This window comes from Hemitrygon akajei, unplaced genomic scaffold, assembly GCF_048418815.1.
Source record: "Hemitrygon akajei unplaced genomic scaffold, sHemAka1.3 Scf000047, whole genome shotgun sequence".
NCBI classification, from domain to species: Eukaryota; Metazoa; Chordata; class Chondrichthyes; order Myliobatiformes; family Dasyatidae; genus Hemitrygon; species Hemitrygon akajei.
In genome coordinates, this window is record NW_027331933.1 from 386,863 (window position 1) to 508,692 (window position 121,830).

Here is a 121,830-nt window from a genome sequence, read left to right on the forward strand (position 1 = left end):
ACCGATTTTTCTGGAGGGGTGGGTGTGACTTAAGTCCCACAATCGGGAGAGGAGATGCGCGCATGGGTATCTGGGTATCTGTTAGTGAGCACAGTCACACAGGTGGACTGATGGTGATAGTCACACATGGGGAAGGGCAGGAGAGTACAATCTCACAATGCTATTTCTTTCCTTCTCACTGGGACAGTTTGCTGACGGTCTCTTGTCCCTCACCGGGAAGGGAGTGTGAATCTCTGACCCACCTGCTGCAGTCAGTGTCGGTCTGGGTGTCAGTAACAGTGAGAAAGAATATTGTCAATGGAAGTGTCACAGGCAGTGAGAAACACGGTAATTCCTGTGATTTACTACCATTAAACCAATGGCCGTTGTTCACTGATCTGATGAAGTCTCCAACATCCCTTCACAAGGAACCACAGAACCCTCCCGCCTTGGAGATTTACTGATCGATCCCCTGGGCATTTGTCACAATTCTTCTTAATCTGATTTTCTACAGTTTTATCCAAATTCCTTTACATTGAACCAACACAATGGAACGGTTTCACAGTTCAAAGGAAGAGACAAGTCAAGTTACCTCAACTCCTGGCACTTGTGCAGCCCGGGTCCCAGCCGCAGGATTCCTTCACACTGAATGAGGCAGTGTCCCAGGTCGAAATGTTATATTGTATCACAGAGTCCGATGACATGAGACAGGACCGCGCAGTCAATCGGAGTCAGTGTCATTCCACTGAATGAAAGTGTTTCCACAGATCCCAGTGCGGCCTGAGCCAGTCCACGATTCTGAGACTCAAACAGGTAGTGCAATGTGTTCAGGAGGCTCCTTTTACCAGCTTCACTCCTCATGTTTCCACTCCGGCGTTTAACCTCCTCCTTCACCCAGTCAATCACCCGGCAGGGTTAAAAAGTACCAGCAGATTCACCTGGAGTCTGAGTCTTCCGTTATAAACTCTATTTTATTAGTAACTACGTGAATAAAGTGATATAGAAGGAAATAAAGTAAACAGGTTAGCAGAGTTTATATGTGCGCATACCTATCTATATATATATATGTGTGTGTGTGTGTGTGTGTGTGTGTGTGTGTGTGTGTGTGTGTGTGTGTTTGTGTGTGTGTGTGTGTTTGTGTGTGTGAGTGTGTGTGTGTGTGCGTGTGCGTGTGTGTGTGTGTGTGTGTGTGTTTGTGTGTGTGTGTGCGTGTTTGTGTGTGTGTGTGTGTGCGTGTGTGTGTGTGTGTTTGTGTGTGTGTGTGTGTGTTTGTGTGTGTGAGTGTGTGTGTGATTGTGTGTGTGTGTGTGTGTGTGTTTGTGTGTGTGAGTGTTTGTGTGTGTGAGTGTGTGTGTGTGTGTGTGTGTGTGTGTGTGTGTGTGTGTGTGTGTGTGTGTGTGTGTGTGTGTGTGTGTGTGTGTGTGTGCCCAAGCTTCCCCAGCTCAGGTGATTGGGTGATACAGTCTCACGGTGGGATGGTAAGTAATCAGTTCAGTTCTGGAATTTGGTTTGAGTAGAGTTGGAGAGAGAGAGTTAGAGTGTTGGTTTATCTTCCAGTGCCGATGCCGATCCTCCAAGTCATCCTCCTTGCTTCCGAAACCTATTTAAAAGTCACCAACTTGTGACCACAGAAAAGGGGATGCCATCTTCTGTGGTGGATTTATCAACCCCAGACCAGGGTTAAACACACCGGCCGTACTCACTGGTGCAGGGTCGGGGTCATGATAACGTTTGATCATTTTTACGTGGACGAGCTTGGTAGCCTTTCATCGCTCAGGAGTCCTAATAACATAATTTAAAGGATCAATTTTCTTAATTATTTCATATGGTCCACTAACTCTCGCTTGAAGGGGGTTGGTAAGGAGAGGGAACAGCATCAGGACCCTTTCTTCAGCACGATATTTCTGCTCCCTCGCTCTTCTGTCATACCTCTGTTTCATGTTTATCTGAGAGTGCTGTAAATTCTGCTTCACAAGGTCACAAGCCTTGTTAAGTCTGTCTCTGAATTCGGAAACGTAACTGAGCCCGCTCCTACTCACATTCTGATCTGATCAATGCTCTCTGAGTAGGGTCAAAGGTGACATAATGTGCTTAGCTCTCAATTCTTTAACTACCCCCTGGAATGTTTTCGAAGTAAAGTTACTTCAGATTGGATTTCTTTAGGTAGACATACCAGTGTGAAAAGTTTGATAAGTGCTTTTACCACAGTCTTGGCCTTGACGGTCCCGAGAGGCACAGCTTCATGGAACCTAGACATCGCACACATGATGGTTAACACACACTCATAACCAGCTGCAGTCCTTGGCAATGGGCCAACACAATCCACTATGACCCTAGAAAAAGGTTCACCAAAAGCAGGTGTTGGTCTAAGTGGTGCCGCTGGGATCACCTGATCAGGTTTTCCCGCAGCCTGACAGGTATGGCAAGTCCTGCAAATGTTCACAACATGCTTCCTTAAATTAGGCCAGTCGGATTCCTTCATAATGCTGTTTACTGTCTTCCTCACTCCAAAGTGTCCACCTAAAGGCATGCTATGAGCCATGTTTAAAATCTCAGCCCTGTAGTCTTTCGGGACCCCAACTTGATGTTCAATGGCCCAATTCTCACTTGCAGGCACAGTAGGTGATCTCCGCTTTCTCAGTAACACCCCATCCTTAAGATAATATCCTACTGACTCTCTCTGAACCTCCTCTCCTGTGAGAGCTGTCTCCCTTAACGCAGCAATTTCAGAATCTCGACTTTGTTCCGCTAAAAATTCATCCCAGGACAAGGACAAACCTTTCTCCTCCTCCTTACTACCCACATTCTGATGCAATGTGGAAGGCAGAAAAGTCTCTGACAAAATTCTCATAAATTAAACCACTGTCAGACCAAGGAGATGGTGGTGGAATTTAGGAGGTCTAGGCCCCATATGGAGCCAGTGATCATTAATGGAGAACGTGTGGAGCAGGTTAAGACCTACAAGTATCTGGGAGTACAGTTAGACGAGAAGCTTGACTGGACTGCCAACACAGATGCCTTGTGCAGGAAGGCACAGAGTCGAATGTACTTCCTAAGAAGGTTGGCGTTATTCAATGTCTGCAGTGAGATGCTGAAGATGTTCTATAGGTCAGTTGCGGAGAGCGCCCTCTTCTTTGTGGTGGCATGTTGGGGAGGAAGCATTAAGAAGAGGGACGCCTCACGTCTTAATAAGCTGGTAAGGAAGGCGGGCTCTGTCGTGGGCAAAGGACTGGAGAGTTTAACATCGGTAGCTGAGCGAAGGGCGCTGAGTAGGCTACGGTCAATAATGGATAACTCTGAACATCCTCTACATAGCACCATCCAGAGACAGAGAAGCAGTTTCAGCGACAGGTTACTGTCGATGCAATGCTCCTCAGACAGGATGAAGAGGTCAATACTCCCCAATGCCATTAGGCTTTACAATTCTACCTCCAGGACTTAAGAACTTTTTAAAAGCTATTAAATGCTTTTTGAGACGGTGATTTAGATGCATATCATATTTTTTTACTGAGTTAAGTATTGTATGTAATTAGTTTTGCTACAGCAAGTGTATGGGACACTGGAAAAAAGTTGAATTTCCCCATGGGGATGAATAAAGTATCTATCTATCTATCTATCTATCTATCTATCTATCTATCTATCTATCTATTTGCATCAGCAGCTTTTTTAGACAGGGTTCGGGCTACTGCGCATGTGAGGTTCACATCAGTATCTGTGCGTGTGTCGTCAGACACAAGCTTGCTTGTTAGCTGTATTGTTGAATAAACTTCACCCTGGATAGGTGCCAACCTAATATTTACCAAACCCAGCAACATTACTAAGCTTACGAAGATCATGTTTACATTATGAAAATTCCCAAACAACCCATCCATTCCGATCTTTCGACTTTCAGCTTTACTCGTCTCCATAGTAACCCAGTCAGGTGGTCTCTCAAAACCAAAACAATCCTTTCTCTCTATATTGCAATCGTGAAAAACAACTCCACAACCTTGAAGGTGTTTACTTCCTATTGCGAAAACAAAATTCAACAGAGATTCACATAATTTACAGGCCATTGTCCTGCAAGCAGGGTCAAAGGTCGCGAAACCAGTCCAAACCTCCCAAGTTCTTTATTCAAAAATCCAGAAACAGCCATTCTACATATTTCCAATAAAATTCGCATCACCAACTTTCAACTCATCACCAACTTTTAGAACACCGTCCAACACAAATAACTGAGAATCCTCAATTTCCACCGGCACCTAGGTTAACCCTTTATTCACTGAACCAAGTCCATCCGGCTGAAAAAGACGGCATTCCTTTTCCACCGAGTCAGACAAAGTCAGACACCTCAGACGGGAGGCAGCAGGTATTGACGAGGTCGGTGAGCCCGAACTTGGAATACTGCCTTTGGGTTTGGACGCCTGTTACGTACCCCCTAACGGGTTAAAGAGCCAGCAGAAATGGGCCCACACGGAGTCTGAGTCTGCCGTTATAAACTCTATTTTATTAGTAAGTACGTGAATAAAGGAATATAAAACGAGATAAATTAAACATGTTAGCAGAGCTTATGCACATATACAGGTGAGTAAATAAGCTTCCCCAGCTCAGGTGATTGGGTGATACAGTCTCACGGTGGGATGGTAAGTAATCAGTTCATTTCAGGAATTTGGTTTGAGTAGAGTTGGAGAGAGAGAGTTAGGGTGTTGGTTTGTCTTCCAATGCCGATGTCGATCCTCACGTCCTCCTCCTGCTCCCGAAGCTTACAGTCACCGACTGTGACCGCAAGAAAGGGTTGCCGTCTTCTGTGGTGAATTTATCAACCCCAGACCAGGGTTAAACACACCGATATCACCGCACCGGTCACCCCTCTGTCCACACTGCGAGCAAAAACCCCGCCCTTGTCGTGGGCACACAAAGCTCACCAGCGTCCTCCTTGCCTCAGGGGTCGTGTGTCTCCTGTGGTGTGTCTTGTGTGTCTCTGGTGTGTGTCTCCTGTGGTGTGTCTTGTGTGTCTCTGGTGTGTGTCTCCAGTGGTGTGTCTTGTGTGTCTCTGGTGTGTGTCTGATTAAAAAGTCAACTGACCTTGTATATATCTCCAAGTGCTGAACACGAGCTGTCCATCACATAGCTCCGCCTTTCAGTTTCCAAGGCAACTCACAGACTTTCTGTCTCCCTGCTGCTGATTTAGCACACAAGCTGTTCGCTCCCCCTTCTCTCTTTTAAAGGAACAGTTCACTTTACAATAATCTTTCGGATCTCGTCACAATCTAAACATAGCTACAAGATCTGTGATATATTCGCATATTTTTAAGAAAGCTTTATTGATTGAATCTCAGCTGATGGCGGAAATTTCAAAACCTTGCAACATTTCTTGGACGTACATGCATGTGTAAGTCACGTGAACCTTTTCCCCGCTCCCATTTTACCGCAGATCTGCCTTGTTTCCAAGGCTCCGCCCCCAGCTCTGATGACATGAATTACAGTCCTGCCTTCCTTCAGTTCTGTGTTGAAGCGGGTCGGCGGCGGCGGCGGATCGTCTGTAGGATCCGGATTGGGAGACGACCATCACCCCCAGAGTCGGGAATCCGGGGGAGGGTTCACCGTCCGGGCGTGAAAACAAGTTCTCATCGGTGAGTCCCGAGTGTGGACGTCTGATGTAAGGTAATGCACCAGGTTAACTTCCCCGATCTGGTGGCCTCCCTGCGCTTGCTGGACAGAACCTGCCGGGGTCGGTCACAACGTACCGACTGAGATGATCCACCGCTCGGCCCCTCTTGCCCTGGTCCTAGGACCGTGATAGGGTGGTGATATCGAGGCTGTACTCATTCATTGAGGTTTATCCCGGGAGCTTTACCTTCATCACCCGGCCCCACATCGGGTCCAAACTTCACCTGGATCGATAGCCAGTGTCTACAATTATTTTACATCATTCCAGGGCGCGGGAAGCGCCCCTTCCACCTGTTGTGTTCTTCCAGAAATAGAAGTTAAACCGAGTAATCGCCCCTTCGGGACACTGCTCCATCTGTCTGAGTAGATCCATCTTTCGCCCATTCAGACAAGGCAGTGAGATCCAGATCTCTCACGGCCTCTCGTTTTGGGTGGCCATAGTTGTGTTTATCTTTGTTGAAACCATGCCACTGTTCAGACTTGCTGAAGCGCAGCCAATAATTCCGGTTTTATAACCCCAATAAATGCAAGAAATAAGCCTTTTCCTGTGATCTGGGTTTCTCAAACTTGTACAGCACATTACAACAGCACATTGAGGTGATAACATATTGTTACAAATCCTTATGGTTACAGATAGAGTGCAGTGTATATAGAGTTAGACTGGGAGATCAAGAGTCCAACTTATCACGTGGGGAACATTCAATGTGCTTACAACAGCAGCCTGGAAGGTTTCCTGGAACCTGGTGCTCTGTGTTTTCAATGTTATTTTAAATCTCCGACCCGGCTGAGAAGAGAGAATAGCGAGGGTTATGAGGATCTTTGATGCTGCCTGCTTTACTGATGCAATGGGAAGTGCAGTCACAGTCCAGGGAGGGGAGTCTGGTTTCTGTCATGTCCTCAGCTGTGCCCACAGTTTTCTGCAGTTCCTTGCAGTCAAGGGTAGAGCGGTAGCCTTATGAAGGCGTTATGTATCCGGATGGGATACTTTCTGTGGCGCTTTGATAAGGTTTGGGGTGGGGCAATGTGCCTAAGCCAAAGTTATTGTTGTTTGATCTAGGCTTGTCATTTTAGAATCTTTTTATAACGTTTTGTTCAGTGCCCGTGTATTGCTGAATGACCACCAGTGACTGTCCTTGATCCCTCACCCACATGGTTCCATCTCCTCATTCACTCACATCTTGTGCAACCTCTCTCCAGCCCGTGTGTACCCACCTCAATGATGTACAGTACATCAGTAAAGTTTCCTTGTAACATTTGACATCATTGTGAGTTTTCCAGGAATCGTTTTTTTTTGTTTTTGTTAGTTAGAACTACCAGAGGTTTAGTTGAATGCAGCACCTGGTGAGGTAAGAGTTACAAGCTACGAGCCCAGGGTATGGCGGGAAAGATTCCAGCATGTATAGAGCAGTAGTTGGTGATGGAATGTATACCTGCTTGTATACATTTTTTTCATAACAGTGCACTTGATTGTATCCGCGGAAATTTGGTAAAATGAGGGGGAACTTCGATGAGACATAAAGTATGCCGCGGAGTTTGATAGTTCCTGTTGTGTGAGGGTCTGAAACCAAGCACCGCCAGCTGAAGACAGCCGAGATGTTTTTCTCTCTCCCTCTCTGGGTCTCGTGTGTCATGGGAATGATCGTCCTCAATATTCAGCAGAAGGAGAGTCTTTCAGTTAATATTGCAATCCTGCAGTGTAGTGATACACAAATGAGTGAGATTTTACAGGTGAGACGCAGGAGTGATGAGCCGAGATCACAGTCAGATCTGCGTTGGGCACAGTGAATACGGGATGCCAATTAAATTAAATATCCGCGGATACAATCCAGTGCATTGTTATTTTTTTTAAAAAAACTGTACTGTATATAAGCAGGTCTCCCCTGTTGTCAAGATCACAACAGATTCCTCATAGAAAAACTTGCAGGGGCAGATATCTGTCTGGTAAACCTTCCTCTGGTTTCCCACCTACCCACTCTTATCTGACAGAAAGGAAACAACACTGCAGACGGTGATCCACAACAGGTCCCACCAACCAACTATATAATGGAACCATCAACTCCTTACACCGCCTTCCCCCACGACCATCCCCCGCCCCGGCTGTAATCTCCAATGTGGGTGGTTCCATACTTCTGACCACCAACCGAAATGCCGTCTAGGATGGACAGATAGTGTCAATCCCGCCAGTGAAGGAATAAACAAAGCGAATCCTCAGTTCCCTCGGTCGGGGATCGGTAAAGCCCCGAGTGTGGACGGATCGGCTTCCTGTTACTGCAAGCAGTAGCCCGGGGACAGTTCCGAGATGCGGGAAGCTCGCACCTCCAGAGCCTTTGCTGATGATTCGGAGCTGGGTTGAAAGTGCGGCGATTCCAATAGCACTATCAGCTGCCCCGGTTCCCCGCGGGACCTGCACAGGAAGTCGATGCGTTCAATTCGATGAAGGGAATTATTAATTCACTTAAAAGCGATTCGCTACAGTTCTAATGTCGATCAACGTTATCAATTCCATTCGTGTTCATAAAAGTGTCTGACTGCCTTTGTGATGTTTATATTTCAGTATATAGAGCTTCTTACCGTGTACCGCGGCTCCAGGTTCTGTTAGCACACTGTCCCAGTGAGGCTGTGTTACGGGTTCTGTAAGTAATGAACACACTCTGGTTAATGCTCAGTCAGCTCCTGGTGATAATCATTAACTAAACTCACAGCATTATCAGTGGGTCACTCCGTGACCTGTTCCTTAGCACAGGGTACGTTCTGACTCCAAACAAACATCACCATGGAGATGAAATGTGATCTCAGTGATTTTGAGAGTGGAATGTTTGTCGGTGCCAGAGGGTGCAGTTTGAATATCGCAGGAACTGCTGAACTCCTGGGATTGTCAAGTTTAACAGTCTCAGTTTATGGAGAATTATGCTGTGATTAAAATCAGGTAGCGGCAATTCTGAGAGATAAAAATCGTCTTGGTAATGAGAGAGATCGGTGGGTAAAGGCGGACTGATTCAATCTGCCAGGAAGACGACAGTAACTCAAATAATCACGAACTACTGCACTGTGCAGAGAGGTATCACTGGACGCGAAACATGTCGAACATTGGACTGAATGGGCAACGGCAGTAGAAGACCACGGACATACAATCAGAGGCCGTATTAATAGGTACCGGAGGAGCATAACACAGTGCACATCGACATTTGTTATCAACAATGAGATTTAACTCATAAAGTTTAATTTTCAATATCACTGACACATACTTGTTGTCTTTGCTAAAATAACACACTCACTCCTGCAAAAAAAAAAAATCAGACGGATCCGCAAAGCCACTCAATGTTAAAGACAGTATTGAAATGGTAGAAATGTCATAAGGGGACATGGAATGGACCCAAATGCAGGACGCAGGCACTGAAGTACTAGGGGCAGGACAGGGACAACTAAAGGATAGAACAAGGTGGAGTGACCATGGCGGGAGGAACGTGGCATTCAAAGGTGCTCCTGGGATTCAGAGATAGTTTAGGCAAAGCAGGGTCTTGGAGTTCATGGCAAGGCAGGGTCCTCCGCCAGGTAACGGCAATCTGGCCTGACTTACCTGACGGAGGCGAGGGGTAGGAAAGGAGCAGAGACCTTCGGACGGGCCGCATGACTCCTTGGCCCTTCCGCCTCCCAGGCGTGAACACAGAGGCCTGGGCAAGACGCGGTAAAACTGGGCAGGTGCGGGGTACCACCCGTCGGGAGCGAGGGGTAGGAAACAGGCAGAGTCCTCCGCCAGGTAACGGCAATCCGGCCTGACCCCGACGAGGGGTGGGAGGGGTAGGAAAAGGGGCAGAGCCCTCCGCCAGGTAACGGCAATCCGGCCTGACCCCGACGAGGGGCGGGAGGGGTAGGAAAAGGGGCAGAGCCCTCCGCCAGGTAACGGCAATCCGGCCTGACCCCGACGAGGGGTGGGAGGGGTAGGAAAAGGGGCAGAGCCCTCCGCCAGGTAACGGCAATCTGGCCTGACCTACCCGACGGAAGCAAGGGATAGGAAGGGGACTAAGTCCAGGATGACTCCGAGACTGACTCACAGAACTAGTTGATTAGCGGTGGGTACTCCAAGACAAGGCGAACAGGAACGAAGATCGGCCGAACAGCACCAGCAGGACAAACATGGCGCACGGGTCTGCACAGGGAAAACAGGGCGACCAGCGCAACACAGGACGAGGAGGTCAATACGGGATGGACAGTCGGACAGCGCGACAGCGCCAGCTGGGCAAACCGGACGGAACCGCGGGACCAGCGCCTACCAGGGAAGCAGGACAAAACAGGTTCAGAGCAGGACGACCCCCATCTAAACTCTCCCTCTCGCTCTCTCTCTCTGTCTTCTTTTACGCCGGTTGGCACCCAACTTAATGGTGCATTGCCGCCTCCTTCTGTTCCAGAGTATGCGATGGACTCCCATTCTAAATCCCTTCACCCAATCGCACACATACACATACCCTAACCTACACTTTATCCTCCCCATCCTAGTACCCTATTTCTGTTTATCCATCATATCCTATAAAAAAAACCCTGTACCCCTTAAGCTAAAATTACCCTGACCTATGTTCTCTCACCCATGCCCAGCAACACTTTAATGTGAATTCCTGCACCCCCAATTCCCTTAGATTAATTCTCATCATCTCTCTCTGTATCCCACCCCAACTAAACTCAGTCTCACAGCCCCTTCTATCCACCAACCAGCCGATCGGCATCAGGTGCGCCTCCTTGAGTCCAAACAAGCCACAATGATCCACAGGTGTGACTTATTGACTCAAAGGGTGAAAGGAAGGACGGCTACAAGACCCGGAGTCCGGAGTCCGCGGTCCAGATCAAGACCCGGAATGGGGGGCCCGGACCATAAGAAGAAACACTAGAAAACCTGCCGTCACAAATGCACGTATTAACTCATCATAACGTCGCCCACCCAGTACAGTCTCTGTGTTTACTCTGTGCTGAGCTCCTGATTCTGTTAGCAGCGAATCCGAGCACCGGAATTCCGTGGGACCAAACAGTAAGTGAACACAATAAGAGTAATGTTCAGTTGACAACACACACATAAGCCTGCACTCACACTCATCAGCACGTAACTCCAGACCCTGCTCCACAGCGCAGGAACTAAACGACACAAAAACTCCTTCGAGCCAATGGTTCTGATGTGCTGTTCGATCCAGGCTTAATTTTGTACCTCAGTAGACGGTGACAATGATTACATACAGTATCTCACGACAAATCGATCTGCTCCAGGAAGCAACCGCGACCTGCATCCTGGTTCAGATCGTGTGATGTCATCGCATGAAATTATTTTTTACTTTGGGACCAATTTACTGTCAGACTATAAACTTCAGTGACAGCTGAGGGCAGAAATCGCTGTGGGCTTATAGGAAAGACACAGTAGCAGGATGGGACATGTGAACTCTGGTGAAAAGTTATGATTTTGGAATAATCTTTTCTTTTGAACACAGGACATTCCCTTTCGCCAGATTTAACTCCACACTGCAATCTTAAATATTTGTCCACAATTGGGCCATTACAATGAAGGACAACAACTATGTGGAGATTACAAACTGGACATAACCACGTCCAAAAGAGTACAACATATTTCACCATCAGATTCGTGTTGACTTATTGGAAATAAATAACCTTATCAATCAGATGACTTTCCTGACTAACGGGTCTATTCACGTTACTCCCGTCGGTGTGTTACTCCGCTATCACCTTTACTTTACAAATACCTGAGCTGTTTAAAGAAGAGGAAGTACTGGCTCTATTAAGGGTTATACAAGTAGATAAGTCTCCGGGAACTGACAGGTTATTCGTTAGGACCTTAAGGGAAGTTAGTGTAGAAATAGCAGGGGCTCTGACAGAAATATTTCAAATATCATTAGAATAGGTGGTGGTGCCGGAGGATTGGCGTATATCTCATGTGGTTCCATTGTTGAAAAAAGGTTCTAAGAGTAAACCTAGAAATTATAGGCCTGTAATTGTAACGTCAGTGGTGGGTAAATTAATGGAAAGTAATCTTAGATATGGTATATATAATTATGTGGATAGACAGGGTCTGATTAGGAGCAGTCAGCATGGACTTGTGCCTGGAAGCTCATGTTTGACAGAACATTCAATTTTTTGAAGAGGTTAAAGGGAATGTTGACGAGGGTAAAGCAGTGAATGTTGTCTATATGGACTTCAGTGAGGCCTTTGACAAGGTTCCACACGGAAGGTTAGTTAGGAAGGTTCAATCGTCAGGTATTAATATTGAATAGTAAAATGGATTCAACAGTGGCTAGATGGGAGATGCCAGAGTGTAGTGGTGGATAACTGTCAGGGTGGAGGCCGGTGACTAGTGGTGTGCCTCAGGGATCTGTACTTGGTCCAATATTGCTTGTCATATGCATCAATGATCTGGATGATGGGGTGGTAAATTGGATTAGTAAGCATGCAGATGATACGAAGGTAGGTGGCGTTGTGGATAATGAAGTAATGAAGTAGATCTTCAAAGCTTACAGAGAGATTTAGGCCAGTTAGAAGAGTGGGCTGAACGATGGCAGATGGAGTTTAATGCTGATAAGTGTGAGGTGCTACTTTTTGGTAGGACTAATCAAAATAGAACATACATGGTAAATGGTAGGGCATTGAAGAATGCAGTAGAACAGTGTGATCTAGGAAAAATGGCGCATAGTTCTCTGACGGTGGAATCTCGTGGATATGGTGGTGAACAAAGCTTTTGGTTTGCTGGCCTTTATAAATCAGAGCATTGAGTATAGGAATTGGGATGTAATGTTTAAATTGTACAAGATATTGTTGAGGCCAAATTTGGAATACCGTGTACTTTTCTGGTCACCGAATTTTAGGGAAGTTGTCAACAAAATAGAGAGGGTACAGATGAGATTTATTAGAATGTTCCCTGGGTTTCAGCTCCTAAGTTACAGAGAAAAGTTGAACAAGTTAGATCTTTATTCTTTGGAGCTTAGAAGCTTGAGTGGGGACTTAATTGAGGTATTTAAAATTACGAGGGGGATAGATAGGGTTGACGTGGATAGGCTTTTTCCATTGAGAGTATGGGAGATTCAAGGTAAAGGACATGAGTTTAGAGTTAGGGGGTAAAAGCTTAATGGTAACAGGAGGGGGAACTTCTTTACTCGGAGAGTTGTAGCTGTGTGGAACAAGGTTCCAGTAGAAGTAGTAGAGACAGGTACAACTTTATCATTTAAAGTAAAATTGGATAGGTATATGGGCAGGAAAGGAATGGAGGGTTGTGGGCTGAGTGCGGGCCCGTGGGACTAGGTGAGAGCAAGCATTCGACACGGAGTAGAAGGGCTGAGATGGCCTGTTTCCGTGCTGTAATTGTTATATGGTGATATGTGGGATGACAGACATTCAAATGGAGTAGGATTTGTACAGTGAATGGCAAGGCACGAACAAATGCATAGTTCACTGAAAAGCAAGATGGTGAAAAATAGCGTTTAGCATGCTAGCCTTCATCAGTTATGGTGTAGAGTTTAAGGGCGGGGCATTATTTGCAGTTACATAAGTTTTTGTTGAGACCACTTTTGAAATATTATCTTCAATTTTGGTTACCCTGTTATAGGAAGGACGCTGTCAAGTTGGAGAGGGTGCAGAAGGAATTTACGAGGATGCTCTTTGGACTAGAGGGGCGTGAGTTACAGAGAGGCTGGCCATGCTGGACCTTTATTCCTTGGAGAATGAGAGGTGACCTCAGAAGTTTAAAATCATAAGGGGTATTGATAAGGTGGATTATCATTATTGGAAAGTTGGAGAGTCCAACATGAGAGGTCACAAATAGAAGAGAAGAGGGGAAAAATTGAAAACAGACCTTGGTGATAACTTCTGCACACGGAGGACAGTGAGTACCCGGAAGTAGCTACCAGTGGAAGTGGTTGAAGTGGGTTCAACTGCAACATTTAACAGGCATTCGGACGGGTACATGGAAGGGAGAGACTTGGAGAGTTATGGGCCAAACTAGACAACTGGGACTAGCAGGGAGGATGCTGTGGTTGGTATGGACCAGTTGGGCCGAAGGGCCTGTTTAGATCACATTACTCTAGTATTCCATAATTCTAAAGTGACACAAGTTGCATCCCAGTGCAAATAGTTTTACTTGTACACATCGTTCTGCTATCAGTCACTGGCGTCTTTTCAGGGCTCCTGGCATCCAAGGTTTTACTCACACACATTGTGGATCATGCTAACTATCTGCCCTGTTCTGCTATCAGTTATCTGTGCTTTCTCTGGGCTCCTGGAGTCCAAGGTTCACTGCTCTTCATGAAGCGTAAATTCCTGCCATCGGAGATGCTGGTGCCATTTTCCTTCAATAGATGTGGGCTTGCGATGGCTTCGCTGTCTTGTCACAATTGCTTACTACTGAATATCTGAGTGGAATTAGCCTTGCCTTTGGAACTAGTTATGCCTTTGTTGCAGCCTTTCATAAAGTGGCTTGACCAATGGATGGCAGGGTGGGTGGGCCACTGCTAATTTAACTTTGAAAACAATTCTCTGGTTAAAATAGAAGCAAAAAGCCAAGGTCCTTGAGTATACTTCACTTTGTTTCTCCTATTGTAGGCATACATAGACCAGGTTGAAATGCCATGAAAATCAGATGTTTTCAGTAGCTATGCTAACACGTTACCTTCCCTGCACTGCCATACATTCAGTTACTAATCAATGGTCAATAACACATCATCTTCCATAGTATCAGTAACGTGTGAACTCAACCTGAATGGTGAGCGAGCTGGGACCTTCCTCTTTAGAGCAAAGTTGGGGGTGGGGAGGTGGGCGAGGTGATTTGATAGAGGCGTATAAGCTGGTAATAGGCTTAGGAAGAATGGAGAGCCAACAACATTTTCCCAGGGTAGAAATGACTAATATGAGGGGGCATAATGTTAAGGTGATTAGAGAAAAGTATAGGGGTTTGTCAGAAGTAGTATTTTTTTAAAAAAAGAAAATGGTGGCTGTATGGAATGCACAGCCTGGGTAGTGATAAGGGTAGATGCATCAGTGAGATTTAAGAGGCTTTTAGATAGACACATGGATGAAAGAAAAATGGACAGCTATTTGAGAGAGTAGGAATCAATTGATCTTGGAGCAGGTTAAAAGTTCGGTGCTACATCATGGGCCAAAATGTCTGCATTGTGCTATATTGCTCTTTGTCTCAGTTCAGTTTAAGCCCCGAGAGGAGTTATGAGACCTGTGAAACGAGGTGGAATAAACCCTTTGAAATCATATACCTTTAAGGCCCAGAAAGAAACTATGCGATTTTCAGTTTAATGACAGAGTTGGTATCCTATAGGTAAATTTGTCTTTCTGCTGGGATGGACTGCTTCAGGTCAATTAAAATTTCAGCAGCGTGCCGGGCCCTGCCTATTCCTTACCTCACCACCATTTTGAGGTCAATATTACAAAGCGTTAGTGAACCTCATTATAGCTTAACTTCTCATTCTTCTCAAGCATCATGTAAATGTAAAGTTTTCTTTGAATTAATCCATATTGTTTTCTCTATTTCAGGTGAAAGATGAGAGGACATCGGCGATTCAATGAGAAAGTAGTGCTGGGTGTTCTGATTACTCTGGGATTGTTCTTCATGTTCTGGGATAATGACCAACGTCGAGAGACTGATGATGTTGCAGAAACTGTTCATCGCAAAGACCTGCCCAAGGTTGTTACTGCTGATGCAACTGAATCAGTGCTCAAGCCAAAGTGCCACGCGAACACGACATTGTTGCACCTGTCCTCATTTCATCAAGAGAAAGAGCACATAAAAAACTTCTTGATGTATAAACACTGTCGAGAATTTAACATGATTCAAAATGTCCCAGACAAATGTGGTGGTCGAGAAGGATCTCAGAATGTTTTCCTGCTCCTGGTGATCAAATCCGACCCTTTCAACCAGGATCGGCGGGAAATGGTAAGGAAGACCTGGGGCAAAGAACGCAAATTCAATGGGGTCCTAATTAAGAGAGTCTTTATCTCTGGTGTCTCTCCTGACCAAAAGGAAAGCAGGAAATTGAATCAGCTGTTAGCCATGGAAAACAGAGAACACAGAGATGTCCTACAATGGGATTTCTTGGATACCTTTTTCAACCTCACCCTCAAACAATACAAGTTGCTGCAGTGGATCAGTGAATTTTGCCCCAGTGCTAAATTCATCTTCAATGGAGATGATGATGTCTTTGCCAACACCGATAACATGGTTGATTACTTGCTAGGCATGAAGGTTCACCAACACCTATTTGTGGGCCATCTCGTTTATGGGTTTGGGCCCAAACGCCAGAAGTCGAGCAAGTATTATGTGCCAGAAATAGTGACCACCATCAAGTCGTACCCACCATATGTTAGTGGAGCGGGCATACTTATGTCTGTGTATACAGCTCATATCATTTACCACATAGCCCAAGACCTTGAACTATTCCCCATTGATGATGTATTTTTGGGGATGTGTCTGGCCAAGGCTGGACTAGCCCCACATTCCCATAGCGGATTCAGGACAGCTGGAATCAGGGTTCCTTCAACCCAAGATGACTCTTTCAATCCTTGCTATTACCGTGAGTTACTGCTAGTGCACCGTTTTCGGCCTTTCGAACTGCTACTGATGTGGGATGCAGTGCATGATGCTAATCTGAAATGTGCTCATGCTGCCCAGAAGTCTGCATCCACGGAAAGGACGGCATGAGTCATGAGAGAATGTAGCAACTGTTGGAATGTAATGCAGTTTGTAAACATGTGTTAATCAGTTGTTTATGCAATGTAAGAAGCTCAATTCCTAAATTATATTGGAGGATACATTAATTCATAGGGTTGGTGCCTTTCTACATTCCACAAATGTTTGTAAAGCTGTCAGGTGTCATCACTCAGCCTAATTCTTACTGCACCCATAATGACATTGCAACATTGTCAGGAGAACCACAATTTAAGTCAATTGTAAAGTTATTCCAAGTGAGCAGTCCTTGTTGCATTGCGTGCAGATAGGTACAGCATCTTTACTTGGCGCATTTGTATAATAAGCCACCAATAAAATTTTTACTAACAGTTATATCTGTGTATTTTCTTCTTGCCGTTTCTTACTTGTCCCTTGCAAAATATGAAAGAGACAAATGTATTTCTTGGACTGGAACTGTGAGGACAACAAAGAATCTAGATCTAGAATTGTCTAAGGGTTGGAGGAATAGAGAAACTTATGGTCATCACTTCTGTACTCAAATGTCAACCTGCAGTGTGTCTGTGTAACTACATATCAAATAGAAGCACACACGCAGGAGATGGCTTTAACTGGAGTATTCACATTGCAGAGAGGGAAAGAGATCAATGAACATGTGGGGACAACAGATCAATATGCACACATAGGCAGCAGTCCATATGTAGTGCGAAGGGGAGTGGCATTAGATTTGGCAGGTGTCTTGTCTAAGATAATGTACTCGGTTGCCAGTGTCATGTTGCTGCTATTGACACGGTCATCACTGAGAGGTAAGTCCGGTAGCTTTGACTAGTGGCCAACCTGGACATCGGAAATCTGGAGAGGAGGGGACTTCAACAAGGCTCATTGTCCGAGGGGCAGCTCACGGCAGTGCAATAGAGCAATCGGTGACCAATCAACTAGTGGCCAATCGGCATTTGGGATTGATTAGTAAGAGCAAATTAAAGGAAGGTTGGACAAACCCAGTGGCCGTCTTCTGAGTTGAAACATAGAAAACCTACAGCACAATATGGGCCTCTCGGCCCACAGAGCTGTGCCGAACATGTCCCTACCTTAGACCTACCTAGGCTTTACCCATAGCCGTCTTTTTCTAAGCTCCATGTATCCATCCAGGAGTCTCTTAACAGACCGTATCGTTTCCGCCTCCACCACCTCCGCCAGCAGCACATTCCACAAACTCACCTGTCTCTGTGTAAAAAAAAAAACTTACCCCTGACATCTCCTCTGTACCTACTTCCAAGCACCTTAAACTATGCCATCTCGTGCTAGCCATTTCAGCCCTGGGGAAAGCCTCTGACTGTCCACACGATCAATGCCTCTCATTATCTTGTTCACCTCTATCAGGAGACCTCTCATCCTCCATCGCTCCAAGGAGAAGAAGGCCGAGGTCACTCAACCTATTCTCATAAGGCATGCTCCCGAATTCAGACAACATCCTTGTAAATCTCCTCTGCACCCTTTCTATGGTTTCCATGTCCTTCCTGTAGTGAGGCAACTATAACTGAGCACAGTACTCCAAGTGGGATCCGACCAGTGTCCTATATAGCTGCAACATTACCTCTCAGCTCTTAAACTCAATCCCACAATTGGTGAAGGCCAATGCACTATATGCCATCTTAACCACAGAGTCAACCTGTGTAGCAGCTTTGTATGTTCTGGGGACTCGGACCCCAAGATCCCTCTGATCCTCCGCACTGTCAAAAGTTTTGCCTTTAATGCCATATTCTGCCATTATAGTGTAGGGACTGCGGTCTGCAGTCAGGTACTCAGGATCACTCAGCATAATGTTGCACGAACATTATTAGCAAAACACTCCGACACAAGACGGGTTTCATTTTGTTACAGACAGAAATGCCAGTTTGGTACTACAAGTAAACTGCATTTCCACATTGGTGGAGAAGTGTGCTGACAGCCCTCGCTATCTGTAAAAACTGTGACGAGATGCTAAGGTGTATTCAATATGGACTGTGCCTTTAAAAAGAGAGAGAGTTGGTGTACACCGATTCAGAGAGAGAGAGCACAGAGCAGCTCATGAGTCTCCATGGTTACGGAAGGGCGGGGCTATATAATGGACAGCTGGCGTTCAACATGTTTGGGATATATACAAGGTCAGCTGGCTTTTCAGACAGACACACAGGCACACGGAAGACACGGACAGAAATGCAGAAGAAATAGACACTGGATGAACTTTCAGAGCCCACGAAAGGGGGGGTTTTGATCCGCAGTGTGGGAAAGGGGTGACCGGTGGAATGTTATCGGTGTGTTGAACCTTTGATAGCTTTACTGCATGAAGGCGGTACTCTTTTGTGAGATCACAAAACTTTAACAGGACTTCGGAAGACAACGGAAAGATCGACGAAATCAGCTTACTTGGAAAACAAATCACCTCTCTCTCTCTCTCTCTCTCTCTCTCTCTCTCTCTCTCTCTCTCTCTCTCTCTCTCTCTCTCTCTCTCTCTCTCTCTCTCTCTCTCTCTCTCTCTCTCTCTCTCTCTCTCTCTCTCTCTCTCCTCAATTCTTCTCAACTTAATATCACGAACTGAACTGACGTCATTCCTATACCATTGTAAGACTGTATCATTTACCACATAAGCTTGAAGAAGTTTGGGGTTTTATATTTACACACTTATATATGCATAAACTCTGCTAACCTGCTTGATTTATCTGGTTTTATATTACTATATTACGTAGATACTAATAGAGTTTTGTTTGTAGCAATACCAGACTCCAGGTGTGTTCCATTTATGCTGATTATTTTAACCCGTTACGGGGTACGTAACAAAACCGTTCCAAACCCTACATCACACCGCATTTCTGTAAACCCCTTCGACCCCTACAGCGCTCGGCATCTCTGCAAAACCTCCATCATCCACCCTGGTGCATTCAGACGGCAGCAGACCCGAGAAAGATACCGTCGTGTCAGATTGAATGGCTCATAAAACACTGTTGGCCAGAAGAACTTACAGTCTGATCAAGGACAGGGGAAGCAGACAAACCAGCTCTCTCTGTTTTCCCCCATTTTGTGGACTATGAATTGATTCTTGCACTGGAATAATTCAATCAGAGGAACTGAATGTGGACACAGGAAGCTTCAGGTAATGATCTGCTAAACCTGAGCCCATTCTCAAACAAGTCGCCATTTGTTATGTGAAGGGCGTGGACTCCGAACTGATTCCTGACTCTGGGACAATCTAATCAGAGCAATAAACCTGAGACCATGCTCAGGGGAGCAGCTACTTGTTGTGTAAAATGCCAGACATATCAAAGAAGCAATCTGTAGTCTCGTTAGACTCTGTCTGGGTTGCCTCATTTAACTGGTTTGGACCAGTCAGGGTGTAAAGATACGAATACACAAAGCTGGGGTTGGCAGAGCCACGTAAAATATGTTGGTTGTAGCTCTGTACAATGATCAGTAACCATGTGACCCAGGTAGCTCAGGTGACCTTGAGCCAATGGTTTGGGGATCCAGTGGTTCAACTGATGAGGAACAATATAAGATTCCGGAGTTTCAGATATGCCGGGGTGATAACTCTCCAGCGGCCAGAGACCAACCATTGTCGAAAAGTAGGACCACACGGACACGTGGAGATCGGGAACATGAGGATCGGAAGATGATGAGAGGCATTGACCGTGTGGATATTCAGAGGCTTTTTCCCAGGGCTGAAATGGTTGCCACAAGAAGACACAGGTTGAAGGTGCTGGGGAGTCGGGACAGAGGAGATGTCAGGGGTAAGTTTTTTTTTACTCAGAGAGTAGTGAGTGCGTGGAATAAGCTGCCGGCAACAGTGGTGGAGGCGGATACGATTGGGTCTTTTCAAGAGACTTTTGGATAGGTATATGCAGCTTAGAAAAATCGAGGGCTATATGTAAGCCTAGTCATTTCTAAGGTAGGGACATGTTCGGCACAACTTTGTGGGCCGAAGGCCCTGTATTGTGCTGTAGATTTTCTGTTTTCTATGTTTCTATGGAATGCTTTGCCAGCGTAGACTCTTTTCCTGGATAATACCGATTCTCTTCATTGACTGTTCATGGAGTGTCAGGGTTTCCAGTTGGGTGCACACAGGAAGACAGTGTGTAAATCTATGTGCTTTTAGTAGAAATAATAAATAATACTTGTTGGTAAATACAGATTCTCTGCATCTCATTGATCATTGTTTCAAGGGATGATTCTTGTCACAGTGGCGTCCATCATTAACGTTGCCCACTAACAGGACGTGCCCTCTACACAGTGAGTCTCAGCGTGAGTTATTGATGGTGCATCAACAGTGTTACCGTCGGGAAGGAGATACAGAAACCTGAAAGCTCAGGCTCAGCGATTCAGGAACAGCTTTTATCCCCGCTGCCACCTGTATCTCAGTTTTGCTTTGTCTATATTTATTTATCCTGTATTTCATTGTACTGCTACCGTAAAGTTAACAATTTCGCGACGTATTTCTGTGATATTAAATCTGGTTCTGATTCTTTAAATGTACCTTTGAAACCTTTGATTCTGATTCAGATGCAGGGGAGATGTGTTAAATCGAACTTAAATTAGTTGAAAGCCTATCAGAACCTCATGTACTGTGCTGTAATATTCTATGTTCTGTGCTCGATCGAGCGTACCATATCTTGATATTGTTAAGTAAATCGATTAATTATTTAAAGCTATGACGTCTTGCTTTTCCAGACTACTCTCAATGCGTCGGATAATAAAGTGCAGGAGAATTAAAAAAAAAACAAAAGGCCATAAATATCAGTGCCTACCGCTTGATGACCTCGATAGCTTTGCTTGGAAGGGACTCATCCAGTATTATGTACTGATGAATTGTCCTCGGTGTTCAGACTACGCTGGTCATGGGGTATGAAGGGAAGTATCTGGACAAACAGGAACATTAACGATAGTCATTATGGGCCAGTGCGTAGTAGGTCATGTCTAACCAATCTCACAGAGCTTTACCAGGTAGTCACCAGGAATGGTGTGGAAGGCAAGACAGTGGATATCGTCTAACAGGGACTTCAGCCAGGAATTTCTCAAGGTTCCGTATGGGAGGATGCTCGAGAAGGTTCAGTCGCTTGGCTTTCGCAATGAACTATTAAATTGTAACAGTCATGATTGGCTTTCATGATGAACTATTAAAGTGTAGTCCTCATTGTCTACGTTGGGGAAGCTGGAGTGTGATAATAAATGATTGTCTCTCAGATTGGGGACCTGTGACGAGTGAAGTGCCGCACGGATCGTTGCTGTCATCGTTGTTTGTTGTTTGTCATCTATATCAACGATCTGGATAATGATAACTTTAATTGGATCAGCAGACTGCCGATGACAGCAGCATTACCTGTGTAGTTGACAGCGAGGAAGAGTCCCAGAGCATGGTACCAGAAACGGGATCTGGAGCAGCTGGAACAATGGGCTGAAAAAAAGCGGATCGGATTTAAAGCAGTCGAGTGTTAGATGTCGCACTTTGGGAGGACCAGCCAGGGTTGGTCTGACCCAATGAGAAACAGGGCACTGTGGAGTACGATAGAACAAATGAATCTGGAAATTCAGGTCCATAATTCAATGAAAGTTGCGCCACAGTTAGACAGGGTCGTGAAAACAGCTTTTTGCACTTTGTCCTTCATAGAGCAAAGTACTGAGTACAGGAGTTGGGATGTTATGTTGATGCTATTTACAACTTTATTGAGGCCTAATTTGGAAAGAAAATGTGTACTGTTTTGCTCAACTGCCGGCTATTGCCGGGACTGGACGTTTTGAATTAGAAGGAAATATTGCATATGTTAACACTTTATTCCCGAGCGGGTAGGGCACTGAGTGGAGAATTGATAGAGGTATACAACATTATGAGGCGTATAGAGAGTGTAAATGCAAGCAGGATTTATCCACTGATGCCGGGCAAGAATACAACTAGAGATCATGGGTGAATTGTGAAATGGGAAATGTTTAAGGGAATCATGAGGGGAAACTCCTTCAGCCAGAGGGTGGTCAGAGTGTAGACAGTGCTGCCAACGCAAGTGGTTATTAAAATTCCGATGTCAATGTTTAAGAGATGTTTGGAGAAGTACAGCGATTAGAGGGACATGGATGGTCAGGGTCTGGGTGCAGGTCGATGGGAGTAGGCAGTGTAAATAATTCTTCACAGACCTGACGGACTGAAGACCCTGTTTCTGTGCAGTGGTTCCCTGTACCTGAGTGACTGCATGTCCGGGTTGCAACGTTAGTGTTTTCTAGCACCGACCAATCTAGAAAGTCGTTGATACTGTTCGATCCCTCTGTCCTCGCACACACTGAAGCATGTAGACTGAGTAAAATAGATGGGTACAGCGTGAACAGATGGAAGTGCAGATGTGAGATGATAAAGGGAGTATCACCCTACAGGAATTTACCTTCACTCCTTCAGTAAAGACAGTAGTTCCGGGCTGGAGGTGGGTGTGACAGTGGTCCGGTACAGTGAATAAATCTGTTGCTTCGGCTGTGGTAATGGGGATCATTCGTCCCGATACTATACTATACTATACAACGAAGTGGTCATTTCATCCGAATCCTATCCTTAAAGAAATTGGAGGTGGGAAATTTTGACAGTCGTTGAGTGCTTGGAGTTGTGGAGACGACATATTTCAATTGTGTCGAATATTAATTGAATACAATACATTGCTTTCGGCGTCTCTTTGTCTTGAAGTCGAAAGGCTTTATTAAATGTTGTATGGTTGCTATTACAGATGTTTGTTAACTATTGAACAAACAAGGGCATGCCATTTTCTGCGATATTTTGCAAATATGAATGCATTGCGGATTTAAATTATAGCATACGGTTTGGACATAAGTGAGTGCAATTGAAAGAGAGAGCGAAAGATTACGGCCATAAATGGCTTTATGTGAGTCGTGTGTTCTTTAGTTTGTGTTGGGGGACGATTGAATTAATCTTCTTCTTCACCATACATGTGACACAAAGTTTGCGTCACCTTGCGGGAAGTGATTTCCACGAACTGATGCGAAATTCGAAGGCTGTGTATCTTTCCGGAATTCTATGAAGCGTTAGTGTATGTGAGCCTCAGTCCTCCACATTTCACTCTCCTAAGTTCTGTAGAATACGTGCTGAGGCCTTTTGCTTTGGAAGTTGTTTATTCTGTATTCTCCACTTGCCTGCGATGGTTTTGAAGGAAGTCAAGTGTGAGCCCAGATATTCGCTTTGCTCTCGCCGCGTTTTCAGTTTGTGTCGTTTCGTATGTTTCATTTATTATTGATTTCAGAGGAAGACTCGGATTTCATACCGGCCATGTGGATTCAGGGTTAAATAGATCGATATATGAGCGCATCTACACCTGATATGATAAAACCACGATTCAAAAGTAAACTAGTATTGGGATAATCTGGTGTGTACTTGAATTGGGAATTTGGGATTGGCAGTTTGGAAGGATGGAGATTTTAATGAGCAGCAAAAGCTGCTGCTGAACACTTTGAAATGCTGGTTATAAGTTGCAGGGACCCATTGGAAAAGATTGCTTTGCGTTCATTGTAGCATCTGTCCTATAATATGTAAATGGCAGGTCAGTTTAGATAACGTGGCTGTGCAGTCAACAGCTCAGAGATTTGCTTGCATCCTCAGCCCTTATTCCATAAATTAAAATATGCCCTGCAATATGTAAATAGCAGGTCAATTTAGATAACGAGGCAGTGCAGTCAATAGCTCAGTGATTTGCTTACGTCATCAGCCCTAATACCATAAATTATCCAGGTGCTGCTGCGTGATCAGATTAAATCGGTTATTTCCCTCAGCCCTGTTACTCGGAAATGCAGACTCCAAATATCGTAGTAAAGTGTGCCGAAATTTTGATCCTCGGTGCAGAAAATGGCTGCCCGCTGTCTTCCATCCAGAATTCACACTATCTACATCATCTATCTTCTGTTAGGAAGACACTTCTGATTCAACGCAGCCAGGTTTCCCTCGATCCCATGCCTCCTGACTTTCTGAATGAGTCTATTATGGAGAAACGCCTGACCAAAATTAATGCACCCACATCGACCGTTCTGATACTTCTGTTTGTTTTTCACTGTTACAAATAATTAAATCTAGCTAATAAAGTACAACATGCCCCTAAAAAACACTTGTTGAATCTCCTTAACCAGTTTACGATTCTCCAAATGCTCATAAGTTCCGTCTACAATAATCTTCTCCAATAGTGTTCCTATTACTAACGGAAGACTCCCTGGTCTATAATTCAAAGGAGTATCCCTATTATCTTTCGTCAACAAAGGAATAACATTTGCCACACTCCAGTCTTCTAGTTCTACTTCCGTAGCCAGTGAAGACCCAAATATCCTGTATAAAATCTCAGTAATCTCTTCTCTCGCGTTCCGAAATCACCTGGACTATATCTCTTCCGGTATCGGGGAATCATCTATTACCTGGACTATATCCCTTTCGGCACCGGGCAATCATCTATCATAATGTTTTCCAAGTTTCCAGCGCATCCTCTTTCTCAGCGTCGGCATGATCGAGCATATCTGCCATTTTACGCGGTGTTCACAGTGATCAATGTATTCAGTGAGCAGCTTCACCGCCTCCTTGGACTCCAGACACAAGGTTTCCTCTTTTACCTCTGATCTGCCCAATCTCTCTCCAGTCTCCTCCTGTTCTTCACAGTGCAATTCGCCAAGGACTTCTCAAGTCTCCTTCTAAGTCCTCTAAGCCCATTATTAAATTCTTTCCTGTCTACATTTTGACTATCCATGTCCCTACCTGAGCCTTTCTTCAAAAATCTTAAGTATCTTTCTTTCTTCCTCTTGACCCGTTCCAATTTTCTTGTCACTCAGGGTTACATTACACTGTCATTCTTTCCCTGCCTGACTGAGACAAGCCTATACTAAACCCCATGTCAGTGCTCCCTAAACAATCTCCACATATCTGTGGCGCATTTCCCTGAGTACATCATTTCCCAATGTACGTTCCCAAGTTCCTGCCAGTTAGCACCATAATTCGCAGAACCCCAGTTAAATACATCCCATGCTCCCTGGTTCTAACATTTTGCTAGGTAAATGTCGGAAGTTCTGCCCTATCGTTCTGAAACGCTGACCCACCGAGAGATCTGTCACCTGATCCGTTCCCTTTTCTAATATTAAATCCGGACTGGACAGTTCACCAGTCTGCCTTTCTTCATATAGTGACATTTCTTCCTGGACACAACTGAGAAATTATGCCATACCTAAACCTTTTACCCTGGTGGAGATGCAAATAACATGGTACATGTCCAAGATCCGCTCCCGATCGGTTCCTCACTGTTCCCGTTGCAGTCTCTTCGTTAAACTGGTGGGCGGGTGTACAGAGCACTCCATACAGGGTGTTCGCGCCCTTCATGTTTCTGTGGTCGTCTCACAGACTATTAACAAACGAACGCTCCACGTTGTCCTCCCTTTCTGCAGCTGTGATACTATCCCTGGTTTCCCATCACACTCACTTTACACTCTGTTACCCGACCCTGTCCATTTTGAAAAATCTCAAACCCGGGACGTCCTGAAACCATTACTGCCCTTGTGACAGTCGAGTGTCTGTGATAGTTTGGAACATACTTCAACCAAAGTGACAATCACGCCAGCAGCATTGAGCGATTGTATTGCTACCGACCTGAACTGTATGAAGTCAGCAATCTTCCGCCAATTCTGAAAATCGCGGATGACCAGGCATATGAATGTTTGAATTTATGACATATTTGCCAAACCTGTTCACTGTAAAACGGCTTTATTTGAAAACTCCGCCACTTACGATTAGACACGGGTGTTATCTACACAAATGGCCATTTAATGTAAACACATACTTCATTCCATTCCTCAGCTCTTCTCTGAATTTCCTCTGTGTCAGTGTATAGATACAAGTATTGGTGCACATGCTGAGTACTTGCAACATGAACCCAAATTGCTGTAGGATGTATACCGGGGAACTCAAATATCTGTCCTCGAAAAATAGCAGGTTAAGACCTACAAGTATCTGGGAGTACAGTTGGACGAGAAGCTAGACTGGACTGCAAACACAGATACCTTGTGCAGGAAGGCACAGAGTCGACTGTACTTCCTTAGAAGGTTGGCGTCATTCAATGTCTGCAGTGAGATGCTGAAGATGTTCTATAGGTCAGTTGTTGAGAGCGCCCTCTTCTTTGTGGTGGCGTGTTGGGGGGGAAGCATTAAGAAGAAGGACGCCTCACGTCTTAATAAGCTGATAAGGAAGGCGGGCTCTGTCGTGGGCAAAGTACTGGAGAGTTTAACATCGGTAGCTGAGCGAAGGGCGCTGAGTAGGCTACGGTCAATTATGGAAAACCCTGAACATCCTCTACATAGCACCATCCAGAGACAGAGAAGCAGTTTCAGCGACAGGTTACTGTCGATGCAATGCTCCTCAGACAGGATGAAGAGGTCAATACTCCCTAATGCCATTAGGCTTTACAATTCAACTGCCAGGACTTAAGAACTTTTTAAAGCTATTATTAATGCTTTTTGAGCTAGTGATTTAGATGCATATCATATTATTACTGAGTTAAGTATTGTATTGTATGTAATGAGTTTTTGCTACAACAAGTGTACGGGACATTGGAAAAAATGCTGAATTTCCCCATGGGGATGAATAAAGTATCTATCTATCTATCTATCTATCTATCTTGCCATTTCAGGGAATGGGCTAAATAGGGCATCCAAAATAATATGAAATTAGCTGATATAGAAAACAACAAAACAATCGATTTTCTGCGGTTTTCCACCTCGGCATCTTTCTGATTGTCGCTGCTGTGCCGAAGCCTTCTGCGGACTCTATTTGCCACAACGATATGTCTTACGGTTAACCCGTTAAATACCAGGATTAAGCCGATGGGTAGCAATGGTGTTAAGATACTGTCCAGTAATTGGTATGCTCTCCACACGGGTGAATTAGCGTATTCATATGTGGTGGTGCACCGCCACGGCGTGTTGTCAATGATGACGTAAGGTTCAAGGGCAAAGTAAGCCGGGGCACATCTCCCGCAGCTCACTATAACCACGATCACGATAACCACCATTGCTGTTCTCTCGATGCAGTATCGCTCACGCAGCCTTCGGCAACATATTGCGATGAAGCGATCGAAGGTAAAACTGACCGTAAACCAAACAGAACAGTCCGTCGTTACAGTCCGAAATATAAGTGTCAGAGCGCATACAGGAGTGATGAGCAGGTATCTGGAATAAATGTAGATATTGTTGGTCTGATCCACTAAAGCAACAACGATAACTACCATCAGATCTGCCGTTGCCATTCCAACCAGGTAACGGGTGATGCATTTGGAGAGTCCGCATTTTCCCCGAGATAGGATCACAATCGCCGTTAAGTTAACTGCAAGAAATTTGGAAACAAAATAGAAATATCGTCAGCTCCCTGACTACCCACATTCTACAGATGCTATGCAGGGTATGGTCTGTTTGGAAGTGGAAAGTGGGAATCCAGTGTGTGCGGTCTCCGTCGCTGCACTCCGGCTGGAGGACAATGCCGGATGTGAGTGTCAGTGGATTGGCGACCTGCCCACAGTTTAGAGCGAGGCATCCAAGTTCCACGACTCACGTGCGGAAGAACAATCGATCGCCACAGTAAACAACACCGTTTCCATTATTAGAGGCGAAATAGCTGAAGCGATTGTTTGTAGTGGAGTCAATGAGATATACATCACGAGTTCTCATTTACTGACATAGAAGAACAGACCTATGTGTTGAAAATAGACTGGGCCGTCATTTAAATAAACAGCCACGTTGTTATAAAATCGAAGTTTCTGCACTGACAGAGAATCGGACCTAGAAAAGCAGAGACCAGCATCACTTCAGAAAGCCTAGCGAGGTGAAATTATAAAAGAACGACAATATTCACACCAGCTTAATTGACAAAAGAAGAGAACACTGCCATCATCGTACTGAAAATGGAAATAAAACCATTAGATGCCTGAATCCTCCATTCCGGAAACACGTTTCAGCCGACGGTAGCATCTGTGTTCAGTAACAGTGCGGATACCGCAGCAGAGTATCAAAAGCACCATACATAAAGTGACCAGCTCCGGTATCTTACCGGGGACACCAACCGCTACAATTGTGGGATAGAAAATGGCCGCGATGTAGTAAATCGCCGCATATCCCATATTCCGTCAGAAGCAGTGTTCAGTTGTGCGGAGAGTTTCAGCTGCTCAGATGGACTGGTGATCGGTTTAGCAGACTTTTATTGAGGTGAGAGCAATTCCACTGAGACAATTAGCGTGGTTGTCACGTCAGGGACATTAGTGACAACCGATTGCACAAACAATTACGTTAAACTATTTTCACTCACTGTTCCCGTGTCATTAATTTGACTCCTCAAGGGATATTGCAATCTATTTACTTTAAAACAAAGTATGATGTGAATTTTCCATGTTATTTTCCATGATACCTGGCTTTAGCAATTAAAATTGGATATTTTTATATCTGTGTTGCTTTTAATGTCGGCATGCATATTGAAGTCGATTTACCTTGTAACATTTGACGGAGCACATTCGCTTCTGAAATTGAGGGAAGGAGTTTGTTCTGGCGGGTGCAATGGAGAGCACTTCTTTATTAAAGGGGAACATTCGTTCATTCTTTTCGTTCGTTCGTTCCAGTCATTCCGGGCGGATTGAGTGATGGAATAGACATGACAGCTGACATGTGTTACAATAACACTGCACTTACATTCCTCCAAACAATTTAGAAGATCCACAGCGATATTCCAGAGACCTGTGATCAAAAAGGGAGAGTGACCTCGGGAGATTAGCGAGGGCTGTGGACAGTTTGAAGAACAATGTTTTCCAGCGCACACATGGGCCGTTTGGCAGGAATCTGACCTCTTCCAGTGAAGGACTTGACACCCCATACCCGTGACCTGCGATGCAGTCTGTTTAACTTTAAAGATATTCTCAAAACAGCTACAATTCTACCGGTATTTCGCCATTCATTTTATGTTTGAACAAAAGTAACAAGCAGGTTTTCAGGATATTGTTTGTCACGAGGTTGTCTGTTTTTCTCCTGATTTGCTTTCAGGTATATTGTCGTTCATACAAACGTAGAAACATAGAAAACCTACAGCACAATATAGGCCTTTCGGCCCACAAAGTTGTGCCGAACATGCCCCTACCTAAGCAATCACTGGCGTTACACATAGCTCTCTATTTTTCTAAGCGCCATGTACCTATCCAAAAGTCTCTTAAAAGACCCTATCGTATCCACCTCCAGCACCGTTGCTGGCAGCCCATTCCACGCACTCACCACTCTCTGCGAGGAAGACCTACCCCCGACATCTCATCTGTAGCTACTCCCAAGCACCTTAATCCTTGTGTCCTCTTTGGCAACCATTTCAGCCATGGGAAAAAGCCTCTGACTATCCACACGATCAATGCTTCTCATCATCGTATACAAGTCTATCAGGTCACCTCTCATCTTCCGTCGCTCCTAGGAGAAAAGGCCAAGTTCACTCAACTGTTTTCATAAGGTAATCGCCACTGTGAGTATGTTCAAAACAGCGGATGTGTTCAAGCTCACCTGTCAATCACACTTCCTTCTGCTCCTACAGTGCACCGCTCCGTGCTGATTGTGGTTCTCGTACCGATGAACGGGCCTCGGCATATTGGAGAAAGTCTCACCACTCTGTTTCCATTGTGGAACCTCGTACTAATGTGCGGCCCTCGGTTGACTCGAGCAAGTAATACCTCTGCCTTCAAATCCATTCTCCCAAAGAGAATCACTTCGTGCCTTTCCGGGTTGAACTCCATCTGTAACTTTCCGGCGATGCTCTGCGTCCTGTCACTGTCCTGTTGTAATCTGTGACAAACCTCTATACCAGGGGTGTCAAACTCAAATACACAGTGGGCCAAAATTAAAAAATCGGTACAAGTCGAGGGCCGGACTGGTTCAGCGTTTATTGCAAAACTTATTGAAATGAATTTATTACACATATTAATCTGGAACTAACAAAGCTTGGGTTATTGCCTACAAAAACAACATTGAACATCAAATAAATAAAAATTCAGTTGCATTTATTTCTTCTGGCTTTATCTGCAGCTTTTCCGGAGTAATTTCTAATGAAAACATTTTTCCAGAGGCCAACGCTCTGTGATTCACACTAGTCTAAGCCAGATTCTTGGCATCTCATCTTGGATGCAAGTTCATCAATGTTTGGAGTCAGGCTTTGAGCTGAGGAAATCCTCAGAATTGAGTGATGGTGTTCATCAGAAAGACGACTCCTGTGTGATGTTGTGTTTATTTTCATCAAAGAGAACAGTTGTTCACACAGATATGTGCTGCCAAGTGCATTTGAGCAGCTTGGGTACGCAGCTGGGGCATTGTGTCGGGAATGAAACGTAGAAACTGTGCAGCGCCCACCGAGTCATACTTTGCCTTGAGTGTGTCACTACATTGGAGTTCAATCAGCTCCATTTGTATGTTGGTTGGTGCGCTTTCCCCGTCAGCTGCAAATGGATTACTGAGCAGTTCAAACCTGCTTTTTTGGGCTTCAAAGTCGGCAAATCGCCGTGTGAAGTCGGCACCAAGTATGCTAAGTTTTTCAGCAAACTTTGCACGTGGGAACACTGCGGTAGAAACCTGCTCTTTCATAGTTTGGCAACACGGAAAATGGCTCAAGTTTTCTTGCTGCATCTGCGTCTCCCACAGGCGCAGCTTGGTTTTAAAAGCCCTCACTGCAGCGTACATGTCTGTGATCACACGACCCCGCCCCTGAAGCTGCAGGTTGAGCGCATTGAGATGGCTCGTGATGTCACACAGAAACGCCATTTCACAAAGTAACTTTTTACCCCGGAGCTCTGTTGTGTCTTTCCCTTTGCTTTCCATGAACTGACAGATCTCCTCACGCAACTCGAAACATCTTTTCAGCACTTTTCCTTGGCTTAACCATCGCACCTCTGTGTGATAGGGCAAGTCATTATATTCTGAACCCAACTCCTCCAGAAACGTCTTGAACTCGCGGTGATTCAAACCTTTGCCTCTTATGAAGTTAACTGCTCGTCTTATGGTGCTCATTATATGTTCCATTTTCAAGGCTTTGCCACACAACGACTCCTGGTGTATGATGCAGTGATAAGCTGTCAGCTCACCTGCGCCATTTTCTTCCCGCATCTTCTCCCGGATCCTGCCCACCAATCCACTCTTTTGACCGCACATCGCGGGCGCTCCATCTGTCGTCAGTCCCACAAGTTTATCCCAAGGCAGCCTCATTATATTTACACATCTGGATACCTCTTCAAAGAGATCTTTTTCCAGTAGTTGTGCCATGCATTGATCTTAATCCCAAAAGTTCCTCTGTTACACACACACACTTGAGTCCACTCCACGAATGAAAATTGACAATTGGGCAGTATCAGAAGTGTCCCTGCTCTCATCCACAGCAAGGGAATATGCGATGAAATCTCTTCCCTTCCCCACCAGCTGTTGTTGTAGATTGGTGGCAAGCTCACGTACACGGTCAGCAACGGTGTTTCTGCTCAGGCTCACATTTGAAAATGCTTGCCTTTTATCTGGGCACACGACTCGCAAACTTTCATCATGCAGTTTTTAACAAATTCTCCCTCGGTAAAGGGCCGGACTGATTTAGCGATCTCTGCTGCCACAATAAAACTAGCCTTTACAGCAGCCTCACTTTGTGTTTTGGCTTTTGTGAACATAGCCTGCTGTGACGCCAGACTTCTTTTCAACTCTTCTACCTTCTGGAGCTTCTGTTTCTTGTCCAGATGCTTGCATTTGTCGTGGTGTTTCGTTTCATAGTGTCGTCGTACGTTATATTCTTTAATTACAGCCACACCGTCTCCGCACACAAGACAAACAGGTTTGCCCTTTATATCTGCGAACATATACTCTGCCTCCCACCTGCCTTGAAAACCCCTGTTTTCAAAGTCCACCTTTCGTTCAGCCATTTTTGGGGTGAGGGATAGCTGAAAGTTGACCACACGTGACTAGCGCCATAAGGATGCTGATTAGAGAGTAAGGCAAGCGCGAGCAATGCACTGGCAGTGCATTGTGGGATTTGTAGTATTAGTGATGCATGCAGTATACCGGCGGGCCAGCTCTAATAGAATTTTTTTTTATTAATTTATGATATTCAGGAAATAAACCAGGGAAACCGAATAAACACTAAAAACCCTGAAAACCTGGTACCTGAATAAACTCAGCATTAGCCATATCATACGCCATAGACGCTTCGATAACTGGGGCCAGCTTTAATAGTAAGTAGATATTATCTCGCGGGCAAAAGATAATTCCACCGCGGGCCGGATTTGGCCCGCGGGCTTTGAGTTTGACATATATGCTCTAAACCTTTCCTATCCGTGTCCCTGTCCGAGTGTCGTTAATGTACCTGCCCCGACCACTTCCTCCGGCAGCTCCTTCCACGGACGGACCACCCGTATCCCACTAAACCTTTCCTATCCGTGTCCCTGTCCGAGTGTCGTTAATGTACCTGCCCCGACCACTTCCTCAGGCAGCTCCTTCCACGGACGGACCACTCGTATCCCTCTGAACCTTTCCTATCCGTGTCCCTGTCCGAGTGTCGTTAATGTACCTGCCTCGACCACTTCCTCCGGCAGCTACTTCCACAGACGGACCACCCTCTGTGTGAAAAAGTTTCTCCTCGGGTCCCAAGTAAAACTCTAAAACCTGTGCCCTCTGGTTCAAGATTCCCCGACCCTGGGGAAAAGTCTGTTCACATTCACCCTATCTGTACCCCTCGTGGTTTTACACCCCTCTGTCAGGTCCCCCCTACGCTCCAGGGAATGAAGTCCCTACCTGCCCGACCTCTCTCCTTAACTCAGCACCTCGAGTCCCAGCGACACCCTCGTAAATCCTCGTGAGCTCCCGCCTCCGGTACACGGTGCCCTGTCTGACAATGGCGGGCATGCCAAACGCCGCCTTCACCGCCCCGTCTGCCTGTGACCCCACTTCCAGGGAACCACAAATCTAGGAAAATCCAGGAATCTAGGAATAATGGGCATAGTTCCCTGAAGGTGGAATCTCATGTGGATAGGGCGGTGAAGAAAGCTTTTGGGATGCTGGCCTTTATAAATCAGAGCATTGAGTATAGGAGGTGGGATGTAATGTTAAAATTGTACAAGGCATTGGTGAGGTCAAATTTGGAGTATTGTGTACAGTTCTGGTCACCGAATTATAGGAAAGATGTCAACAAAATAGAGAGAGTACAGAGAAGATTTACTAGAATGTTACCTGGGTTTCATCACCTAAGTTACAGGGAAAGGTTGAACAAGTTAGGTTGTGGCGACCCAATCACGAGCACACTCGAACCGGCTGACAATTAGCCAGAGCCAGAGACAAAGGTAGATAGCCTCAAGGAGTTTCAGTTACGTGCCTCTCGAAGTATCGAGTGGGGGAGACAGGCTTTAAAACAAGACTGTGTTTTTGAAATAAACTTATTCTGTGGTTGCAGTTTATCGACTCCGTGTCGTAATTTCAGCGCTGCGCGTAGCACCCCGCTACATTGGTGACCCCGACGGTCCAAACGTTTTTTTGGACCGGAAATGGCAGACGCTGTGTTTGTTAACGCGGTTTCCTTGAAGCTGCCAAGCTTCTGGACGCTACAACCTCACCTATGGTTTCAGCAAGCAGAAGCCCAATTCCATGTTCGGCAAATAACCTCAGAGGACACCCGTTACTACTACGTGGTGAGCTCCCTCGACCAGGACACAGCGGCCCAGGTCGCGGAGTTCGTACATTCTCCCCCGGCGGACAGCAAGTACACGGAATTCAAAGCCCTGCTCATAGGGACTTTCGGGCTCTCCCGCCGCGAGCGAGCTGCCAGTTTACTGCACCTGGATGGCTTGGGAGACAGGCCTCCATCAGCTTTAATGAATGAGATGTTGTCTCTGGCCGACGGACACACACCCTGCCTCATGTTTGAGCAGGTTTTCCTGGAGCAGCTGCCCGAGGACATACGCCTGCTGCTGTCCGACGCGGTTTTTAGCGACCCCCGGAAGGTGGCGGCCTGGGCGGACTTGCTGTGGAACGCCAAGAAGGAGAGTGGGGCGTCCGTCGCACAGATCACCCGGCCACGCTCCCAGCAGCAAACCAGTCCAGGCCCGGCTGCAGAGCCCGCTAAACCCAGAGGACGGGGTGTGGAGCCCAACGAGCACTGGCGTTTCTACCACCAGCGGTGGGGCGCAGAAGCCCGCCGTTGCCGCCCGCCCTGCCAGTTCCCGGGAAACGCCAGGGCCAGCCGTCGCTGATGGCTACGACGGCTGGCCGTCGGGATAGCCTCATGTATGTCTGGGACAAACAGTCGGGACGCCGGTTTTTGGTCGACACCGGTGCCGAGATCAGCGTCTTACCTCTGACGAGTTACGACACCCGCAGCAGGGCGCCGGGTCCCCCCCTACGGGCCGCGAACAGCAGCACAATAAGGACCTATGGCACCCGTCAGGTGCAGCTACAGTTCGGCTGCAGCCAGTTCACGTGGGACTTCACACTGGCCGCCGTAGCCCAACCGCTTCTGGGTGAGGATTTCTTGCGGGCTCACAGCCTACTGGTCGACCTGCCCAGGAAGAGATTGGTTCACGCCGAGACCTTTCAGACATTCCCCCTGGGTGCAGCCCAGTTGCCAGCCCCTCACCTCGGCTCCATCACGCTGTCCGACAACGACTTCACCAGGGTCCTGGCGGATTTCCCATCGGTTCTGGCACCGCAGTTCACGGCAGCCATGCCCCGACACGGTGTACAGCACTACATCCTGACCCAGGGACCACCCCTCCATGCCCGCGCTCGGCGGCTTCCCCCGGACAAACTCCGACTGGCGAAGGAGGAGTTCAAGCGGATGGAGGAATTGGGGATCATTCGGCGGTCCGACAGCCCATGGGCCTCTCCCCTGCACATGGTGCCCAAGGCGACAGGGGGCTGGAGACCGTGCGGCGACTACCGCAGGCTGAACGAGGCGACAACACCGGACCGCTACCCTGTGCCGCACATTCAGGACTTTGCAGCAAACCTGCACGGTGCACGAATCTTCTCCAAGGTAGACCTCATCCGCGGATACCATCAAATCCCGATGCATCCGGACGACGTCCCCAAAACGGCTCTCATCACCCCGTTCGGCCTTTTTGAGTTCCTCTGCATGCCGTTCGGCCTTTTTGAGTTCCTCTGCATGCCGTTCGGCCTGAGGAATGCCGCACAGACGTTCCAGCGGTTGATGGACGCGGTGGGACGCGACCTGGACTTCGCATTCATCTATTTGGACGACATCCTCATAGCCAGCAGCAGTCGTCAGGAGCATCTGTCCCACCTCCGACAGCTCTTTGCCCGGCTGAGTGACTACGGTCTAACGATCAACCTGGCCAAATGCCAGTTCGGGCTCGACACCATTGACTTCCTGGGCCACAGGATTACCACAGACGGGGCAACCCCTCTGCCCGCTAAGGTAGATGCGGTCCGCCATTTCCCCCGACCCACCACGGTCAAAGGCCTGCAGGAATTCGTAGGTATGGTCAATTTCTACCACCGCTTCCTCCCTTCAGCTGCCCGGATCATGCGCCCCCTGTTCGCCTTGCTGTCCGTTCCGGGCAAGTACATTACCTGGGATGAGGAGTCCGCCGCCGCTTTCATTCATACGAAGGAGGTCTTGGCGAATGCCACGATGCTAGTGCACCCCAGAATGGACGTCCCTACCGCCCTCACGGTGGACGCATCTAACACGGCAGTCGGTGGTGTACTGGAGCAGTTCATCGCGGGCCGCTGGCAACCCCTGGCGTTTTTCAGCAAACACCTGCGGCCACCCGAGCTCAAATACAGTGGTTTCGACCGGGAACTGTTGGCGCTATACCTGGCAATCCGGCATTTCAGGTACTTCTTAGAAGGTAGGCCCTTCACCGCGTTCACGGACCACAAACCGCTTACCTTTACATTCACAAAGGTGTCCGATCCCTGGTCGTCCCGCCAGCAGCGCCATCTGTCCTACATCTCCGAATACACGACGGACGTCCGGCACGTCTCGGGTAAGGACAATGTCGTGGCGGATGCGCTCTCTCGCCCTAACATTCACGCCCTTTCCCAAGGGGTAGACTTCGAGGCACTGGCTGAGGCACAGCTGGCAGATGAGGAGATCCCGTGTTACAGAACAGCAGTCTCCGGTTTGCAGCTCCAGGACCTCCCCGTAGGCCCAGGTGAGAGGACCCTACTCTGTGACGTTGCCACCGGCCAGCCCCGTCCCTTCGTCCCGGCACCTTGGCGACGACGCGTTTTCGACTCCATTCATAACTTGGCGCACCCCTCCATCCGCACTACCGTCCGGATGGTCTCCAGCAGGTTCGTTTGGCACGCACTCCGCAAGCAGGTCCGTGACTGGGCCAGAACGTGCCTGCACTGCCAGACGGCCAAGGTGCAGCGGCACACCAAAGCTCCGCCGCAACAGTTCCACCCCACCCACCGGCGTTTCGACCACATTCATGTGGATATCTTGGGCCCTCTGCCAGTGTCGCGCGGGGCGCGGCATCTCCTGACTATCGTGGACCGGTTCACAAGATGGCCAGAGGCGGTCCCACTCACCGACACCACCTCCGGATCTTTTGCCCGGGCGCTGATCGCCACCTGGGTTTCCCGCTTTGGTGTCCCGGCCCACATTACCTCCGACAGAGGCGCCCAGTTCACCTCCAGCCTCTGGTCAGCGATGGCCAACCTGTTGGGGTCTCAGCTGCACCACACCACTGCCTACCACCCACAGTCGAACGGACTGGTGGAGCGTTTCCACCGCCACCTGAAGTCGGCTCCCATGGCGCGCCTGCGAGGAGCTAACTGGGCGGACGAGCTTCCCTGGGTCCTACTCGGCGTCCGCACGGCGCCCAAAGACGATCTGCACGCTTCGTCGGCCGAGTTGGTGTACGGCGCGCCCCTGGTCGTTCCCGGGGAGTTCATACCAGCCCCAAGGGGGCGAGAGGAAGAACCCGCAGCGGTCCTGGGCAGACTACGCGAGAGACTCGGTGCCCTGGCCCCCATACCCACTTCGCAGCATGGGCAGCACCCGACCTGCGTACCCAAAGATCTGCGGAACTGTAAGTTTGTGTTTGTACGCCGGGGCGGGCATCGGCCACCGCTGCAACGGCCCTACGAGGGGCCGTTTACGGTGATCAGAAACGACGGGTCCACGTTCGTGCTGGACGTTGGGGGAAGAGAGGAGGTTTTCACGGTGGACCGACTCAAACCGGCCCATGTGGACTTGGCGCAACCGGTCGAGTTTCCGGCACCGCGGCGCAGAGGCCAACCTCCCAAACAGGGCCCGGCCCAGACTGTGGACATTGGGGGGTCTACCGCCGGTTCTGGGGACCGAATTATAGGAAAGATGTCAACAAAATAGAGAGAGTACAGAGAAGATTTACTAGAATGTTACCTGGGTTTCATCACCTAAGTTACAGGGAAAGGTTGAACAAGTTAGGTTGTGGCGACCCAATCACTAGCACACTCGAACCGGCTGACAATTAGCCAGAGCCAGAGACAAAGGTAGATAGCCTCAAGGAGTTTCAGTTACGTGCCTCTCGAAGTATCGAGTGGGGGAGACAGGCTTTAAAGCAAGACTGTGTTTTTGAAATAAACTTATTCTGTGGTTGCAGTTTATCGACTCCGTGTCGTAATTTCAGCGCTGCGCGTAGCACCCCGCTACAAGGTCTTTATTCTTTGGAGCGTAGAAGGTTGAGGGGGGACTTGATAGAGATATTTAAAATTATGAGAGGGATAGATAGGGTTGACATGGATAGGCTTTTTCCATTGAGAGTAGGGGAGATTCAGACAAGAGGACATGAGTTGAGAGTTAAGGGGCAAAAGTTTAGGGGTAACACGAGGGGGAATTTCTTTACTCAGAGAGTAGTAGCTGCGTAGAAGCAGCTTCCAGTAAAAGTGGTAGAATCTGGTTCAATTTTGTCATTAAGAAAATGGACAGGAAAGGAATAGAGGGTTATGGATTGAGTGTAGGTCACTGGGACTAGGTGAGAGTAAGCGTTCGGCACGGATAAGAAGGGCCGAGGCCTGTTTCCGTGCTGTAATTGTTATATGGTTATAAACCAAAATTTGGCGTGTTCCGTTAATTGAAGGCTAAAGTTCCCCGTCTCTCACCCCTCTCCCTCGTTCACCGCTCTCCGCCTCTCACCCTGTCCATATCTCACTCTCTCTCTGCCCCTCTCTGTTTTCCACCCTTCTCTGCCTTCCCTGTCCGACCTCTCTCATCTCCTGCCTCTCACCTCTCTCCCCCACATGACTCTCATGTCTCTCCCTGTATCAACTGTCCTCTGCCACCTCTCTTCTTTCTCCCACTTCCCTACCCGCATCTCTCCCCCACCCACCCTCTCTCTTCCTCACCCATTGCCCCCCTTCTCTCCCTTCCCGTCTGGGTCTCCCCACCTCCGCCTACCCCAATACCCACTCTCTCTCACCCCTCTCTCTTCCCCGGACATCTCCACCCATGCCCCTCTCTCTCCCCCCTCTCTGTCTCTCACCCCGTTTCTCTCTCTCTCTCCCCCTCTCCACTCCTCTCTTTCCGTCTGGCTCTCTCCCCCCTCCCATGCTCCCTCCGCTCTGTCACTCCGCCAAACACCCAATCTCGCAGAGGTTTGTCAGCGGGATCACGGTGATCTTGCTGGTCAACTGCCTGGTCTCGCTGGTGATGTCCGTCCTCACGGCCATCGCCAACTGCAGGGACCTCGAGTGCTGCGCCGCACAGCCTCCGGTGGTGAGTGGGATCTTCCTGTGCATGGAAGGGGTGTGTGTGGGCGGCGAGGGATGGGGCATGGGTACAAGAGATGGGGGAGGTGAACAGCGTGGGGAGGGAGTAAGAGAGCGGGAGGGGTAGAAAGAGATGGAGGCAGAAAAGGAATAAAAGGGTGCAGAGAGGGGTGGAGAGAGGAGGATAGGGTGGAGAGAGGATGATGGGGTGGGGAGAGGAGTATAGGGTGGAGAGAGGAGGATAGGGTGGGAAGAGGGGTGGAGAGAGGAGGATAGGGTGGAGTGGGTGGAGAGAGGTGAATAGGGTGGGGAGAGGGGAGGAGGATAGGGTAGAGGGTGGAGAGAGGAGAGGGAGGGGAGAGGGGTGGAGAGAGGAGGATTGGGTGGGGAGAGAGAGGTGGGGGAAGAGATGGAGAGAGAAGAGGGGACAGAGAGAGACGCTGAGGGAGTGGGTCTCATCTCCTCTCCTCACCTTCTCTTTCTCCCCTCCCATCCTCAATCTGACCCCTCCCTCTCCCCCACCCCCCTGCAGAAAATGGTTGAGATCCACGCCAACCAGCCTGCACCGCCAGACCTCGCCACCATCTTCTCCGGCAAGCCGGCGCCCACTCCTGCCTTTGACGGGCTCCAGTGACGACACGTCCCCCTACTCCATGGAACAACCTGAACGATTCGGGCCGAGCAATCTGAGGCTCAGCCCGAAAGAAAAGTCAAAGCAGGACTTTCAAGATTGAGGAGAGGAGCGGGGGCGGGTAACGGTGCTAGCCTCTTCCCGTAGTCACATTCCTCCCCCGTGGGAACCTCCCAGTTCCATCTCCCTTGTTACGAGACGCCCTCTCCCACCCTCGGCTCCCGTCACTCCTGAAACACTCCGCTCTCGGTCCCCTCGCTCTCCCCTCTATCACCGCCCATCTCACCCAGGTTGGTGGCCATTTTGTGATGGTTACCAATGACAACCGCTCTCCCACCATTGTAGAATGGGGCAAACCCTTTTCCTCACCTTCCACTCACTTCACTCCCTGTTTATTCAATCTCAACTCCTTATTCCTCCTCTCCTTCCCCTCGGTGCCCGATCTCCTGAATCTCCATTTAACCTTCTGCCGACAGCCATTGTGTGACAGTGTGAGACCCTCCTTCCCACTTCCTGCACCACGAAGTGTGTCACTCCCTCTGTTACGTACTCGTGACAGTGGTACCCTTGTCACGTGACTGGGGTTGAAGTTATACTGGACTTCAGGTAATGGTCTTGTGATGGTGGAGTGATGTCATTTTCCCGCCAGTAGAGATCATGTGACAGGTTTTTTTAACAGGGTATAAAAGGAAGACCCCACCCTGTCAGGTGGGGCAGTTCGTGGCTGGATTTGCCATGTTGACTTCATGCCGCTGCGTGATTTAATGTGATGACGCAGTTTAGTTGAAAGATGAAGTTTTATCTAATGCTTAAAGTTTAAAAGGTCATTGCCAGCAGTTTCTTTACAATACTGTTGGTTAAGAATCAGTGGAGAGTGAAGATCGGAGTTTGGGAGTTAAAGATCGAGGAGAATCGATTTTCGACGGTGGAATGGGTTCGACCTTGTGTGATCCTCATTCGGAAAGATTTCGTTGACTGTTCTCGTGTTAATCTCTGCGGGATAGCAGCAGATTGAGGACAGTGTGATAAAGGAAAGGTCAGTGCCTTTAAGCCGTTACGTTTCATAAAATTCTTCGTGGGAAGAGTTCAACTTTGGAAACTGAAGGAAAACGACGTGGAAGAGAATTTAAATCACCTTAAAAAGTCTCTCCTTTTAAATGGACTGTGAGCATTTTGAACTTTTGGCATACCACTTTTAAAGAACTGTTTTTGCAACGTCGCTTTAAGAACTGTGAAGCTGCCGCACAGCAGCTGTTTTCCGGTTACGTTAGTGTTTGTTTACTTCTGGGGGGTTTGTTTTCAGTGTTTAATAAACGTGTTATTTGTTATAAAAACCCTTGCCTAACTCACATATATTTATTGTTGCCTGAATACGTAACACCTCACACTCACCATCTTGTCACCCTCCTTCCCAACCCGTCACTCGCAAACCGTTTCCCTCCCTCCCCTCGCTCTCCTCTCCCCGCCATCTCGATGCTCTGCATCGTATGCTGTTTGGGGCCAACCGTTTTACGATGCCAATCTTCACCTCTCCTCATCGCCCTCTGTCTCTCTGTTACCCAGTGTCACTCCCCTACTCACCCCGTCACTCCTGCCACCCTCCCCTCTCTGGCCCCTTGTCCTTTCTCCCGTCATCCACCACATCCTGGGTGGTGAACATTTTCTGATGGGAAATTCTGCTCCCGCACCCAATCCCTTCCCTCCGTCGTTGAGTGAGTCGCTCCTCTCTCCCTCTGTTGGGACACTCAACTCTCTGTCTCATCAGCCCTGGCAGCGTCCCCGACAACCCCCCCCCCCGCTACCCCTTGCCTCCGAGCACACCCCGTTCCTTGCAGCTTGTCTTATTTGCGAAGGCAATTGTCACCACCCATTCATCTTCCACTATTGAAATTGTCACTCCCCCACACTCCACATCCTGTCCAATCAGACCACTCCCTCCCATCCCATTACATCCTCTCCCTTCCCATTACATACCCTCCCTCTCCCTTCCTGTCGTTTCACTCTTCCTCACCCCGTCTTTGTCTTCTCCATGTCGGCCACCAGTTTGTGACAGGAACTTTCACCCCTCCCCTTTCCGTCCCCTATTGAGTCAGTGACTTCGCTACACTCACCGTCTCATCAGTCCATTCCTCGTCCCGTCACTCCTCTTCCTCCCAAACCCCTCACCCTCCTCCCCAAAGCCCACATGTATATGTGCATGTGTGAATATCTGAGATATATACAATAGTTTATTCAATGACAAAATTATTGGACTTAAAACATATATACAACACCCAGGACTATATAAAACACAAATTAAAATACTGTTATTACAATCAATAACACACTCGATCCTGGGATTGTATCCATGGGCACCGCATGTTCCTTCGCCATAGATTCTGTGTGTGACAGTGGCCACTGTAAGTCAGTGTCTCACTCCATCCCTGGTGGCCACATTAACCAAGGATTCACCCATTTTAAATCAGTGCGTCCCTCCCTCTCTTGTGCTCACTTCTACCAAAGCCGCCACTCTCTCCCCAGCGGCCATTTCAAGTGAAGCTTCGGACATCCCACCTCTCCCGGAAGTTCCCAGAGTCTCCCGCATATTGATATTGGCTCCCTGACACCCGCAAATTATATACAATCTCCCGCAAATCGATTTTTTTGAGAGGGGGAGGGAGAGGGATGGAGAGGGATGGAGCGCTCCATGGCAGAGTATTAAAAAAAAAGAAAATACAAAATGTACTTCACCCCAGACTACACTAAAGTGTACCCCTGCCTAATAGGGGTCAAGAATACTGACAGTGTTGCTCGCTGCACTGTTTGCAACAGTGACTTTTCTATTGCTCATGGTGGGTTAAATCACTGTTGAAGTGAGTTTAACGGGTGTCATTCGTTCATTAGCATAGCTAACGTTATTTAAACTAGCTGGCTGGCTGCTAAGGAGCTACACTATTGCAGACATCCCACCTCTCCCAGGAGTTCCGGGAGTCTCCCGCAAGTTGATGGTGTCTGCTTCCCTGAAATGAGATTTTGCAGGGTGGGATTAATTGAGTGATGGAATGGTGCAGACGGAGCTTCACTGTGTGTTTGGCACTGCAAGTGTGTGATGGGACGGTGTGGAGGGAAATTCACTCTGTGTCTGACCCAGGGAGTGTGTGATGGGATGGTGTGGAGGGAGATTCACTCTGTGTCTGACCCCGGAAGTGTGTGATGGGACCGTGTGGAGGGAGATTCACTCTGTGTCTGACCCTGGGAGTGTGTGATGGGACGATGTGGAGGGAGATTCACTCTGTGTCTGACCCCGGGAGTGTGTGATGGGACGGTGTGGAGGGAGATTCACTCTGTGTCTGACCCCGGGAGTGTGAGATGGGACGGTGTGGAGGGAGGGTCACTCTGTGTCTGACCCTGGGAGTATGTGATGGGATGGTGTGGAGGGAGATTCACTCTGTGTCTGACCCCGGGAGGGTGTCAAGGGACGGTGTGGAGGGAGATTCACTCTGTGTCTGGTCCCGGGTGTGAGTAAATTTACAAATGTAAGTTAAACAACGTGTGAGCTGCTGACGTGTGGGAATAAATAGGTTTCTCCTGACTCACTCACAGTCACACACAATTAACTGACCTGCGACAAGGAGTGACAGTTTCAATAATCAGTCCCGTTTCTCACCCTCACTCTGCATCGGGGAACCGATGATTATAAAATCACACTTCAGGGCCGTGTCCGGGATGGCTGCAGATCCAGGATCACTGCCGAGGGATTTGTCAATTTAACATCATTATATCGGCCAGGCTGCCGAATGCACAGTCCTCAGCAAAGGGAGCAAAAGGATTCTCTCCCGGGATAATCCCACCCCGGGACACCGGTGTCCCAGACTGAGCCCCAGCCCCCGGGCTCTTCCTGTCTTGGTAAATCCCCGGGGTGTCACGTGGGGGAGTCTCGAACACTCACATCCGGCGGAAGCTGCGCCGCCGGACAACAGGCGGAAACACGTCACTGCGGGACCGCTCTGAGCGACACACAGAGCGAGACCTGAGCCGGTTCCATTCAAACCGCTGGGAATCACCCCCGGTGCGCAGCCATTAAAGGTAAGGGCGGGAGTTAAAGGGGCGGGCGGGGAATCGGCCAAATGTCCCCATCCTGCGGGCGGGAATGTTCACACATTCAGATGTTCAGACGGTCACTCTCAGTCCGGGTCTGGGTTCCTGCAGAGATCTCAGTTCCTTCCCCCCTGTTTCACTGAACTGATTCATCCCCAGCCTGAAAGAGATGGAAGAATAAATATGAAATAAACAGATTACACAACAGTGTCAGTAACAGGGGACTGGGGTTAATGTTTCACCAGCACTCACAGACAAATATCACCAGAAAACCCGTGGATCCACTGATATTTTATCACATTGAACATTAACACAAACACTCACTCGATCCGCTCCAGACTCGGGAGGGTCAGTATGAGGCGGCGGAGAGTGGGGACAGATTGGTCTGTCAGTGAGTTTAATCCCAGGTCCAGCTCCGTCAGTGATTGGTTTGTACTGAGAGCGGAGACGAGATCCTTGACACCAGAATCTGTGAGAACGACATTGTGCAGCCTGGAGATGAGAGAGAGTGATGGTGAAGGACACAGAGGGACAGGAGATGGTACAAATCCACAGTGTTTATCAGTAACACAATTACTGATCACATTAATGTTCAGTGTCAGACACCCAGTGACTGTAAACACAATCTCCCACAGTCTGGTACTTACCACAGTCTCTGTATTTTACACTCTGGGTTCCTCAGAGCCGCAGACACCAGTTTCACTCCTGAATCTCCCAGTTTATTAACACTCAGGTCCAGCTCCGTCAGTGATGGGTTTGTACTGAGAGCAAAGATGAGATCCTCGGCACTAGAATCTGAGAGACCGACATCCCTCAGCCTGGAGATGAGAGAGAGAGTGAGGATGAAGGACACAGAGAGACAGGAGATGGTACAAATCTCCAGTGTTTATTAGTAACACAATTACTGATTTTGTTCTTCAGCACGACTATGCAAGTCGGCCAGTGAGAACAGCGAGATGAGTTTAAAAGGGGGACAGATTTACAGAGTGAGCGTCAGAGGAGTGGTTGACAGAGTAGGAAGGCTTTGGATGAATGGGGCTTCGGCGATAAAGGGTCCAGGCGAGGTAGGTTATCTGTTTACAATACAGACAGAGAGTATGTGTGTGAGGCTGGTTTTCTGTGCTCGGTGTCAGATGTGGGAGACGGCAACATCTGCGCCTAGTGTGTTGATTTGCAGCTCCTTAGGGACCACATTTGGGAACTGGAGATGCAGCTCGATGACTTTGTCTGGTCAGGGAGAGCGAGGAGGTGATAGAGAGGAGTTACAGGCAGGTGGTCGGACCGGGGCCACGGGAGACTGAAGATGTGGGTCACAGTCAGGAGAGGGAAGGACAAGAGGCAGGTACTAGAGAGTGCCCCTGTGGCTGTACCCCTTGACAATAAGTACTCCTGTTTGAGTACTGCTGGAGGGGGTGACAGCCTGGGGGGTGGGGTGATGAAGCAACAGTGGCCGTGCCTCTGGCACAGAGTCTGGCCCTGTGGTTCAGAAGGGTAGGGAAAGGAAGAGGATGGCAGTAGAGATAGAGGACTCTATAGTTAGGGGGTCAGACAGGCGATTCTTTGAATGCAGGAAAGAAACACAGATGGTAGTTTGACTCCCAGGTGCCAGGGTCCGGGATGTTTCTGATCGCATCCAAGATATCCTGCAGTGGGATGGAGAACCGCCTGAGGTCGTGATACATATTGGTACCAATGACATAGGTAGGAAAAGGGAGGAGGTCCTGAAAACAGACTACAGGGCATTCGGATGTAAGTTGAGAAGCAGAACCTCAAAGGTAGTAATCTCGGGATTACTGCCTGTGCAATGCGACAGTGAGAATAGGAATAGGATGAGGTGGAGGATAAATGCGTGGCTGAGGGATTGGGGCAGGAGGCAGGGATTCAAGTTTCTGGATCATTGGGACCTCTTTTGGAGCAGGTGTGACCTGCACAAAAAGGATGGGTTGTACTTGTATCCCAGGGGGACCAATATCCTGGTGGGGAGATTTGCTAAAGTTATAGGGGAGAGTTTAAACTAGAATTGCTGGGGGGGGGGGGGGGGGGGGAGGGAACCAAATTGATGAGACGGAGGACAGGGAGGTTGGCTCAGAAACAGAGAAAATTTGGAGACAGTGCGAGAGGGAGGATAGGCAAGTGATAGAGAATGGAAGCACTCAGTCTGATGGTTTGAGATGTGTCTATTTTAAAGTGAGGTGTATCATGAATAAAGAGCATGAGCTTAGAGCGTGGATCAGCACTTGCAGCTATGATGTTGTGGCCATTACAGAGACTTGGATGGTGCAGGGACAGGAATGGCTACTTCAAGTGCCAAACTTTAGATGTTTCAGAAAGGATAGGGAGGGAGGCAAAAGAGGTAGGAGCATGACGCTGTTGATCAGAGATAGTGTCACGGCTGCAGAAAAGGAGGAGGTTATGGAGGGGTTGTCTATGGAGTCTCTGTGGGTGGAAGTTAGGAACAGGAAGGGGGTCAATAAATCTACTGGTTGTTTTTTTATAGACCACCCAACAGTAACAGGGACATCGAGGAGCAGATAGGGAGACAGATTCCGGCAAGGTCTAATAATAACAGGGATTATAAAGTGTGAGATTTTAATTTCCCAAATATTGACAGGCATCTCCCCAGAGTGAGGGGTTTAGATGGAGTGGAGTTTGTTAGGTGTGTTCGGGAAGGTTTCCTGACACAACATGTAGATAAGCCTACAAGAGGAGAGGCTGTACTTGATCTGGTATTGGGAAATGAACCTGGTCAGGTGTCAGGTCTCTCAGTGGGAGAACATTTTGGAGACAGTGATCAGAATTCTCTCTCTTTTACCATAGCATTAGAGAGGGATAGGAACAGGCAAGTTCGGGAAACCTTTAATTGGAGTAAGGGGAACTATGAGGCTATCAGGCTGGAACTTGTAAGCATAAATTGGAAACTGATGTTCACAGGGAAACATACCGAAGAAATGTAGAAAATGTTCAGGGGATATTTGCGTGGGGTTCTGAGTAGGTACGTTCCAATGAGACATGGAAAGGATGGTAGGGTACAAGATCCGTGGTGTACAAAGGCCGTTGTAAATCTAGTCAAGAAGAAGAGCTTACGAAAGATTCAAAAAATGAGGTAATGATATGACTCTGGAAGATTATAAGGCTAGCAGAAAGGAGCTTAAGAATGAAATCAGGAGAGCTAGATGGGGCCATGAGAAGGCCTTGGCGGACAGGATTAAGGAAAACCCCAAATCATTCTGCAAGTATGTGAAGAGCAAGAGGATAAGATGCGAGAGAATAGGACGAATCAAGTGTGACAATGGAAAAGTGCGTATGGAACCGGAGAAAATAGTGGAGGTATTTAATGAATCATTTGCTTCAGTATTCATGACGGTAACGGACCTTGGCAATTGTAGGGGTGACTTGCAGTGGACTGAAAAGCTTGAGAATGTAGAAATTAAGAAAGAGGATGTGCTGGAGCGTTTGTAAAGCTTCAAGTTGGATAGGTCACCGGGAGATGACAGGATGTACCCAGGCTACTGTGGGAAGTGAGTGAGGAGATTGCTGAGCCTCTGGCAATGATCTCTGCATCATCAATGAGGACGGGAGAGGCTCTGGAGGATTGGAGGGTCGCGGATGTTGTTCCCTTATTCAGAAAAGGGAGTAGGGATAGCCCAGAAAATTATAGGCTAGTGAGTCTTAAAGTCATCAACTAAGTAGATGGAGAAGATCCTGAGGGGTAGGATTTATGAACATCTGGAGAAGCAAAATATGATCAGGAATAGTCAACATGGCTTTGTCAATGGCAGGTCGTGCCTTACGAACTTGATTGAATTTTTTGAGAATGTGACTAAGCACATTAATGAAGGAAAAGCAGTAGATGTTGTGTATATGGGTTTTGGCAAGGCATTTGATAAGGTACCCCATGCAAGGCTTATTGAGAAAGTAAGGAGGCATGGGATCCAAGGGGACGTTGCTTTGTGGATCCAGAACTGGCTTGCCAACAGAAGCCAACGAGTGGTTGTAGACGGGTCATATTCTGCATTGAGGTCGGTGACCAGTGATGTGCCTCAGAAATCTGTTCTGGGACACTCAATCTTTGTGATTTTTATAAATGACCTGGATGAGGAAGTGGAGGGATAGGTTAGTAAATTTGCTGATGACACGAAGGTTAGTGGTGTTATGGATAGTGTGGAGGGCTGTCAGAGGTTACAGCGGGGCATTGATAGGATGCAAAACTGTGCTGAGAAGTGGCAGATGGAGTTCAACCCAAATAAGTGTGAGGTGGTTCATTTTGGTAGGTCAAATATGATGGCAGACTCTTGGCAGTGGAGGATCAGAGGGATCTTGGGTTCTGAGTCCATAGGTCACTCAAAGCTGCTACGCAGGTTGACTCTGTAGTTAAAAAGGCATACGGTATATTGGCTTTAATCAGACATGGGATTGAGTTTAAGAGCCAAGAGGTAATGCTGCAGCTATATAGAACCCTGGTCAGACCCCACTTGGAGTATTGTGCTCAATTCTGGTCGCCTCACTATAGGAAGGATGTGGAAACCATAGAAAGGGTGCAGAGGAGATTTAGAAGGATTTTGCCTGGATTGGGGAGTATGCCTTATCAGGATAGTTTGAGTGAACTTGGCCTTTTCTCTTGGAGTGACAGAAGATGAGAGGTGACTCGATAGAAGTGTACAAGATAATGAGAGGCATTGATTGTGTGGATAGTCAGAGGCTTTTCCCCAGGGCTGAACTGGCTAGAATGACAGGGCATATTTTTAAGGCACTTGGAAGCAGGTGCCTTATATCAGAAGATATCAGGGGTAAGTTTCTAACAGAGAGAGTACTGAGTGCATAGAGTGGGCTCCCGGCAGCAGCAGTGGAGGTGGAAATGATAGAGTCTTTAAGAGACTCCTGGATGGCTACATGGAGCCCAGAATAATAGAGGGCTATGGTAAAGCCTAGGTAGTTCTCAGGTAGGGACGTGTTCGGCACAGCTTTGTGAGCTGAAGGGCCTGTATTGTTCTGTAGGTTTTCTACGTTTCTTTGTTTCTACTGATCACATTAATGTTCAGTGTCAGACACCCAGTGACTGTAAACACAATCTCCCACAGTCTGGTACTTACCCCAGTTTCTGTATTTTACACTCTGGGTTCCTCAGAGCGTCAGACACCAGTTTCACTCCTGAATCTCCCAGTTCATTACCACTCAGGTTCAGCTCCATCAGTGATGAGTTTGTACTAAGAGCGGTCGTGATGTCCTTGGCACCAGAATCTGTGAGACCGACATTGTGCAGCCTGGAGGTGAAAGAGAGTGAGGGTGAAGGACACAGAGAGACAGGATAAGGTACAAATCCCCAGTGTTTATCAGTAACACAATTACTGATCACATTAATGTTCAGTGTCAGATACCCAGTGACTGTAAACACAATCTCCCACAGTCTGGCACTTACCACAGTTTCTGTATTTTACACTCCGGGTTCCTCAGAGCCGCAGACACCAGTTTCACTCCTGAATCTCCCAGTTTGTTCTGCCCTAGTCTAAACACAAACAGACAAATTGATGAACAAAGTGATTCCAACCATGGTTCTGAGGGAATTTCTCTCACTCGGATATTTCAGGAAACATTAAACCCTTCAGTAAATCACTGATCAGAGTTCCCATCACTGTCAATGTCCTTCACTGCCCAACTCCAGGGGATTCACCTAACATCAGTAATTTAGTCTGTCAGTGTGACCCTGTAAACTCCACATATTTCGTCTCATTCCCCGAAGGTTAGAAAACTGTTCCTGATGTGAGAGGGTCAGAAGGAGCAGGTTTGAAGAGTGAAAGTCTCACAGTGAGGAAGATTTGTGTGTGGGAAAGTGTCGATGGGAGATGGTGGAAGTGAACTCACCTGAGGAAAAGGGATAGGAAGAGAAAATCTGCAGGAGGAAGGAGAATGGGAAAGAGACCCCAAAGGAGGAAGGAGAAGGGGTCCAACAGATGGAAGGAGGGGAGATCCCACAGGAGGAAGATAGGTCCACAGGAGGGTACCGTTGGGAAAAGATAAAACAACAAGACGAGATTTCAGAAATAGATTGTATGGGAGGGGTGTGTCTGAACTGTGGCCCACAATCGGGAGAGGAGATGCGCCCATGGGTTCTGGGTATCTGGTAGTGAGCACAGTCACACAGGTGGACTGATGGTGATAGTCACACACGGGGAAGGACAGGGGAAGACAATCTCACAATGGTATTTCTTTCCTTCTCACTGGGACAGTCTGCTGACGGTCTCTTGTCCCACACCGGGAAGGGGGTGTGAATCTCTGACCCACCTGCCACAGTCAGTGTCGGTCTGGGTGTCAGTAACAGTGAGAAGGAACATTGTCAATGTACGTGTCACAGACAGCGAGAAACACGGCCATTCCTGTGATTTACTACCATTAAACCAATGGCCGTTGTTCACTGATCTGATGAAGTCTCCAACATCCCTTCACAAGGAACCACAGAACCCTCCCATCCTTGGGGAATTATTGATCGATACCCTGGCATTTGTCACAATTCTTTACAATCTGATTTACTAGTTTTACCCAAATCCCTTTACAGTGAAGCAACACAATGGAACAGTTTCACAGTTCAGAGTGAGAGATAAATCCAGTTACCTCAACTCCTGGCACTTGTGCAGCCCGGGTCCCAGCCGCTGGATTCCTTCACACTGAATGTGGCAGAGAGCCAGATCGAGGTGCTTTATTGTATCACAGAGTCTGATGGCATGAGACAGGACCGTGCAGTCAATCGGGGTCAGTGTCATTCCACGGAATGAAAATGTTTCCACAGATCCCAGTGCGGCCTGAGCCAGTCCACGATTCTGAGACTCAAACAGGTAGTGCAATGTGTTCAGGAGGCTCCTTTTACCAGCTTCACTCTCTGTGTTTCCCATCTGGCGTTTAACCTCCTCCTTCACCCAGTCAATCACCCGGCAGGTTGTTTCATGAGGAAATGGACCCAGAAACTCCTCCAAGCCCCGAGCTGTCATTGGAGAGGAGAGACCAGCAACAAAACGGAGAAATACCTCAAATCGCCCATCTGTCGTGTTGTGGGCTTCAGTGAGGAATTTCAGGATATCCCCGGGATGTGGATTCAGGAATTGTGCGACTGCAGCTACAAACTCTTGGACGGTGAGGTGTGGGAATGTGTACACCACACTCCGGGCAGAATCTTCTCTCTCCAAAAGCTCCATCAGGAACCCGGACAGGAACTGGGAAGGCTGCAGACTGAACTTGATCAAATCTCCATCTGTAAACACAATCTTCTGCTCGGACACTCCTCTGAAGGCCATCTGACCAACACTGAGTAACACATCACGGGGGTTCTCAATCTCACGGCCGTGGTTTTTCAGGATGTTGTAAATATAGTAGGAGTACAGTTGGGTGATGGTCTTGGGAACTCGCTGCGGGTCCCTGACTCTTTGTGTGAAGAAGGGGCCCAGTGCCAGAGCGAGGATCCAGCAGTAGGAGGGGTTGTAGCTCATGGTGTACAGGATCTCGTTCTCCTTCACGTGTTTGAAAACAGCTGCTGCCACTGTCTGATCTTCAAAATACCTGATGAAATACTCCTTCCGTTTCTCACCAGAAAATCCCAGGATTTCAGCCCAGACACCGATCTTTGCCTTTTCCAACAAATGTAACGCAGTGGGACGGGTGGTCACCAGCACTGAACACCCTGGGAGAAGCTTGCCCTGGATTAAACTGTACACAATGTCAGACACTTCACACCACCACTCGGGATCTGGGCACTGGTGCTTGGGTTCTGTATCTCTCCGACTGTCAGCAAAATCGATTCTGTGTTTGAATTCATCCAAACCATCGAATATAAACAGCAATCCCTCTGGGTTCTTCCAGACCTCTCTCAGGATATTCCCAAAGTAAGGATACTGATCCAGAATCAGTTCCTTCAGGTTTATTCTACAGTTAATGGAGTTTAAATCTCGGAATTTGAACCTGAAGACAAACTGGAACTGTTGGTATATTTTCCCTGTGGCCCAGTCATAAACAATCTTTTGTACCATTGTTGTTTTGCCAATTCCTGGGACTCCGGCCACTGCTGCCAAACTCCCAGATTTGGATTGTGCGAAGAATCTTTTCATTTTGTCCCAAAAACTATGTGAGTAACTATTATGAAACAGATGAGCAATCCGGATTTTTTCCAGCTTTGCATGGAGATGCTTCTCTCTCCACTCCTCATGGTCTCTGCCTCTTACTAGCAGCTCGTGTTCCACCAGTGTCCGATCTCGAACAGGATAAATGACTGTGAGCTCAGCGTATCGATCAACCAGTTGGAAAACCTTCACCTTCTCCCTCATCAGGATCGTGTTCACTCTCAGTGTGTCAGTTTGTGCCCGCAGTGTCTCCCTGTGTTTCTGTTGACCATCTTCCATGGGAACAGACAGTAGACAAACTGTTAGATGTCTCAACTCAGAACTCAGTATTTCAGTACCCAAGAATGGACAGGATGGACAGAAATTGGTTGTCAATGCCAGATCTGATGAACACGGAACGCTCACGTATTTCTGCTAATAAAAAACAACTTGTTAAAGACATTGATTGGGTGAAATTAAGAGCTCGGAGACAGAGTGTCTAAAAATGGATGATGGCACAGAAACATTTCGGATCTGATTCAGATTCGCTGATAAAGGCTCAGCTCTCCCCTCTATTCATAGTTTGCAGATTCCCCAGTGTTTCTTATTCTCTGATCTGGTACGTGAACACAGGCAATACACCCCCACCACATTCACAATATCCTGAAAAGGGAGGGTGCGCAGTCAGAAGTCGTGACACATATTGTTACCAATGACATAGGAAAAAGAAAAGGAGGATGTCTGGAAAACAGAACATAGGGAGACCAGTGGGAATGACGGCAGAGCAGAGATGACTGAAGTTTCTGGGAATAGTTCACAAGGCGCAGTGTAGATGTGGCCCACAGAGGAACAAGTTCTCAAATGGCAGGTGCAGGCAACCATGGTTGACAAAAGACGTTAAAGATGGCATAAAAGCCAAGGAGGGGGCCTATAAGTTAGCAAAAGTGAGTGGAAAATTGGATGAATGGAAAACTTTTAAAATCCATCACAAGACAACAAAACAAGCTATAAGAGGGAAACGATGAAATATGAGGGCAGCCCAGACAATAGTATAAAGCAGGATCATAAACACTTTTTCCAGTAATATAAAGAGTAAAAGGGAGGTGACAGTTGATATTGGACAACTGGAAAATGATGTTGGTGAGATAGTAATAGGGGACATAGATAAACGCAATTGGTTCTTCGCATATGTCTTCACTGTGGAAGATGCTAGCGGTGTGCAGTGGTCCGCGTGTGACGGGCAGTAGGAGTGAGTGCCATTGCTATTACAAAACAAAAAGTGTTAGGCATACTGAAATGTCTTAAGTGTAAAGGGGGTTTCTTCTTTTTCTTTGTTACTGTGTATGTAATCAAAATGGCGTCTTTGTTTTGTTAAAAGTAGGAATTCTGGCGCCTTTGTGAAAAGTAGGAATGCTGGCGTCTTTGTTATGATAAGTGCTGGAAGCTTGTTTGGGACTGTAAACTGATTGTTGGTGGGATTTTGGGGAGTCGGCGCGATGGAGTGAGAGAGAGAGGACGGGATGCTGGAAGCTGGGCAACGGAACGGACCCCGAGCGGGGGTCCCCGGCCCAAGGTTTTTGGTGAGGAGAGGAGACGGAGATAGAGGAGTGTGGAGCGTCTGGTCGGCCACCATGGGTGGTCCCAGGAGGCGGGTCGAGGAGTTCGGAGGGGATCGAATGCCAGAAGACTTCAGTAATTGAGCTCCAACGGTTGTTCACGAAGTGGTTTGGACTTTGATAAGTTTGGCGCCTTTTCTTTTTTTTTCTTCATATATACTGTATCATTAGTAATCGCTTAGTTATAGTAATCTTTATAAATTGTACTCATTTAATCGCATAAGGTGTACTGTCTGTTTTTTGGGTGAGGCGGGGACATCACACAGCATCCACACCAGCTGATTACCCAGTTTGGCGGGGCCGAAGACTGCTCCCCCTAGACTAGAACGAGCTGAGCGAGCCTGAGGCGACCCAGGGGTTACATTGTGGGGTGCTCGTCCGGGATTGATTTCTGTGGAAGCTGTGTGATCGCCCTCTTTAAATTATGTCTGCAGCGAAGAGCTGGTGTGCCTTTGTGGGTGTGTGATTGCCGGTTATCTCTGCATGTGTGTTGGGTGGGGTGGCTGCTGTTGGTAGCCCGGAGGTCATTGTTCGAGTTCCGACTAGCGCTGACGAAAAGGTGGTGGGGCCATGGGCTCTCCATGCTGTTAAGAGAGCAACGAAGGTCTGGTTGGAATGTTTCAGCAGTGGTGGGCTCCGCCCGGTTGTTGGAATAATGTCCAGCCCTAAAGGGGCAGAGCAGACCTCTCAGTTGTTGGGTGAGTGGCAGTGCTTGGCTGATGGAAAGCGACCGGGATTGGTTGAAAGTTTGAGTAGGTGGGCTGTCGGGCGCAATTACCTCGAAGTGACAGCTGCCAGTTCTGGGAAAGTGTGGGAAAATGCGTGTGGTTCGACTGGAAGTCAAATGCCGCAGCTGGGGGGCTTATCATATCGTGGCAGGAGATTGGTGGGAAGTTCTTAGGGTATCCCTTTTGGTTAGGAAGGCAGATAAATTGCTTGCGGAGCCAGGGGGATCTGTCAAGGGGATCAGTTGTTCCGTTGATTCGAGAGGTGTTGGGAAACTTAGAGGAGGCCCAGTGGGGGAACGGCTTGGGGTCTCTGGGGGAGCACGTTCCCAGCAATGTACCAAGGAACTCCCGCAAGGAACAGACCCTATTCCTGAAGGCTTAGAGGGACCACGCACTCAGGTGTTGTTACGGATGGATGGAAGTCAAGTTAAAGCCATCCTCGGCACCGGGGGTACCGGTTAAGTTGCTGTACAGTTTGTTTTATAACCGTTTTTGGAAGCCTTTACCCTTGACGACATTGACGGCAGTGGAGATTTGGGGTACCAGCGCTGGTGATTATTAAGACGACGGTTGTTGGTCAGTGAAAATGGAGTTCTTAGAGGCAAATGTGGAGGTGACTGAGGTTCATGAATTGTTAATGCTGATGTGTCCGGACACTGTTGTAGAATGAGTTTGAGTGATGCCTGAGGCGACCCGGGGGTTACAGGTAAATAAGTCACCTGGGCCAGAATGACTCCATCCCAGAGTCTTGAGAGAGGTTGCCTGAGAGATGCAGGTGCATTGGTCATGATCTTTCAAGAATCACTGGAGGATTGCAAATGTCACTCCACTCTTTCAGAAGAGAGGAAGGCATAAGAAGGGAAATTGTAGGCCAGTTGGCCAAATCTCAGTGGTTGGGAAGGTGTTGGAGTCTCTTATTAAGGTTGAGTTTTCGAAGTACCTGGAGACTAATGACAAAATAAGTCAAAGTTAGCATAGCTTCTGTAAAGGGAAATTATGCCTGACAAACCTGTTCTTCGAGGAAGTGACAAGCAGGGTGGACAAAGGAGTCAGTGGATGCGATTGACTTGGATTTTCAGAAGCCATTTGATAAAGTGCCACATATGAGACTGCTGAACAAGATAAAGCCATATGGTGTTACAGGAACGATATTGCGGAATGGCCGTCAGGCAGCAGGGAGCGAGTGGGAATAAAAGGGGCCTTTTTTCTGGTTGGCTGTCTGTGACTAGAAGTTTTCCTGAGGGTCAGTATTGGGTCCGCTACTTCTCACATTGTTTGCCATGATTTAAATAATGGAATTTGTGGCTTTGTGGCATATATTGCAGACGATACAAAGATAGGTGGAGGGGTAGGTAGCACTGAGGAAGCAGAAAATGTAGACAAATTGGAAGAATAGGAAAAAAAGTGGCAGATTGAATACAGGGTTGGGAAATGTATGATAATGCATATTGATGAAATGAACAATAGTGTAGAGCATTATCTAAATGGGAGGAAGGTCCAAACATCAGAGGTGCAGAGGAACTTAGGATTCATCCAGCAAGTTTCCCAGATGGTTAATTTACAGGTCGAGTCTGTTCTAAAGAAGGCAGCTGCAATGTTGGCACTTATTTCAAGGGGAATCGAATATGAAAGCAAGGAGATAATGCTGAGCAATTATAAGACACTAGTCAGGCCGCTCCTGGAGTATTGTCAACAGTCTTGGGACCCATATCGCAGAACAGATGTGTTATAATTGGAGAGACTCCAGAGGCGATTCACGAGGACGATTCCAGGAATGAAGGGGTTACCATAAGCGGGGCACTTTGACAACTTTGGGCTGTACTCACTGGAATATAGAAGAATGTGGGGGGATCTCTTTGAAACAAACTAAATGTTAAAAGACTCAGGTAGGGTGGATGTGTATAGAATGTTTTCTGTGGTGGCGGTATCCAGAACTAGAGGGCACAGCCACATAATTGAGGGTGATCCTTTAGAACAGGTAAGGAAGACCTTTTTTTAAGCTAGAGAGTAGTGAATCTCTGGAATGCTCTGTCAGAGATTGCCATGGAGGCCAAGTCCATGGGTATATTTGAGGCGGAAGATCCTATTCAGTTAGGGCATCAAAGGATATGGCGATATGGCAGGTGTTTGGGGCTGAGTGAGATCAGGGATCAGCAATGATGGAATGGCAGACCAGACCCGATGGGCTGAATGGCTGAATGTTGCTCCTATGTCTTGTGGTCTTATCGAGGAATAACAACAAATCTCGGCTCCACTTTGGATCGGAGGTGTGAGATTTCCTTTGCTGGAGTTGGATGTTCCAATTGGAATGGTTTGGCATCACTTTTGCCAAATCTCCAGATATTCGGTTCTAGGGAAAGGGAAACATCGAGGTTTCATCTCGGATTGACGGGTATGTCTGTTCATAAGTCTCATCGAGGCCTCTGGATGCACAGCCTGAGACGCCAAAAGGTGCCAGGTGTTGTGACAAATTCATTTGGTTACCTGTCCTGCAACCACAGCAACAAGAACCTGTCTCCCAGACTCTGACAGTCTCTAAACAGTCGGCCAAAGACAAGTATTCAGACTCTCAGAGTGAAATAAAAACATTGACATTTCTGTTCCATCGCTTACCTTTCAGATGCGTGGGCACTTCAGATAAACCCCGCTCAGTGTCCATGTAGGCGATCTGGCCGTCACCTGTTCAAACAGATTAACCTGCATTAAGTCTGTTCCGTGTAATACTGTAAATTCATCAGCATTGACATCTGTAACACACAGTGTATTGTTCACCGTACCACGTTCCCGTATTTCATTCAATATTCTGCTCAGCTTCGGTAAATGGTGATTTAGTTTCACAAAGGATTCCCACATCACCCTCCGGGCCCCGGAGCCCTTCTCCATCACCAGATCCAGGAGGAGTTTGGAAGCGCCCGATCGGTTTCCCTTCTCCGCGAGCTCAGTCACGCTCTGTAATGAACAATGGGGAATATATTGAGGAGCGGAGGGATGGGCACAAATCTACCCTGAGCATGGACTGACCCAGCACATTCTGCTCGCCACAGATCACTAAGAGCCATTGAAGTGTTCATAGCGGGAGAAAGATTTTAAAAGTGAGCAAGGTCAGTCATTACCTTCTGAATGCCAGAGATTGCGGGGAATCATCCACTTGGCAAGTTTTAAGCAGAGCACACTCTAGCGTGAGTGAGCCAGAAATAGAGTGGGGAGTTGAGGCTTTGTGTCAGAGAGGTTTCAGTGAGGAGAGGCGGAGGCTTAGGTAGATTTTAGATAGTATTTTCCCTTCATTTGAATGGTTAGAACAGTGAGAATACCAGGCAGGATAGTGGAATGCTCTTCATACGGGGTGTGGCAAGGCAGGGAGACCTGCAGGGTCCCTGACCTTCAGGAATTGCATCCAGCTGCAGCTTCTTACAGACTGTGCTCAGGAATTGGAGCTGGAGCTGGATGAACCCAGGATAATTCATGAGGCTGAGAGGTTGACTGACAGGCTTTACAGGGAGGGAACTATACCCAAGGCACAGGACACAGGTAACTAAGTCACCGTCAGCAGGAGGGGAGGGGGATGTGAAGGAAGGGGATATAGACAGCCACTGCAGGAAACCCCTCTATAACAGGTATGCGGCTTACAGTTGCAGGGTATGACCTAGCAGAGGAAAGCCACGGCGATTATGCCTCTGGCAATGAGTTTGGTTTTGTGACTCAGAAGGAGTGAGAAGAGTGAACTGCACTAACAGGGGAATTCAATGGTTAGAACAGACAGGAGGTTCTTTTGACGAGAACAATATTTCTGGATGGTGTGTTGTCACGGCCAGTGATACCTCGTGTCAACTCTGTAGCTTTCTTAAGGACACGGTGAGCAGCCGGAGGTCGTGGTCCACGCTGGTACCAATGACAAGAGTAGGAAGTGTGACGAGGTCCTGCAAAGTGAGTTCATGGAGTTAGATGATAAGCTGAAGTGCAGGATCTCCAGGGTTGTGTTCTCAGGATTGCTACCCTTACCACGGGTTACGAGAGAAGCGGGCTCATACTGTGTTTTACTTTAAGAGCACCTGAGTGAGTCGGGACTATGACGTCAGTCACAAGTTGCAGCGACCTGCTGCAGACTTAAACCCATGGGGAGTGGGAGAGGGGGGAGAGAGAACCAACACACAGTTAACTTATGTTTAATTTGTTTAAGTTACGATAATTTGTTACTAATAAAGAGAGTGGTTTTAACAGTAAAACCCAACTCACTGTATAATCTATTGTGACTGGTATGTAACACATGTGCTAGTGAGGCCTGAAATAGGACGATAATACAGTTTAACGTGTGGCTGACGAGATGGTGCATGACCGAGGCTTCAGATGTTTGGATGTTAGGGCTCTCTTCCAAGGAAGCTGGGACTTGGTCACACGTGATCGTTTTGCACTGGAGGCGGATTGATACCCTTGCAGGAAGAGTTGTTAGCGCTGCATGGGGAGGAGGAAGTGTTGAATTAAAGGGGGCAAAAAAGAACAAGAGTGGATAGTGAAGTGGCTATATGGGAAAGATGTTGTTAAGCCGACATACAAAGTCAGGAAACTAAAGGATGAGTATCGTGAAACTTTTTTTTCCCAAAATGTGTATTATTTCAATGAAAGGAGTACTGTAGGAAAGACAGATCAGCCTAGCGCGTGGATCAGCACTTTGAGTTACAGCATTAATGTGATTTTGTTGGAGGAGGTGCAGGACTGGCAGCTCAGCATTCCAGGGTTCCGTTGTGTTAGTCACGGTTCGATAGAGCGGGAGGGATAACAGATGGAGGGGTGGCATAACTAGTCAGAGAAAATGTCACTGGATTGTTCAGACAGGACAAACTGGATCGCTGGTCCAATGAGACTACATGGGTGAAACTACGGAACAAGAAAGGGATGACCACGTTAGTGAGATTATATTATAGAGCACCCAATAGTCAACGGGATTTAGAGCAACAAATACGCAGGGAGATCACAGAAACAAGAAACACAAGATTCTGATGGTAGACAATTAACTTTCCATTTAGTGACTGACACACCGAGTTAAAGGGCTGGATGGGATAGTGCAGGTCAAATGTGACCAGGGAAGTTTCTGTAACCAATATATTCAGGTCACAACTGGAGAGAGCGCATTCTGGGCAAGGCAGGGCAAGCGACAGAGGTGTGTGCAGAGGAACAGTTCGGATCTGGTATAGAAATTTAAAAAGTCCGATGGGGAAGTATTGGAGAATAGCTAATATTGTTCTGCTGTTTGAAAAGGCTGTAAGAATAAGCCAAGAAATTACAGGTTGTTGAGCCTAACAGCAGTAGTGGTAAAGTTATTGGCAGGTATTCTGAGGGACTGGATATGAGCATTTGGATAGGCAAGAATTCTTTAGGGATTATCAACACTGATTTGTACCTGGCATATCCTGTCTGACCAATCTTATGGCTTCTCGAGGACGTTACCAAGCGAGTAATGAAGGCAAGTGAGTGGATGTTGTCTACATGGACTTCAGCAAGGCCTTTGACAACTTGAAGGAGAACATCTTCATTCAGAGGCTGGTGAGAGTGTGGATCGAACTGCCACTGTTAGTGGTATATGTGCATTGGATTTGAACCATTTAAAAACAATTCGGGTAAGTACGTGAGTGGGAGGGGTATAGATATCTCTAGTCGGTGTGCAGATCAATGCGACTAGGCTTATAATAGGTCAGTGTGGAGTTAATGGGCTGAAGAGCCTGTTGCTGTACTGTAGAGTTCGATGACTGTGGCCAAGTCAAACTATGACAGGGTCACGGGGATAAACTCTGGTGAATCGCAGCAGGTACACAATTAACTGCCAGGCTCCATGAGGGTCCAGTGTCAGCCTACAGCTGGGAACTGGCAGTAAGGAGCAGACAGCAATTGTAGGACTTTTGTGCATGTGCGACAGACCAAAGTCAAATGGTAGTAATGCAGAGAAGGAAGTTTGAATTAAAATTGTTAGCTGTCTTGTGTGGAATGTTAGGGTTAGGGATAATGCGTGGATCTTCACTAAAATTCAGTCTGGTGAGCAATAGGTGAATGTGTCCCAGTAACACATTAAAAATTAGAAAGACGGTTCTTGGTAATTCCGTGTTAGCTGCAGATGCTTGGACTATTTTCAATTGTATTATTTTGCAGGTCCCAGTGTTAACAGTATATGCTGTGGTAATTCCAAACTCCAAATGGAACAGTCACAAGGAATAGAAGGTAACTGAACTGTGAGGCATGTTGCAATATTTGATCAACTGCAAGCGAGTCAGTACTTGAAAAGAGAGACATTATTCAGTACTGCCTGTTCAGTTGATGATGGGGTTGATGGTAGACTCCGGAAATGAGCTGAGAATTAAGTCACTATATATTTAACTTGTGGGAAACCCAGGGGTAATCAAGAGAGTCTGATGAATGGCCATTAAGGTCGAGCATTGGGAACATGATGAGATGTCAGACTGAGTGGTGTAAAGTGGTTCCCTGTCCACTTGCAATGTCCAGCAAGAGTCACATCACTAAATTCACCTCTCAATCATTGCCTGTATCCTAACCTGTCTAAAAGTGAATGTGTTCAGAAATATGGACAGAGGCTTGTATTGGTTAATAAAAGTTCACAGTTTCTGCAAACGAAAACTCTTTTCATGATGTTCACCACAAGCATTGCAGGATTTTCATAGCCCAGAGGTGCCGGTACACCGGTTCTGTTGGTCTGTGATTGATTCAGTAGAATCTACCATCAGTCTATGTTCTTCCACTTACGTGATACTCCCGGTCATTGAAATGATGACCATGTGTTAACATGAAGCTGACTCCCTCCACACCCTCCTCAATCGCCTGCTCCAGTCGCTCCATGTAGAATCGTGTCAACCGGAACAGTTGGTGATCCTCACAATTTGACAGGAAGGCGGAGATTGTGGAGTTCAGATCTGTAGTTGGTCAGAGAACATAAAATAGTAGAGTGTACCATGCGGATGCAGACACAATGCCAATTTAAACCAATCCCATCTTCAGGAACATGGTGAATATCCCTCTGTTCCCGGCCTACACATGAGTTCAAACACTTCTCAGACGCTGCTGAGTATCTGTTTCCAGTCCATCCCTCGGCAGCTCATTCCAGACACCAGTCACTCTCTGTGGGAAACATGCATCCTAAATCCCCTTTAAACTTTACTCTCTAATCTTAAACCTATTAATTCCAGTGCTGATATTTGCACCGAGTCACAGACTATCAAACTTTGCTATGCCCCTGATAAATGTATGAATTCTCTGAGATTGAGGCCTCAGTCTCCGTCACTCCAGATAAAGCATTCCAAGCTTGATCGACCTCTCCCGGAAGCCAATATTCTGTATTCATGGTGAAACTCGTCTGCACCCTCGCCAGAGCCTCCGCATCATTATTGTGATGTGGTTACCAGATTTGTGCACAAAGCTGAGATTGTCTCTTAACCAGCATTCATCCAGTTACAGCACAACTTTAAAAATACAGACTCACACATCAGCTTGTCGTTAGCACGCTACCAATTGTGTTGCCACTTTCATGGAGCTATGCACATCCATCACAGGACCCGTCCGTACATCAGCCTTCCTAATAGTCCCAGCATTCACTGCACACATCGCTCACGAACTTGACCTCCCAAGGTGCAACTCCTCACATTTGCCCAAATTAACTGTACTTGGTGACTCTCTGTTCATATTTCTAATTGGATGCTGAACATTTTGACAACAGTCCCAAACTTACACAACTCCGCCGACTCTGTAAATCGACGAATCACTCCACCTATGTGATTCTATGTGCGTGTGCGTGTGCGTGTGTGTGTGTGTGTGTGTGTGTGTGTGTGTGTGTGTGTGTGTGTGTGTGTGTGTGTGTGTGTATAATTATTTTGAGTAATACATAGTTTATTATTAAGTTATTTACATACACATGACACATAATGAGCCAGTGATCCTTGCAGAGACTACTGGTCACAGACTTTCACCCAGAAGAGTGATTCTCTAGTTCTGACTCTATTTTATGTGACCAAGACAACATTGAAATCAATGTACAAAGCTTCCGCTGAAGATTCCTCAACCCGCATCGTCGATTGTTGATTTCCCTCTATAGATGCTGCCTGACCTGCTGAGCTCCTCCACCATTTTGTGCGTTGCCCTCTCTACTTACCCTCTTGTTTTATTTTAACCTTATTTGCCAAGGACATTCATTGCCTCGGTAGCCCCGCCAAATTCCCTGTGTAAAATTTCTCGTGTTCACTGTCTCCCACACCCAGCCCGTTCTCCCACACTAGACCGTTCCTTAACTCTGCCATGGAAAACAAGACACCGTGAAACTCCCCTCACCTCCATTGAGCAACAACCCAGAAATCCGGGGAGAATTCACACTGTCCTTCCAAACAGAAAACAGACAGCGGGAAACTCCCCTCACCTCCATTGAGCAACAACCCGAAAATCCAGGGAGAATTCACACTGCCCTTCCAAAAGCGAAAACACCATCTGTTTCTCTCACTGACTGTAGGAGGCATTTCCCACATCAGGGCGTACCAAATACTGACGGAAATTCTGTCTGTTCCCTGGACTGTTACATTGCCCGCTGTTGTATTCCTGTCTGAGTTTCACCCACACCCACTGTACTTTCAGGAGCTTCCTCTCCTTTCACTCAGGTGAAGATTTGCACGGTGAGCGGAGTGATTCGACCATTCCCCTTGTTATGTCCCTGCGCTGAACCGGGTGAATTGTTCCATTGTTCAAGGTTGCTTTACCAGTAGGATCAATGATGGCAGTTTTGCTGTGTCCCTTTAGCTCCCAAGTTTATTCCTCTGAACTACTGATGATTTGACTACAAGTGTACCATGACAACAGTTTTAATGAGAAAGAGCCCAGTGAACATACCTGTGTCCATTTTGACTCTGACTGACGTTGGTTAATTTTCCTCTTCTTGTCTGCCGTCCGGGTGGAAGAAAGCACCACCTGCTGGCGATTATCTGCATCACACCAATAAAAAAGTATGCAAACACGAAGAAATCTGCAGATGCTGGAAATTCAAACAACAACACACAAAATGCTGGTAGAACACAGCAGGCTAGGCAGCATCTATAGGGATGCTATAGATGCTGCCTAGCCTGCTGTGTTCTACTAATAAAAAAGTATGAGTCAGTTACTCTGCCTTTCACATTTAAAACACTTCTGTAAGGTCGCTGCTCAGTCTCCTACATTTCCAGGGAGTAAAGACATAGAGTGGCCACCCTCTCCCCAGAACTGAAGCCTCTGGCCCTGACAACCTACTCGCAAATCTCTCCACTCTTTCTACTTTAACCATGCATTTTCAAACATATAGCGGCTAGAACGATACTTTGCACTGCAAACACGGTCTCACCAACGACTCACCAATGGCACCATAGTGGTTAACACAACTCTTTACAGTTCAACGACCGGGTTGCAATTCCCGCCGCTCTCAGTAAGAGTTTGCAGGCTCTCACCGGCTTTCCTCCAGGTGATCCAGCTGCCACCCACCCCCCCCCCACCCACCCCCAGTCCCAAGAAGCACTGGTAGGGTGGTTAGTTGGTCATTGCAAATTGCCCTGTGACAAGACTAGAATCAAACTGGGAGACTCAATGGGCAGTGTAGCTTGCTGTATCTCCATAAAAAATAAATTAAATCATATCGCAACTCCTGCACTCAGTGCCCTGACTGTTAAAGGACAGTGTAGTAAACACCTCTTCACCACCACTTGTCACCGCACTGAGCGAAGTGTGCACTTAAACTCATCAATCCCTCTTGTCTCTGACAATCTCAGACCAGGAGCTACTTGTGGCAATATTCTGAATGAAACTGAAGTGCACCAGGAAAACCAAGCAAAGTTTCATGTTGACAGCATCACTCAGGAATACAGTGGCATGCATACGTTTGGGCACCCCTGGTCAAAATTTCTGTTACTGTGAATATCTAAACGAGTAAAAGATGACCTGATTTCCAAAAGGCATAAAGTTAAAGATGACACATTTCTTTAATATTTTAAGCAAGATAAATTTTTTATTTCCATCGTTATACAGTTTCAAAATAACAAAAAAGGAATAGGGCCCGAAGCACAAGTTTGGGCACCCTGCATGGTCAGAACTTAGTAACACCCCCTTTGGCAAGTATTACAGCTTGTAAACGCTTTCTGTAGCCAGCTAAGAGTCTTTCAATTCTTGTTTGGGGTATCTTCCCGCATTCTTCCTTGCAAAAGGCTTCTAGTTCTGTGAGATTCTTGGGCTGCTTTGCATGCACTGTTCTTTTGAAGTCTATCAACAGATTTTGGATGATGTTTAGGTCAGGGGACTGTGAGGGCCATGGCAAAATCTTCAGCTTGTGCCTCTTGAGGTAGACCATTGTGGATTTTCAGGAATGTTTAGGATCATCATCCTGTTGTAGAAGACATCCTCTTTTCATCTTCAGCATTTTTACAGATGGTGTGATGTTTGCTTCCAGAATTTGCTGGTATTTAATTGAATTCGTTTTTCCCTCTACCAGTGAAATGTTCCCCGTGCCAGTGGCTGCAACACAAGCCCAAAGCATGATCAATCCACCCCCGTGCTTAACAGTTGGAGAGGTGTTCTATTCATGGAATTCTGCACCCGTTTTTCTCCAAACATACCTTTGCTCATTGCAGTCAAGAAGTTCTATTTTAACTTCATCAGCGCACAGGACTTGTTTCCAAAATGTATCAGGCTTGTTTAGATTTTCCTTTGCAAACTTCTGATGCTGAATTTTATGGTCAGGATGCAGGAAAGGTTTTCTTCTGATGACTCTTCCATGAAAGTCATATTTGTGCAGGTGTCACCACCACTTCAGAGTCTGCTAGATCTTCCTGAACATCTTCGGCAGTAAAACAGTGTTTTACATTTGCTTTTCTAGAAATCCTATGAGCAATTCTCTCAGAAAGTTTTTTTTTGTCTTCCAGACCTCAACTTGACCTCCACTGTTCCTGTTATCTGCCATTTCTTAATTATATTTCGAACTGAGGAAATAGCTACCAGAAAACACTTTGCTATATTCCTACAGCCTTCTCCTGCTTTATTTTGATTTTCAGAGTGCTAGGCAGCCGCTTAGAGGAACCCATGGCTGCTGATTGTTGGGACAAGGTTTGAGGAGTCAGGGTATTTATAAAGCTTTGATAGTTGCATCTCTTGGTCTTACTTAATGATGACTGTGAACAAGCCATAGCCCTAACAAGCTAATTAAGGTCTGAGACCTTGGTAAAAGTTATCTGTCAGCTCAAATCTCTTGGGATGCCCAAATGTTTGCTTGGTGCTCCTTTCCTTTTCTCACTCTAAAATTGTACAAAACAGAAATAATACACTAATCTTGCTTAAAATGTTGAAAAGAATGTTTCATCTTTAACTTGATGACTTTTGGAGATCAGTTCATCTTCTACTCAGTTAACTATTGACAGTAACAGAAATTTTGACCAGGGGTGCCCAAACTTTTGCATGTCACTGTATGAAGTGGAGGTGAAGAATAGATTGATGGATTAAAGCTGGTGGAGAGGAAGCCACAAGAGCTATCAATAGAAGTAAGGAGCGTTATACAAGAGGAGCCAAAAAAAGTATTGCAAGCAGAAAGAAGACCAGGAAAGCAAAATAGATTTCTGCAGGAGCTGCACAGAGAAGAGAAGTGAAGGCCAATGGAAACTGGAACAAATACCTCCAAATGAACACAACGTTCATTAAGATAGAAAGGAGCGACAAGGAAACTTACTTAAAGGAGCGATGCAATGAAGCTGAAGAGAACAACTGAATTGATAAACAAGAGATCTATTCAAGAAGATTAGAGAAACTAAAGGAACATTTCATGCAAAAATAAGTATAGTAAAAGACAAAGAAGGGGAGGCCATTACAGAAGCAAAGACATCAAAAAGAGATGGCAGGAATACACAGAAGAATTGTACAGGAAATATCTTAACAGCGAAAACAGCTGCACTGACTCCCTCGTCGATCTAGAGCCGGGCATTCTGGAAAGTGAAGTCAAATGGGCGATAGAAAATATTGCCAATAATAAGGCTGCAGGATGTGACAGGATTCCAGTTGGATTGTTTAAAACTTTTAAAGGTGATGATGGAAAAGTGTTGCATGCAGTTTGACAGCAGATCTAGTAAACCTAACAATGGCCTTTAGACTGGAAAGAAAACAGTTTATATCCCAATCTCCAAGAAGGGAAATGTAAAGGAATGGTCAAATTACCAAACAATTTCACATGGTAGCAAGGTAATACTAAAGATCACACAAGTAGGACTCCAGCAACATATGGAACGAGAAAAGCTGGATGTACAGGCTGATATTAGAAGAGACAGAGGCACCAGACACAAAATTGCTGGACAATAGAGAAATCAAGAGAATTCCAGAAAAGTATTTATCTATGTTTTAATGATGACTCTAAAGCCTTCAACAGTGTGGACCACAATAAACTATGGCAAATCCTTAAAGACATTGGGGTACTTGGACATCTGCTCTGCCTTATGAGAAACTTGTACAAAGATCAGGAAGCAACAGTTAGAACTGACCACGGAAGAACAAACTGGTTCAAGATTGGGAAAGGAGTACTGTCACCCTGCTTATTTAATCTATATGCTGAACACATCATGAGGAATGCTGGTCCAGAGGACTCAAAATGCTGCAGTCAAAATTACCTGACACAATATTAACTTCAGATATGCAGGTGATACTATTCTAATCGCTGAAAGTGAGGAGGATCTGAGGAAGCTTCTAATGAAAGTGAAAGAAGGAAGTGGAAAGTTGGCTTTCTGCTCAATATTAAGAAAACCAGCCAATCCTGTTAACTCTGTGGTAATCAATGGAAAGGAAGTGGAAGCAGTGGCGGATTTTGTCTTCTTCAATTCAAAGATTTCTATAGATCATATATGTCAAATTCAAGGCCCGCGAGATAATATCTAATTACTATTAAAGCTGGCCTCAGTAATCGAAGCGCCTATGGCGTATGATATGGCTAATGCTGAGTTTATTCAGGTACCAGGTTTTCAGGGTTTTTAGTGTTTATTCGGCAGTCTTGCTCGGCAGTCTTCTTCATAAGAAACAGAATTTGTAAAGTGAAACACTTTGTAGTTATAGCAGAGACTGAGACACATGAGTGCAGGCTGAAAAAACGGAGGCAACGAAAGTTGCGTACGCACGCGTCCGACTGATCCGGCCCGCATGAAGCTGCATTTTGCTCAATCCGGCCCGTGACCTAAAATGAGTTTGACACCCCTGCTATAGATGGTAAATGCAGCCACAATATTAAACAGTGCTTACTTCTGGGGAAGGCAACAATGGGAATTTAGATAAAATACTAAAGTGCAAAGATATAACGTTGTCTACCAAGAACAGTACAGTCCAGTCTATAGTATTTCCAGTTGTGATATATGGCTGTGAGAGCTGAATTATTAGTAAGGCTGAATATAGAAGAATCAACGTCTTTGAACTTGGATGCTGGAAGAAAGTGTTAAGAGTTCATTGGACAGCAAGAAGATCCAACAAGTCAATACTTGGGGAAATTCAGCCAGACTGCTCACCGGGAAGCTTGAAAAGCTGAAATATCTTTGGAAACGAGCAGTCAATGTTTTGGGCCGAGACCGTTCATCAGGACAGAAGAGGGAGCGGACAGCGGCCCTATAAAGAACGTGGGGGGAGGGTGGGATGGAGGAGGCTGGTAGGTGCCAGCTGAAAAACCAGTAAGAGGAAAGATCAAGGGGTGGGGGAGGGGAAGCAGGGAGGGGATAGCCAGGAAAGGTGAAGGAGGAATGTGTAGGGGGAAATCACTTTGGGTAGTAGAAGGCGGCGGAATCATGAGAGAGGTGATAGGCAGCTGGAGGGGGAGGCAGAGTGAAACTGGGATGGGGGAAGGGAGAGTGAGGGAATTACCAGAAGTTGGAGAATTCAATGTTCATGCCAAGGGGCTGGAGACTACCCAGACGGTATATGAGGTGTTGCTCCTCCAGCCTGGACCTGTATTCCTTTGACTAGCACTGATCATTGTTTTTGTGTAATGTTTTTGTGGGTTTATGATGGGAAATTCCAGTCATTTATTGTTACATTTTAGCTCGGGCTACACAATTATCTGCTTGTGTATTTTTGGGTCACACTAACTGTAACTGGGGTGTGTGATGGTCACCTCCCTCTGTCTGTACGATCAATGTTTTTAAACTATCATACTTTATGTATTGTGTTTGGTTTATTATTGTGGTCTCTAACATCTTGTTCTCCTTTACACTTGTTACTGGAATGACATCAAACAATTCTGAATCTTGAATCCTGGGTAAAAACCACGACCAACCACATATCTAAAGTCCTTCTTGATTTCACGAACTCCTACAATGTCACCCTAATTCTCCTCTGGATTAAAGATCCAGCTTAGCCAAACGCTTCCTTAGACTCGGCCCTCTAGCCCAAGCAACATCTTCAGCAATCTCTTCTGCGCCCTCTCCGGCTTGATAATATATTTTCTACAGTAGGTTGAACACAACTGTACATAATACTGTGTAGCCACACCGACAATATAATGCCCATAATCCAGAACTCAATGCCCAGTCTGATGAAGGCTAGCATGATTAAAGCCTTCTTCTTCACCCTCTATATTTGCACATCCACTTTCAGTGACTGTACTCTTGTACTCCCAGGTTGCTCTGTTCCGCAACAATCGGTGCCCTCCCCTTCACTATACCAGTCCCACCCCACCTAGTTTGACTGTCCAAAATGCACCATCTCTCACTTGTCCAAGTAGAAAACCATTTGCCATTCCTCAGCCCCTCTCCAAAACTGACCAAGATGTCTTTGAAATTCATTGACACCTGTTGCCTTAAAAGCCAGTTCCATATCCTCAGAGTCACCAGCCCAATATCATCACCCATACAAAGATGCTTTGGTGCCGGCAATTTGCCGTGGTGTTCCTGCCATTTCCGATTCACAGACTAAGGTGGAACTGGAACCTAATGACCCTCTGCCGGGGCCAGTGCTCAGGCTGGTTTCCCGGTCTGTATAGAGGATGCGGATACACTTCAGCCTGACTCCAGCTGCTAAACCGAGCGCAGTTGATCAAAATCTTCCTGCTGTGTGGGATCTTGCCCAGCACAGCTGGCTGCCATGTCTCCTGCAGTGCAGCAGGAACAAAATGTAAAACTATAAAGTAGAAAATGCTGGGAACCCAGTACATCAGATTACATCTCTGAAAGGACAAATGGTGGAAGACCCAGTTCCAGAACTGAGATTGTCAAAGATGTGGCCAATCTGCTGAGCGTTTCCAGTATTTTCTCCTCCTTACTTTAAATTTCCTGCAGCTGTAATATTTTCTCCCTCTTCATTTTAATGCACAGATAGTAACTGATTGCCACCCTAAACTGTAAATACCATCCCACCCCAACCACTCTGTTAGATCTGAGTTCATTCTCACCCTGTTGTAATACATCCCATACAGTCAATGTACACAGCATCTTTTCCTCCCACTATCATTCTGTTACATTTGCCCCTGAGGCTGCGGTCTTTTCGTTGAGAGGCAGTGACCACAGAGCGATAAAAATCTGCAACTCTTCCTGGTGGGTTGTTACCCTGGAAACAGAGGCTCACCAAAAATAACCGAAAAAGGAAATAACAAACTTAACATCAGATGCTATGAGTTCCATTATGATGACGATTAACACTGCAGCCATTTTGTAACGGTGAAACTAAGATTAAAATAGCTGATTTTACCCTGCCACATGTTGTGTTCAATTAAACCTCTGGCAGCCCTAGCTATTAAAAAAAAACAATTCTGGAAAAGATGCAAAACAAAATTTCACAATGAAGACAAAGTTTGTAGGAGAGATTGTTGAAATATATCATTGCAGCAATGGGATACAGGCTGGGCGGAAGTTTATCAAGATGGCTGATACATATCATTGAGTTGGCGGTATAGAGTCTGGACAGAGGTTGAACGAGATGGTTGATATATATCATTGAGGTAGTGGGATACAGACTGGACAGAGGTTGAACAAGATGGTTGATATATATCATTGAGGGAGTGGGATACAGCCTGGACAGAGGTTGAACAAGATGGTTGATATATATGGATACTGGCAGGACAGAGATTCAACAAGATGGTTGATATATATCATTGAGGTGGTGGGATACAGACTGGACAGAGATTGAACAAGATGGTTGATATATATCATTGAGGTGGTGTGATACAGACTGGACAGAGGTTGAACAAGATGGTTGATATATATCATTGAGGGAGTGGGATACAGCCTGGACAGAGATTCAACAAGATGGTTGATGTATATCATTGAGGTGGTGGGATACAGACTGGACAGAGGTTGAACAAGATGGTTGATATATATCATTGAGGTGATGGGATACAGACTGGACAGAGGTTGAACAAGATGGTTGATATATATCATTGAGGGAGTGGGATACAGCCTGGACAGAGGTTGAACAAGATGGTTGATATATATCATTGAGGTGATGGGATACAGACTGGACAGAGGTTGAACAAGATGGTTGATATATATCATTGAGGTGGTGGGATACAGACTGGACAGAGGTTGAACAAGATGGTTGATATATATCATTGAGGGAGTGGGATACAGGCTGGACAGAGATTCAACAAGATGGTTGATATATATCATTGAGGTGATGGGATGCAGACTGGACAGAGGCTGACCCAGATGAGCTGGGAATGAACAGATGGAACCAGGTGGGAGAAGGGATCAAGGACAATCACTGATGGTCCTCCAGCAATACAAGATACTGAATTAAAGATACATACTGTGCTGCTCCAGGGGGCACGGTGATTGTGGTGGACAGCTTGGCTCTGCATTCCTTTGACTAGCACTGTTCATTGTTCTTGTGTTAAAATGCTTTTGTGGGTTTATGATGGGAAATTCCAGTCATTTATTGTTACATTTTAGCTCGGGCTACACAATTATCTGATTGTGTATTTTTGGGTCACACTAACTGTAACTGGGGTGTGTGATGGTCACCTCCCTCTGTCTGTACGATCAATGTTTTTAAACTATCATACTTTATGTATTGTGTTTGGTTTATTATTGTGGTCTCTAACATCTTGTTCTCCTTTACACTTGTTACTGGAATGACATCAAACAATTCTGAATCTTGAATCCTGGGTAAAAACCACGACCAACCACATATCTAAAGTCCTTCTTGATTTCACGAACTCCTACAATGTCACCCTAATTCTCCTCTGGATTAAAGATCCAGCTTAGCCAAACGCTTCCTTAGACTCGGCCCTCTAGCCCAAGCAACATCTTCAGCAATCTCTTCTGCGCCCTCTCCGGCTTGATAATATATTTTCTACAGTAGGTTGAACACAACTGTACATAATACTGTGTAGCCACACCGACAATATAATGCCCATAATCCAGAACTCAATGCCCAGTCTGATGAAGGCTAGCATGATTAAAGCCTTCTTCTTCACCCTCTATATTTGCACATCCACTTTCAGTGACTGTACTCTTGTACTCCCAGGTTGCTCTGTTCCGCAACAATCGGTGCCCTCCCCTTCACTATACCAGTCCCACCCCACCTAGTTTGACTGTCCAAAATGCACCATCTCTCACTTGTCCAAGTAGAAAACCACTTGCCATTCCTCAGCCCCTCTCCAAAACTGACCAAGATGTCTTTGAAATTCATTGACACCTGTTGCCTTAAAAGCCAGTTCCATATCCTCAGAGTCACCAGCCCAATATCATCACCCATACAAAGATGCTTTGGTGCCGGCAATTTGCCGTGGTGTTCCTGCTATTTCCGATTCACAGACTAAGGTGGAACTGGAACCTAATGACCCTCTGCCGGGGCCAGTGCTCAGGCTGGTTTCCCGGTCTGTATAGAGGATGCGGATACACTTCAGCCTGACTCCAGCTGCTAAACCGAGCGCAGTTGATCAAAATCTTCCTGCTGTGTGGGATCTTGCCCAGCACAGCTGGCTGCCATGTCTCCTGCAGTGCAGCAGGAACAAAATGTAAAACTATAAAGTAGAAAATGCTGGGAACCCAGTACATCAGATTACATCTCTGAAAGGACAAATGGTGGAAGACCCAGTTCCAGAACTGAGATTGTCAAAGATGTGGCCAATCTGCTGAGCGTTTCCAGTATTTTCTCCTCCTTACTTTAAATTTCCTGCAGCTGTAATATTTTCTCCCTCTTCATTTTAATGCACAGATAGTAACTGATTGCCACCCTAAACTGTAAATACCATCCCACCCCAACCACTCTGTTAGATCTGAGTTCATTCTCACCCTGTTGTAATACATCCCATACAGTCAATGTACACAGCATCTTTTCCTCCCACTATCATTCTGTTACATTTGCCCCTGAGGCTGCGGTCTTTTCGTTGAGAGGCAGTGACCACAGAGCGATAAAAATCTGCAACTCTTCCTGGTGGGTTGTTACCCTGGAAACAGAGGCTCACCAAAAATAACCGAAAAAGGAAATAACAAACTTAACATCAGATGCTATGAGTTCCATTATGATGACGATTAACACTGCAGCCATTTTGTAACGGTGAAACTAAGATTAAAATAGCTGATTTTACCCTGCCACATGCTGTGTTCAATTAAACCTCTGGCAGCCCTAGCTATTAAAAAAAAACAATTCTGGAAAAGATGCAAAACAAAATTTCACAATGAAGACAAAGTTTGTAGGAGAGATTGTTGAAATATATCATTGCAGCAATGGGATACAGGCTGGGCGGAAGTTTATCAAGATGGCTGATACATATCATTGAGTTGGCGGTATAGAGTCTGGACAGAGGTTGAACGAGATGGTTGATATATATCATTGAGGTGGTGGGATACAGACTGGACAGAGGTTGAACAAGATGGTTGATATATATCATTGAGGTGGTGGGATACAGACTGGACAGAGGTTGAACAAGATGGTTGAAATATATCATTGAGGTAGTGGGATACAGACTGGACAGGCTGAACAAGATGGTTGATATATATCATTGAGGTGATGGGATACAGACTGGACAGAGGTTGAACAAGATGGTTGATATATATCATTGAGGGAGTGGGATACAGCCTGGACAGAGGTTGAACAAGATGGTTGATATATATGGATACTGGCAGGACAGAGATTCAACAAGATGGTTGATATATATCATTGAGGTGGTGGGATACAGACTGGACAGAGATTGAACAAGATGGTTGATATATATCATTGAGGTGGTGTGATACAGACTGGACAGAGGTTGAACAAGATGGTTGATATATATCATTGAGGGAGTGGGATACAGCCTGGACAGAGATTCAACAAGATGGTTGATGTATATCATTGAGGTGGTGGGATACAGACTGGACAGAGGTTGAACAAGATGGTTGATATATATCATTGAGGTGATGGGATACAGACTGGACAGAGGTTGAACAAGATGGTTGATATATATCATTGAGGGAGTGGGATACAGCCTGGACAGAGGTTGAACAAGATGGTTGATATATATCATTGAGGTGATGGGATACAGACTGGACAGAGGTTGAACAAGATGGTTGATATATATCATTGAGGTGGTGGGATACAGACTGGACAGAGGTTGAACAAGATGGTTGATATATATCATTGAGGGAGTGGGATACAGGCTGGACAGAGATTCAACAAGATGGTTGATATATATCATTGAGGTGATGGGATGCAGACTGGACAGAGGCTGACCCAGATGAGCTGGGAATGAACAGATGGAACCAGGTGGGAGAAGGGATCAAGGACAATCACTGATGGTCCTCCAGCAATACAAGATACTGAATTAAAGATACATACTGTGCTGCTCCAGGGGGCACGGTGATTGTGGTGGACAGCTTGGCTCTGCATTCCTTTGACTAGCACTGTTCATTGTTCTTGTGTTAAAATGCTTTTGTGGGTTTATGATGGGAAATTCCAGTCATTTATTGTTACATTTTAGCTCGGGCTACACAATTATCTGATTGTGTATTTTTGGGTCACACTAACTGTAACTGGGGTGTGTGATGGTCACCTCCCTCTGTCTGTACGATCAATGTTTTTAAACTATCATACTTTATGTATTGTGTTTGGTTTATTATTGTGGTCTCTAACATCTTGTTCTCCTTTACACTTGTTACTGGAATGACATCAAACAATTCTGAATCTTGAATCCTGGGTAAAAACCACGACCAACCACATATCTAAAGTCCTTCTTGATTTCACGAACTCCTACAATGTCACCCTAATTCTCCTCTGGATTAAAGATCCAGCTTAGCCAAACGCTTCCTTAGACTCGGCCCTCTAGCCCAAGCAACATCTTCAGCAATCTCTTCTGCGCCCTCTCCGGCTTGATAATATATTTTCTACAGTAGGTTGAACACAACTGTACATAATACTGTGTAGCCACACCGACAATATAATGCCCATAATCCAGAACTCAATGCCCAGTCTGATGAAGGCTAGCATGATTAAAGCCTTCTTCTTCACCCTCTATATTTGCACATCCACTTTCAGTGACTGTACTCTTGTACTCCCAGGTTGCTCTGTTCCGCAACAATCGGTGCCCTCCCCTTCACTATACCAGTCCCACCCCACCTAGTTTGACTGTCCAAAATGCACCATCTCTCACTTGTCCAAGTAGAAAACCACTTGCCATTCCTCAGCCCCTCTCCAAAACTGACCAAGATGTCTTTGAAATTCATTGACACCTGTTGCCTTAAAAGCCAGTTCCATATCCTCAGAGTCACCAGCCCAATATCATCACCCATACAAAGATGCTTTGGTGCCGGCAATTTGCCGTGGTGTTCCTGCTATTTCCGATTCACAGACTAAGGTGGAACTGGAACCTAATGACCCTCTGCCGGGGCCAGTGCTCAGGCTGGTTTCCCGGTCTGTATAGAGGATGCGGATACACTTCAGCCTGACTCCAGCTGCTAAACCGAGCGCAGTTGATCAAAATCTTCCTGCTGTGTGGGATCTTGCCCAGCACAGCTGGCTGCCATGTCTCCTGCAGTGCAGCAGGAACAAAATGTAAAACTATAAAGTAGAAAATGCTGGGAACCCAGTACATCAGATTACATCTCTGAAAGGACAAATGGTGGAAGACCCAGTTCCAGAACTGAGATTGTCAAAGATGTGGCCAATCTGCTGAGCGTTTCCAGTATTTTCTCCTCCTTACTTTAAATTTCCTGCAGCTGTAATATTTTCTCCCTCTTCATTTTAATGCACAGATAGTAACTGATTGCCACCCTAAACTGTAAATACCATCCCACCCCAACCACTCTGTTAGATCTGAGTTCATTCTCACCCTGTTGTAATACATCCCATACAGTCAATGTACACAGCATCTTTTCCTCCCACTATCATTCTGTTACATTTGCCCCTGAGGCTGCGGTCTTTTCGTTGAGAGGCAGTGACCACAGAGCGATAAAAATCTGCAACTCTTCCTGGTGGGTTGTTACCCTGGAAACAGAGGCTCACCAAAAATAACCGAAAAAGGAAATAACAAACTTAACATCAGATGCTATGAGTTCCATTATGATGACGATTAACACTGCAGCCATTTTGTAACGGTGAAACTAAGATTAAAATAGCTGATTTTACCCTGCCACATGCTGTGTTCAATTAAACCTCTGGCAGCCCTAGCTATTAAAAAAAAAAACAATTCTGGAAAAGATGCAAAACAAAATTTCACAATGAAGACAAAGTTTGTAGGAGAGATTGTTGAAATATATCATTGCAGCAATGGGATACAGGCTGGGCGGAAGTTTATCAAGATGGCTGATACATATCATTGAGTTGGCGGTATAGAGTCTGGACAGAGGTTGAACGAGATGGTTGATATATATCATTGAGGTGGTGGGATACAGACTGGACAGAGGTTGAACAAGATGGTTGATATATATCATTGAGGTGGTGGGATACAGACTGGACAGAGGTTGAACAAGATGGTTGAAATATATCATTGAGGTAGTGGGATACAGACTGGACAGGCTGAACAAGATGGTTGATATATATCATTGAGGTGATGGGATACAGACTGGACAGAGGTTGAACAAGATGGTTGATATATATCATTGAGGGAGTGGGATACAGCCTGGACAGAGGTTGAACAAGATGGTTGATATATATGGATACTGGCAGGACAGAGATTCAACAAGATGGTTGATATATATCATTGAGGTGGTGGGATACAGACTGGACAGAGATTGAACAAGATGGTTGATATATATCATTGAGGTGGTGTGATACAGACTGGACAGAGGTTGAACAAGATGGTTGATATATATCATTGAGGGAGTGGGATACAGCCTGGACAGAGATTCAACAAGATGGTTGATGTATATCATTGAGGTGGTGGGATACAGACTGGACAGAGGTTGAACAAGATGGTTGATATATATCATTGAGGTGATGGGATACAGACTGGACAGAGGTTGAACAAGATGGTTGATATATATCATTGAGGGAGTGGGATACAGCCTGGACAGAGGTTGAACAAGATGGTTGATATATATCATTGAGGTGATGGGATACAGACTGGACAGAGGTTGAACAAGATGGTTGATATATATCATTGAGGTGGTGGGATACAGACTGGACAGAGGTTGAACAAGATGGTTGATATATATCATTGAGGGAGTGGGATACAGGCTGGACAGAGATTCAACAAGATGGTTGATATATATCATTGAGGTGATGGGATGCAGACTGGACAGAGGCTGACCCAGATGAGCTGGGAATGAACAGATGGAACCAGGTGGGAGAAGGGATCAAGGACAATCACTGATGGTCCTCCAGCAATACAAGATACTGAATTAAAGATACATACTGTGCTGCTCCAGGGGGCACGGTGATTGTGGTGGACAGCTTGGCTCTGCATTCCTTTGACTAGCACTGTTCATTGTTCTTGTGTTAAAATGCTTTTGTGGGTTTATGATGGGAAATTCCAGTCATTTATTGTTACATTTTAGCTCGGGCTACACAATTATCTGATTGTGTATTTTTGGGTCACACTAACTGTAACCGGGGTGTGTGATGGTCACCTCCCCCTGTCTGTACGAGACTGGTTGGGTTCACTCTCCGGGTCACGGTGCCCAGTATGTTTATGTTTATCACAGTAAAACCGTTGAGTTTAACGAGCTCCTTTGTCTATCATTATGGACCAAATGCTCGCCACCATACCACTATGTAAAAGATCTCGAAATGACAAAGCTAGAACAAACCATAACTTTGCCATTCACCAAATTTTATCAATGCATCATAAAAAGTTTCCCATCCGGATACTTCACGCCTTGGTATGGCCACTGCTTTACCCGTGACTGCAAGGAACTGCAGAGTTACGGACACAGATCAGCTCATCACAGAAACCAGTCTCCCCTACATGAACACTTTCTGGACTTCCCGCTCCCTCGGTGAAATCGAAGATCCCCACAACCCGAGACATTCTCCTTTCTCACCCACCCCAATTAGGGAGAAGATACAACGGTCATTAAGCACGTATCACCAGGCTCAGAAACGGCTTATCTGAAGTAAACAAACTTTGGAGGATTTCCAGGAAGCGAGGCAAAGCCACCAGTTCGGGAAGTTAACGGGACTCACTGGCCAACAACCGATTTCCCCAACAAGAGAGAATATGCCGCTGCTGCAAATCAATATCGGCGCAAACTGGTGAATGAACTCAGCGGGCTAAAAATCACTGCAGACAGTGAGCATGCGCAGTGTGATTCTCACGTCACCAGACCCGGGGGGTGGGGGGTCTCGGAAAAACCGCACTGCTGTAGCTCTGCGGCAAAGTGAGAGTGGAGAACGGGATCACGTAACCGTGGGTGGGTCTCCCCGACAATAAACCGATTCAGACATACGAGCCTAATTAGGCCGTTTGGCCCATCGAGTCTGCTCCGGCATTCAATCATGCCTGACCCTTTTTCACTCCTCAGCCCCACTCCCCGGCCTTCTCACCGTAACCAATCAACAACCTATCAAACACGAGGAAATCTGCAGATGCTGGAAATTCAAACAACACACACAAAATGCTGGTGGAACACAGCAGGCCAGGCAGCATCTAGAAGGAGAAGCACTGTCGACGTTTCGGGCCGAGACCCTTCGTCAGGACTAACTGAAAGGAAAGATAGTAAGAGATTTGAAAGTAGTGGGGGGAGGGGGTAATGCAAAAACAACCTATCAATCTCCGTCTTACATACCCCAAACCTGGCATCGACAGATGCCTCTGCTAATTCCACAAATTCACCACACTCTGGTTAAAGAAATTTCTCTGAGTTTAGTGAAGCATATCCCTCTGATCATCGACACTGTTCAGGGTTTTGCATTTAACAGTGTACTGTCTCATACATTCGACCTACCGAGCTGCCAAGATGATCATCACTAATCAAATCTCACTGAGATTTCTCAGGTCCTGTTGAATTTATTGCCAAGTGCACAAGTACGGGAAGGTACAGGGACAGAGAAACACTGACTTGTGGCAGCATCACAGGCAAGTACATTCAGATAACACACGGAACACAAATTGTACAATTCTTTGTCAGTAACAGTATAGAAACATGTTTTACTTCAACCTGCTAATATTGGAGAATATGAATATTATGGAGTACTGGAGAATATGAATATTATGGAGTACTGGAGAATATGAATATTATGGAGTATAAAACTTAATGCTAAAAACTATGGTGTGTTGGTATATGCTAGGGAGAGGTGGCTGAAAGCGGTCGCCAGCTGTGAAGTTGCTGTGTAACCAAAACTGTGTGAAATGCTAAAGAGCAATGATGTGTCAATATATGCTAATCAGGTATCCAATTGAATGTAGAGACAATATGTGTTAATGAACAGTAACTCAGGGATCTTTGAACATGTCGGCTGTGTAACTAAAGCAATGTAGAGACAATATGTAGGGATATTTTGCTTTGAACTTGTCGGCTGTGTAACTAAAGCAATGTAGAGACAATATGTAGTGATATTTTGCTTTGAACATGTCTGCTGTGTAATTAAAACTATATAGTCGACTAGAACAAATAAGTCAATAGGTAAAAACAATAGTAACTGTGATATGCACCGCTTGGATATGTTAATGCAGCTAAACCAGGTTTGCTTTAAAAAGCGGCTGTATCCGAGAATCGGGAGGCAGTCAGCGACCAGCTCAATGACTGTCTCAGCTTTGATTTGCAAATTAAAGTTTAACCCTTCTTGAAGAATTTTCTGCGTCTCCTGGTCATTTGAAAAGCACGAAAAACCACGACATAATTGGCGTCACGAACAGGATCGGGCAGAGACCCGCGGAAGGGAAACGGCAGATTGGGAACGCTTCCCGGTCCTCTAGGGACCCCCACAAGGCTAACAGAATTATGGGTGCACCCAAAACAAAAGGAAAGCGCTTTTTTGCGACAATTTGGACTAAGAATTCTGTTGGCTTTGAGGAGGTCTTGGAGTCTCGGAAGTGTGGAACCGCTGCCAAAGGGTCTCTCCGGTCCAAAGAATCTGGCAGAATTGGGGGTTAACGGAGGAGGCTCAGAGGATTGCTCAAGAACACTGCAGTGAGGGTAAGTACAAATAAGTTAATACGTTAAGAAAAAGTCCTCGCGGTTACCGCCTTAAGACAGAAGGGTCTGCTCGGGCGAGGTGTTAGAATAGAATTAGGGAAAAAAGTCCTCGCGGTTACCGCCTTGAGAGAAGGGTCTGCTCGGGCGAGGTGTTAGAATAGAATTAGGGAAAAAAGTCCTTGCGGTTACCGCCTTGAAAGAAGGGTCTGCTCGGGCGAGGTGTTAGAATAGAATTAGGGAAAAAAAGTCCTCGCGGTTACCGCCTTGAGAGAAGGGTCTGCTCGGGCGAGGTGTTAGAATAGAATTAGGGAAAAAAGTCCTCGCGGTTACCGCCTTAAGAGAAGGGCCTGCTCGGGCGAGGTGTTAGAATAGAGTTAGGGAAAAAAGTCCTCGCGGTTACCGCCTTGAAAGAAGGGTGTGCTCCGGCGAGGTGTTAGAATAGAATTAGGGAAAAAGTCCTCGCGGTTACCGCCTTAAGAGAAGAAGGGTCTGCTCGGGCGAGGTGTTAGAATAGAATTAGGGAAAAAAGTCCTCGCGGTTACCGCCTTGAGAGAAGGGTCTGCTCGGGCGAGGTGTTAGAATAGAATTAGGGGAAAAAAGTACATTAACAAGAGAGAATAACATGACAGGTAAAGGAACAGCAGTAGAGATTCTGAGCAAAAAAATCCCATTTTTTCAAAATGAGATCACAAAAACTTCAGAAAAATGGGAAAAAATAACCAAAAACCTGGTCACAAAGTGGCCAAAAGAAGGAACATTTGATGTAAGTTTGTGCGAAGAAATGGAGGAACTAACTAAAAAGTACAAATCAAAAGATAAATCTAAGAAAAGGGAGCAAAAAAGAGAACAAGAAATGGAAGTGCTAAAACTCTTTAGAACGGAGGGAGAAAGGCTGAGGAGGACAGGTAGAATATTGATTGCAAGTGAGAAAGATACAGAGGTGCTGGAGAAACAGTGTGTGTGTGTGTGTGTGTGTGTGTGTGTGTGTGTGTGTGTGTGTGTGTGTGTGTGTGTGTGTGTGTGTGTGTGTGTGTGTGTGTGTGTGTGTGTGTGTGTGTGTGTGTGTGTGCGTGCGTCTCCTGGTCATTTGAAAAGCACGAAAAACCACGACACTAATAGGACCAGAACAACAGGGGCTGAGCGCCGGCTCATCTCAGACGGTTCGGTGTGAAGGTCTCGCAACCCGGACCGACCCCGGCATATTCTGTGAAGGAAGCGAGGCGAGGCCGCCAGTTCGGGAAAGTTCATCCCCTCCCCCTTCAGGTTTCACCGATCACCTTGTGTTTCTCTCTCCCTCCCCACCCCCACCTTTTATTCTCCAGTGCTGCCGAAGGGTTTCGGCCGCTAATGTAGACTGTACTCTTTTCCTGGATTCTGCCCGGTCTGATGAGTCCCTCCAGCATTTTGTGCGCGTTGCTCGCATTTCCAACATCTGCAGATTTTCTCTTGTTTGAGTTCGGGAAAGTTAAAGGGACTCACTGCCCAACATCAGACCTCTCCGCTCCGGACCGGCTTCAATACTCACCGAAAGGATAATCCTTTCCCAGCTCTTCGACCCGGGGGGCGAGGACCTGCTCTCGATCCCGATCCCACCGCAGAAACCTTCAACAAAGAACTGGAAACAACACGGGCAATCCAGGACTGAGCATGCGCGATGTGAATTTCGCGTCATCAGGGCGGTGGGCGGGGCCTTGGGAACGAAACTGCAAGTGCAGCAGCTCTGCGGCAAAATGGGATCACGTGACGGTGGATGGTCTCCCACGTGACCCGGTGACAGTTCCTCGCCCCTGCCGACCCACCGCCGTTTCCCCCACATTATTTCATACTTACACCAGCAACATTTTCAATTTTCCCTCCGTACTTTTCCCGTCCAATTCCTCCATGCCCCCCCCCCGGGTCAAAGATTTACGGGTTGAATTCCCAACCTGGTCTGACAGAGAACGCAGGCACAAATAGGAATTGTGCAGGGTTCATTTAAATCATTTTATGTTCATAAACACTAATTCGGTCACCAGTGGTGTGCCTCAGGGATCTGTTCTGGGACTCCTACTCTTCGTGATTTTTATAAATGACCGTCAGTTCAGCGGAGAGGAACATCGGGTGAGTGGGAGGGAGAATGTGTTTAAATTTTCACACATTACAGGACTGATGGGTGTCAGAACTCTGTTTCATCAGGATGTCAAAGCATAAAAACAAATCACAAATAAATATATATAATTCTTAAAAATGTGAATCTCAACCAATGTTTGAAAAAGTTGTAAATACCCCTGCTGGTGGCTCAATGTTCAGAGCGAGGGGAGTAGGCAACAGTTCTATGATGTTGCAATAAACGAGCTTAAATAGGGCAGAATTTTTTATTTCAGGAAGACTGTACAGTGTGACGGCAGCATGTCAGTGAGAACTGGGGCATAATCAGTGGGTTCCACAGGAGCTCGAGTGTGTTCTGTTCTGGGTGAAGATGATTGTGTTACAATCTGTAATTGCAAGGCTTATTGAGAAAGTAAGGAGGCATGGGATCCAAGAACTGGCTTGCCCAACAGAAGGCAAAGAGTGGTTGTAGACGGGTCATATTCTGCATGGAGGCCGGTGACCCGTGGAGTGCCTCAGGGATCTGTTCTAGGACATTACCATTCGTGATTTTTAGAAATGACCTTGATGAGGAGCTGGAGGGATGGGCTAGAAAGTTTGCTGATGACACAAAGGTTAGGGGTGTTGTGGATAGTGTGGAGGGCTGTCAGAGGTTACAGTGGGAAATTGATAGAATGCAAAACTGGGCTGAGAAGTAGCAGATGGAGTTCAACCCAGATAAGTGTGAAGTAGGTTAAATATGGTGGCGGAATATAGTATTAATGGTAAGACTCTTGGCAGCGTGGAGGATCAGAGGGATCTTGGGGTCCGGGAACATAGGACCCTCGAAGCAGCTGCGCAGGTTGATGCTGTAGATAAGAAGGCGTACGGTGTATTGGCCTTCATCAATTGAGGAATTGGATTTAGGAGCCGAGGGGTAATGTTGCAACTATATAGGACCCTGGTCAGACCCAGCTTGGAGTACTGTGCTCACCTCTGGTCGCCTCACTACAGAAAGGATGTGGAAGCCATAGAAAGGGTGCAGAAGAGATTTTCAAGGATGTTGTCTGGATTGGGGAGCATGTCTTATGAGAGTTGGTAGAGTGAACTCGGCCTTTTCTCCTAGGAGTGATGGAGGATGAGAGGTGACCTGATAGAGGTGTATCAGGTGATGAGAGGCATTGATCGTGTGGACTGACAGAGGATTTCTCCCACAGTTTGAAGATGCATTGATCGTGTGGACTGACAGAGGCTTTCTCCCACAGTTTGAAGGTGCATTGATCGTGTGGACTGACAGAGGCTTTCTCCCACAGTTTGAAGGTGCATTGATCGTGTGGACTGACAGAGGCTTTCTTCCACAGTTTGAAGGTGCATTGATCGTGTGGACTGACAGAGGCTTTCTCCCACAGTTTGAAGGTGCATTGATCGTGTGGACTGACAGAGGCTTTCTCCCACAGTTTGAAGGTGCTTGGAAGTAGGTACAGAGGAGATGTCAGAGGTAAGATTTTTACACAGAGAGTGGTGAGTGTGTGGAATGGGATGCCGGCGACAGTGGAAGAGGCGGGGACGATAGGGTCTTTTAAGAGAGTCCTGGACATGGACATAGAGCTTAGAAAAATAGAGAGCTATGTGTAACCCAAGGTAATTTGTAAAGTGAAGACATACTCAGCACAGCATTGTGGGCCGAAGGGCCATTATACTGCTGTAGTTTTTCTATGTTTCTAATTTCCATTCACATTCCTCTGGCTTCACTGGACAGGAACACTGAAACTTCCGGTGAGAAACAGGAGGTGGTGGCCATTCAGCCCCTCAAACCATCAACAAGATGACAGCTGCTCTTCCATCTCCGCCACATGTTTCCGCCCGATCCTCATTTCCTCGACCCCTTCGGTCTCCACACATCTGCCGGCCTCAGTTTTATGTGAGGACGATCACTGTGTCTTCACTGCCCTCCGTGGTGGGGATTTACAAACTACCTGCGTCTCAATATCACCAAGACCAAGGAGATGGTGGTGGACTTTAGGAGATCTAGGCCTCATATGGAGCCAGTGATCATTAATGGAGAATGTGTGGAGCAGGTTAAGACCTACAAATATCTGGGAGTACAGTTAGATGAGAAGCTAGACTGGACTGCCAACACAGACGCCTTGTGCAGGAAGGCACAGAGTCGACTGTACTTCCTTAGAAGGTTGGCGTCATTCAATGTCTGTAGTGAGATGCTGAAGATGTTCTATAGGTCAGTTGTGGAGAGCGCCCTCTTCTTTGTGGTGGCGTGTTGGGGAGGAAGCATTAAGAAGAGGGACGCCTCATGTCTTAATAAGCTGGTAAAGAAGGCGGGCTCTGTCGTGGGCAAAGTACTGGAGAGTTTAACATCGGTAGCTGAGCGAAGGGCGCTGAGTAGGCTATGGTCAATTATGGAAAACTCTGAACATCCTCTACACAGCACCATCCAGAGACAGAGAAGCAGTTTCAGCGACAGGTTACTATCGATGCAATGCTCCTCAGACAGGATGAAGAGGTCAATACTCCCCAATGCCATTAGGCTTTACAATTCAGCCGCCAGGACTTAAGAACTTTTTAAAAGCTATTATTAATGCTTTTTGAGATAGTGATTTAGATGCATATCATATTTTTTTTACTGAGTTAAGTATTGTATGTAATTAGTTTTGCTACAACAAGTGTATGGGACATTGGAAAAAAAGTTGAATTTCCCCATGGGGATGAATAAAGAATCTATCTATCTATCTATCTATCTATCTATCTATCTATCTATCTATCTATCTATCTATCTATTCAAACCCTCGGAGTGGAGACATTTCCCCTCATCTCAGTCCCGGACATTCCACACCCTGTTTCAGAGACTGGGATCCCTGGTTCAACCGATAATGATGTTGAGCATTTCAATGTGTTCACCTCTCAGTCCTCGATTCTCTAAATGAAAGGGTTATCGCATTTGATCTTTCTTCATATGATGACCCCACCACTCCAGGGATCAGTCTGGTGAATCTTCATTGCACTCTCTATAACAAATACTCTCTAACCTCTTTGTTAATCCTCTATGGAATTAATTTCCATCTTCTGCAGCCCCGTGTTGCCCCAACCACTCACCTCCCACCCCTGTCACTATTTCCACCTTCCCATCTCCCCTCTCACCTGGATCCACCTATCGCTCCCCAGCTCTTGCCCCATCCCCACCCCTCACCTCTTTTCTCTGACTATTTCCCGTCCACTCTCAGTCCAGAGGGAGGGTCTCGGCCCGAAATGTTGACGGTCCATTTCCCTCCACAGATGCTGCCCGACCCACTGAGTTCCTCCGGCAGTTTGTTCTTTGGTCTGTATAACCCGTGTTAGTATGGGGAGTGGGATTTTACACCATATTCCAGGTACAATCTCAACAAAGCACAAATAATTGTCACTTTGCCCGGACCATCGGCCCCGCTTGCAGGGCAACAGTCTGACAGTGTTTGCCCCCAATGTGGTGAATCCCTCCGCTCGACACCACCGTGGGCTCAGACATTTCCACAGATGAGCCCCTCCTGTCCCACCGGGACAAACATCCTGTCCGCCCCCCTCACACCATCTTCATCCTTTCAATAAAATCCCCCCCTCTCCCTCCCTCCCCGGGGAACCGGCATCAAACCGACGGGCCGAGCGGTCTCCTCCTACCTCTCAGCGATACATCAGACTCCGGCCGCAGGAGACGCTTCACAAACGCCCCAACTTCCCTCGGAGGGAAATGGAAATAAATCAGAAAGCGGACATTTACTTTGAGGTTTTCTCCGCTCTGAGGAGGCGGTCGGCGCCTGAGCGGGAGACGGACTCAGCGGGGTAACGCCCACTCGGCTTGTCCGCCTCCGCGACTGGTTGTAACCTGTGATTGGCATCGCTCCGCACCAATGGGAATAGCGCAGCTCCTGATTCCTCTGCTGACAGCAGTGAGGGAGGGGGCTGGTCACGTGATTATTAGCCCAGCCGTTCAACCTAAGCTCGAGCACAGCAGCGTGTGGGTAACGTAAGACACAGCGCACGTGAGGGCAGATCCCGCTGTGGGGAGCACATGTGTGACGTCAGGCGTGTGGGGGAGGAGCTGTGTGACGTCACCCGTGGGAGAGGGCTGGCATTTAAAAGCACCTTAATGGACTTTTCAGTGGGACAACAACATTAATCACGGGTTTCATCACGGAATCCAGTGTTGTGAGATGTAAAGTCCCCTGGTATGTGTCCGGCTGTGCCGTGTTGTTGGTGGAGTGGGCAGCGTGGGATTTGTCTCGATTCGGGTCACAACACCAGAATTGCCAGCGGGGTCCACACACAGTGTATTAGTCAACAGAGAACCTCTCGTCCCTGCAGTCTTTGTCTCCTGGTAAACTCAACACCCTGACAGTGTGGACCATAGATACCCCTTCTTCTCAGAGTCAGGGAATCATTCAGACAGCTGATCGCTGAGAGGAATTATATTTATTGGTCATTAAAGTTCGCCCAGATTCGTTTGGACGGATTTGATGTGGAGTTCGGGGTGTCACAGTGAAAGGGCCGGACGGCCGAACTCTCTTCGTTGTCCAAACATCCTTCCAGGTGAGGCGACACTTCACCTGTGAATCTTCCGGGGTCGCCCGTTGTGTCCGCTGCTCCCGATGCGGCCGCCTCTACACTGGTGACACCGGCTCCTCCACAGTTGTGCGGGGTAGTGTTTTTTTTGGGGGGGGGGGGGAAATCGATGATATTATTCCCTTTTGTGCGGGAGGGGTGGATTTGGGGGTTGATGATTGGGATGACGTTCCTTTTTATGCGGGGGTAGGAGTTTGATTTTTCTCTCTGATAGAGGCTGCCCGGCCTGCTGAGTCCCGCCAGCATTTTGTTTGTGTTGCTCTGAATTTCCAGCATCTGCAGACTTTGTCGTGTTTGTGATTTACCTCTCCGTTGTCCCTCCCGCCTCCTAAACGCAGGCGCAGTGCCGACCGTAGCTGTCTCCGGCGGTTCTTCTATTCAGGCGTCCGTGAAGAAGGGTCTGATCTCGGGGTTGTGTAAATCAGGGGCCGGCTGCCGTGGAAGCACAACTTTGTGGGCCGAAGGGCCTGTATTGTGCTGTAGGTTTTCTATGTTTCTATGAAAAGTGCCGGGAACGAGCTCTGCCGGACGGCTGGAGGCTCCGGGCTCTCCGGTCACGCAGCCCCGGTTTTAGCTTTGCGCCCGAGCCCGGGCTGTGGGATCAGTTAGTTGTGGTTCCTAGGCTGGGAGGGGTTTGGGGTGAGGGGGATCTGTCTGTGTGTGGGGGGGTAGAGGTTATGGGTGGACTGTAATCGGGGGGGGGGGGGGGGAGGTGTGGGTGGGGTTGCTGTTGTGAGAAAGTGGGATGATCGGACGTTCCGTGACCCGGGTCAAATAAAGTTGTGAACGGGGGAGGATCTGCTCCGTTGTATCGGACGCTCGCGTGTCCTTTCAGGGAGCAGCAATTCTCTCTTCAAATGAATTGCTGTTTAATCTTGCTGTTACCATGGTGTTTGTTACAAAGCCCCAGTGTCTGGAAGAGCTGTCACCGTCATGGGCTGTTGCTGCAGATTGGGATGGCGGTGGGGTGTCAGTGACCTCTGTATCAGAGAACTCGGGTTTCTACATCCTCCTGTGAGATATAAATGTCTTCACAGTGGATTCGGATCAGCTGGCGTATCTGGAGTTTGCAAAGGGAAAGGGAATAGGGAAGGGGCTGAGGAGAGACAGTTTTAATCAGCAAACAATCGTCCGGGATGGAGGGGTACAGGAGCTGTCTGATAGATCGTTTTACAGTAATTGTGTTTTTATATAATCTCACAGACGGTGACTGAGGAAGGAGCTTGTTGATGGAGGATACCCGGAGGTTAGCAGGTCAGACACGGTATCAGGAGAGTGACAGTGATGTGATTTCCTGTGCCACGGGTACAGACAGTCGTCTCAAGTGAGGAGTTTGTGTGGAGATGCAGCTTCCCTGGAGGTGGAGGAAAGAGGACACACCAACAGGTGGAACCAGCTGTGGGAAGACATGGTTTGTCAGGTCTGACGATGAGCTGAATGTACCATAACCTTCAGACTGAATCAGAAAACCATTCTGAGGGTATTTGAAATGTCAGAAGCAGGGCAGATGTGATCCCATGTCTCCATCAGACCCTCAGTGAGATGGTTCCAGTTATAACGTGCAGGGGTGAAAGCACAGTGTTTGGGGTCTGATTTAATCACTGATTCTGACACAGTGAGAGGGTTAGTTTTGCTGTAAGGCAGCAACATTAATGGAAGAAACTTCATCAATTGCCAGTTGTTCAGCAAAAGTGATCAACTTGTAAATTACCTTGACAGAAACTGATACTCACAGTGGTGACAAAGGGGTTCAGTCAGGTTTATTTCAGGTTGGAGAGGGGTGTGGAGTTTTGAAATCAATGCCTTGCGGTGCCACCATCGTTAATTTAGCATGTCCGGAGTGGTGGATCACACAGCATGGAAACAGGCCTTTGGCCGGCCATACCTGTTCTGACCATCCACTCACAGTCTACACTGGTCCCATTTATCAGCACTTGGATCATACCCGACTGTATCTCGGCAGTTTCAATGCTCATCCTCTTCATAAATGTTGTGAAGGGACCTGCCTCCACCGCCACCTCGGGCAGTGTGTTCCAGAATCCAACTACCCTGAGTGAGAAATCTCCTCCTCAGATCCCTCTAAACCTCTTCATCCTCTGCTTAAATCCATGCCCTCTGATCGGTGACACCTCTGTCCCAGGATCGGGGCCGATATGGGCATCAGTGAGGCCTTTGATAAGGTTCAGCATGGTAAGTTGCTGTGGAATGTCAGACCACACGGGATCCAGAGAGAGCTGGCTCACTGGATGCACAGTTGTCTTGATGGTAGGAAGCAGAAAGTGATGGTGGGAGGCTGTTTATTGGACTCGAGGCCCCGGCCTAGTGAGGTTCCCCAGGGTTACACCCCATTGCTCTCATTATTCATTGATATTTAATTATATTTGCATTTGCACAGTTGAATTCGATGCTTCACTTGATCTTTCATTGATCCTGTTATTATTCTAAAGATTTGCTAAGCGTTCCTGTAGGAAAAACTATCTCAGGGTTTTATGTGGTATGTGACTATATACAATTTATGTACTCTGATAATAAAATTTACTTTGAACATCAACCATTGCTACTTGTCATCTCGATCAATAATCTGGTTAAGAATATACAGGATATGGAGAGTAGGTTTGCAGCAAGTTCAAACAATTAGTTTTTCTCAAAAATATTAAATATAAACACTTCGCTCTGTTTCCCTCTCCGCACTCGACCACCCCTCCCCTTACTGTCTTCCCTCTCTGCCCCATCCTCCCTCTCACCCTAACATTGGACATAAGTTCAGGGTGAAAGTGAATTATTTTCGGGGAATCTGAAGGGGAATTCTTCACTCGGAGGTTGGTGAGAGTGTGGAATGAGCTGCCTGTGGATTTGGAGGATGTGGGTTTGATTTAGACACTAAAGAGGAATTTGGGTGAGGACGTGGATGGGAGGTGTATGGAGGCTCTGGTGCAGGTAGCTGGAAATGGGCAGTAACAACAAAAACAGGTCGGCATTGACTAGAAGGGCTGATGGGCCTGTTTCATTGCTGCTTGGCTCTGTGATTCTAATAGTATTGTGATTTGTAATTTCCACAGTAAGTACATTGCTACTAATGTCTGAACCCAGAAATTTGCCCAAACAGGAATTGAAAGACTCTTGGCTGGCTACAAAAAGTGTCTACAAGCTGTGATACTTGCCAAAGGGGGTGCTACTGAACATGTAGGGCGCCCAAACATTTGCTTCTGGCCCTTTTCCTTTTTTTGTTATTTTCAAACTGTAATAGATTGAAATAAAAATGTAATCTTCCTTAAATATTAAAGAAATGTGTCATCTCTAACTTTATGCCTTTTGGAAATCAGGTCGTCTTTTACTCGCTGATCTATTCACAGTAGCAGACATTTTGACAAGGGGTCAAAATCAAGGAAAATCATTGGGAATATCAGATCGCTACTGGAAGAGTGGATTGGGAAAATCAGGTCGGCAATGGATCTCAAGAGAGTGAATTTCTAGAATGTCTATGAGACGGCTTTTTAGAACAGCTTGTTGTTGAGCCCACTAGGGGATCGTCTGTACTGGATTGGGTATTGTGTAATGAACCAGAGGTAATTAGAGAGATGGAAGTGAAGGAACCCTTATTGATGACAACATGATTGAGTTCACTGTGAAATTTGAGAAAGAGAAGCTGAAATCAGATGTGTCGATATTTCAGTGGAGTAAAGGAAATTACAGTGGCATGAGAGAGGAACTGGCCAAGGTTGACTGGAAAGGGACACTAGCAGGAAGGACGGCAGAGCAGCAGTGGCTGGAGTTTATGCAAGAAGTGAGGAAAGTGCAAGACAGATATATTCCAAAGAAAAAGAAGTTTTCGAATGGATAAAGGATGTAACCGTGGCTGACAAGAGAAGTCAAAGTCAAAGTAAAAGCAAAGCAGAGGGCATACAAGGAAGCAAAACTTAGTGTGAAGACAGAGGATTGGGAAGTTTTTTAAAAAACTTATGAAAGGAAAGTATGAAGGTCATTAATAGAGAAAAGAAGAACTATGAAAGAAAGATAGCAAATAATATCAAAAAGGATACTAAAAGCTTTTTCAAGTATATAAAGAGTAAAAGACAGGTGAGAGTAGATATAGGACCAAAAGAAAATGATGCTGGAGAAATTGTAAATGGAGATAAGGATATGGCAGAGGAACTGAACAGACTCCATGTGTGTATATGCAATTATGATAAGAAATACAGACCAGAAAACTTAAATGAGAAGCTGGCTCAGAAAAATAAATCATCACTCTGGAAGAAAACATTAACCAGTGAAATGAGTATGACCCTCCATGGGAGACATCCCAATGATCTGAGCAGATAAGATGGTGACAAGGAAGCATCGAGCACCTAACTGAGTGTTGGAGACCTCTTCCCAAAAACTGAGGCGTTCCTTGCGGAAATACAGGACGAGGTGGGTAACAAAAGTAAAACAAATCAAAACTTCATGAAATACAAACAAACAAGGCAGTAAGTGCAGAAAAGGCCAAGAGAAACCAGACACAGTCCAACACATTCCAGGATCCTGCAGCAGTTTAACTCAATCTGATTACTTATGCAGGTACAATCAAGTGGCAAATATCATTCACCAAAATCTTGCTTTAAAATACAAATGGATGAATGACCACGGTAACTTCATTAAGGCACCCTAAATTCAAGCCTGATTCAGTTAAGGACATAATCCACCAATTTATATGATAATCAATACATTATTTCAGATAGGATCATCTCAAATAACCATTTGGATATAATATTACAGGATAAACAAGCAGGAATAACTCCCTCAATAGGTATAACCATTCTCAACACACACATGTGCCTCCACCACAGGCATTGTTCGTCAGTCAGATAACCAAATTATTTCGTCTGCCAATTAGCGTCCAAATACAGGACAAAGTAGTTAACAAAAGAAAAAAAAATGCAGAATACTTGAAATATAAACAAACAAGGCAGTAAGTGCAGAAAAGGCCAAGTGAAACCAGACACAATCCAACACTTTCCAGGATCCTGCAGCAGTTTAACTCAATCTGATTACTTACGCAGGTACAATCAAGTGGCAAATATCATTCACCAAAATCTTGCTTTAAAACACAAACTCACGAATGCCCTCCATCACCTTATGAAGGCACCATAAATTCAAGCCTGATCCAGTTTTGGAGTCAAAATCTTACAAATTATATGATCATCAATACATTATTTCAGATAGGTCAATCCATCTGGTTATATTACAGGATAAACAAGCAGGAACAACTCCCCCAATAGATAAAACCATTCCCAACACACGTGTTCCTCAACCAGTGGAGCACCTCACCACAGGTAGTGTTTGTGTCGTCAGTCAGATAACCTAATTATTTTCTCTGTTAATCTGCTTCCAAATGTCATTCGTTGCCATGCCCCGCTGCTGAATCCCTTCTCCTCATCATACGTTCTTACCTCGACCATCGTTTAGAGCCCCAAACTCTGCTCTGTGCAGACCTGCCTCTGGTTTCTGACCCAGCTTCGTTAAAAATCCAATTGATGGTTTCCCACTCTGCTTTCAGTCTTTAGAGGACAGTGGTGTTCGCTAACAACACTTTAGAAGTGGGGAAAGTGACCCATAATGTGGACATGAGTCGTGATTAAGGAGGTTAACTCCCAATGTCATTCTTCCTCAGCCCAGAGACTAGAGGGGCAAAAAACATCTCAGACAGATGTGCAGTCAGCTCCACTTCTTCAGTCTGCAGAAAATTCAAGGGAAACCTCTTTGCCCACACAGTGGTGACTATTTGGACCTCATCCCAGGGAGAGTGAGAGGTGAACAACAGGGGAGGATTTGAAAGATCTGTTGTGTAACAGAATCACTGGCAGGGTTCAGCCGGCCTGAGTTGACTCTCTACTGTATACTAGGTGTGTTATAAATTCACTAAGTACGGGAGCTGATTCATTTGTCACAGATCTAGTCTCATTAAAGGTGAATATGCAGCAGAAGAAACTCCTCCCATGCCTGGTGAGCAGCAGCAATAACTGCAGAGTTCAGCACCGACAATCACTCTCGAAATTGCATTCAGCAACGGTGATGGACAAATATCCAGCATGCAGCTTATTGAAACTTTCTCCCCAGTGTGAACCCGGTAGTGTGTCGTAAGTGTAACACTCTGTAAGGTTTCACTGCTAATGTAATGGCCTCTCTGTAATGTTTCACTGCTGAGGTAGTGGTTTCTCTGTAGCAGCAATGTCGAGGTTACAACTAGAGATAACAGGGTTTTGGAGTGCTGGGCTATCCAATGACAGAAATGTTCTTTCCTGTGAGTCTGGATGAGAGAATTTCATGGGCTTTTTCTGGGGAGAGATGAGAAGCCACAAATGGGGAGACTGGGCCCTGTTTTTATTTACTTCACTAACCCTATAGTCAAAGTAAGAATTATCAATCACATATTGTGTACTGTTTGTTATTTTGGGGTATTGATTTGTAACAGGGGACACGGCACAGCATCCACCCACATTTGGCCGAGCCAGGGGGCTATCACCCCCTATATTAAGCTGCTAGCCGGAGTGAGAGTTACATAAGGTTAGATGACTGAGTGAATACATTCCCACATTAACAGGAGGAGAACGGCCTCTCCCCAGTGTGAACTGACTGGTGTGTCAGTAGGCGAGATGACCGCGTGAATCCCTTCCCACAGTCTGAGCAGGTGAATGGCCTCTCCCCTGTGTGAATTCGCTCATGTACCTTCAATTGAGATGATTGAGTGAATCCCTTCCCACAGAATGTGCAGGTGAACGGCCTCTCCCCAGTGTGAACTGACTGGTGTGCTTGTAGGCCAGCTAACTGTGTGAATCCCTTCCCACAGTATGAGCAGGTGAACGGCCTCTCCCCAGTGTGAACTCGCTGATGTACCTTCAGTTGAGATGACCGAGTGAATCCCTTCCCACAGTCTGAGCAGTTGAACGGCCTCTCCCCAGTGTGAACTAAATGGTGTGCTTGTAGGGTAGCTAACTGTGTGAATCCCTTCCCACAGTCTGAGCAGGTGAATGGCCTCTCCCCAGTGTGAACTCGCTGATGGACCTTCAGTTGAGATGACGAAGTGAATCCCTTCCCACAGTCCGAGCAAGTGAAAGGCCTCTCCCGAGTGTGAACTCGCTGATGTACCTTCAGTTGAGATGACCGAGTGAATCCCTTCCCACAGTCTGAGCAGGTGAATGGCCACTCTCCAGTGTGAACTGACTGGTGTGTCAGTAGGGAAGATGACAGAGTGAATCCCTTCCCACAGTCTGAGCAGGTGAATGGCCTCTCACCAGTGTGAACTGACTGGTGTGCTTGCAGGCTAGATAACTGTGTGAATCCCTTACCACAGTCTGAGCAGTTGAACGGCCTCTCCCCAGTGTGAACTGACTGGTGTGCTTGCAGGCCAGATAACTGTGTGAATCCCTTCCCACAGTCTGAGCAGGTGAATGGCTTCTCTCCAGTGTGAACTCGCTGATGTACCTTCAGTTGAGATGACAAAGTGAATCCCTTCCCACAGTTTGAGCAGGTGAATGGCCTCTCTCCAGAGTGAACTGACTGGTGTACCTTCAGTTGAGATGACCGAATGAACCCCTTCCCACATTCTAAGCAGGTGAACGGCCACTCTCCAGTGTGAACTGACTGGTGTGCTTGTAGGTTAGCTAATTGTGTGAATCCTTTCCCACAGTCTGAGCAGGTGAATGGCCTCTCCCCAGTGTGAACTCGCTGATGTACCTTCAGTTTAGATGATGAAGTGAATCCCTTCCCACAGTCTGAGCAAGTGAACGGCCTCTCCCCAGTGTGAACTGACTGGTGTGCTTGTAGGTTAGCTAACTGTGTGAATCCCTTCCCACAGTCTGAGCAGTTGAACGGCCTCTCCCCAGTGTGAACTCGCTGATGTACCTTCAGTTGAGATGACGAAGTGAATCCCTTCCCACAGTCTGAGCAGGTGAACGGCCTCTCCCCAGTGTGAACTGACTGGTGTGCTTGTAGGTTAGCTAACTGTGTGAATCCCTTCCCACAGTCTGAGCAGTTGAACGGCCTCTCCCCAGTGTGAACTCGCTGATGTACCTTCAGTTGAGATGACGAAGTGAATCCCTTCCCACAGTCTGAGCAGGTGAACGGCCTCTCCCCAGTGTGAACAGACTGGTGTGCTTGTAGGCCAGCTAATTGTGTGAATCCCTTCCCACAGTCTGAGCAGGTGAATGGCCTCTCCCCAGTGTGAACTCGCTGATGTATCTTCAGTTGGGATGAGTAGGTGAATCCCTTCCCACATTCCAAACAGGTGAACGGCCTCTCCCCAGTGTGAACTTGCTGGTGAGCCATCAGGTCAGAAGACCGAGTGAATCCTGCCCCACAACTTCAGCAGATGACCAGTCTCTGCCCAGTGTGAACTGACTGGTGTGTCCACAGGTGGGAAGATGACTGAATCTCTTCTCACCCACAGAACAGGTGAATGGCCTTGTCCAGTGTGAACTTGCTGATGTACATTCAGTTGAGAAGACCCACTGAATCCATTCCCACAGTCTGAGCAGATGAACGGCCTCTCCCCTGTGTAAAATGACCACTGTGCCAGTCGGTCAGATGACCAAATGAATCCCTCCTCACCGTCTGAGCAGGAAGGATGATCGAGTGAATCCCTTGCTCCAGTTATTAAATATCTGGACAGAGACAGCAAAATTGGCGTGTTGTGCTCGAGATTCCTGTAGATAAATTCCTTGTTTTTAGCCTGTAAGAAGATTTACAAAATCCATCAATGTGTGTAGGGCAACTTTTCATATGAGATCACTTGAGTTGTCAAGGTGTGATCTGGCAACACACTGTTACAGTGAAGTTCAACCCAAGTTGGAGAGAGAAATCATCTAACTGGGTACAGTGCTGGTATCTGGAATGACCATCAAACTCTCTGATGCTCTTCCTGTCTCTATAAGAATGGGGCATCTCTGCCATCTCCAATCTGTGACCTGGCTCAGTTTGATTCTCGCCATTGGTATTGGTCCCTCTTCCCACTGAGCAGCACGGGCTCCTGGCCCCACAGTAACTGAACTACTCTCACACAAATAGCCTGCAGTGCATTCCATGCACCCACCACTCTCTGGGTAAAATTCTTACCCCTGACATCCCCTCGGTATCTATTTCCAAGCACCATAAAACTATGCCCCCTCGTGTTAGCCATTTCAGCCCTGGGAATAAACCTCTGGATATCCACATGATCAATGCCCCTCATCATCCTATACACCTAAAAAAGGCTCTAAACATAAACAAGGAAATTATACATAGCTTTGGGAAATTGTTAGAAGTATACAAGATTATGAGGGTACAGATAGGGTAAATGCAAGCAGCTTTTTCCACTGAGGTTGGGTGGGACGACAACCAGAGGTCATGGGTAAGTGGGGAAGGTGAACATTTAATGGGAACATTTGGAAAAGCTCTTTACTGAAATGGTCGTGAGAGTGTGGAATGACATGTCAGCACAAGTGGTGAATATGAGCTCTGTTTCACCATTTCAAAGAGGTTTTGATGGAAGCCTGGATGGGAGGTGTATGGTGGGCGATGGTCTCGGTGCAGGTAGTTGCAATAGACAGCTTAAATGTTTTTTTGGCATTGACTAGATGGGCCAAATGGCCTGTTTCCATATTGAACATCTCCATGATTCTATGACAGAGAAGCTGGACAAACTTGTTTGGAAGGGAAAAGTTGGAGTGACAACGGAGCAGCAATGGCTGGAGTTTCTGGGAGCAATTCGGGAGCTGAGTGATTGACACATCCCAAAGAAGTGAAAGCATTGGAAAGGCAGGAGGACACAACCATGGTTGAATTGAGAAGCTTAAGCCAACATAAAAGCCAAAGAGAGGGCAAACAAAACAGCAAAAGCTATTGGGAAGCTAGAAACCAACAGAAGACGATGAAAGAAAATGTTCAGATGAGCTCAGGGCATGGATGATGATTAATGAGTCTTGGTAGCACCCAAAAGTCTGAGGCTTTTAAAGGAAGAAAATATCCGGGGATTCAATATCTCCAGAAAGCCAAGGTTCCCTGCACCAGTTACGTTTCAACTTTTACATTGTTAGGCACATACAAACACTATACCCTCAAAATCTCACTTCTAAAGGCCTCCCACTTACAAAGTACTCCGTTGTCAGAAAACAGCCTGTTCCAATCCACACTTGTCAGATCCTTTCTGATACCATCAAAATTGACCTCTCTCCAATATAGAATCTCAACCCATGGTCCAGACCTCTCTTTTTCATCTTTATTTTGAATTTCATGGCATTATGATCACTAATTTCTGTCACCAGCCCTGATCATTGCCTAACAGCTTATTGCACACTTCTACATTGGGAATTTTACGTACCAATTAAGGGCACATTTGACAAACTCTACCCCATCTAGTCCTTTTACAGTATGGGAGTCCCAGTCAATATATGGAAAGTTAAAATTACTTACTGAATAACTTTTGTTCCTTGGCATGGTCTGCAATCTATCTACAAATTTGTTCCTCTAACTCCCTCAGACTATTGGGTGCAACCACGTCCCAATAATGTCTACAATATCATAATTCCCTGTCCTGAGCTCATCTGGATTTCCTACGATGCTTCTTGCATTGTGATATACACAGCTCAGCACATTCATCGCACCATGCTCAACCATTTGATTGCTGACTCTGTCTGAGGTCTGAACAATATCTGACTGGTATCAAGAAAACAACCTCTCCCTCATTATCACAAAAACAAAGGAGCTGATTGTGGAGGACAGGAGGAGTGGAGACATAGATAAGGGTGTCACCCTGGGACTAGTGAACAACCGACAGCTTCCCCAGTTTCTGAACCCCCAGTGGTGGGCACTTAATCTGGACTCCACCACGTTTGAACCGCTTCCGCCAGTGGCCGACCCTCATGTGACTCTGTGCTATGACCCTACGGGGTGCTCATTGAGGAAAGCCAATATTATGCACGCCTCGAGCGAGAGAAGTTCCCAGTCATGGTGATTGGACAGGATTAAGGAAAAGAGGGCAGTGCATTATGGTCCGAAGTTCCGGATTTCCTTTGGTGACAGACAGGACTGGCGGCTCCCCATACCATCGTTAGGGTTTGCCCTGGGTTCAAGTCAAAGAGCCTAGAGTTCATTGCCTACACCCTGAGGAAACAAGCCTCCAGCACCGAGGGAGACTGGCAAGACTTGGCCGTGGGCCAACTCCGATACTGGAAGGACTTTGAGGTGAAGACAGGACATCTGGTAAGACTCTCTTTTAATATTGATTGAACCCAAGACATTGCACACAATCTCTGCTCAATTTCAGGCAATGAAGTTGACTGCACCAACTGCCCCCCATCCAGATCACCATGAAAGGAGGACAGACTCTCCCATCCATTCCACAATACCCCCTCTAGCCCGAGGTAATGTTTCTTGAGGATGGAAGCTCTTTTGTGGATCCATCAGGAAAACGATATCCTGACTATGCGATAGTGACGGACAGTGAAGTAATTGAACAGGCCTCTTTTGAAGCAGCTGTCTCCACCCAGAAGGCTGAGCTGTTTGCTCCGACTCGTGCCTGTATCCCAGCAACAGACTAAAGTGGGAACATTTACACAGACTCCCGTTATGCATTTGGAATTGTACATGACTACGGGGCTCTCTGGGAACATGGGGATTCCTGACTTCTTCTGGCCACCCCATTAGTACTGCCACCTTTGTAAACAACCTACACAGTGCTCTACAGCCTCATCGAGTTTTGGCTATTATTAAATGAGCAGCCCACACCCACATGTCGACTGAGTCACTAAATACAATGCTTTAGTGGATGAGACAGCGAAAAGTGCGGCACAATCCTCGGTAGTTGTAGTCCCCTCGGGTTCCCGTCAAGCAACCCTCCGTGACTTATGCAGAACAGGTTTGCCAGACATGAGGGAGGTACGTACTTTTCAGGGGGACGTCTCTGAGGAGGAGCGCAAATTGTGGTCCCAGATGGGGTGCCAGAAAGAACCCAACCTAGCTTTTTGGATCACCCAGCGGGACAGGTTTGTGTTCCTACACAGTTTTTACCAATATTGGTCAATCATATACATGATTTAACACACCTGGGAAAGGAGGGAATAGTTGGTAACCTGTACCCTGCACACCGGGTAAGACTCCTTGCCAGGTGGACCCTTTTTGTGTCTACAAGTTGATTTTATTGAATTGCCTAGAGTACATTGCTATAGATACTGCTTAGTTATTATCGATGTGTTTAGTGGATGGATTGAAGCTATTGCAACTACAAATAATACTGCTATGTCTGTTGTGAAGTTATTATTATGGGAAATAATTCCCAAGCACGGCCTGCCAGAGAAGCTGAGCTCTCACAATGGCCCACACTTTGTGGTGAAAGTAAACGAAGGGGTACGTAACAAACTAGCTATCAAGCAACAATTCCATTGTGTACACTACCCATGGGCCACTGGCATAGTGGAAAGAGTCAATGGCATTCTGAAGAGTAAACTGGCCAGACTAACAGCGGAGACTGGACTCACTTGGTTGAAGGTCCGACCATTGGCCTGATTCCACATGAGGGTTACCCCACAGGGGAAAACAGGGTTGTCACCAGCTGAAATCATTTCTGGATGGCCCATGAAGACACCCTGGGGACTAAGACCTTGTGTACCATTGCTCCCAGAAAGTCTACCAGCAAAATTGGATATGCATACCCGAAGGGAAGAGATTGGGAAATATGTATGCCAACTAACCAAAATTTTCCAAGCATTACATTCACAGGTACAACAGGCTTACAAGGAAGAGAACTACCCCGCAGAGAGGAGTGACTATCCCACCACAAAACATGGGAATTTTGTCCTAATCCAGAACTGGGATTGAGGGAAACTCTGACCTCAGTGGAGAGGACCATATCAGGTGTTACTGACCACTCTCACAGCTGTGAAACCGAAGGGGCAATCTCGATGGCTACATTGAACAGACTGAAAATGTGTTACAGAAGGAACTGAGTAGAAGGCTCTCTTGGACTTAAGGAAAATGTATTCGTTGATAGTGGTCTTTGTGTTTTGTCTTATTGCTCAAACAACATCCGTGGGCCCCCATGTTAACACCTTTCTGTCTCTCTGTCACACCTATGCCAAACAGGCAGAACTAGGGGCCTGCTGGGTTTGTGCTGCAATTCCACAGCATGGTAAAACTATGATTCAAATGTCAGTAATCCTGCTCAATCAGAGTGAGGAACTCTCAGCCTGGGCTTTTTCAAATAACATCCGGGGAAGAGAGTGAGGAACTGTGGTCCAGTCAGAGATGACTGTGACTGTCAGTGTTTTGAGGGATGGTATCTCAAGTTCCCATCAAATGGAACTTCCTACACTGGGAAACATGCATCCTGGTCTTACTTGGAAGGTGCCCAGCAGAGGAGAGGAATAACAGATTGAGTGCTTTTGGATAATCGCTTTTCTCTCCTATGGAGTAGCCAGGAATTCACGAGAGATAATCAATTTACCTACAGCACTTGAGGAGCTGGCCACAACACTGCAGGGGCCCTGACAGAAACACAGGCCCAAGTAACAGAAATATCTACTGAAATGATTGCAATCTGGCAAACAGTCATGCAGAATTGTATGGCTTTAGATGTTATCCTAGCTGAGAAAGGGGGAACCTGTGCTATTACTGACACAGAATACTGCACCTATATCCCTGATGAATCTACTAACATTACATCCCTCTCCAAGCACACTGCCTAGGAGACTGACAGCATCTAGAAAGTAAGGCAGGATTTACACCGGTTCACTGAAGGGTTAAAATGGTGGTCTTTGTAGGTCAGTTCAGTAATACATGGAGCAGTATATTGCATTACGGCCTAATAATTGTCCATATCATTGTTATAAATACTGTTGTACGCTGTTTTTTTCCCCACTGTTAAGTCAATGTAGTACTCGTTTGCTTTCCCTGCAAAAAATTACTGCTTTGTTGATCATGTAATGATCAAAAGGAGGGAATGATAAAATGTGTAAAAGGGTTAACACTTTGTTAAAAAATAGCAGCCTGTTTTTCTGAAAGAAACTGCTGATAATCAACAGATGTTCTAAGCCATGCTGAGCCATATTTCTTCTTGCGGGTAGCTAGCTAGGGTTTCAAGATGCTTATCTCCTTGCGCATTCACATCTAGAGATAGGATAGCTTCGGTCTGTTCTGTGTGTGTAAGCCATTATGACTGTTTTGTAATCTGTCTTTAGGGGCTCCAGCCTGTCATGTAGTAAATATCTTTGGCTCCAGCCTGTCTTGTGTGGGGAGTATCTGGACGGATATATCTGTGGTGTAAGGGGAATTGTTAGTCAGTTAGTGGATTGGACGGGAACAGTCATCGACTGTGCCTGTTTGAGCGACTAACTGAGTAAGCCCGATGCTTGGAATAAAGAGTTTGTACTTATACAGTCTCTCAGTGACTTTATCCGGATTCGACTTCCACATAATGGGAGTGGTTTCAAAGGGCTGGGCTGCTGGATGCACATTACCAGACCTGGAGTGATTGCAACTGGGTCTGACAGAGGCATAACTGGTTCTTCTGGGCATGTTCAGTCTCACCCCAGCTATTTCCTACCTTCCTTTGTACAGGTATGTAATGTCTAAAGAACAGTAAATGAGACTCACCAAACTTTCTCCTGACTGAATCACTGGAATCTCCAAGCCAGTTGGGTTCTCTCCAGTTGATGCTCACAATCCACGGGTTGGTTCACTTGTTGCTGTTCCCTCGTCTTCACTCGTGGTTTGCTTCCAGTTGGGGTTTTTCTTCCAATAAATCTCTCACTGCAGGTCTAACTTTAAATTGAAAGATAATGACGCAAATTAACAACAAAAAAGAGAACCAAACATTTCTGCTTAATGTTATTAAGAACAAAACTCACTGAAATTTAAATATTGAAGGCGAATATACAGTAATGATCTCAATGGACAATCGTTTATTGTCCCACACACGTCACAAAACGATATGGGATAAGAAGGAGCCATCATTCAGTCATGGTAAGACATAAGCAACAGAATCAGATGATTCAATCCATCTGATCTGCTCCACCATTCAACCATGGTTGATTTTTATTCCGACACCATATTCCTGCCTTCCTCCTGTAACCCTGTAGCTACTTAGCAATCTTGAATGTATTAATCTCCGTCATAAATATATCCAAACGGCAGCCTTAACCAAACTCCGCGGCAACAAATTCCACACTTCAGACACTTTTGGCCAAAAGATTTTTCTCAACTGAATTTTAACAGGAAGCATTTGTATTCTGAAACAGTGCTGTTAGATCACAGACTCTCCGTTTAATATAAACACCTCTCCATGTCCACTGTATCCAGGCTTTTCAGCATTCGGTAGGCTTACCTAACCATACATCCGCCCCACATCCCCCCACCGTCCCTCTGAACTCCATCGAGCACAGGTCCGGAGCCATCAAATGCTCCTCATACATAAAGCCGATCGTTCCTGATATTATTCATGTCAACCTTGTTATCAACACGCCACGTGATCTTGCGTCACAAAGCGGAGGGCGGGGGAGATCTCCGGCACACAGCCTTACGTGACCTGTTCGTGGGTCTCCCATTTCAACCCTGCGGAAACAGACAGCCTGGGCTCCTGGTTTGAATCGTTCAATGCAGATTAAGTGAAGTCGACACATTTATGCCGAGTCCATATAACTGGAAAATAAATGAGTAACTGGCCCACAGTTCGGGGCTCACGGCCAACATCGGATCTCCCCGCTCGAGATCGGTCTCAATACTCACAAATAGAAAAGTGATATCTTCAGCCTGGAGACAGTAATCGGGATCCCCGGCTCCCCAATATAGGAGACGCGAAGCCTTTCTCGATCCCGCAGACTTCAGCACTGAGCGTTAGGGAAAACACCACATACCCGGAGACAGTGAGAATGCGCGAAGTGTGTGCCACGTCATCAAGAGGGCGGGGCCTCAGAAAAGGTTGCGCGATGTTGCCCTCCTGCGGTTTAATGGGGGGGAGGGGTGTGTGTTAACTGGATCACGTGACCCCCAGACAGATGTCCAGTTACCCACCACTCTGTGGAAAGAAGCAAACTTGCCGCTCACATCTCCATTCACCTTAAATGTATTAGACATTTCAACCCCCAGGAAAAATATATTGTCTGTCCACTCGGTCTACTCCTCTCGTAATCTGAAAAACATCCATCCAGTCTCACCCCAGCCTGCACCGCTCTGGAGAAAACAACACAAGTTTGTCCAGCCTCTCGTTACAGCTCATGGCCTCTAATCCAGGCAGTGTCCTGGTAAACCTCTTCCCCGCCCTCTCCAAAGCCCCGACATCCTTCCGAGAATGGGGGCGACCAGAACTGTATGAAACACTCCAGATGTGGTCTAAATAGTTTTATAAAACTGTGTTACGAACTGTAACGTTTTAGAAACGAACCAGCAGCAATAGAGTTCACACTGGAGTCTGGTTTTGATGTTAATACCACTCTCTTTATTGGTCTCTACTTATAACATAGTAACTTAACGAAATAAAGGAAAGTTAGCAGTGTTAAGTGTATATATGTGTAAATATTGCTCCCAGACTATCGAGCCTGACGGAACAAAGCTCAGAATCTTGAGATGGTAAAGTAGGAAAGTTCAGTAATACACGAAATAAATGATGGGAGAGAGATATTTGTAATCCAGGGTGAAACGTAGAGAAAAGGTCGTTACATCAAAATAACCGTCGACGAAGTTCTTATCCGTTGAATCCGTCCACATACGAGTTATCAGCGAAAGTGACCTGTCACAGGAATACCGTCTCCCAGGGGTTACCACACAACATACCCAGGCAAGGGTTAACACAAGATACTCCAAAACCCACTCCTATGGATTATACGAAGTGACAGCCACACACATTCGTTGTGGTTCCGTGTCCCGATGATCAACCCACTCTTGTGGGCTTAGGAGGGTTCCAAGCCTCAGCTGCGACTAACTGAAGCGATCAGCTTTTCCAGTCTCTCTCTCTCTTTAGACTGGCCGACTGTCTGTCTGAAGCTAGAACAAAAGCTGCAGAACAAAAGCATGAAGGAGGTGTGGGATGGGATGAAGATCATCACCGGATGCGGTGCAAAGCGGGGGGGAAACATAAGTGGAGATGTGGAGAAAGCGAACCAGCTGAACAACTTCTTCAATAGGTTCGACAGCACAATCTCATCCTCACCGCAGAACTCCACACCAGGCTTGTCTTTCTACTCGTCCTCCCTCTTACTTCCCGCACTGGAAAATAGCCACTCACAGGAGACCTTGCCCACGCCCAGGATTACGGCTGCACAGGTGGAAGGTCAACTGAGGAAGATCTGTACCAGCAAGGTGGCTGGACCGGATGGAGTTTCCCCACGATTACTGAGGGCCTGTGCGACTGAGCTGGGAGAACCACTACAGCGCATCTTCAACATGAGCCTGGAGCAGAGAAGAGTACCCAGACAGTGGAAAACATCCTGTATTGTCCCGGTACCGAAGAAACCACAACCAAAGGAGTTGAATGACTTCAGACCTGTTGCCTTGACGTCGCACGTGATGAAGACCATGGAGCGGCTGATAATACAGAATCTGAGGCCACAAACCAGGCACGCCCGGGATCCTCTTCAGTTTGCATATAAGGAGAAGGTGGGAGTGGAGGATGCTATCACGTATTTGCTGCACAAATCCCTCTCTCACCTAGATGGGGTCAGTGGTGCTGTGAGGATTACATTCCTGGACTTCTCTAGTGCCTTTAACACCATCCAGCCCAAGATCTTAAGGCACAAACTAACGGAGATGGGAGTAGACTCTCACATGGTGGATTGGATAGTGGACTACTTGACAGATAGACCTCAGTATGTGCGGTTGGGAGACTGTAGGTCTGACACGGTGGTCAGCAGCACAGGAGCGCCGCAGGGAACCGTACTCTCTCCGGTCCTGTTCACCCTGTACACATCAGACTTCCAATACAACTCGGAGTCCTGCCATGTGCAGAAGTTCGCTGATGACACGGCCATAGTGGGGTGTGTCAGGAATGGACAGGAGGAAGAGTATAGGAAACTGATACAGGACTTTGTGATATGGTACAACTCAATCTACCTGCGTCTCAATATCACCAAGACCAAGGAGATGGTGGTGGACTTTAGGAGATCTAGGCCTCATATAGAGCCAGTGATCATTAATGGAGAATGTGTGTAGCAGGTTAAGACCTACAAGTACAGGGAGTACAGTTAGACGAGAAGCTAGACTGGACTGCCAACACAGATGCCTTGTGCAGGAAGGCACAGAGTCGACTGTACTTCCTTAGAAGGTTGGTGTCATTCTATGTCTGTAGTGAGATGCTGAAGATGTTCTATAGGTCAGTTGTGGAGAGCGCCCTCTTCTTTGTGGTGGCGTGTTGGGGAGGCAGCATTAAGAAGAGGGATGCCTCACGTCTTAATAAGCTGGTAAGGAAGGCGGGCTCTGTCGTGGGCAAAGTACTGGAGAGTATAACATCGGTAGCAGAGCGAAGGGCGCTGAGTAGGCTACGGTCAATTATGGAAAACCCTGAACATCCTCTACATAGCACCATCCAGAGACAGAGAAGCAGTTTCAGCGACAGGTTGCTATCGATAAAATGCTCCTCAGACAGGATGAAGAGATCAATACTCCCCAATGCCATTCGGCTTTACAATTCAACCGCCAGGAGTAAGATATGTTAAAGTGCCGGGCTAAGACTCAATGTATTTAAGTAAACTACTTAAGAACTTTTTAAAAGCTATTATTAATGCTTTTTGAGAGAGTGATTTAGATGCATATCATATTTTTACTGAGTTAAGTATTGTATGTAATTAGTTTTGCTACAACAAGTGTATGGGACATTGGAAAAAAATGTAGAATTTCCCCATGGGGATGAATAAAGTATCTATCTATCTATCTATCTATCTATCTATCTATCTATCTATCTATCTAGATCGCTCTCTCTCTCTTATGGTTCAGTCCACAGTTACCGCTGTCAGTCTGTGACTGACGTCATAGCCCCGCCTCCTCACGCCGGCGCTCTTAAAGAAACAGTCACAGTACGACCGCAGGCTCGTAACAGCCGCAACACAACTTCCCGACTTTTGAACTCAATGCTTCAACTAATAAAGACAACCATGCCATTTGCATTCTTAACCACCCGATCAATCTGTGCAGTCTCTCTCAGTGAGCGATGAACTTGGAGTCTAAGATCCCTCTGATCATCAACACTGTTCAGGGTTTTGCATTTAACAGTGTACTGTCGCATACATTCGACCTACCGAGCTGCCAAGATGATCATCACTAATCAAATCTCACTGAGATTTCTCAGGTCCTGTTGAATTTATTGCCAAGTGCACAAGTACGGGAAGGTACAGGTACAGAGAAACACTGACTTGTGGCAGCATCACAGGCAAGTACATTCAGATAACACACGGAGCACAAATTATACGATTCTCTGTCAGTAACAATCTATACATATGTTTTATGTTAATAACGATATATAAAATACATTGTGTCATGATCAATATTGAAATGTGCATTTTGTGTCAATAACAGTCTTGGAAATGTTGAATTTGGTCCCTGTCTCCATTCCTCCTGTAATCCACAACCAGCTCCTTTGTTTTTGTCACAATGAGGGAGAGGTTGTTTTCTTGACACAACTGCGTCGGGGTGATGACTTCTTCTCTGTACGCTGCCTCGTTATTATTTGGGATCCGGGGGATCAATGTAGTGCCGTCAGCAAATCCAATTAGCAGATTGGAACCCGCCACTGCAGCCCCACAGTGCACTATGTACTGATTGCAAAGCTAGGAAATTGCTTGTGAATAGCCTCCCCTCCCCCAACTCCACTCTTTCTGCGTCACCAGCAGACTGGGACATCTCACATCTCGCTGCCTCCGCCAGGAAATTAAACTGTGAACAACTGTGGTCAGGGGCTGATCTCTGGGGTACTCCAAACACTGCCTCCTTCCAGTCTGAAAACGACCCACTCATCCAGACACACACTACCGGCAGTTTGTCGATCTCCAACGAAAAAGCCTAATCACCTACTTCTGAGCTTCAATACCATTGCTGACTCTGAGTTTACCACCGTCAAATGCCGGGAGGGACATAATAATCAGAAAGTCTCTAGTCACAGCCGTGTAAATAAAATGTGATCTCAGTAGGTGTGTGGCGCATGCTCAGAATGCGAAGGAGACAGACAAACTGAGCCAAGTCACAGACTTGGGAGGAATGATCCATTTTGACACAGAGAGGGAAGCAGAGAGTTTGATATTGTGCCTGATGCCGGAACTGCGGCCAGTTAGAAGATGAAATCTTGTTCCTCTAAATTGTTTTGAGATGTTACAGTGTTTTAATCAGAAGGCACCATGGAGACTGAAATTATTTCAGTTGAATTGTTGTCCTTCACCCACTGACTTGCTTTGTAAACGTTTAGCAGTGTAGGAAAGTCAAAGGATTTGTGTATGGGAATCACAAACACAACAGCTCGTTAGTTCCGCTGTATCTGTCAGTTCACCAGCGCTTGAATGCCGCCGATCCTTTCATGTGGAGGCGGAGATGTTGGAGAAGACAGCGCCCCACTCGCTACAGGGAGAGCCCGAGCACGTGTCCATGTCCGTGACCTGATTGGATACATCGCCCTGACGTTCTAGCAGTGGGACTTTATTCACTGGCTCTCATTTTGGAAGGGATTCAGTCGGCCATCGCAGATACACCAACAGCTTCGCACTGGGAAGCGGCCATTCACCTGCTCCGTGTGTGTGAAGAGACTCATTCAGTTAACCCACCACAATAAATAGAGGCCACATTTCTGTCCGGAGTGAGCAAAGAGTTTTACTCAATCATCCCAGCTGCTGCAACACCAGCAACTTCACATCAGGGAGGAAGTTCAAATCAGCTCCGTGTTAAATGTTTAACCATCACGGTGACTGAAGGCAGCTGCAGGTTCATGAGGGACTGTTACTGTCAGATTCTGCAGTTCTTGCGGCTGCTCATCACACCCAGGACTGAACCCTGGTCACTGAGCATTGGAGGAGTCTGTTCTGCTGATGTTAGCCTTAAACTGGACTGGTGTTTAATATTGTGGATCTGTGAAAGATAAATCAGTTTGTATCAAATCCCGTGTCTCGCTTGAGAGGCCGCTCGGCCCAGCTGGTTCCTGCCCATGTTTCTGTTCCATATCAGTATATGAAAATCTACCCCTGCCGTTCCCCTCTCCCCCTCCCTGAGATGACAGGTTGCAACTAGTCAGCACTCCGTCGGATAGGAGATTTCTCTTGAATTTCATAGAATCACAGAAATCTACAACATATTACCGATGCTTTGGCCCACAATGTTGTACCGACCATGTAACTTACTCTAGAAACTGCTTAGAATTACCCTACCGCATACCCACCTATTTTCCTAAGCTCCATGTACCTATCTAAGAGTCTCTTAAAAGACCCTATTGTATCCGCCTCTACCACCGTCGCTGGCGGTGCATTCCACACACACACCACTCTTTGCTTATAAAATCTTAGCTCTGACATCTCCTCTGTGCCTACTTCCAAGCAGCTTAAACCTATTCCCCCTCGTGTTAGCCGTTTCAGCCCTGGGAAAAAGCCTCTGACTATCCACACGACCAATGCCTCTCATCATCTTATACACCTGCATGAATTTCCTGCATGATTTTCTCCAGGCTGAATAAGACGATGAGCTCTCTGTGGTTGTGACGTTCTTCAGGGCTCTGGACGAATTTGGTTAAACTCCTTCTTCCCTGCTCTTTTCAACGTTTTGGGTCATTTTCACCAATTATAAAGGACTATGCCTCAGACAGCTGGGTTGTTGCAATTGTTACGGACCAGCAGCAATAGATCACTAACGGAGTCTGGTTTCGATGTTAAAACCACTATCTTCATTCGTATTGTAACGGGGTCCTGAATTACCCCTTTGAAGTGTGTTTTTGAAGAGAGAGAGGGAGTTGTTGTTCAACACCGAACACCTTGTTGGAGAGAGGGAGAGAGAGAGAGAGAGAGGGAGAGAGAGAGAGAGAGAGAGAGAGAGAGAGAGAGAGAGAGAGAGAGAGAGAGAGAGAGAGAGAGAGAGAGAGAGAGAGAGAGAGAGAGAGAGAGAGAGAGTGAGTGAGAGAGAGAGAGAGAGTTATGGTTTCTCTGCAAGCTTGTTTACACTTTTACAAGGACACTGTCAGCTTCTGTGTTCTTACAGAGAGAGAAGGGAGGAACTGTTTGATAGACAGCTGGGGCTCACCACGGTGAGATAAGTAGGAGGTCCGCTGATAGACCTCCAGACACATGGTTTTGGACACTGAATGAGCTTTGTTGTGTCCACAGAAAAAGATGGGTTTTGGAAGATCGATCAGGAGCATCGATCAGTGGCTCTCGCAGTGTGAAAAGGCTGTGACCGGTGGGGAGTTATTCGTGTGCCCATCCCTCGCCTGGGTTAATAACTCCACCACAGAAGAACGGTCCCGTTTGTAGTGGTCACAGTCGGTTACTTCCAAAGGATTTCGGAGGACGATGGGACTATCGACGGCGTCAGCTTACCTGAAGACTCAAAACTCTCCCTCTCTCTCTCTCCATCACTACTCGACTCAATCCCACGAACTGAACTGAACTTCACTCATCACCGTAAGACGGCATCCATTCACCCCGAGGCGTGAAGAAGCTTGGCTTTCCTATTTCCACACAGACACACACACACACACACACACACACACACACACACACACACACACACACACACACACACACACACACACGCACACACACACGCACACACACACACACACACACACACTCACACACGCAGGCACGCACGCACGCACGCACACACACACACACACACACACACACACACACACACACACACACATAATCATTGCTAACCTGTTTGATATATCTGCATTAATATTGCTGTATCGCGTAGTTACTAATAAATAGCATTAGTTTATAGCAATACCAGACTCCAGGGTGTTTTCTATTTCTGCTGGTTCTTTGACCCGTCACGGGGTACGTAACAGTATCTACTCCAAATATAAAAGATTAAAGGAAATAAACAGAAGTTAACAGTGTAATGCGTATATATAGCTCCCAAACTATCAAGCCTGGGAAACAATGCTTAAAGTCTTCAGATGGTAAAGTGGAAAAGTTCAGTAATCCACGGAATAAGTGAGTGAGAGGAGAGATTTGTAAATCCACACGAACAAGTAGAGAGAAGGCAATTACGAAGAATTCCACACACATTCCACGCTGGGTAAACGAAATAACAGTCGCCGAAGATCTTATCCGTCGATTAGTTCCGAAATCCACTTAGAAATATCACCAGGTGACAGTCACAGGAATATCGTCTTCAAGTGGTTACCACAGAACACCCCGATTCCAGGTAAGGGCCAACAAAAGTGATATCACAGGATACTCCAGCAAATCCACACATATGGATGATACGAAGTGACAGTCACACATCCGTTGTGCACTGCGTGCCGATGATCAGATCAACCCAACCTTTTGGGCATGGAAGAGTTGCAGCTTACAGCAGTCACACGCTGAAGTTCCAACAGCTTGTCTCCCTCTCCCTCTCCCGCTCCCGCTCCCTCAGGCTGCCGCAGCTTGTGTCTGACGTCACAGCCCCGCCTCACTCAGGCACTTAAAGCGACACTCACAGTAAACGAACCTGCGGTCTCGCAACACAATGCACCTCTAAAGTCTGACAGCAGACTAGCGAGTGAATCTTCGATGGTGCAGTGTCAGAAACCGAAGATTTGCCAGCCTGAGTCAGGGGTTCGAGAGAGAGATGGGGTTCAGAGCAGGAGGACGAATAAGATAGATAGATAGATAGATAGATAGATAGATAGATAGATACTTTATTCATCCACATGGGGAAATTCAACATTTTTTCCAATGTCCCATACACTTATTGTAGCAAAGCTAATTACATACAATACTTAACTATTTAAATACATTGAATGGTAACTGAAGCTCAGTCCTAATCCCCGCACTTTAACATATCCTACTCCTGGCGGTTGAATTGTAAAGCCGAATGGCATTGGGGAGTAGTGATCTCTTCATCCTGTCTGAGGAGCATTGCTTCGATAGCAACCTGTGTAGACCAGCAGGATGTGGTCAAAAGTGAAAGATTAAAAGCATTTGGAAACTGGTTGATCGAAAAAAAGGTGGTTAATTTCTGCAAAACACAGGTGGAAATAAACAGATCAGGCAGAAATTTTGGAGAGGAATAAATAGAAAACGTTTAGGCAGAGCCCCTTCAGCATGCTTAGCCTGTGTACTCCGCTGCTTAGTTGCTGCCTGAACTGCAGAGTTCCTCCAGCTTTTGTGTGTGTGCGTCTCTGTATTTCCAGCAACTGCAGAATCTCCAGTGTTTTATATCTGCATTTTACTTTGGCATTAGATACACGTTGATATCGAGTATATTGCTTATGGGAGCCGCTTTCTGCGTTAAAACAGCTGCAGATTTTTCTATACACATGATTAAAAAAAATGAGGTATGGACATTGAACCGATGCTTGCAGAAATGTTTAATGGCACCGTGATTACCCATAGGGCCATGCGTTAAGAATTTCGCCGGCGCTGAAGCGCCGATGAAATGCGCATACGTCAGGCTGAGGACGTCCCCAGGTATCACGCATGCGCGCAGTACACAGAAGATTTTCAAAATGTCGGTTGCAGGTAAGAGCGATTCTCTGTGTTTTTATCTTAAACACCGACTTCGGGATAATTCCTTTGAATTTCGGACACCGTGGCCAGCAATCCCGGGACAGTCCTGCCCTCTTCCCTCTCTCTCAGCCCCACTATCCGTACACGGGCCCCGGGGTGCTTCCGGCTGATGAGGGAATGGGAACCGATGGATCTCTCAGACAGAGCTGAGCTCCAGCTATCTAAATGCAAGGATTAGGAACTCGGAGAAAGGGAACAAAATCTTTTACATCAGCAGTTGAGAAAATCGGCATTAGTACTCTTTTCCATAGATGCTGCCTGGCCTGCTGAGCTCCTCCAGTATTTTGTGTGTGTTGCTTCCTCTACCTCCTCTTGCTCTGGACTTTTCTACCGGTGAGGACATGTTTTGTCCCATTCTCTCTGGGTACGTAATGATATCAAACACCTTTGCCCTGGGCAACAAGTAGCTTTCGCATCACAAATGTGCCAGACTCCAATGAGACAGAGAACTGCCCTTCCCTTCATATTCATTGGCATTGCATTCACTGAGTTCACCACCGTCAGTCATTGGGGGAGGGTTCAAGGGGAATATTTATGTAGAATACAGAAACTAGTGATGCCTGTTTGCATTTGGGTGATGCAAAAGTTGCTGGAGAATTTGCAAGTGGGAAGAAGTGGAGTAATATTTGGAAATCTGACTTTTTAAAGTGTAATTTAGCAAGAAAACCACATATGGGCAATGTGAAAAAGCTTTGGTGAGAAAATTCTCCATTTCTGTTACAGGCCTGCTACATAGGTTGTGTGAGAGTGCAGATGAACTCGATCAAACCCAGAGGAGATCAAAGTTCCTATTGAGAGTGATTTGCTAGATGTTAAAATGAAAACCTCTCTATATAAAATTCACTGTGCACATCTTGGAACAGAACAAGAGGGGACGAATATCCTAGTGGTAAGGCTTGCTAGTGGTAGTGAGCAGGGGAGGGGGTGATGTGGTTAAAATAAGTTGTAGGGGGAATGGGAGCCAGAATGACAGAACAGATAGTGGAGAGGGTGAATTGAATTGACTTTATTAAATACATATTTCATAAACATGAGGAGTAGATATATTTACCTTACATCTCCATCTGAATGTGCAATGTGTAATTTATAGTAATTTATAATAGATAGTTTCCACATAGGACAGTCAATATAACATAGAAATGCCACTGTATCAGCATGAATTATTCAGTCTGATGGCCTGGTGGAAGATGATGTCCCGAGGCCTGTGGGTCCTTTTGCTGTGATACCGTTTCCTGGATGGTAGCAGCAGGAACAGTTTGTGGTTCTGGTGAATTAGGCCAGTTTGTCCCCGATATTTGTTGGGCCCTTTTTACACACCTGTCCGTGTAAATGTACTGAATCGTGGAAAGTACATTGTGCAATGTATAATTGTTTATATTTAGAGACATTTTTTGGTGTATAAAATGATGAGGGGTATTGAGCGTGTGAGTGGCCAGAGGAGTGTTTTTTTTTCCCCCAGGGTTGAAATGGTTAATGCCGCTTTTCCACACTCCCATAGACCCTTTGTCCATCTCCTGAGTAAATAGAGATGGAAAAATATTTAAGATCTCCACCATCTGCTTTGTTTCCACACGTGGATTACCATTCTGGTCTTCCAGAGGACCAACTTTGTGCCTTGCAATCCTTTTGCTCTTAATCTATCACCAGAATCCCTGAGGATTATCCTTCACCTTTTCTGTGACAGCGACCTCATGCCATCTTTTAGCCATCCTGATTGATTTCTTATGTGTTCTCTTGCATTTCTTATACTCCATAAGAAACTGACTGCCTATCCCTGTTATGCAATTCCATTTTGTGCTTTACCAGGGTCTCAATATCTCTTACAATCCAAGTTTCCCTACAGTTTCTATCTTTACCTTTTATTCTGACATACCCGCTTACTACTTTCAAAATTTTGCTTTGAAGGCCTCCCATTTACCAAGCACACCTTTGCCATAAAGCAGCCTGTCCCAATCCACAGTTGCCAGATCCTAGTGTTGATTCCAGGTGTTGATCCATGTCCTGAACGCATCCACCTTTCCTACACCGCACCTTGTATTGAAATATACAGGGCTCAGCATATTCACTGCACCATGCTCAACTTTTTCATTCCTGACTTTGTCTGAGGCCTGAACAACATCTGTCTCCACAACCTCTCCACTATCTGTTCTGTTATTCAGGCTCCCATTCCCCCTGCAACTTTAGTTTAACCCTCCTTACCCCCACCTCCCATCATGCAGATCTATCACCCCTTTGGCTTTCCTCTCCCAGATCAATAAAAAGGAGGTGCATACCAGGTACAGGCAGATAGGAACAAATGGGGTAGTTATGAAATACAGGAAATTCAAGTGAACACTTATGAAAGAAATAAAGGCATGAGGTTGCCCCAGCAGACAAGGTGAAGGATAATCCTCAGGGATTCTGCAGACTTGTTAAGAGCAAAAAGATTGCAAGGGAAAAAAATAATTCTCTGGAAAATCAGAATGGTAATCCATATGAAGGGATAACATAGATTGTGGAGATTTTTTTTTGCATCCGTATTTACTCAAGAGATGAACACAGAGTCTGTAGAAGTGAGGCAAAGCCACATCAACTTCATGGACCCTGTACAGATAGATAGATAGATAGATACTTTATTCATCCCCATGGGGAAATTCAACATTTTTTTTTCCAATGTCCCATACACTTGTTGTAGCAAAACTAATTACATACAATACTTAACTCAGTAAAAATATGATATGCATCTAAATCACTCTCTCAAAAAGCATTAATAATAGCTTTTGAAAAGTTCTTAAGTCCTGGCGGTTGAATTGTAAAGCCTAATGGCATTGGGGAGTGTAATGGATTACAGAGGTGGAGGAGTTTACTGTCTTGAGGCAAATTAATGTGGATCAATCCCCAGGGCCTGACAAGTTGTTCACTAGGACCCTGCAGAAGACAAGTGCAGAAATTATTGGAGCCTTAGCACAGATATTTAAATCATCCTTAGTGACAGGTGAGGTACTGGAGGATTGGAGGACAGACAATGTTGTTCTGCTGTTCTAGAAAGGCTGTAAAAATGAACTAGGAAATTATATGTTTGTGGGCTTGACATCAGAACTGGGAAAGTTTTTGGAATGTGTGTCCAGGAACCCGATATATACTGTAAGTATTTGGATAGGTGTGGACTGATAAAGGATAGACAGCATGGCTCTCGCCAATCTTATAGAGTCTCTCAAGGAAGTTATCAGGGAAGTGGATGAAGGCAAGGCAGTGGATGTTGTCTACATGTACTTTAGCAAGGCACTTGACAAAGTCTCATAAGGGAGTTTGGTCAAGAAGGTTCAGTCACTCAGCATTCAAGATGAGACAGTAAATCGGATGAGACACTGTCTTTGGGAGAAGCCAGAGCGTGGTAGCAGATGGTTGCCTCTCTGACTGGAAGCCTGTGACTAGTGGTTGCCACAGGGATCAGTGCTGGATCTGTTGTTGTTTGTCATCTATATCAGTAATCTGGATGATAGTGTGGTTAACTGGATCAGCAAATTTGTGGGTGACACCAAGACTGGTGGTGTAGTGGACAGTGAGGAAGACTATCATGGCTTGCAGTGCGATCTGGACCCACTGGGAGAATGGTTTGAAAAATGGAAAATGGAATTTAATGCAGACCAGTGTGAGTTGTTGCACTTTGGTATGACCTACCAAGGGAGGTCTTTCACAGTGACTGGTCGGGCACTTAGGAGTGTTGTGGAAGAAAGGGACCTGAGAATACAAGTTCTTAATTCACTGAAAGTGGTATCACGGTTAGATACTGATGGAAGGAAAGATTTTAGTTCATTGGCCTTCATGAACCATATACTGACAATAGATGGATGTTATGTTGACTTGTAGAAGACATTGGTGAGGCCTAATTTGGAGAATTATGTGCAGTCTTGGTCACCTGCCTACAGGAAAGCTGTAAAAGAAGTTCAGAGAGTTCAGAGAAAATTCACAAGGATTTTGCCAGGTTTGGAGGAGTTGGGTTAGAAGGAAAGATTGAACAAATCAGCACTTTATTCCTTAGAGTGTAGAAGATTGAGGGGTGATTTGATTGTGATAGAGAGGCACAGAAAGTGTTAATGCAAGCTGGCTTTTTCCACGAAGATTGGGTGGGACGACAACCAGAGGCCATGGGTTAAGGGTGAAAGGTGAAATGTTAGCGGAACATGAGGGGAAACTTCTTCACACAGACGGTCATCTGGGTGTGGAATGAGCAGCCAGCTCAAGTGGTGCATGCGAGCTCGATTTCAACATTTAAGAGGTTTGTGTGGGTACCCGGATGGTAGAGGTGTGGGAGTGGGCTGTTTAAATAGTTCAGTACAAATCAAATGGCCCAAAGGGCCTGTTTCTGTGATGAAATTTTCTTTGATCGTGACAAGAACCTGAAATAATACAAGAATTCACTCTAACCCCTTTTGACAGCTGTGCGAACCAACCAGTCATTTCAGCAGGAATTTTTTATATGGCATTAAAACTGTGGCACTTTAAGTTAATAATACATAAAAGACGATCCCAGCTGCACGTCAAGTAAGACTATTTGCGTGAGAGTGTTTCACTTACTGTGTGGCGAGGCACCCATGCAGTTCAGCAGGAACAGGGAGTAATACCAATGGAGAGAGTCAGACTGAGCCAAGGCACAGATTGGAGATGACAGAAATGCCCCATTCTTATAGAGACAGGAAGAGCATCAGGGAATTGATGGTCATTCCAGATACCAGCACTCTGCCCAGTCAGGAGATGATTTCTCTGTCCAACTTTCGTTGAACCTCACTGTAACAGTGTGATACCAGATCAAACCTTGGCAACTCAAGTAATCTCATCTGAAATGTTGTCCTACACCCATTGATGGATTTTGTAAATCTTTTTACAGGTTAAAAATGAGAAGGAATTCGTCTCCAGGAAGCTCAAACACGGCACAGCAGTTTTGTTGTCTCTGTCTAGATATTTAAGAAGTGGAGCAAGGGATCCAATTGACCACCCTTCCTGCTCAGACAGTGGGGAGGGATTCACTCGGTCATTTGACCAACTGGCATGCCTGTAATTTACACAGGAGAAAGGCCTTTCACCTGCTCAAACAGTGGGAATGGATTCACTCAGTTATCACAATTGAAGGTACATCAGCAAGTTCACACTGGGCAAGGCCATTCATCTGTTCTGTGTGTGAGAAGGGGTTCAGTCGGTCTTCCCACCTGTGGACACACCAGTCAGTTCACACCACACGGGCAGAGGCTGGTCATCTGTTGAATTTCTGGGAAAGGATTCACTCAGTCATCTGACCTAATGGCTCACCAGCGAGTTCACACTAGGGAGAAGCCATTCACCTGCTCAGTCTGTGGGAAGAGATTCACTCAGTCATCCAACCTACTGGTACATCAGCGAGTTCACTCTGGGGAGAAGCCGTTCACCTGCTCAGTCTGTGGGAAGGGATTCACTCAGTCATCCAACCTACTGGTACATCAGCGAGTTCACACTGGTGAGAAGCCGTTCACCTGCTCAGTCTGTGGGAAGGGATTCACTCTGTCATCTACCGTACTGGTACATCAGCGACTTCACACTGGGGAGAAGCCGTTCACCTGCTCAGAATGTGGAAAGAGATTCACTTATTCATCCCACCTACTGAGACATCAGCGAGTTCACACTGGGGAGAAGTCATTCACCTGTTCAGTCTGTGGGAAAGGATTCACTCGGTCATACCACCTACAGAATCATCAGCGAGTTCACACTGGGGAGCGGCCATTCACCTGCTCAGTCTGTGGGAAAGGATTCACTGTGTCATCTACCCTACTGATACATCAGCAAGTTCACACTGGAGAGAAGCCGTTCACCTGCTCAGAATGTGGAAAGAGATTCACTCATTCATCCCACCTACTGAGACATCAGCGAGTTCACACTGGGGAGAAGCCATTCACCTGCTCAGTCTGTGGGAAAGGATTCACTCGGTCATCCTACCTACAGAGTCATCTGCGAGTTCACACTGGGGAGAAACCGTTCACCTGCTCAGTCTGTGGGAAGAGATTCACTCGGTCATCCCACCTACAGAGTCATCAGCGAGTTCACACTGGGGAGAAGCCGTTCACCTGCTCAGAATGTGGGAAGGGATTCACTGTGTCATCTACCCTACTGGTACATCAGCGAGTTCACACTGGAGAGAAGCCGTTCACCTGCTCAGAATGTGGGAAGGGATTCACTCAGTCATCCCACCTACAGAGTCACCAGCAAGTTCACACTGGGGAGAGGCCGTTCACCTGCTCAGTCTGTGGGAAGGGATTCACTCAGTCATCCCACCTACAGAGACATCAGCGAGTTCACACTGGGGAGAGGCCATTCACCTGCTCAGTCTTTGGGAAGGGATTCATTCAGTCATCCAACCTCCAGAGTCATCTGTGACTTCACACTGGGGAGAAGCCATTGGTGAGGCCTAATTTGAAGTATTGTGTGCCTGGAGGACTTGGGTTATAAGGAAAGATTGAACAGGAACTTTATTCCTTGGAATGTTACAGATTGAGGTGAGATTTGATTGTGATAGAGGGGCATCTATAGTGTAAACGCAAGCTGGCTTTCTCCACTGAGTTTGGGTGGAACGGCAACCAGAGGCCATGGGTTAAGGGTGAAAGGTGAAATGTTAAGGGGAACATGAGGGGAAACTTCTTCACACAGACGGTCATCCGGGTGTGGAATGAGCAGCCAGCACAAGTGGTGCATGCGAGCTCCATTTCAACATTTAAGAGGTTCGTGTTGGTACCTGGATGGTAGAGGTGTGGGAGTGGGCAGTTTAAATAGTTCAGCACAAACCAGATGGCCCAAATAGCCTGTTTCTGTGTTCAATGTGAGTGAATCTGCAGATGCTGGAAATAAATAAAAAAACACAAAATGCTGGCAGATCTCAGCAGGCCAGACAGCATATATGGGAGGAGGTAATAATGACATTTCGGGCCGAAACCCTTCATCAGGAGTGAAGTAACGTGGGATGGTCGGTGGAGGATAAGAAGTGGGGGGAGGGATGAAGTAGAGAGCTTGGAAGTGATGGGCTGGGGGAAGGTGGAGAATTATGGGAAATAAAAGAGAAAGAAAGGTAGGGCTGGGGGGAGAGATTATAGTGAGGGGGGAAAAGAGAGAGAAAGAGAACCAGACTAAAATAATAGATAGGGGTGGGGGCAGGGGTATGAACGGAGGTCAGTGATTCGGATGTTCACGCCGGCAGGTAGAAGGTGTGTGGCCACAGGGAGATCCCGCCACTGCTGGAGGACCGAGCGCCTGTGTTCCGCGAAACGGTCTCCCAGTCTGCGGCGGGTCTCCCCAATGTATAAATGGCCACATTGGGAGCACCGGGATGGTGGTGAGGGAAGAAGTGTGGGGGCAGGTTTAGCACTTCTTCCGTTTGCAGGGATCAGTGCCCGGAGGGAGGTCTGTGGGGAGGGATGGGGGAGATGAATGGACAAGGGAGTCGCGTAGGGAGCGATCCCTGCGGAAAGCCAAGAGAGGGGGGAAGGTGAAAATGTGGTTGGTGGTGGGATCACGTAGGAGGTGGTGGAAGTTGTGGAGGATTATACGTTGGATCTGTAGGCTGGTAGGGTAATGGGTGAGGACCAGGGAACTCTATCCCTGGTGGGCTGGCAGGGGGATGGGGTGAGGGCAGAGGTGCATGAAATACGGGAGACGCGATGGAGGGCAGAGTTGATAGTGAATGAAGGGAAGCCCCTTTCTTTAAAAAAGGAAGACATCTCCTTTGTCCTAGAATGAAAGGCCTCATCTTGAGAGCAGATGCGACGGAGGCGGAGGAATTGAGAGAAAGGGATAGCATTTTTGCTGGAGACAGGGTGGGAGGAGAAATAGTCTAGGTAGCTGTGGGAGTTAGTTGGTTTGTAGTAGACGTCGGTGGATAGGGTGTCTCCACAGATAGAAACAGAAAGATTTCGAAAGGGGAGGGAGGTGTCGGAAATAGACCAGGTGAATTTGAGGGTGGGGTGAAAGTTGGAGACGAAGTTAATGAAGTCCAAGGCCCCAGACAGTCCTTTCAGGTGAGGCACCACTTCACCTGCGAGTCAACTGGCGTGATATACTGTATCCGGTGCTCCCGATGTGGCCATTTATACATTGGGGAGACCCGCCGCAGACTGGGAGACCGTTTCGCGGAACACCGGCGCTCGGTCCTCCAGCAGTGGCGGGATCTCCCTGTGGCCACACACTTCAATTCCACAGACCACTCCCACTCTGATATGTCTGTCCATGGCCTCCTCTACCGTCAAGATGAGGCCACACGCAGGTCGATGGAGCAATACCTTATCTCCCGCCAAGGTAGCCTCCTTCCTGCCGGCATGAATGTCCAATTCACTGACCTCCATTGATACCCCTGCCCCCCCACCCTTACCCCCATCCCTATCTATTATTTTAGTCTGTTTCTGTGTTGTACATTTCTAGAAGAACCTGAAATATTACAAAAATTCACACTAAGCCCTTTTAACAGCTGTGCAGACCAACCAGTCATTTCAGCAGGAATTTTTTATATGGCATTAAAACTGTGGCACTTTAAGTTAATAATACATAAAAGAAAATCCCAGCTGCACGTCAAGAAAGACTATTTGTGTGAGAGTGTTTCAGTTACTCTGGGGCGAGGAACCCATGCAGCTCAGCAAGAGAAGGGAATAATACCAATGGAGGGAGTCAAACTGAGCCAAGGAACAAATTGGAGATGGCAAAAATGCCCCATTCTTATGGAGACAGGAAGAGCATCAGAGAATTGATGGTCATTCCAGATACCAGCACTCTGCCCAGTCAGAAGATGATTTCTCTGTCCAACTTGGGTTGAACCTCACTGTAACAGTGTGATACAGATCAAACCTTGGCAACTCAAGTAATCTCATCTGAAATGTTGTCCTAAACCCATTGATGGATTTTGAAAATCTTTTTACAGGTGAAAAATAAGAAGGAATTTGTCTCCAGGAATCTCAAACTCAGCACGCCAGTTTTGCTGTTTCTGTCTAGATATTTAAGAAGTGGAGCAAGTGATTCAATCGATCTTCCTTCCTACTCAGACTGTGGGGAGGGATTCACTCGGTCATTTGACGAACTGGCACACCCGTCATTTTACACAGGAGAAAGGCCATTCACCTGCCCAAACAGTGGGAATGGATTCACTCGGTTATCACAATTGAAGGTACATCAGCAAGTTCACACTGGACAAGGCTATTCATCTGTTCTGTGTGTGAGAAGGGGTTCAGTCGGTCTTCCCACCTGTGGACACAGCAATCAGTTCACACCACACCGGGCAGAGGCTGGTCATCTGCTGAATTTCTGGGAAAGGATTCACTCTGTCATCTGACCTAATGGCTCACCAGCGAGTTCACACCGGGGAGCGGCCATTTACCTGCTCAGTCTGTGAGAAGAGATTCACTCACTCTTCCACCCTGTGGAAACACTAGCGAGCTCACACTGGGGAGAAGCCGTTCATCTGCTCGATCTGTGGGAAGAGATTCACTGAGTCATTCACCCTACTGGTACATCAGCGAGTTCACACTGGGGAGAGGCCATTCACCTGCTCAGTCTGTGCGAAAGGATTCACTCAGTTAACCCACCTACAGTGTCATCAGCGAGTTCACACTGGGGAGAGGCCATTCACCTGCTCAGAATGTGGGAAAGGATTCACTGAGTTATTCAGCCTACAGAGACATCAGCGAGTTCACACTGGGGAGAAGCCATTCACCTGCTCAGACTGTGGGAAGAGATTCACTCAGTTAAGCCACCTACAGACTCATCAGCGAGTTCACACTGGGGAGAGGCCATTCACTTGCTCAGAATGTGGGAGGAGATTCACCCGCTCTTCCAGCCTACAGAGACATTGGCAAGTTCACACTGGGGAGAAGCCGCCCATCTGCTGAGAATGTGGGAAGGGATTCACTCAGTCATCCCAACTACTGGCACACCAGTCAGTTCACAATGGGGAGTGGCCATTGTTATGAATCCCTATAGGTTTTGTTTGCTGTGGACTGTCATTTTAAGAGAGAGAGAGATTAAGAAGTTGAATCAGTCTGACTTGCAGCTTGTTTACATTGCTCGCAGACTGTTTATTTTTAACCGAGGACACAGACTCTCAGAGTCAGACGGAGATGAAGGAGGAAAAATGGAAGGATCGAAACCAGGGAACTAGTGGCCAAGGGTCACTGTTTGGAATTTTCCTATGCCCACAAGGGTGGGTTAATTATCGATTCAGCGTACATCAAATGTGTGGTTGTTACCTTGTTTGATCCGTAGGAGTGGATCTGATTTGGTGTATCCTGTGAAGACCACTGATGTGTTAACCCTTGCCTGGGTGTGGTGTGGTAATTCACTTGACGATACCTCTTGTGACAAGTCACTTTCAGTGATAATTCGTAAGTGGATTTGAAATGACGACAGATAAAATCTACAGTGACTGTTCTCTCATTTTACCACCATGGAACCTGTGGAATTCAACATAATTGCCTTCTCTCGACATTTACCCTGGATTACAAATATCTCTCTCATCACCTATTCTGTGGATGAACTGAACTTTCATACTTTACCATCTCAAGACCCCGAGCTCAATAGTTTGGGAGTTATATTTACACATGACACTGTTAACTTTTGTTTATCTTCCTTAAGTTACTATATTATAAGTAGATTCTATTAAAGATAGTTTTAACATCAAAAACAGACTCCATTGCTGCTGGTTCGTTTCTAAAGCATTACAATTCAGAATAAAATTGGGGCCTGTGTCCGGAATATGAACAGATTTGGGGGTGTATTGATTAATTATCGATTTCATTTGGGAAATTCCATTTGATT

At 46.5% G+C, this 121,830-nt stretch overlaps 3 protein-coding genes and 1 pseudogene across 7 annotated transcripts; 2 read left to right on the forward strand and 2 right to left on the reverse strand.

Moving 5' to 3' along the window:
- The first annotated feature begins 5,421 nt into the window (after nucleotides 1–5,421).
- On the forward strand, nucleotides 5,422–16,583 carry LOC140720775 (N-acetyllactosaminide beta-1,3-N-acetylglucosaminyltransferase 3 pseudogene; annotated as a pseudogene).
- Nucleotides 16,584–41,883: 25,300 nt separating this feature from the next.
- Nucleotides 41,884–85,491, reverse strand: LOC140720780 (NACHT, LRR and PYD domains-containing protein 3-like). 5 transcript variants are annotated; one of them, XM_073035619.1, is made up of 12 exons: nucleotides 85,406–85,491; nucleotides 81,198–81,287; nucleotides 63,042–63,133; nucleotides 60,918–61,084; nucleotides 56,948–57,119; nucleotides 56,784–56,849; nucleotides 50,352–52,119; nucleotides 49,162–49,248; nucleotides 48,836–49,006; nucleotides 44,393–44,563; nucleotides 44,070–44,237; nucleotides 41,884–43,905 (listed from the first exon to the last, which is right to left on the reverse strand). In XM_073035619.1, the coding sequence occupies exons 3-12, from the start codon at nucleotides 63,049–63,051 to the stop codon at nucleotides 43,818–43,820; spliced, it is 2,868 nt and encodes a 955-aa protein (XP_072891720.1). In that variant the 5' UTR covers nucleotides 63,052–63,133; nucleotides 81,198–81,287; nucleotides 85,406–85,491; the 3' UTR covers nucleotides 41,884–43,817. The 5 variants fall into 5 exon arrangements, with proteins under 5 accessions (XP_072891720.1, XP_072891721.1, XP_072891719.1 ...); XM_073035620.1 differs by lacking the exon at nucleotides 63,042–63,133; XM_073035618.1 differs by lacking the exon at nucleotides 85,406–85,491 and having other exon boundaries at nucleotides 81,198–81,316.
- Nucleotides 85,492–90,856: 5,365 nt separating this feature from the next.
- On the reverse strand, nucleotides 90,857–94,978 carry LOC140720782 (uncharacterized). The gene has a single exon (XM_073035625.1). It carries the CDS (start codon nucleotides 94,649–94,651, stop codon nucleotides 92,921–92,923), a length of 1,731 nt encoding a protein of 576 aa, XP_072891726.1. The 5' UTR covers nucleotides 94,652–94,978; the 3' UTR covers nucleotides 90,857–92,920.
- Nucleotides 94,979–110,897: 15,919 nt separating this feature from the next.
- On the forward strand, nucleotides 110,898–117,437 carry LOC140720799 (uncharacterized). Its single transcript, XM_073035645.1, has 2 exons — nucleotides 110,898–110,985; nucleotides 116,528–117,437. The coding sequence occupies exons 1-2, from the start codon at nucleotides 110,898–110,900 to the stop codon at nucleotides 117,415–117,417; spliced, it is 978 nt and encodes a 325-aa protein (XP_072891746.1). The 3' UTR covers nucleotides 117,418–117,437.
- The last annotated feature ends 4,393 nt before the right edge of the window (nucleotides 117,438–121,830 follow it).

What these genes read in the sequence shown, in the direction of transcription:
- LOC140720780 (XM_073035619.1), bottom strand. An exon ending in TGTAAAATACAGAAACTGTG is followed by an intron (nt 49,007 to 49,161) that starts GTAAGTGCCAGA and finishes TTTCACCTCCAG; the next exon opens with GCTGCACAATGTCGGTCTCA. An exon ending in TGTAAAATACAGAAACTGGG is followed by an intron (nt 44,564 to 48,835) that starts GTAAGTACCAGA and finishes TCTCATCTCCAG; the next exon opens with GCTGAGGGATGTCGGTCTCT.
- LOC140720782 (XM_073035625.1), bottom strand. Translation starts at nt 94,651, where the DNA reads ATGGCTCACCAGCAAGTTCACACTGGGGAGAGGCCGTTCACCTGTTTG.
- LOC140720799 (XM_073035645.1), top strand. Translation starts at nt 110,898, where the DNA reads ATGAAATGCGCATACGTCAGGCTGAGGACGTCCCCAGGTATCACGCAT. An exon ending in TTTCAAAATGTCGGTTGCAG is followed by an intron (nt 110,986 to 116,527) that starts GTAAGAGCGATT and finishes TCACCTGCTCAG; the next exon opens with TCTGTGGGAAGGGATTCACT.